Source organism: Hyperolius riggenbachi, chromosome 1 (assembly GCF_040937935.1).
Source record: "Hyperolius riggenbachi isolate aHypRig1 chromosome 1, aHypRig1.pri, whole genome shotgun sequence".
Classification (NCBI taxonomy): domain Eukaryota; kingdom Metazoa; phylum Chordata; class Amphibia; order Anura; family Hyperoliidae; genus Hyperolius; species Hyperolius riggenbachi.
Window position 1 is genome coordinate 262,657,420 of NC_090646.1, and position 144,179 is coordinate 262,801,598.

Genomic DNA, 144,179 nt, shown 5'->3' on the forward strand with positions numbered 1-144,179 from the left:
GGAGCATTAGAACCTGACCGCACTCAGGTTTAAGAAGTCGCTCTCTGTAGATAGAAAGAAGGGGAGAGTCCCCTCCACCCAAGGTGGACTATATACTGCGCCTCTGTCCAAATTTGCATTGTAATAAATCCAGGCCAGGTTAGCAGGATCACTTTCCTCATTTGGTTACACATTTGGTCATATGTGAGGACCGGGCACTGTCCTCACATATGACCAAGTCAGATAATGAAACTGATTGGGCGGAGTGCTGGTTGTAGTGCATGGTAACGTTAGTGGTTAATAGCAGTGGATGCGGTTTTTCAAGCAGAACCCATACTTTCATCAGTTTATCAGCTCATTTTTAAAACTTATTTTATTGGGATTTTATACATAAAGTTACCAGACGGTAACTCGCTATGTGAAGCCCTTTTTATCTTTTGCCAGAGGTGAAAACACCTAAAGATCTAAAGTGTGACTCCCATCCTATGTGTGGTGAGGAGGGGCATTGCTAGGGTCCTAGGAGATCTGGGGCACCTCTGGGCACAATAACAGTACTAAAGCATGGCAAAAAAATGGGCATGGCCATGTTTCAGAAAGTGGGCATAGTCATGAGTAGGGCCAAATGTACATGAACTTAGCAGCAGTGTAACCCAGGCTACATCTACAGTGGTGTGTTGCGGTGCGGCATAAGGGCCACTTTGTAACAGGGGCATAGCTAGAAATCATGGGGCCCCATAGCAACATTTTGATGCCCCCTCCCCCCCCCCCAAAAAAAATCTTAAGGTATATTTGTGCCACAAGTAGCCCCCCAGTATAGGGAGCTGGAGACACACCCAGCATTAGGTAGCCATAGTATAAGTTGCAACAGTATAAGCAGCTAGCGGTAGAGGGGCCCCTGGTATAGGTAGCCAGATTAGTTTCTAACCCCCCCCCCCCCCCCTCCTCAATATGCAGAGTAAGCAAGTGGAGCGCTGGAGGGAAGTGACATACCCCTCCATGGCTCCACTGATATCAATGGAGGACATAAGTGAGAAGTGACCCTGGCCTATTTGTGCATGTGCACCTGTAATTTCTGCCAAAAAGACTGGCACTTTATATAACAAATGGCTAGTATTGGTTAGGTGATTGGGAAGCTTAGATATATTTGTTCAGGTTAGGCTTCAGAAGCGGGTTAACAGTAGCAAAAAGATTATGGTTAGATTTCAGATTTGAGTAATGTTTGGGGGAGGGGGGGGGGGGGGGGGTTACGGTTAGGTGTTAGTATGAGACGGACATTAGGGTGGGGAACTTAGGGTTGGATATCAGGAAGTAGTTAATCTGTGTGTGGAGGTGGGGATGAGTTGAACATTAAAAAGTGGTTAAAATAAACCTAAGATGAAAATAAATAAGAAACAGTTATAGATACCTATTAATTTTTTAGATTACAAGACACTTGAGGCTCCTTTTTTTCGTGGCTGACCTTCCCACTGGGCTGCTGCTGTAGCCCCATTCTGTCCACTCTGTGCACCCTCCACACTGCTGTATGTAGCAGCTGGCAGGAACATACTGTGTATGCACGGCTACAACTATTTCTGAACAGAACATGCCCAGAATGTGTGTGCGTACATGCGTGAGTGTGTGTGATAAGCCAAGTAACTGTCTGTTCTGCTAGGGAGGGCAGGGGATCATTATGGGTTCTGTTGAGGGGAAGGAGGGTTCAATGCTTCTGAGAGTTGCAACTGAGAGTTGCTACTGAACAGAGGGAGAGGTTACTGGGGTGTGTCTAGGGTCAGAAGTCACTGTGGTGCTGCTGCTGGGAGGGAGAGGTCACTGTGGGTGCTGCTAAAGCGAGGGAGAGGTCACTGGAGGTTGGCTAGGGACAGAGGCTACTGTAGGGGCTAATGGTAGGAGGGAGAATGTCCCAGTGGGTGCTATTGAGGGAAGGGAGAGGCCATGGGTAGAGGTCACTGTGCGTACTATTGAGGTGGGAAAGGAGAAGATCAATGTTGGTGCTGCTAAAGGGACAGAGAGGTCACTAGGGCATGGCCAGGGACTGTGGGTGATTTTTGGGGGCGGGAGGAGGAAAAAGGTCACCGTGGGAGCTACTGGGGGGGGGGGGAGAAGATCACCGGTGCTGGGGAAGGGTGAGAAGGGCACTGGTGCTAGTGGGGGAGGAAATAAGGTCTGTGGTGCAAGGTGGGGAAGAGAGAAGGTCACTGGTGCTGGGGGGGGGGGGTGTTGTAGGCAGAAGGGCATTAATGCTGGGGGAGATAAGGAGATGGCACTGATGCTGGGGGAAGGAAGAGGGGGTAGGGAAAAAGGACACTGATGCGGGGGGGGGGGGGGGGTAGTGAGAAGGATACTGGTGCTGGGGGAGGTAGGGAGAAGAGCATAGGGAGATGAGCACTGGTGCTGAGGGGGATAGGGAGGACACTGTTGCTGGGGAGATAGGGAAAAGTGCACTAATGCTGGGGGGATAAGGAGAAGTGCACTGATGCTGGGGAGATAGGGAGAAGTGCACTGATGCTGGGAGGATAAGAAGAAAGGTACTGGTGCTGGTGGGGATAGGGAGAAGGACACTGGTGTTTGGGGGGGGGGGGGGGATAGGGAGAAGGCCACTGCTGCTGGGGAGAGGGGGGGGGGAGAAGGCCCCTGGTGCTGGGGGGAAGGGAAAATGTCACTGGTGCTGTGGGGTGGAGGAGAGTAGTAGATAGATGCATACTTACTGGCTACCTCCCAACAGCCACACTTCTTTTAGATGTTAGCTAAGCTGCAGCTTACTTTTCCTTCACTTTCCCTGGTGGGGGGCGGAGCTTTCTCCTGACAGGGGACTGGACTTCCTCCAGGCAGAGCTTCCATCTGTCAGCCACAGGCTCCTTAGCTTCCTCCGGCAGAATTTGACACTTCCTCCTTCATGTGGTGAGGCTTACACTAGCCAACGCCCTCTCTTCAGTGTTCTGTGTGGGGGCAGAGCTTCTGCCATCAGTGGCGGGACCAGCCGGTGTCTCCTGTAGTTGGGGCTTCTGCTGTCAGGCTGGGGTTGTCCTGGCAGACACTCCTTAATGCCCGAGAATTCCTCCCGGCAGGAGCCAGACCGCGAAGTGGGGGTGGAAGCCATGGAGCCACAAAGTGCACATTGGGGGGGGGGGGGGGGCTGGAGCCACAATGGTGAGGGGGCGGAGCCACAAACGCCATAAAGGGAAGAGGTGGAGCCACATCCAGTGCTTCTCCTCTCTGTTCCGAACAGGCCGGAAGTATAAACATGTTGACGACAAATATCAATGCGCAGAGAGGCAGAAAAATAGCCCTTCACCTGCTGCATCTCTGCAATAACTAGGGGGTTGCTGCCACTGCTATACATATTAAAACAACAAGAAAAAAGCACAAAAGGCAACCAGGATCAAGGACCTCCTTAGGGCTAGGGTTCTCATAGCAGGCGCTATGGCTGCTATGGTGATCCCTACGCCACTGCTTTATAACGCGGCTTGCTGAACTGCAGTGTACCACCTGTAGTGACAATCAGAGTGCAGCAGATGTTTTCCCACATAGAAATATCATAAGAAGGCAGCATTTCACAATAATAGGTAGGCTGGCCATGATAGCTGTGATGCTGGGCTGGCTGGCCGTGATGCTGGCTGGCCGTAATGCAGCCTGGCTGGCATTGATGCTGGCTGACATTGATGCTGGCTGGCCATGATGTTGGCTGGCTATCTGGGATGCTGGCTGGCCGTAATGCAGCCTGGCTGGCATTGATGCTGGCTAGCCATGATGCTGACTGGCTATCCGGGATGCTGGCTGGCTGGCTGGGATGCTGGCTGGCTAAACATGATACTGGCTTGCAGTGATGCTTGGCTGGCAGTGATGCTGGGCTGGCTGGCAGTGATGCTGGGCTGGCTGAATGTGATGCTGGCTGGCCATGATGCTGGACTGGCTGGCAGTGATTCTGGCTGTGATGCATCAATGGGGGCATGCTGGGTGCTCTTGTGTGTTTGTGTCCCTCTTCTCTGCGGAGACAGACACACACAATGGTGCCAGCTTTGCCCTGGCCCCCAGATTTTCCTAGATATCCCCCGGACCCCAAGGCACAGTACCACAGTGGGCAGCTGTGCACTCACCTCCACTGTCCCCTCAGACATCTCCATTTCCGGCTTTCTCCACCTAGTGTCTGAGAGTCAGACACTAGGGGGAGTTCTAGCATCTGATTCATTCTCAGACACTAGGGGGAGAAGCCTCAAAGTGAAGATGTCTGCAGGCTCCAGAAACCAAGCAGTGCCACCAGCTGCACGGCTCAACCATATGTGATTATCTATTAGATTGTTTTGCCAAATAAGGCCTATTGTTTTTCATCTTTACCTGTAAGTGCTTCTGGGCCATATGCAATTTACTTTTTCTCTTGAGTTTTCTCCAAAGAGATAATTTTTCATCTTCGATTTAAAATAACTTTTTAGCACATTGCAATTGAAAAAGTACCAAATAGGTGAAACAATACTGTCAAAATTATTTTGAGTTTTTGTTTGCTTGCTGGCAGTCTAAAAGGCACTGGCCTCAATTAACTAAGGTTATCTCCTGTCTTTAATAATGTTTCTAGAGTGGTCACCATGATGAGGCATGTCATATTCAGGAAACATTTTACCTCAGGCAAACCTAAACTTAACTCTTCTGTCTTTAAGTTAACTCTTTAATCCTTATAGGACCACTATCGCGAAAAAAGTAGGCATTTAAAATCTGACAGAACCAACAGGTTTTGGGACAATCCATCTCCTCATAGGGTACTTCAAGGGTTTGCTTTGTTTTCAACAGCATTTCCTGAACAGCAGTTTAACTGCCAAAATAGCAAGATACCAGCCGGCCTCCCTAATCACTTGCACACTATTATGTCAGTTAGATTTTGCAACTGTTGTTCAGGAAATGCTGTTGAAAACAAAGAAAGCCCTGAGAATCCCCCTTAAAAAGATGGACTGGCCCAAAACCTGTCATCTGTCACATTTTAACTGCCTACTTTTTTCGCAATAGTGGTCCTTTAAAATAACTCCACAGCTAAAGACAGGCTGTTTATTAACTGCGTGTGAAAATAACTACAGAAGAGGTAAATTAACTACAGAGGAGGTAAATTAACTACAGAAGAGGTAACTTAAGGAATGAAGAGTTAAGATAACATTCTCACTGTATGGTGGCAAGTTATCTCTTGCCTTATTATCTCCAGCATGATCTTAGTGAATTGAGGCCATTGTATTTACAAATTGTGAAAATATCACCTAGGAAAAAACTCAGGTGAAAAAGTAAATTGCATATGGGCCCCTATGTTAAAGTCCCCAATCACTTCTGCTTCCCTCAAATATTTCAGGTGGACACCTCCCATTTTCTAGAATCTATTCAATTCCAGGTATATTGGATAAAAGTAATTTTGACCTGTGGCCTTTTTTCCCCAGTTGTGTCTTTAAAGTGGAATACTCTACCTGGGTAGAGATGAGAGAAAGTCGGTTGAGTTATTGCCAGTAGTAGAATATCTGTAATTATTTTCCATATAAAAGCAGCATTTAGAAAGGTACAGTCACTATGGCAGCTATGTTTAAACCACTAGTCACAGTGCAGCTGAAGTCACTTTCAATGTCTCCCGTCCTGCTGAAGTCAGGGACTCAGTATGGCCCTCAGCCAATATCAGTGTAATTTACTGTTTTTGTCAAAGTGCAGCCACATGTGATGTCAGTGTGTTAGTGTGACTACAGTAATTGTCAGTGTCACCTTTATATGGTGACAGACAATGCCAATGGTTTTATACATCCCTAATCAGTGTCCAGGGGAGCCTCTAGGCATAAGCAATACAGGCCATTGCCTGGAGTGCCATTGGTCCTGGGGGTGCCATGTTGCTGGAATAAGCCACTCCCCCGACCTAAGACACGCCCCCTGGTTGAAACCATGCCCACTGACTAAGTCCCGCCCCCATAGGTGTTTTATTACTTGCTTCTGCTGCATCTGCTTAGCATAATTTACAGGCAGCTGCCACTGTGTCCTTCTGTGCCTTGTACATCCTTTTTCCCCCCTTTGTGCCTCCATCTGGCCCTTTTGTGTTTCCTTCTGTCTCCTTGTGCCTCCTTCAGTCCCTTGTGCCTCCTTCAGTCCCTTGTGCCATGTCTGATCCCCCTGTTTGTCCTTCTGTCTCCCTTTATGCCTCCTGTCTCCCTTTGTGCCTCCTTCTATCTTCATGTGCCTCCTTCAGTCCCCCTGTGCCAACTCTGCCTCTTTCTATCCCCCTGTGCCTCCTTATGTCCCCTTGTGCCTTTCTTTGTCCCCCTGTGCTACTACTGCCCCCCTGTTCCTCCTGCAGTCCCACACTGCCTCCTTCTGTCTCCCTTTGTGTCTCATTCTGCCTCCATGTGGCTCTTCAGTCCCCACTGTCCATACCATAGGGCAGCCTAGACAGTGTCAGTGTCACTTTTCAGCTCTGACATAAAAAGGAAAGGTATGGAGATGTATCTAAGAGTAATAGTACCAAATATCAATATAGTCAATGATGACCATCAAATGTCGATGTTGTTTCACTGCATAGCATCAATTTAAGTACTACATACTACACACTCATACTACTACACAACAAACCCCTTATCTCTTTCAGGAGGGCAAAAACTATTGGGGATACTATCACTAATAGTGAATTCAGGACTGTGCATGAGCAGAATTGTTGCAGAAGGACATTCCAATTGGGAATTTTAGATGCAGAAATTGCAATCATTGTGCACAATTTAAAACGGGAAAAAGCGCACGTTTAGTTCGCAAAGACTATCCATTTTAAACATTTTTTGCATTGCTGATCTAAAAATACTGTGTATCGATAGTCTGCTCATGCAATTGTTTTTAAATTGGACAGACCACCCGCATGATCTGCACCCGGTTCCAGGGACATGTAAATTCGATTGTGACAGGTGTGGGTGCAGGGAGGTTCATTCTGCACATGCGTGAATGCCACAGGGGTAGTGCAGATTCTTTGCAATTTATAGGCTTAAAGCGAATCCCTGCCCCTCATAGAGGGGGTAGTCATGAGCAAATACTGCTTCAACAAGAAGCCAGACTAATTTCTAAAACTGGAGCTTGTGGCCCTCTTGGGCTGAACAAAAGAAATGAGCTCCACTGTTTTCTTTCAAAATATTGATGTATTCACTATGCCTCTTTGATTCTTATTGTATTTAAGCGGTCTCTTTTTTTAGTCCATAAGTTTACGCTACTCAACTATTGTCAACTATATGTTAGACGGTTGTGTCCCCTCGTACGTTTAGGCATTTAGTTGATGATCGCTATGACAGCAGGCCACCAATCGCAGCCAGTGGGCGGGCAGGCTGTGATGCCAGACTCCGAGAGCGATGACACGCAGGAAGCGGGGAGACCTGCCGTTCACCTATTGGTTGGAGCAGCGTGTACGTCACTTTTGGGGCGGAGCCTATATGCCGGGCCGCCGCGGCCGCCGTGTGTGGGCGTTGTACACTGCCAGGATGGCGGTAAGTGAAACTATTTATTGCCAAACAGTACTTGGGTCAAGTTGTTCCTTTTATTAGCCTCTGAAGAAGCTTTAGTTTTAAGCGAAACAGCTGTCAGGCCCCCCCCCACACCCACTGTACACCCTGATGTGTCTTTTCACCGTGGATTAAAAGGTATTTCTTTTTGCAACAACAATGCCTCTTTCTCTCCTTTATCCACAACTGCATTGACTGTCTCTGAGAGCATGTTGAAGCATGGAGTACACAATCCAGTGAACCCAGTATTCCTTCACCCACATCTAGTGCCAGTCTCTTCCTTTCCAATATTATAACACTCACCCTCCTTAAAGACAACCGCATTGCATCGCGACAGAACTAAAACCAATGCACGACAATAGAACAGTTTCATTGTGTGCTGGTTATGTAGAGCGTTGCGGAGCAATACAAGAATCTGCATCTCATCTCCTCCCATGGGCAGTCGCATCTCCCGATGTGGAAGTGAAGCGAATGGGAGCAAAAGTGATGCGTAGCCGCATCCCATCCCTTTGCATCCCATCTGCCAGTGGAAACTGGCCCAAAAGCACATATATACAATCACATCCAGGTATGTATCGCAAATACTTATCGTCCTGTCAGCCCAATACACAGCCAATTATAATTGCATCCAATAGTTGAAGCATGGAGTACACAATTCGATGAACCCAGTATTCCTTCACTCACATCTAGTGCCAGTCTCTTCCTTTTCAATATTGTTCATATACCGATTTTCTGTGCACAGATGCAAGAGGCAGAAGCACCAACCACTGAGACACCTGGAACATCTGTGGACGTCGTTACTGCAGGAGCAAAACACCTTCAAGCTGGTAGGTCAGACTGGGAAACGTTTTTTACAGACACAGCCAGTGGGTCTAGTTCCAGCAAAACAGTGGGGGTGAAGATGATTGAGCAAGACCTTAACCGACAATCAGACAAAGAGGTCAAACTGTTTTGGACCGTTGCTACTCTCAAACACTACGAATCCAAGGAGATAGCATCCAGAGGCTTTCAAAATTATAGAGAGGCAAGTGAATACAGGAATGATGTCGAGTTCATGAAAGAATGGGCTGAAGAACACCTTCAGCATGCTCTGAGATTGCAATCAATCACTGAACGTTAATATAACAGCACAATGGCCGAAATCACCCAGTGCAAACAGGAGTTTCTCAAACTAACCTCTGCAGACCAGTTAAACAAGGTTGAAGGAAAAATCGAAAATCGATTGGTATCAATACAAGATGATATAAAACAGAGAAAACTTGGGAAGTTCAGACGGGATCGTCAGGACTTCAAGGAGGGTAAAGTCTTTGACTGGGGACAACATATTAGACGTCCTAGAAATAGAAAAAGGATACAAGCACCTGAAAATAAAGGACATTTGACTACAGATTCTGGAAATAACTCAAGACCAGAAGAGGTTGAGGATCAATCCAAACCTAAACCGCAACCAAAAGCTAGACCAAAACCAGACCTGAAAACTCCTCTAAAGAAAAGATGTGTCGAGGTCCCTTTAGAAGAGCTATCAGACGAGGAGGAAGGACTAGGTTCCACCAAAACTCCGACCAAAAGGGTTACATGAGGGAGGGGGAACTATGGGAGGGGCAAACGCAAGAGGAGATAGAGTGTCTCCAAAAAGCTGAGGTTGAAAGGAATCTCCAGTTTATTAACATCTCTGGGGTGCAGTTACCGGTGGGCAGTGAGTCACTCCTTAAAAAAGGTCTAAATTATTCCCTCACATGTAGTTTTAGCTAGTTTAACTTTGAAGTCGATTGGTATAAGACTATACATAGACTTAACATTGCTTTGTGGCAGGAAAAGAAGGAGGAATCTCCAGTAGAAGAGGTTCGCCTTAATAGCCACACTACCATAAGCAAACTTGTTGTTGTTTTTTGCTCACAACAATCTGAACAGTAGCCAAGACCAAGAAACTCTTTCAAAATTTAGAGCAATTATGGTCTGAAAGTAATCCAGAATCTGAAATGCAGGTTGACATACCTGATCTGCCTAATGAGGAATTTCGCCCTTGCAAATTAATCAAAGAGTTTAGGACAACTCCAGGATCAGCAGTGGACATTCTAAATCAGAAGGTCCTCCAGGACATTCAAGCTCTGATCTACCTGGAGGTTGACTCCAACATAACCAAGGAGGAAAAAGCTGCACTAGAGTGGTTTAGAGACAATAAACAGCTAGTCCTAAAAAAGCTGACAAGGGGGAACCTCACTGTCATGTCTAGGGAATTATATGTCAGAGAGACCCAATGGGTTTTATGAAAGACTAAGATCCAATCCGTTACAACACAAAACTTCACTGCAGACCTTTTTGAGACAGGGAGTGGAGTTAGGGTTCCTAACCAAACGTATGGGGGAGGGACTTCTACCTGAATATCCCAGGAAGCCCGTTTGGTATTTTCTCCCCAAGATCAACAAGGACCTGGTCTCTCCTCCAGGGCGCCCAATTGTGTCAGCCAGGGGTTCACTTACTGAACCTCTGTCCAAATTTTTGGACTTCCAATTGAGACTTTTTCTCAGGGTGGTACGCACCCACCTGGCTGACACCTTGGGTGCCCTGGGGAGGATTGGGGGTGTGGAACTTGGGGAGAATGAGATTATGGCATTGATTGATGTAGTCAATTTGTACATTCGCATTTCCCAATCCCAGGGGATCCAGGTGATTGGAGAACTACTACTAGACTTTGGTGAAGATAAACTCTGGGTAGAATATCTGATGCGTTGCTTACATCTTGTACTGTCACATAACTTTTTTTTTTTTTGATGACAGATGGTACCATCAATAATCCAGAGTGGTGATGAGAATGCCTGTAGCACCCACGTTTTCCAACCTCTTTTTATGGGGTTGGGAGAAAAGATTCATTTTTGGGACTGATAATCCATTCAAGGAGAAAATTGGTCATTGGTATTGCAATGTGGATGATGTGGTCCTGACATGGAGGGGCACGGTAAGTGAATTTGAGGATTACCTCGTTTATGTCAATTGCAATGATCTCAACATGCAGTTCACAGGTTTGCTGGCTAGCCCCAGCCTGTTTTTCCTTGACCTTCAACTGCAGGCTTGGACTGAGCCGCCGAACCACCAATTTTTCCATCGGTGGGCCTCGGCCAGCTCGCCTCCTGGGGGTCCCAGAGCTGAGAAGGAGGGGGAACTGCGCAGGAAGGGGGGAAAGTGGGCACAGAGTGGCGGGGAGGGAGGGAAGCCTCCTCCCCTCACCTAGGGCCCCCCTTCCGCTCTCCCCCCCCTCCAGAATTGCAGCCAGCCAGCGGCAGCAGCGGGGAATAGCTTACCGAGTCAGATCGATAGCTCTGCGTGCCGCTGGTATGGTCTTCTGCACTGCACTGTCCAATCACGCTCTCGCAGTACTTCCTGTGAGAGCGTTATTGGACAGTGCAGTGCAGGAGACCAGACCAGCAGCAGCACGCAGAGCTATCTATTCCCGGTAAGTGCTTCCCGCTCGCTGGCTGCAATTTTGGAGAGGGGGAGCATGGAAGGGGGGCCCTAGGTGAAGGAGGGGGGGAGGCTTCCCCCCTCCTCGCCACTCTGTGCCCACTGCCCCCCCTTCCAGCATGGGGGCACACTGAGACCTGCCTGCCTAACTGGGGGAAGCGTAGAAGGGGGGCTCTAGGTGAGGGGGCTTCCCCCCTCCCCACCGCTCTGTGCCCACTGCCCTCCTTCCAGCATGGGGCCCCCCACTAACTGGGGACCTGCCTCTGTGGGGATATCTGCTGCCAATCTAATTGCATTTTGTAGGGATATGTGCTGCCAATCTAATTGCAATTTGTGGAGATATCTGCCGCCAATCTGGTTGCATTTTGTGGGGATATCTGCTGCCAATCTAATTGCAATTTGTGGGGATATCTGCCGCCAATCTAATTGCATTTTGTGGGGATATCTGCAGCCAATCTGATTGCATTTTGGGGGATATCTGCTGCCAATCTAATTGCATTTTGTGGGGATATCTGCTGCCAATCTGATTGTATTTTGTGGGGAAATCTGCTGCCAATCTGGTTGCATTTTGTGGGGAAATCTGCCACCAATCTGATTGAATTTTGTGGGGGTATCTGCTGCCAATCTGATTGCATTTTGTGGGGAAACCTGCCGCCAATCTAATTGCATTTTGTGGGGATATCTGCCGCCAATCTGATTGCATTTTGTGGGGGTATCTGCTGCCAATTTGATTGCATTTTGTGGAGAATCTGCTGCCAATCTGGTTGCATTTTGTGGGGAAATCTGCCGCCAATCTGATTTAATTTTGTGGGGGGTATCTGCTGCCAATCTGATTGCATTTTGTGGGGATATCTGCCGCCAATCTGATTACATTTTGTGGGGGTATCTGCTGCCAATCTGATTGCATTTTGTGGTGATATCTGCCGCCAATCTGATTGCATTTTGTGGGGGTATCTGCTGCCAATTTGATTGCATTTTATGGGGAAATCTGCAGCCAATCTGATTGCATTTTGTCGGAAAATCTGCTTCCATTTGACTACTTGATGAATTATTATGAGGCCTGTAACTACTTGATTATTTTATTTAAAATGTATCTGGTCGGACCTAATCTCTGTGAATAACACCGCTACTTATTTTGTGTTTTGTTTTTTCGTTTTTTTTTTAAGTCTGCCCATGACTCATCATGACCACGCCCATGTTCCAGTGCGTGGTGACACTCATTTATTTTTGCATGTGGACGTATCCCTATTGGATAAAAACAGGGAACACCAAGAGCCCCAATAGTGTAATTCCTACTGGACAAGGTGGCAATAAGTTTGTATTGCTAGATACTCACAAGTCAGGGTCAGCAGCAGGCAACCACTGTAAAGGCAGGTGGGGAGATTGTCCTGACCCCACTCAGGATTAAGAAGTCGCTTTCTGTAGACAGGAAGAAAGGGTAGCAACCCTCCACCAAGGATGGACTCAAAATTGTATACAATGAAAAGAGGCGCCAAAAGTATAAGATTAGATTAAATGAGCTTAAAAAACAATTTAAATGGCAAAATTGAAGGAGGAAGTGGTGGTCTTACCTCCCTCAAGCAGACACGACAACGACGGCGATTCAGACAGTCAAACACATTTATTAGGAACTCCAAAAAGAAATGCAACGCGTTTCGCAGGTTCAACCCCGCTTCATCAGGCAATATAGGGAGGAGTATCAAACAATCTGCACAAATTAAGCGCCTTCAGTCAGAGGCGCTTAATTTGAATCCTTGTGCAGATTGTTTGATACTCCTCCCTATATTGCCTGATGAAGCGGGGTTGAACCTGCGAAACGCGTTGCATTTCTTTTTGGAGTTCCTAATAAATGTGTTTGACTGTCTAAATCGCAGTCGTTGTCGTGTCTGCTTGAGGGAGGTAAGACCACCACTTCCTCCTTCAATTTTGCCATTTAAGTTGGTTTTTAAGCTCATTTAATCTACTCTTATACTTTTGGCGCCTCTGTTCATTGTATCCCTATTGGAGACTGTCCTCAGTCAGAAGTGCTCACAATCTATTCCCTACCATAAAATCATGCAAAATTTCATGTACATGTGTATGTGAGCCCAAAATGGGGGGGCGGGGGAGGGAGGAAGAGAGGGGATCGGGGAAGGAGGGAGGAGGAGAGGGGGGCAGGCCCCAGGCTGAAGCTTCCTTGGTGGGCTCTTAGTTTCCCAGTCCGACCCTGCGTTGAGGACAATCGTGTACTCAGCAGAGGACATAGAAAAGATACTGCCACCAATTCCATGCTCCTCTAGTACAGTTTCCACCCTCCGCATATGATCCAGGCTATCCCCTATGGACAGTTTCACAGGCTCAAACGAAATAACTTCAAGAGGGAGGATTTTATCCTCCAAAGTAAGGAGCTGGTAACCAGACAGTCCACTAGGGGATAGAACATGAATGACCTGAATCAGGCTTTTCATAGGGCTGATGCTTTAAATCGAGAAGCGTTGATGATTAATAGAAAGAGGGCAAGACAGGGCAAAAGATCTAGTGGACAACCGTTCACATGTGTTTTCGACTATTCCCCAATGGCAGAGAGGATTAAGGCCATAGTTCAGAAACATTAGTGTGAATTTCAGACTAGTGTGGGTTCACTGGGCTTTGCTAACAACAAACCCCTTATCTCTTTCAGGAGGGCACAATCTATTGGGGATACTATCACTAATAGTAAATTCAGGACGGTGCATGAGCAAAATTGTTGCAAAAGCACATTCCAATTGGGAATTTTAGATGCAGAAATTGCAATCATTGTGCACAATTTAAAACTGGAAAAAGCGCACGTTTAGGCGCAAAGACTATTCATTTTAAACAGTTTTTGCATTGCCGATCTAAAAATACTGTGTATGCGATCAATCGTTTTTAAATTGGACAGACCACCCGCATGATCTGCACCCGTTTCCAGGAACATGTAAATTACATTGTGACAGGTGTGGGTGCAGGGAGGTTCATTCTGCACATGCGTGAATGCCACATGGGTAGTGCAGATTCTTTGCAATTTATAGGCTTAAAGCGAATCCCTGCCCCTCATAGAGGGGGTAGTCATGAGCAAATACTGCTTCAACAAGAAGCCAGACTAATTTCTGAAACTGGAGCTTGTGGCCCTCTTGGGCTGAACAAAAGAAATGAGCTCCACTGTTTTCTTTCAAAATATTGATGTATTCACTATGCCTCTTTGATTCTTATTGTATTTAAGCGGTCTCTCTTTTTAGTCCATAAGTTTACGCTACTCAACTATTGTCAACTATATGTTAGACGGTTGTGTCCCCTCGTACGTTTAGGCATTTAGTTGATGATCGCTATGACAGCAGGCCACCAATCGCAGCCAGTGGGCGGGCAGGCTGTGATGCCAGACTCCGAGAGCGATGACACGCAGGAAGCGGGGAGACCTGCCGTTCACCTATTGGTTGGAGCAGCGTGTACGTCACTTTTGGGGCGGAGCCTATATGCAGGTCCGCCGCGGCCGCCGTGTGTGGGCGTTCTACACTGCCAGGATGGCGGTAAGTGAAACTATTTATTGCCAAACAGTACTTGGGTCAAGTTGTTCCTTTTATTGGCCTCTGAAGAAGCTTTAGTTTTAAGCGAAACAGCTGTCAGGCCCCCCCTCACACACACTGTACACCCTGATGTGTCTTTTCACCGTGGATTAAAAGGTATTTCTTTTTGCAACAACAGTGCCTCTTTCTCTTCTTTTTCCACAACTGCATTGACTGTCTCAGAGAGCATGTTGAAGTATGGAGTACACAATCCGGTGAACCCAGTATTCCTTCACCCACATCTAGTGCCAGTCTCTTCCTTTCCAATATTATAACACTCACCCTCCTTATAGACAACCGCATTGCACCGCGACAGAACTAAAACCAATGCACGACAATAGAACAGTTTCATTGTGTGCTGGTTATGTAGAGCGTTGCGGAGCAATACAAGAATCTGCATCTCATCTCCTCCCATGGGCAGTCGCATCTCCCGATGTGGAAGTGAAGCGAATGGGAGCAAAAGTGATGCGTAGCCGCATCCCATCCCTTTGCATCCCATCTGCCAGTGGAAACTGGCCCAAAAGCACATATATACAATCACATCCAGGTATGTATCGCAAATACTTATCGTCCTGTCAGCCCAATACACAGCCAATTATAATTGCATCCAATAGTCAATTATTGCAAAACAGCATGATGTAGAAGACTGAGGTCCAGGGATTGCACTTGTCCACTGGAGTGTAATCCTTTCAGATGCAACCAGGAAGAGCACAGCAGTACATCTGCAAAGCACTAATGATTCAAAGGGGATTGGCAGGCTGCCTCCAGATCCAGATGCCACCTTCTCTGAACCACCTCCCAGCTCAGATTACCAAAAAGGGGAGCCAAAACTACTGCATTGCCTAGGACCCCATTATCATCTCCTTTGGTTGCTCATAACTTGATAGTGGATCTAGCCAATACTCAATAGCGTGCAGTGCATCTGGAAATGTGTCAGTTTATCACAAAACGTAGATGTGGTAACTGAGTTTATGATCAACATAACTGGATATTTCTATCAGTAAAAGCTGCATGGTGAAATGATCAGAGGTTCCAGTTGTACCGGCATCTGTAGTCTTACAAGCAATCATAACTGGATATTTCTGTCAGTAAAAGCTGCATGGTGAAATGAACAGAGGTTCCAGTTGTACCGGCATCTGTAATCTTACAAGCAATTATAACTGGATATTTCTGCCAGTAAAGCTGCATGGTGAAGTGAGCAGAGGTTCCAGTTGTGCCGGCATCTGCAATCTTACAAGCAATCTTAACTGGATATTTCTGTCAGTAAAGCTGCATGGTGAAGTGATCAGAAGTTCCAGTTGTACCGGCATCTGTAATCTTACAAGCAATCATAGCTGGATATTTCTGTCAGTAAAAGCTGAATGGTGAAGTTATCAGAGGTTCCAGTTGTACCGTCATCTGTAATCTTACAAGCAATCTTAACTGGATATTTCTGTCAGTAAAGCTGCATGGTGAAGTGATCAGAGGTTCCAGTTGTACCGGCATCTGTAATCTTACAAGCAATCATAGCTGGATATTTCTGTCAGTAAAGCTGCATGGTGAAGTGATCAGAGGTTCCAGTTGTACCGGCATCTGCAATCTTACAAGCAATCATAGCTGGATATTTTTGTCAGTAAAGCTGCATGGTGAAATGATCAGAGGTTCCAGTTGTACCGGCATCTGTAATCTTACAAGCAATCATAGCTGGATATTTTTGTCAGTAAAGCTGCATGGTGAAATGATCAGAGGTTTCAGTTATACCGGCATCTGTAGTCTTACAAGCAATCAGCCTGTGAAAGTAAAAAAAAAAAAAAAATATAATGAAAGTGGGGTGAAACATACATCTGCAGTTTACTTCCCACACTTTCCCATGCAGTTTTCAATTGTGCCATTTTTTGATTCATGGCAAGAAACAAGGTACAAATTTAATAAAAACATTAAGCTGAGATTTAAGAAAGCTTATGCACAGTGGTCCAGATTCAATGCATTTTTCACCTGAGTTTTCTCCTAGGGGATATTTTCTGTACTGGGTGGGGCCAGCCCCCTGGGACACAGGAGAGCGATTGGCTCTCATAGGCTGAAGCCTATGACAGCTGATCGCTGTGACTGGCTGGCTGTGGAAGGGAGGGAGGGATGAATAAATAAATTAAAAAAAAAGGTCAAAATATATTACAAAAATAAATATTTACACACAAAAAAGGAGGGGATCAGACCCCACCAACAGAGAGCTCTGTTGGTGGGGAGGAAAAGGGTGGTGGGAATCACTTGTGTGCTGTGCTGTGCGGCCCTGCAGCTTGACCTTAAAGCTGCCGTGGCCTATTTTACAAAAAATGGCCTGGTCTTTAGGGGGGTAAAGCCGGTGGTCCTGAAGTGGTTAAGCTGAGATTTAGAAAAGCTTATACACAGTGGACCCGATTCAATTCATTTTTTTCTCCTACATTTTCTCCTAGGGGATATTTTCACATGATAAATAAAATGCCTTTTAAGCCACCAGCAAGCAAGAAAATCCTCAGGATAAGTTTGACAGAACTTATTCACCTACTTGTTGGTAGTTTTTCGATTGCAGAGTGCAAAAGTTATTTAAAACAGGAGATGAAAAAATGATCTCCTAGGAGAAAACTCAGGCGAAAAAGTGAAATGGATTGTGCCCAGTGTGTGTCCAGTTGATTTCCATGAATTGTGACTTTAGCAGTAGCTATGTTTTAATTTTGCTCTGTGTTTTATTTTAGGAGCCAGGGCTTGTGGGAAAAATTTAAGAAGCCATTGAACATGATCATCACTAATATGGAACAGGTAAAATATATAGTAATGTAAACATTGTGAATGTTGTGACCTTTTTTTTTTTTTTTTTTTTTTTGCATTTTTGTACCAATCTGCAACTGCAGTTTATTATTATACTTTTAACCTCAAATATTATTTATGTTTACAGTACTAACATCTTGTACAGTAATAACTGCTCCTTAGAGGAGCTAAACCCTACCATAGTCATAGTGTCATAGCCCTATTCTAATCTGTAGCCAATTTTGGGGAAGGAGGGCAAATTAACTTGTTTTTGAGATAGGGGAGGAGATTACAAATACCAGGAAGGAAACCATATATGCATGTAGAATACACAGTTTAATTGCTTACAGTGTCCTGGCCCGGGGACCCCTGTATTGCTAGGTGACAGTGCCATTGACTACACTACTAGGCCTTTTCTGTCACTTCATCAAGAAACCTAGAGCCAGCAGTCAGGAGGAGCACCACTAAAGGATAACGGCGTTGTGCCACGATCCCTACCCCTGTGTCCCAAGGGCAGTGGCGTATCTAGGCAAGGCAGCGCCCATGGCAAATACTAAAATTGCGCCCCCCCCCCACACACACACACACCTACAATCAACAGCATCCGGTCTCACCTTTTTGGACAGGGTAACCCCATCATGCATTCAGAACACACACGCACACACAAATACCAGAATGTAACAGTCACTATGAAATAAATGAGGCTATCCTTCTGATCCTCTGCCTCTAATACTTTAAGGCAGGGAACATACTTGACTGTTTTCATACGCGTTTTCTGCACAGAAGAACTGAAAACTCATGTTAATCAAGGGGCTAGTTCACACTTAATGTGTTTTTCTTGCGCAGAAAAAAAAATGACATTCTGCATGATAATTCTGCTCATTTTGTCAGTTTTCTGTATCAATTACATTACTTTTAACTGTTGTGAAAAAAGCACACATTTTTCTGCATAGAAACACACTTGGTGTGCAGAAAATGTGCGCAGAAAAAGCTGAGTTGAAAACTGAAAAACAAGTGTGATCCCTGCCTTAGCCATAGACCCTAAACAAGCAAGCAGATAAAATATCTATGACACATCTGACAAGATTAGCTGCATGCATGTTTCAGGTGTGTGATTTAGACCCTAGTGACCAGAAGGATCAGCAGGATTTCCATGCAACTGGTATTGTTTAAAAGGAAATAAATATGGCAGCCACCACTCTCATATGAATGAAAGCAATGAAACATTTTCAGTGATGATAATAACATAATAAAAGGCTGACAACCTATTAAATATTAGTAGATAGATACTGAGCTAGAAATATAATGCATTTTAACAACTGAGATACACTGTACAAGAGAGACGTTGTTAAATCTGGCCACAGAGATGCCAGCAGGATAATGGTTAAAGTGCAGAGAGAGTCATAAATAAAAGTAAGTAAACAGCACACTGAGACAAGGCTGAGGAATGTGTGAATGACAGAGAGGAGAAATAATAGATCTTGTAACCTCCAGACCCCTAGCATCTGCCGCTATCTCAGGGGACTGAGACATGATCAGGGAGAGTGGGAAAAGTTTGGAGCTCACCTCTCAATAGCCTCTAATGTAGATATAAGACAAAGGCTGAGACGGGCAGGCTGCTGGATGATTGTTACTCCCTTAGACTCAGGAATGCTGTCAGCAGCACTGCGCCCCCCTGATGATTGAAGAGGGAGGTCGCCTGGGGCACATGTCATGCCTGCATCCCTCCAGATACGCGTCTGCCCAAGGGGTATACACCAGTACAACATACCAATATAGCTATAGCTTTGCTGCACATGCAATAAAAGAGCATATACTTACTTAACTTGGAGTGGTGTCGATCCATCTTTGACGTTATACTAGTTCATCAAGAAAAGTAACACTGCAGGTCACCATATAAATGGAACAGCACAATAGTATAGTTGAGGAATGTCCATAACCCCCAATCACAGATGCAAAGCACATCATCGCTTAACAGTGTATATTCACAGCAACAAACATGGCTGCCATACAGTTTTTAAATACAATTCTGTAAAATAGTTTTACTTTACAACTTAAGTGTTTGACTTTGTTAGTCTTTCTACTTTGTTATATGCTGGGCTGCTTTTGTTCTTTATGTTTGTTACAAAGAGAAACAACACCCCATGATTGGCAAATATGCCTAACCTCTTGAGGACTGCAGTGCTAAAGCCCCCTAGTGACCAGGCCATTTTTAATAAAATAGGCCACTGCAGCTTTAAGACTAAGCTGCAGGGCCGCACAATAATAAATATTATTGTTGGCTTTTTTTTTTTTTTTTAAACCTGTTTCTTTAAATACCCTCCCTCTCCCCCTCCCCACAGCCAGCCAATTATGGCAATCGGCTGTCATAGGCTTCTGCCTATGAGAGCCGATCGCTCTCTTGTCCCATGGGGGACAGCCGTGTCACACGGCTGTCCCCAGTGCAGCGCTGCTGCCGATCTCAGCGCTGGACCATGTAAATAGACGGCGATCAGCCACTCAGAGACTGAAGGCAGGGCGGAGCTCCGCCCCCCAAGCAGGAGATGCGTGCGCATCCTGCGCGCGATCTCCTGCAGAACAGAGCCTCAGGACTTTACGCCAACCGGTGTTAGGCGGTCCTGGGGCTGCCGCTGCGGCCACGCCCATCGGCGTGACGCGGTCGGCAAGAGGTTAAATCCAGCTGTAAACATTTACTAGTTGTTCAGTCTTAGAACATAACACACATGTATGGACACAAACATTTCTGTATGGAGTCCCTTAGAATTTCATAATACCTGACAGCTGCAACCATGGCCGTTTCTACGGCCGTGCGGGGCGTGCCGCCGCCCGGGGCGCTGCTGGGAGAGGGGCGCTGTGATGGAGGGGGGAGTCGCAGCCGCGGGGAGGGCAGCCCGACCTCTCCCTCCCTCTCCCCGGGCCGCCCTCCATGTGATCCCCCCTCGGACGGACTCGGAGTGCAGAGTTATTATGCGCAGGGAAGCGCTATAGAAAACTACTCACCTCGCTGGCTCCACGCGCTGCTCTCTCGCCGCCAGTCTCCTCTCTCTGCCTACACGCTGATGCACACACACGCTGCTTCCTGTTTAGCAGCGTGTGTGTGTATCAGCGTGTGTAGGCAGAGAGATGAGACTGGCGGCGAGAGAGCAGCGCGTGGAGCCAGCGAGGTGAGTAGTTTTCTATAGCGCTTCCCTGCGCATAATAACTCTGCAGTGCACTCCGAGTCCGTCCGAGGGGGGATCGCATGGAGGGCGGCCCGGGGAGAGGGAGGGAGAGGTCGGGCTGCCCTCCCCGCGGCTGCGGCTCCCCCCTCCATCATGGGGGGCACCTACCTAACCTATACTGGGGCAGCTACCTATCTAACCTATCCTGGGGGGCACCTACCTAATCTAACCTATCCTGGGGGGCAGCTACCTAATCTAACCTATACTGGGGGGCACCTACTTAATCTAACCTATACTGGGGGGCACCTACTTAATCTAACCTATACTGGGGGGCAGCTACCTAATCTAACCTATACTGGGGGCACCTACCTAATCTAACCTATACTGGGGGGCACCTACCTAATCTAACCTATACTGGGGGGCACCTACCTAATCTAACCTATACTGGGGGGCACCTACCTAATCTAACCTATACTGGGGGGCAGCTACCTAATCTAACCTATACTGGGGGGCAGCTACCTAATCTAACCTATACTGAGGGGGCAGCTACCTAATCTAACCTATACTGGGGGGCAGCTACCTATCTAACCTATACTGGGGGCACCTACCTATCTAACCTATACTGGGGGGCAGCTACCTATCTAACCTGGGGGGCAGCTACCTAATCTAACCTATACTGAGGGGGCAGCTACCTAATCTAACCTATACTGGGGGGCAGCTACCTATCTAACCTATACTGGGGGGCACCTACCTATCTAACCTATACTGGGGGGCACCTACCTATCCTATACTGGGGGGCAGCTACCTATCTAACCTATACTGGGGGGCACCTTCCTATCTAACCTATAGTGGGAGCATTAACTCATCTAACCTGTATTGGGGGCACCTACCTACCTAGCTAGTCTATACAGGTGACAACTATACTGGCTACCTATATTGAAGGCACCTACCTAACTAACCTATACTGGGGGCATCTACCTATCTAACCTATGCGGGGGGCAACTATTCTGGCTACCTATATTAGAGGCACCCACCTAGCTAACCTGTACTGGGGCACCTAACTATCTAACATATAACGGGGACGCCTGCCTATCTAACCTATACTGTGGGCAACTATACTGGCTACCTATACTGGAGGCACCTATCTGGCTAACCTATACCGGAGGCAACTATACTGGCTCACCTATGCCTGGCTACCTATACTGGGGGGACCTATAGCTGGCTACCTATACTGGGGTACCTATTCTGGGGGAATCTATACTGAGTGCAACTAGACCTGGCTAACCTACACTGTGGGCACCCATACCTTGCTTCGGGGGGGAGGGGGGGGGGCGCAATTTTTACACCCTCGCACTGGGTGCATTTTAGCCTAGAAACTGCACTGGCTGCAACCAGTACCGGTGTGCTTAGTAGCCCACCCTGCTGTGTTATGAAGTCTAACCCAAGGACTCCTCACTGGATAGGCACTGCCTGCAGCCAGGATTTGAGCCTTGGTCTCCTATGTTCAGAGGCAGCGCCTTTAAAGGAAACCTGAGACCAGTCTGATTTTATGATTTATACTTACCTGGGGCTTCCTTCAGCCCCACGAGGACCGTGGGCTCCATGTCCATCCTCCCTGACCGCTCCGTTCTCCCGTTCTGAGCTCTGTTAGTTTGGCCAGTCACAGCCAGTCATTCTCTTCTGTGCACGCTTGGCCCATATTGTACTAGATCAGGGCAAGTTCCAAATGTACAAAGGTCCTACAGGCTACAGTGCTGACACAAACTTACTCAGGGAGGTTCTGGTCAAACAGTTTGAAAATAAACTAAAACTACACATTAAACATGTACAATCAGTATACCATATATAGAGTTATCCTTACCTCCATCCCATAGAGGAGATGGAAAATAAATGTGGCTTGCATGAAAACTCCATGCAAACTTTAAAGGCATTGGGTGGTCAGAAAAAAAAATTACATGTATGTTCTCTAGGGGACATGGTGCCTCAGTGTTCATTGTTTTTGTGCACAGAGGCACTTATCTCTTCACTTCAATGAAATCTTTTGGGCACAGACAAGGTGTTTTAGTGGACATCAAGCAGCACACTTAAAGAGAAACCATAACCAAGGATTGAGCTTCATCCCAATCAGTAGCTTATATCCCCTTTACTGTGAGAAATCTTTTCCTTTTCTCAAACGGATCATCAGGGGGCTCTGTATGGCTGATATTGTGGTGAAATCCCTCCCACAGTGTGAAGCCTTTTTGCATTGTGGGAAATATCAGCTGTTTCCAACTGCCAAAAATGCAACATCGCTTTCCACAGACATCACCTGCCAGCAGTAAAGATGTCGCCATATGATAAATATCAGAATGTAAATCAGGGAGAGGAAAGATTTTACAGTGGACAAATATTGACTAAATTATTCATAAGTAATTATTGTAAAAATTAAGCACTTTTTTTCATTACATTATTTTCACTGGAGTTCCTCTTTAAACGTGTATTCACAGAAGCTATGAGAACAGTGGAGCTTGCCATGCCAAGATTGGTTAACTGCTTTGTATTCTTTCAGATGCATGATGACTTTCTTCTATGTTACAATACTGGTGTTTCAGAAATTGTTGTGAACGCTGAAAAACTGAAAAGTTGTCAACCCCAGTGGCGTACCTAGGGCATTTGCCCCGGTGCTGATTATTTACAGACAACCCCCTCCCCCCAAAAACAACTAATTTTTTGATGGTAGGGTTGATGGGTTGGGGTGCCGAGTGTGTTGCTGCAAATTTTGGATGATATTTGGGGAAAAGGAGTCATCAGGATGTGGACGGAGCTAACCGTTATGAAACTCTGTACTCTATACAGTGCTGCAAAATATGTCAGTGCTTTACAAATACACAATAATAATATGATAGGACATTAGACTATGACTATGGTAAAATTAGATTGTGAGCTCCTCTGAGGCTAGTCAGAAAAGGGGGAAAACGAAAGAGGGAGATGCATAGGAGAAGGGGGAGATAAAGAGGTAGAGGCACAAGACAGAGAGAGTGGTGGGAGAGGAGAAATGGCAGGAAGACCTCTCACCAGGACTGCAGACATCACCAGTGCTGTTTGGCAGGGGCAAGTTGTTAAAGCAGTAGGATTAGCCATACTATGCCAGGGGAAAAAAACACATACTGTATAATCCTATAAGACTACTTTTTAACCCTTGAAAATCTTCTGAAAAGTTGGGGGTTGTTTTATATGCCGTGTGCCATTGATGCCAGGTGAAACGCCCTATCCTGTTACTGCCTCTCAAATCTCGCTGTAAAGACTGTAGTGAAGCAGTGCAGGCGCACATGTGCCAGATCTGAGGGGCAGAGATGGAGGTAAATAGGATACAAGGGTGGGCCAGAAGGGGGAAAGAGGCGTGTTTTATGGGTACAGTACAATCTATTCTTCCATACCGCCAGGGCTGCTCATCCAGATTCTGAATATCCGGGTAACCCGGATATCCAAACTTTTCTCAGCTATCCGGCCGGATTGGGATTCCGGATACCTGGGCCCAAATCCGAATAGCAAACCGTGGATATTTGGATCCGGATACTGTAACTAAGGAGATGACATCCCTGATGTCATTGAGCCAAACAGAGGGCTCCCAGGGGCTCCCAGCAGAAGCCCTAGCAACCAATCACAGAAGGGAACCCTGGCCAGCCCCACCTGACCTAGTTGAGCCTATCAGAGGGCTCCCAGCCTAAGCCCTGGCACCCAATCACAGAAAGAAACCCTGCCCAGGCCCCCCTGTATAATAAGGAGGGCTGCCATGATGAGAAATATCGTCCTTGCTGTACACAGTGATAAACCTAAAGCTGTTCAGTGATTTATCCCTTCACTATCACTACACTATTGTTATATTGTTAATTAGGTAGTTAGCTTGATTTCATTCAGTGAGTGACAGTCAGAGTGTGTGCTGCAGGCCTGCTGCAGCTGCTATGTGTCTGTGTGTGTGCTGTGCACAGACCAGGCCAGCTGCTGCCTGCTGGCCAGTTAGCCTTATCTACAGTATAGGTTAGGTTACGGAATAGGATTACTGTGTTATTGTGTAGTTAGTACTGTAGTACTGCAGTCAGTGCTAGTAGTTGTTAGAGTAGTAATACTACTGTGCTATCTTACTACAGAACTGCTGTGCTGTGAGCAGTGCCAGTGTGACAGTTAGTGTGCACTAGTGTCTTCTCCTCTGCTGTCTAACTGTCAGTCAGCACTTTGCATTTGGCACTTTGCACTTTGCACTTGGCATATTGCACTTGGCACTTTGCACATGGCACTTGGCACTTTGCACGTGGCACTTTGCACCTGGCACTTAGCACTTTGCATGTGGCACTTGGCACGTGGCACGTCCAGTTTTGCGCCCAATAGCCGATATTTAACATTGGAGTCAATGGCAGCGCCTGATTTTCCTCCTTCCCATTCCACTGCATGATTAGCAAAAAAATAAATGATGTGAGTGGTCTGGGATACAGTGAGATGTTCAGTGATAAATAAAGAAATTGTTTGTACCATTTCCAATGATTTCAATATGATGTGCTGTGAAAGTCCACAGTTCCTTGCATATCATGGCAGATCCGCTGGACAGGAAAGGTTCACTTGCTTTCCACCCAGTGATCACCTTTGCACCACATGCTAAGCAGAATAATCACAATGTGGAAAACTTAACTTAGCCTGGTGCCGTCACCAACCAAACGGTGCCAATGGTAATGCAATTCAGTGGGAAATGTCAGTCAAAGTTACTCTTCCATTAGGCCTTAAACTCTCAATCGCTTTTACATTTCTTTGAATGATCAAAGATAACAATGGAATTTAAAGGACCCTGTTTTTAACTATTCTACTTTAACATTTCTGGGACACATGTCAAATACTAGTGTTGCCTAAATTTAACTCTGTGTGGGATGTGTTTAGCTAGGACAGCCATCAGAGAGTTTTGGAAATATAAAGCTGAGCAACAATAAGCGTTGAAAGGATCAGGCAGGAATACAAACTGGATAGGTTGCACCTTGCACCATACCAGCTGATAGGCTCAGGGTCAGGAAATAAGGAAAACTGCATGTAGGTTGAAGCACACAGATCCTGTCAGTATGCAAAGGTTTATTGTGTCCCATAGAGTATATAGAGATGTCGCGAACATAGAATTTGCCATTCCTGAATGGGTCAACAATTCATAGATTTTAGCTCTGGATACTTCAATGAAGGTGTCATTGAGCAGAGACAATGTAACAGTAAAATCTTAAAAACTAGATTTAAATATAAAATAAAATGTGGAGTGTCTTAAAAAGTTATTTTTTAGAGAAGTAGGAGAGAAACAATTGTTTTTCTCATCAGTTTATTTTCACGTCGGATGTCCTTTAATGAGGCAACAGCAGTAGTGTGCACACAGTTCTGAGTGTCAGTAGGCTGTGGAGTGTCACACACACACAAAAAAACATAGGAGACCAATGTGCTAGCCCTCAAAAGGGCTGTCTGGAGCGCTTTTACAGCAAGTAAGGAAGAAGAACACAGCCCTAATACTTTCCCTACCTATCTGCAGCAAGCCTGCCCCTGCTCTCACTAAGAGTCAGCAGCAAGCAGAGAATTGATCCAATATGACCACCACAACTGCTTTTTGATAGGGCGGTGGGGGGTCCAGGAAGGGGTGCTAGCTGATTGGCTGCCATGTGTCTGCTGACTGTGAGGTAAGGGGTCAAAGTTTAGCTCAATGATGAGGTAAGGGGGGCGAATCGAACACACCAAATGTTCGCTGTTCGCCGCAAATGCGAACAGCCAATGTTCGCAGAATACTGCTCACCGGCGAACTGTTCGGGCCATCTCTGAGAGTATATACAAAATACCACTCCGATATGCAGGCGCACAGAAGTAACAGTATGTGCTGGGCACAGAGCTTTGCATATTGATATTAAGTGGAGCAGCAGTCAGAGTTGCCAACCCAATTTCTTATTTTTCCTGGACAAAATGGTCAAACAATCTGGATACCTCAAGGTTTGGATAGACAGGATGAGGAGTCAGGGGGCGGAGTCAGCAGCGGGCTTTTTAGGAAACTTCTTGTGATTTTCGGAGGAGAGAAACATTAATGAAGCTATGTGGGCACATTTCACCAGTACATGCACTATGTGAGCACTGCAACACATTTCCCCAGTAAATACACGTGTGGGCATGGGCAGCACATTTCCCCAGTAATACATACGGGCACTGCAGAACATTTCACCAATAATACATGTGGGCACTGCAGAACATTTAACCAGTAATACATGTGAGCACTGCAGCACATTTCCACAGTAATACATGTGGGCACTGGAGCACATTTCACCAGTAATACATGTGGGCACTGCAGAACATTTCACCAGTAATATTTGTGGGCACTGCAGCACATTTCCCCAGTAATACATGTGGGCACTGCAGTATATTTCCCCAGTAATACATATGTGGGCACTGCTGTACATTTCCCCAGTAATACATGTGGGCACTGCAGCACATTTCCACAGTAATACATGTGGGCACTGCAGCACATTTCCACAGTTATACATGGGGGCACTGCAGCACATTACTCCAGTAATACATGTGGGCACTGCAGAACATTTCACCTATAATGTGGGCAGCACCTGACCTGTAAAAGAAAAAAAAAACATTTATTCACCTGCAGGCGACACCTCTCCTGAGTCCCGGCCTCCCTCCAGCGCAGCTCCCCCGGTCTGACTCTTCGCAGCCAGCAGCTGCAAAATTCCCACACTCAGCCTGCCTCACACTCAGAGCAGGGCTACGGGAAAATGGCTGCCAAAGCCCTGCACTGGAGACTATTTGTGTCTCCAGTATAGGCAGAGCAGGGCTATGGGAAGATGGTGTCCGAAGCCCTATACTGGAGACACAAATAGTCTCCAGTGCAGGGCTTTGGCAGCCATTTTCCCGTAGCCCTGCTCTGCTGCCAGTGAACTGTCGCGGCTTCTATTAGACGCCGCAGTCAGTACACGTCCTGCCTTTCCCCAAGTACGGGCAGGAACGGACACTGCCTTTTTGAGGTTAAAAAGGCGGACCGTCTGTATTTTCACGGGCGGTTGGCAACACTGGCAGCAGTCCAAACATATGAGGAAGTTGCTTGGCAGTTGTAAGAAGGTTGCACACACCGCTACCTATGTAAAGCAGTGCAGCTTAATGTGAAGGACCGTCTGCTTAGCCTGCCTTACATACTGTAGTAGCACTTGCTGCTATGTAAAAACGTGCCTTCCTTACTTACACACTTTGCTTACATAACAACACGCGTAACTTTAACTGTGTGTGGTCCTGTGAAGTATCGTTACCTCGATACTTCACTTGCAGCTGCTACTATGTTAATTTATATAGTTGTTTAACTATATAAATTAACATAGTAGCAGCCGCGAGTGAAGTATCGCGGTACCGATACTTCACAGGACCGCCTGCAGTTAAAGATATGCGCGTTGCTATGTAAGCAGAGCGTTTAACTAAGGAAGGCATCAAGCAGGTGTAGGTGCCCCTTAGTATAGGTTAGATAGGTAGATGACCCCAGTATAGGTTAGATAGGTAGGTGCACGCAGTATAGGTTAGACAGCTAGGTACCCCTCAGTATAGGTTAGATAGGTAGATGCCCCCAGTATAGATTAGATAGATAGATGCACGCAGTATAGGTTAGATAGGTAAGTACCCCTCAGTATAGGTTAGATAGGTAGGTGCTCGCAGTATAGGCTAGATAGGTAGGTATTCCCAGTATAGGTTAGATAGGTAGGTGCATGCAGTATAGGTTAGATAGGTAGGTCCCCCTCAGTATAGGTTAGATAGGTGGATGCCCCCAGTATAGATTAGATAGATAGGTGCACGCAGTATAGGTTAGATAGGTAGGTGCATGCAGTACAGGTTAGGTAGGTAGGTACCCCTCAGTATAGGTTAGAGAGGTGGATGCCCCCAGTATAGATTAGATAGATAGGTACACGCAGTATAGGTTACATAGGTAAGTACGCCTCAGTATAGGTTAGATATGTAGATGCCCTCAGTATAGGTTAGATAGGTAGGTGCACACAGTGTAGGTTAGATAGGTAGATGCCCCCAGTATAGGTTAGATAGGAAGGTACCCCTCGGTATAGGTTAGATAGGTAGATGCCCCCAGTATAGATTAGATAGGTAGGTGCCCTGCAGCATAGGTTAGATAGGTAGATGCCCCAGTATAGGTTAGATAGGTAGGTCCACACAGTATAGGTTAGATAGGAAGGTACCCCTCGGTATAGGTTAGATAGGTAGATGCCCCCAGTATAGATTAGATAGGTAGGTGCACGCAGATGCCGGGAAAGGAAGAAGATAGAGGCTGCATGTGGGAATCGAGGAAGGTGAGTAAAAACGGGCTTGATTATTTCCAACCTGTCCGATCTGTTTCTGATCAATAAAGTGATAGATTTTGCAAAGTTATAATCGGAAAATTGATCACTTTATTGATTGGGAGCAGTTTGGACATGTACAGATGATACAGCATCCCGTAAAATTACCCATCGATCAGAAGGAAACTTGCATTGTGCGATTATAGGTGTGAACGGGCCCTGACTGTGTGTAATGTTGTGGTGATTGGTGCATACACTTCAGAGTTTTCTGATTATTAGTGATCCGCAGTATCACTAGTAATACAGATATATTTGATTATATGGTGATCTGCGGCATCACCAATAATACAAATATTTATGCGTACTCTGGAAAACACAAGGAACAGATAACTTGTGGAAACCCACCACACTGACGTTAACTCAGAGGGAAGGTGACCTCTGGAAGGAAGGGCAGTGTGTGCGATTCTGCGACTAGGATAAGAACGCAGAATTGCGTTCCTCAACAGTAATGATATGCTGAGGAGTTACTGAGTTCCCCGCAAGAAGAACTCAGCAAAGTAAACCCTTTAGTGGAAAACCCACTAAAGGGGGCAAAGTCAAACGGAAAACGGTTCGGTATCAGAACTGGCAGAGAAGTACCGAATCGTCAGACAGAAATCAAGATCAGAGGTCAAGCCAAGGTCAGCAACGGGAAATCAGATGAGCAGAGGTACAGAATCGAGAAACACAAGAGTAGTCAGAAGCCAAGCCAATAGTCGGTAACGGTACGGGCTGGCGAAGTACAAAATCAGGAGACAAGAGAATAAAGAGGTAACAGGAAAAAGGTCATACACAATATACAATGCAATTAGTACTTTAGGCTATCAACAGAATCTGGCTAAGTGTGGATCCCCAGCTCCAGCTGGTTCTAGCACACTTTGGGATCTGACTAGGGTCTGAGTGCTAACACACAAGTATTCGCTGACTGCAGACAACTTGCAACTGACAGAATGCCTGCTTTTATACTGTGCTGGACTCAAACAGCCCGCCCAGCCATTCAACCAATCACAACGTGGCTCAAGGACCTTGCAGCACAGCTCAAGGACCTTGCTGAGGTCAGCTGACCAGCTGGTCAGCTGACTCTCTTTCTAAGAGTATAAAAGGCTCTACTGCACACGCGCGCGGCCCCTACGGGGTCCAGACTGTCATGAGAGGTGTCTCGGCGAGCAGCATGCCATGAGGGAAACAGTAAATTCGGGCGCCTGAGGCTAGTGGACAAATCGGGCGCCGCCATTCACTCCTATAATAAATATCGTTTAATGGGCGCCCGATAGGAAAAAAGGGCGCCGGAGAAAAATAACGTTTTAAAAGCGGCGCCCGGAGACTTAATGTTTTATTACTGTTTCTCATGATTACACATTATTTAATGATTTATACATTTTTAAATATTATTTTTAAACGAAAAACAGTACAATATTTTTTTCCAAACATTATTTTTAAACGAAAAACAGTACTTTTTTTTTTTTTTTTTTTATTTTTTTCCATTATTTTTAAACGAAAAAACCAACAGGGGGGTCTTAGGTTTAGGCACCAACAGGGGGGTCTTAGGTTTAGGCACCAACAGGGGGTCTTAGGTTTAGGCACCAAAAGGGGGGTCTTAGGTTTAGGCACCAACAGGGGGGTATTAGGTTTAGGCACCAACAGGGGGTCTTAGGTTTAGGCACCAACAGGGGGGTCTTAGGTTTAGGCACCAACAGGGGGGTCTTAGGTTTAGGCACTAACAGGGGGGTCTTAGGTTTAGGCACCAACAGGGGGGTCTTAGGTTTAGGCACTAATAGGGGGGTCTAGGGGTTAGGGGTAGGTACAGGGAGGGTTACTTAGGCACCAACAGGGGGGGTCTTAGGTTTAGGCATCAACAGGGGGGTCTAGGGGTTAGGGGTAGGTACAGGGAGGGTTACTTAGTAATTTTTTTTTTAAACGTTATTATACGTTTCACTATTTAAACGAAAGATTAACGTTTTTACAATTGCCGATTTAATGCACATTATGTAATGATTTATAACTTTAAAAAACATTAATTTTAAACGAAATACAGTACAATACATTTTTAAACGTTATCCATGCTTATCGTTAAAAACCCGGCGCCCTTTTTTCCCAGCGCCCCTTTTTAACGTACGCTGCCATGAGGCCTGTGAAGGTGTTCCAGGAGTGCAGCCTCGACGTGGAGTACGCCGAGAGGTCTGCGACTGAACGGTGGATCGTGCTACCGCTGCGGACGTGGACGTTTCTCCGCGTTCCGCATGCGACCATGCGGGCGGTTGCGCTGCTGATGCGGACGCGAACAAACGTCCGCGTTCAGCCTGCTGCTGCCTCATTACACTGTGTTTTTCCACCTGGGACCTTTTTCATAGTTGGGCAGCATTTAGGTAAATAGCAGCAGACAGTGCAGGGGACTATACTATACTACTTCCTGCACTAGATGTAGCATTATTTATATAGCTCTGACATCTTCTGCAGCACTGTATAGAGTACAGAGTTTCATAACGGTTAGCTCCGTCCACATCTTGATGACTCCTTTTCCCCAAAAAAAATCCAAAATTTGCAACAACACGCTTGTCACTCCAACCCGTCAACCCTCCCATATATATATATATATATATATATATATATATATATATATATATATATATATATATATATATATATATTAAAAAAATGGGGGGGGATGCGGGTGGTTTGTCTGTAAATAATCAGCATCGGGTGTCAAATTCCCTAGGTACGCTACTGTCTCTCTGGCTCTTTTTTGGCACAACAGTCTTTAGGGCTCTTTCACACCAGATCTCTTTTCCTGCGTTTCAACGCAAAGGCAACTCTTTGCGTTAACCAAGGTAAAATGAAAGTCCATAGACTTTCATTTTACCTTTCACACCCGACGCTGCATTTCGGTGCGTTGCGGTTCGACGGACCCGGGAGCGTTGAAACGCCGGGAGCCGTCAATTAATAGCTACCGCCGCTGATTGCGTCGCACCGCAGATTCCCGATGACACGGCTATTCAACGCGTGCTGGAGAACGGCTCCTGCATGCGTTGTCTAATGTGAAAGAGGCCTTAATCCAAGGGTAATGTTCCTATAAATGGCAAATGAGCAAACTTGGTCGTTGAAAACTTCAATCTGCAAAAATAAGATAAAGTGAATGAAATATACAAAAACAATAGGAAATTATTTATGAACTAGTGACTTAGCCCGTTTAAAAACGGGCTAGGTCTGTCACTAATACCGCCGCCACGCATCCATCGGGCACGCGAGTGCACACGCCGCGTGCACCCGCCGCACGCGCCAGCCGCACGCGCCCGCCGCACACGCCCACCTGCCCCTTCTGGCCCCGCCCTCCTCCGGCTTTCCACAGTGTCTCTGCGTCTGTCCCTGCACATGCGCAGTGCAAAAAAGCACTGACACAGGGATGGACGCAGGGACATTAGGGTTTTATTATATAGGATGTTTGGAAAAGTATGTTCAACAGCTGGACCTACAAGCCTTGCACAGCTCCTACAGACTTGGGTTTCTTAAGCTTGTCCCACCAAGACTTCAAGTGTAATTGATAGCTACATAGGCAGCTTGGACATATTGCTTAGATGCTAATTACTCCACATGTGTCAGGTTACTCCAAAATGTGCTGCTAATAAGTGTTGAATTTGGAAATAGTTATGGTAGTTCTCTCATGCATTATGGCTGTTGCTGTTGACTTTTTACAGCTTAGCATTTCTAGTAGCATAAAACAAATACTATATTTACTCGACTATAAGTCTATAAATTTAGGTATGACTCACTAAATAAAAGTATAGGGGTTGACTTATACATGAGTCACAAGCAACACTGAGTACACTGAGTAATGTTTGTATTCCGATTTGCAGCAATTTACCCAGTGGTAGGTGACACTTTCTTGATAAAGGAAATGCTAAGAAATGCTAAGAATGCTAAGAAAACACAGGTCTGAAAGTCCTGGCCACCCACAGCAATTAATAAGGAAATGGGCAGAAAAATACTGTGCTGCAGGAGGGGGTGAAAAATTGCCTCACTTGGGGGTCTGGAGGAGTTATTGGCTGCACTTAAAGGACAACTGTAGTGAGAGGGATATGGAGGCTGCCATATTTATTTCTTTTTTAACAATACCAGTTGCCTGGCAGCCCTACTGATCTATTTGGATGCAGTAATGCCCGAATAACACCAGAAACAAGCATGCAGATAATCTTGTCAGAAACACTTGATCTGCTGCATGCTTATTCAGGGTCTATGGCTAAAAGTATTAGGGGCAGAGGATCAGTGGGACTGCATGCCAGGCAACTGGTATTGCTTAATATGAAATAAATATGCCAGCCTCCATAGCCCTCTCATTTCAGTTGTCCTTTGAGGGATAGGAGGCGTTAATGACTGCAATAATGTATGCAGTGCAGTCATTAAACCCTTCTGGAACCCAAGTGCAGCTATTGCCTTTTCTGGGTAGACTTATACTTGAGTAATTAAAAAATTCTAGCTTAAAGCGGAATATAACCCTGCATTTCAACTTTGCTCTAAAACATTATTTACAGTATATTATATGGAACCAGCATTTTTTTTTACTAGACCAGCATTGGAAGGGTTACACAGTGCTTTAAAGTTCCTGGAGATTTCTGCAGACGCATCCGAAGCTGACATAGATACATTTTGTTTACATAAATGTATCTAAGTGTTGAATGTGACTCATCTCTCTGACTGAGAAGGAGTTGGAGGACAGCCAAAGAGTGTGTAACATTTCTCAATAGATACATATAACTAAATAGAATGTAACAATCTGAACTTCTGCATATCTCTCCACGGAACTTTAAACCTCTGTGTTTAACCCTTCCAATGCTGGTCTAGTAAAAAAAATGCTTTTTGCATATAATATGCTGTAAATAATGTTTTAGAGCAAAGTTGAAATGCAGGGTTATATTCCGCTTTAAGAGAGTGAAATATTGGAGTCGACTTATACACAAGGTCGACTTATATTTGAATATATACAAGTACTTTGTTTACCTGACTACCAAGTAGGGAAATTTTGCCAACAATCATATTTTTCTTAATCATTTAATACGGGAGCAATGGAGGTGCCACAGTAGGATGTAATAATTAATATTGTGTGGAATTTATAATATTCTGCTGTACAGTATAATACAGTTTAATATTTTGCAAAGCACAGGTTTTATGCATTGTACACTATTATCTGTTTACCCACCGTATAGTTTGTATGATGCATATAGACCCATCTATTTATACTGATGACATGTTCACTTAAATGCATCAGAATACAAATTTGTATGAAACTTTTTTTCTTGGTGTGCATCTCTTGAGATAGTTTGGCTTTTTAGCACAGTACCCTCTCGTTTGTGAATGATTAGACTGAAAGGTGTGCATAACAATTAATTGATCTGTTTGTTTAGTATCCAATGAACAGAAATTCCTTGTAAAGATTGTTTGATTGTTACATTTCAGATGAGCCACTTCTGATGTTTTTGTATTTTCTCTTTTTGTTAAAGGTCCTTCCTGTGACTCCCTTTACTGTGTTATGCTACCTGCATGATGTCAGAAAGTAAGGAATGGTGCACACATAGCTACAGTCCTTGGACCATAGACTTTCCCAGGTATGTGAAAAAGCTCTCAGGAGGCTTTATAACATTGTTGTAAGTAACTTTACAACATTTTAATGACATTGATTTTATTAGCAAATCACACTTTATGGCTTGCAAGAACGCTGCCTGCCCTGATCTCGGCCTGTCTTTAATACGCCTCTGTATTGTGAGCCTACTCTCGTCTGGATTGCCTCAGTGCATAGGCCTCAGGTGACTATTCAAGTGTACTGTGTTTGCTATACCTTGCTGTGTTTGGTGAATGCTATTTCCAGGTTGTATGCTACATCTACCTGCAGGGTATTGTAGTTTTTGTTAGGCCGGAGTTTGCACAGGTGTTAGGGCTGGGTTATAGGACAGTCATATGAGCATACAGTCTGACCTATAGCACGTAGCCAGACAAGCCTGACAGGACATGCCCGCATTGACAGGCTTAACTGAGGTTGAAAACCTTAATCCAGTTTTGTTTTAATTAATAGACTGAACTATGTCGCAAAAATATGTTTTCAAATCTTAGACTGCTTGCAGTCAAAGAAAAACAAATTATTATACGATCAAAACAGGGCCCGTTCAGATCACAAATGCGGATGGCCATGCGTGCGGAACGCGTGCGGACCGCAACGCGTACGAACGCATGGCCATCCGCGTTTGTTTGCGTTGCGTGGCTGATCCCATCACTGAAAAGTGAATGGGACAGCCACGCGTTTTGTCAAAATCTGCGTGCAGCATGCGTTCCCGGACCGCACAGGTCCGGGACGCATGCAGTGTGAACATCAGACAGTGCACTCTATGCACTGTCTGATGTCATGCGTGTCGGCCTCCTGCACACGTTTCCAAAACGCGGCTGGAAACGCGTGCAGTGTGAACGGGCCCTTACATTTTACCCATGAAATCTTTTCCTGCAAGTTTTTCCATTTTAGGAATTGTCTCATGATGGTCATCTAAAAAAAAACAACAATAATAATAAATTATATCATAACTATAGTAAAAAGGTTACCCACGACACATAAGAGTATAGCAATGACACTCAAAAACATGGGCATCCGCAGGTTGGGTAAAATAGGGCACCTGCTCCCCCCCCCCCGGCCGCCAGTTGCCCGCCGGCCATCCCCGCTGACTAGGGCAGAACAGCCAGCCCAGCGTCAGACCTCCGATCAGCCGGCGACCAGTGAGTTCGGGCGCTAGGACCTCGCTGACACCGCACTGATATGCGGAAGTGACATCACTTCTGCATATGCACCGCAGTGTTTACGGAGTACTGTGCGCCTGCTCTCACTGGTCGCTGGCTTATTCTGAGGCCTGAAGCTCACGCTGAGCTGCAGGGAGGACGATTAACGGTGAGTGGGGGGTACCTGTCACTATCTAAACTGGGGGTCCCTGTCACTACCTGAACTGAACTGGGGGTCCCTGTCACTACCTGAACAGGGGGTCCCTGTCACTACCTGAACTGGGGGTCCCTGTCACTACCTGCACTGAACTGGGGGTTCCTGTCACTACCTGAACTGAACTGAGGGTCCCTGTCACTAACTGAACTGGGGGTCCCTGTCACTACCTACACTGAACTGGGGGTCCCTGTCACTACCTGAACTGAACTGAGGGTCCCTGTCACTAACTGAACTGGGAGTCCTTGTCACTACCTGATCTGGTGATCCCTGTCACTACCTGAACTGAACTGGGGGTCCCTGTCACTACCTGAACTGGGGATCCCTGTTACTACCTGAACTAGGGGTCCCTGTCACTACCTGAACTGGGGGTCTCTGTCACTACCTGAACTGGGAGTCCCTGTCACTACCTGAACTGGGGGTCCCTATCACAAACTGAATAGGGGGTCCCTGTCACTACCTGAACTGGGGGTCCCTGTCACTACCTGAACGGAGGGGCACCTGTCACTACCTGAACTGGGGTTGCCTGTCACTACCTGAACTGGGGGTCCCTGTCACAAACTGATCTGGATGTCCGTGTCACAAACTGCACTGGGGGTCCCTGTCACTACCTAAACTGGGGGTCTCCTGTCACTACCTGAACTGGGGGCACCTGTGTCGGAGGCGCTCGCAATCTAATTCTTACTATAGTCCTAGTCTGATGTCCTACAGGTAGCCACTAACGTTCCAATTTCTATCGAAAAATCGTTCGAGCGATCAGAAATTCTGATCGGAAGTGAAATATTGTAATAAATCGTTCACTACACCATCAATGAAACAATCTTTACTTCCTATCTATCACAACCAACAAGAAAATCCAAATTTTGGTTCGACGAAAATTTATTCGGGCGACATTTTTTTCACTCGTTCATAATCGATTGTGTCCACCAACTGAGATTATTTACAACCAATCCGATCCAAATTTCTGATCGCTCGAACGATTTTTCGCTAGAAATTGGACCGTTAGTGTCCACCTTACCATTGCTAAATTCATGTAAATTTGGCTCCACCCATTACCACACCCACACCCTGGTCCATGGCCACGCCTATCCCCCCTCCTTTTTGCCCCCCCCTGGAAAATTTTCTGCGGATGCCCATGCCCACAAATAATTGAATCAAAAGAAGTAGAAAAAAACGATGGTTTTCAAGAATACATTTATTGCCTCTCACTTGTCATATATAGTTTTGAAAAAATATAAATTAAGTGATTTCTGTATGAAAAATTGAAGAGATGAGCCCTTAAAGTTCTCTCATCTTATCAACAATTTTTTTTTTCATCACCTGGCAAGGGCAAAAGGACTAAAGAGTAGTGCAAAAAACCCACCAGACTTAACCCCCCCAGGACCACCTCACGCCAATGGGCGTGGCCATGGTGGCAGTCCCAGGACTGCCTAATGCCAATTGACGTAAAGTCCTGGGGCTGCAGTTTGCAGGAGATCTCGCGCAGCTCCTGCTCGGGGGCGGGGCTCCGCCTCGCCTTCAGTCTCCGAGCGGCAATTTCTGCTCAGGAGACTGTTAGACGGCAAAACCGCGGTCTTTACATGTAGTACAGCGCTGCAATCAGCAGCAGCGCTGTACTGGGGACAGCCGTGTCACACGGCTGTCCCCCTGGGGGACAGGAGAGAGATCGACTCTCATAGGCAGAAGTCTATGACAGCCGATCGCATGATTGGCCGGCTGGGGGAAGGGAGGGAATTGCTAAAAATAAATAAATAAACAGAAATAGTAAAAAACATAAAAAAATATGAACATAAATATTTATTTTAAAAAAATAAACACAAGGGGGGTGATCAGACCCCACCAACAGAGAGCTCTGTTGGTGGGGAGAAAAGGGGGGGGGATCACTTGTGTGCTGTGTTGTGCGGCCCTGCAGCTTGGCCTTAAAGCTGCAGTGGCCAATTATGAACAAAACAGCCTGGTCTTTAGGGGGGTTTACCACTGTGGTCCTCAAGTGGTTAAAAGAGTCCCGAGGCAAATAAAACAATAAAACATTACTTACCTGGGGCTTCTTCCAACCCCTAGAAGTCCTTTAGGTCCTTTGTCGCAGCTCCTGTCCTCCACGCTGTCCCTCTGGCTGCCTGTAAGTATCGCCGACCCATTGGCAGGTCAACACTTCTGCGCATGTGCGTGCGAGCTCCCACACATAAATACGCCCACGTCATCAGATGTGTACTGCGCAGGCACTGTATGCACCCGGTGATGTGGACCTGTGCATGCAAGAGTGATCGCAGGCACCTGTACGTGCCCAGAATGGAACTGAAACCAAGTGTGCCCATTTTATTATGCAAGCAATAACTAATGGAGCAAGGTAGCCCAAAGCAACTAACCTGAAATCGGCTCTCTTAAAGTACAGTCTGAAAATATTGTAGTTAGCCAATTATATGGTGCAGTGCTATACACCGAATATTAAAATAAGTGTTTGCAGTGTATTTAAATGGACAAACCTGATGTGTAATGAGTACAGTTTTTTCCTCCACTGTGAAAGTAAAGGGAAATAAGTACACTTATATATTATAATTTTCCTGGGCTAGAAACTTTTGTAAGGACTAATAGATTCTGCAGATCTGACATAGATGGTTTCAATGTGTAGTGCCAATAGATGGGAATAAAATGCCACCCTCACCTGGGTCAAACTGGACTATTTTAAACTACATACACACATTCGCAATTGTCTGCTGAAATGACAAATAATGATCATTTTAGATGAAGAACTTCCACACAAGAAGTGTGTGTACAAAGCTTGCCTGACTGATCCTGCTCGGGCATCAGGGATTGACCCCCAACACCCAAGCACGACCAATCACAAAGTTATTTTCAGCATCCCCGTCCATCCCCCGAGCAATGGAATCCCTCTGTCATGTGTCAATCGCCATCCCTCTCAAGGCTAAGGATGTGTCTGCAGAACATCATTCCCCAAATTGTCGCCCAAGGGATCATTCCTGATTCCCGATGGGTGACAATTATCAGATGTGTGTACGTAGCTAGAAAGTTGCTGAAAGGTTATCAGATAGCAGCTGTATAGCTGCCTGCAAATACAGGTATGCATCCAAAGTGAGGATTCCTCCAATAAATCTATGGCAAGCTGAATCGACTTAATAAAGTTTTTGTAACGATTGTAAAATTATCTCCCTGGTCAGTGCACAGGACGGGCGCTGACACTACGGAAATCCTCCACAAGCGTATAATTAAAGAGAACCCAACTATGGTGCTATGCACCTGTAGAGGGAGATTCCCACCGGCAGATGGAGCTGTGGAGTGCAGACGAACACAGCCTCTGCACAGCCACAGATGCCAGAAGGGAATTGTACGAGTAGAAGCAATGCAGGGCAAGATAGCCCTTAAAGAGAGAGAGCACAGAGACAGAATGTATGTGTGTCCACCAATCCAGTCGCCACCCAGCGACGGTGAACACACAACAGCGGAAACCAAGTGAGAACGCAATCGCAAGAGATGACGATTGCTAACAGCGACAGAAGACTGAATAAGCACAGAGATAGAATGTATGTGTGTCCACCAATCCAGTCGCCACCCAGCGACGGTGAACACACAACAACGGAAACAAAGTGGGAACGCAATCGCAAGAGTGGCGATTGCCAATAGTGACACAAGACCGAATTAGACAGAGCACAAGTGTAGCAGGAAAGACATAGCAAATAACAATGATCAGGACATCAAGGAAAATAACAAACGCTAGCTAAACGCGAACACCGCACTCATTCGCAACAGCGAACACGTTTAAGACACGATCACCGTGCATTAGGCGCCCAGTGATAAGCGTGCCACCCTAACTAACCAATGTAACACAAACACGAAATAGAGAACGCGAACGCTTGCTAAACGGTTACCTCACCGAGCCTACAGCAAGCATTCGTATCAGACAAGACAGACAGAAGGGAATACCAGTAGCAACCGCTGCTCTGGCTAGCACACCTAAGACAGAATACAGAAGGAACCACCGCTGCTACCGCTAGAGCGGATGTGATCCAGACAGACAAACAGATGGGGCTACCAGTAGCAACCGCTGCTCTGGTTAGCACCCCTAAGGCAGAATACAGAAGGAAGCACAGCCACTACCACTAGGGCGAATGCAATCCAGACAGATGGAGCAGCCAGCAGCAACCGCAGCTCTGGCCTACACTCCTAGACAGACAGAACGATTTCGTGTCGACCACCGCTGGCGACAAGACAATCGAGACAGAGAGACAGAACAAGGCAATACAGATAATACAACCTGACTGCACTAGAAGGGATGCCTAGTGCAGTCCCAAGGAATACTCTAAGATAATCTTTTGCAAAGAATAGCAAGGCTGACACTCCAGGAGAGTTTAGCAGGAACAAACCATCATGACCAGCAAGGAATTCTGGGAGCACAAGGTATTTATACTGCAAGCCATCAAAGGAGGCAGCTAGGCAATTTGCATCACAAGTGTATGCAAATTCCTGACCAGCAGAGTAACTCTGAAACTTGCAAAGTGAAGACAGGTCTCTTTTCCAGAGACCTGCAACACTCAGACCCAAAGAATGGACAAACAGCTGTCTGCCTGTGCAGACAGCTGAGCGGATCATTACAGTACCCCTCCCCCCCCCCTCTAGAGACGGCTTCCAGACGTCTCTCAACACTGATATTTAAAAAAAAAAAATCTGACTGAACACTCATGAAGGTCAGGTCAGCCGGACAAGGCCCAATTCCAGAGTCAATCCTCCCGAAACCGACCTCGTTGGAAGCAGAAGCCACCAAAACATGCCCATCAGTACTACAGGTCTCAGCGTAACACCCATCAGAACTGTGAATGCCAGGGAAGAACCCATCCACACCCTCCAAGCAATACCCACCACCTTCCAGGGAGCGTCCAAAAATACCGAACCTGCCACAATACCTATTCGAAGTGTCCCTTTCAACAGAGAAGCCACTGTTGATCTCATCCAGGGTACCAGAAAATATTTCTCCCAGAATCTCCCAGAACACTTTGAATCTACGCAGAGATCCCAAGAGGCAAGAACGATCACCAGGCTCACATGGAGAACTACCAAGAACCCCTATGGAACCTATGACAATTCAGGATTCAGGATTACCAGGACATCCATCAAGATCAGGGCTTTCAGTGACCACTTCTGGGCATGCAAGCAGGCAGGCAATATCAGAACATGTCTCCACCGAGGAAGCATCTGGGCATGCTGGTAACCGAGACACACTTGGGCTTTCTGGGTCACAGAGCACATCGGGGTACACTAGCACAAGAGAAACCTCAGGACATGTCGAGGAACTGCCAACCTCAGAGTCCGTCACAACCGTCACAAGACCAAAACCAGAACCGGACAGAAAATCATCACGAGTAGTAGTCACAAGTACTGGACTTTCAAAAGAAGACTTGGACTCAGACTTAGAAATTTCCGTGACTGTAATGGTATCTAACCAAAACTCATCATTGACTACGCGTGACTGAAGTTCCACAAGAGCTGCAAAAGTAGTCAGTATAGCAGCGATGCCTACTGAAGTGGGCAATACCTCAGACGGCCCTGCGGGGCAGGAGGCACCTCCTAAAAGTTCTGCACCCTTTGGGAGGAACTCGGAGACCTCCAGAACATCAAACAAAAGCTCAGGAGCATTGTTTCCCAAGTTTTCTGACAAAGAAATCAAGGATTCTGAACTATCCATGTTACAGGGCAAAACATCAAATACATTTTGTGGACAGAGCAAATGTCCCAGGGATGGTTCTACAATCCGCTGAGATTGAGTTTCATCTTCATGAACAGGATGCACAGGAATATCTACTGGAACACACACTGACTCCCTAACTCTAATCTCACTGTACGCAGAATTCTGCATAGCAGTCAGACTAGACTGCAATTCCAAAATAGCAGAAAAACAGGGGAGAATAGTATCAATACCTACACGAGCCTCTAGGGTCACTGCAGGAGATTTTATGCAAGGCAATATTGACTCATCCAGAGTACAGGGTGGAGAGTCAGTACTATCTTCAGAGCAAGAAAGGGACTCACAAATGTCAGTGCGAGTGGACATCATGGTTTTATTCATGGTACAGGGCAGGCTCACAGAAACCTTCTCTGGACAAGGCAAAGATCCCTCAGTATCAGATTCGCAAAACCAAAGCGCTGTCTCACCCTTAGACTCGGCTAACAATGTCGAATCCGAGGAGTCAGAACGCAAAATTTGCGAATCCAAGATCGCTTTAGGTTGTGAACCTGACGCTACCAAAGCGCAAACCTCCGCAATCTGTGGACCAGACTGCAAAGCGTTCAGGACAGAAACACTGGAGCAACTGTCATCAGGCAACGTGCCTTTACAGGTGTGAACAGAGTGAGACATAGATTTATTTGCAGAAGAAGTTGTGACAACAACAGGAGAAACTTTATTAGTCATATTAACAACAACAACAAATAACATTTGTAAAGCGCTTTTCTCCCGTGGGACTCAAAGCGCATAAGCATGGCTCCGACCATCGTGGTACAGAGAAAGAATTTTATAAGTCTGGAAATGCCAGGCTAAACAGGTGGCTTTTCAGTCTGGATTTGAATAGTTCCATGCATGGTGCTGTCTTTACTGGGTGTGGCAGGGAGTTCCAAAGAGTAGGGACAGCATGACCGAAGGCTCTATCTCCAGATCTTTTGAGGTGCACTCTGGGAGTGACCAAGTTTATAGAACTTGCTGATCTGAGGTTGTGAAAGGTGTGGTGCAGCTTCAGCAAGTCCTTCATGTATCCAGGGCCCAGATTGTGCAGGGATTTGAATGTCAGCAGTCCAATCTTGAAGAGTATTCTCCATTCTACTTGTAGCCAGTGCAGTGAGCGAAGGATCGGTGTAATGTGACAGTGGCGAGGCTGGTTTGTTAGCAATCTGGCAGCAGCATTCTGCACTAATTGCAGGCGACGCAGGTCCTTTTTGGGGAGGCCAGCATAAAGGGCATTGCAGTAGTCCAGCCGTGATGTGATGAAGGCGTGGACTAGGGTTGGAAGAACCTCTGGGGGAATCAGGTGTTTAATCTTTGCAATGTTCTTCAGATGAAAGTAGGAAGATTTAACTACAGATGAAATTTGGTTTCTGAAACTCAATTCCCCATCGATTAGTACGCCAAGGCTGCGCACAAGGTTGGAGCTGTTTATGTCTGAATTCCCAATCCTGATTTGTGTTGCTTTAGGATAGAGCTGTTTTGATGGCGAGTGCTGGCTTTGGACAAACAGGACCTCTGTTTTGTCAGCATTCAGTTTCAACCAGTTATCATTCATCCATGCCTGTAGCTCAGCTAAGCAAGAGTTTATTTTTGGAGTAGGGTCTGTTCCACCAGGTTTGAAGGACAGGCATAGCTGTGTGTCATCGGCGTAGCAGTGGTACGTCAGGCCATGACGTTGGATAAGTGTACCGAGTGGCAACATGTAGATTGCAAACAGCAGAGGGGATAGGATTGATCCTTGTGGCACTCCGAATTGTAGAGGTGCAGGTTTGGACATTATAGGACCTAGGGATACTCTCTGTGTTCTGTCAGTCAGGAATGATCTGAACCACTGGAGGACTGATCCACTGATGCCACAGTACTCCTGCAGTCTGTTAAGCAGGATTTCATGGTCAACTGTATCAAAAGCCGCTGAGAGATCCAACAGGATTAGGATAAAGCATTACCCTCTGTCCCTTGCCATGAGCAGATCGTTGCAGATTTGGATGAGGGCTGTTTCACAGCTGTGGTGTTTCTTAAAGCCAGATTGTAGAGGGTCCAGGATGTTGTTTACTGACAGCCTGGTTTCAAGTTGCAGATAGACAGCCTTTTCAATAACTTTACCTAAGAAGGGGAGGTTGGAGTCAGGTCTGTAGCTGCTCATAGCATCTGGATCCATGGAAGGTTTTTTAAGAAGTGGCTTGATGATTCCTTCTTTTAGAGAGGTAGGAAACCTCCCTGCTTGCAGAGAGCAATTTACTATTTTATGAAATGCTGGACCAAGCAGGTCAGGGCATTTCAGCATATGTTTAGTTGGTCCAGGGTTCAGGTTGCAGGTTGTCTGGCGGAGGCGATGGAGGATGTCTGAGATCTCTTCCTCACTAATACTTTTGAAGTCAGTCCAGGGTGTTAGATTGTTTTTGCAACTATTTCCAGGAGTTGAATAAGTCTTAGGTGCTGTGGACTGAATGAGAGACCGAATAGAGGATACTTTGTCAGCAAAGTAGCAAGCAAATTTCTCGCATAGCTCCTTTGAGGGAGTTATAGTAGGTTTTAGACATTACTTTTGAGGCTGCATAGTTTAGGAATTTTCCCCATAGCAGGATCATAGATGGAAGATCTTGAAAAATTTCTGGGAGAAAAAGATCTGTTCTTAAGTGACAAGGGATCGCACATATCTTTGACAAAACTGACACATTTACGTTGATCATAATCTGCAGGAACGCCTGAGAAACAGGCATTAGATCGCACAGTGTCTGAACTCACTTGCTTTACCCCAGAAAGGCAGGAACAATCATCCGATAATGGTGTATCTTTATTGGAGTCAATTGGTTGGTGCGTGTGCAATTCATCCAAAATCGGCTGCCACACACAAATCACCGGATCCACAAAACATTCGTCACACTCATCAGAATCAATCAAATTGTACACAGAATTAACACAATCATTAAAGGGACTCCGAGCTCAGAAAAAAAAGGAAAGTTGTACTCACCAGGGGCTTTTTCCAGCCCAGTGCTGGTCGGGAGGTCCCACGCCGGCGTCCTGGCTCCTCTCCTTCTCCCCGCTCCGAAATGGCTGGCAGGCCGCAGCCCGGGCGACACTCTCCCGAGTGTCGGGCTGCTTCTTCCGCATATGACGCGGATTACGTCACACGCCGGCCGCCTCGCGTCATCACGGCGGCCGGCGTGAAAGTACTGCGCATGCGCGAACAAAGCGCGCATGCGCAGTACTTTCACGCCGGCCGCCGTGATGACGCGAGGTGGCCGGCGTGTGACGTAATCCGCGTCATATGCGGAAGAAGCAGCCTGACACTCGGGAGAGTGTCTCCCGGGCTGCGGCCTGCCAGCCATTCCGGAGCGGGGAGAAGGAGAGGTGCCAGGACGCCGGCGTGGGACCTCCCGACCAGCACTGGGCTGGAAAAAGCCCCTGGTGAGTACAACTTTCCTTTTTTTTCTGAGCTCGGAGTCCCTTTAAGAATCTCTTCGCTTTCTGCGATGTAAAAATCACAAAACACCTTAGAATCAATCTCGAACTCCTCAATCAAAGCCCCAATCTCCCATGAAGCAAATGGAGGCTCAAACAACCCTGTATCAAGGTAACATTCATACAGGTTGGGATCAGGAACATGCATAGATTTTCTTACACCTTTAATATACTGAATAATTCTGCCTATCATAGGATCCACATATGCTTTTGCTTGGGGCAACAAAGCCTGAGACTGAGAAGTCTCTCTGCATTCAAGTGTGTTCCACATTTCAGACTTTACAGAAATAATTTCTTTATTAGTAGTTGCTATGGGCAACAGATTTTTCCGCTGTGAAGCCTTTCTAGATTTTCTCCTTTTAGTTTTACTCACTACAAGTGGCTGCTGTCTAGATACAGGGGAGCTGATACTGCATTCATTATCACACTGAATGGTTTTGCATGGAATGGATAGAACAGCTGACTGATTAGCAGGTACACACTCATCAAGAATAGATGGTAAGCAAGGCAATTTAAACCAGTGGGAAAAAAATCAATGTAAGAAACTGATAAGGATTATCATTCCCGGAATGACTTTTGAAAATCTCATAAGCCCACGAAAACAGATCTCCTTGCAATAGCGTATAAGCTAATTGGAGAGCTGACGTGGACGGATCAGTAGTTTGAAAGGTAGGATTCAGAAGAAATCTTACACATTCAGAAAGGAAGTCCTCTTTAGTTTCAGAATCTAGTCTTTTAAAGCTCTTAAAGATATAAGAACCATATTCGTCAAAAACGTACAAATCGGAAATTCCCTCTACACTGGGAATTTCGGTTTGGCTGGTCATACTGTATCGATTGTGGAATTATCTCCGTGGTCAGCGCACAGGATGGGCGCTGACACTACGGAAATCCTCCACAAGCGTATAATTAAAGAGAACGCAGCTACGGTGCTATGCACCTGTAGAGAGAGATTCCCACCGGCAGATGGAGCTGTGGAGTGCAGACGAACACAGCCTCTGCACTGCCACAGATGTCAGATGGGAATTGTACGAGTAGAAGCAATGCAGGGCAAGATAGCCCTTAAAGAGAGAGAGCACAGAGACAGAATGTATGTATGTCCACCAATCTAGTCGCCACCCAGCGACGGTGAACACACAACAGTGAAGACCAAGTGGGAAAGCAATCGCAAGAAATGGCGATTGCTAACAGCGACACAAGACTGAATAAGCACAGAGATAGAATGTATGTGTGTCCACCAATCTAGTCGCCACCCAGCGACGGTGAACACAGAACAGCGGAAACCAAGTGAGAACGCAATCGCAAGAGATGACGATTGCTAACAGCGACACAAGACTGAATAAGCACAGAGATAGAATGTATGTGTGTCCACCAATCCAGTCGCCACCCAGCGACGGTGAACACACAACAACGGAAACGAAGTGGGAATGCAATCGCAAGAGTGGCGATTGCCAATAGTGACACAAGACCGAATTAGACAGAACACAAGTGTAGCAGGAAAGACATAGCAAATAACAATGATCAGAACATCAAGGAAAATAACAAACGCTAGCTAAACGCGAACACCGTACTCATTCGCAACAGCGAATGCGTTTAGGACACGATCACCATGCGTTAGGTGCCCAGTGATAAGCATGTCACCCTAACTAACCAATGTAACACAAACACGAAATAGAGAATGCAAACGCTTGCTAAACGGTTACCTCACCGAGCCTACAGCAAGCGTTCGTATCAGACAAGACAGACAGAAGGGACTACCAATAGCAACCGCTGCTCTGGCTAGCACCCCTAAGACAGAATACAGAAGGAACCACCGCTGCTACCGCTAGAGCAGATGTGATCCAGACAGACAAACAGATGGGGCTACCAGTAGCAACCGCTGCTCTGGTTAGCACCCCTAAGGCAGAATACAGAAGGAAGCACAACCACTACCACTAGGGCGAATGCAATCCAGACAGATGGAGCAGCCAGTAGCATCCGCAGCTCTGGCCTACACTCCCAGACAGACAGAACGATTTCCTGTCGACCACCGCTGGCGACTAGACAATCGAGACAGAGAGACAGAACAAGGCAATACAGATAATACAACCTGACTGCACTAGAAGGGATGCGTAGTGCAATCCCAAGGAATACTCTAAGATAATCTTTTGCAAAGAATAGCAAGGCTGACACTCCAGGAGAGTTTAGCAGGAACAAACCATCATGACCAGCAAGGAATTCGGGGAGCACAAGGTATTTATACTGCAAGCCATCAAATGAGGCAGCTAGGCAATTTGCATCACACGTGTATGCAAATTCCTGACCAGCAGAGCAACTCTGAAACTTGCAAAGTGAAGACAGGTCTCTTTTCCAGAGACCTGCAACATTCAGACCCAAAGAATGGACAAACAGCTGTCTGCCTGTGCAGACAGCTGAGTGGATCATTACAGTTTTGACCACAGATTATGTGCACGTGAATGCAATCACACAACTGTGCACAAAAATGCTAATTCACTCATCTTTCATTGACCATGCTTATGGTGTTATATGACCAAGGCGATGGTTGCCAACTCTTTAGAAGACAATTTCAAAAACTCCAGGCCAGATTTGCTTATTCTCTCTAGACTCTCAGCCTGGATAATTTTAGTAAGCTAGGACTTAAATGCAAACGTTTGCTGCACTGCAGCGTTGCTCTTACCAGCCTGATGTTGCAGGGACTCAGCGAAGATGAACAAACAAATTAGAGTGACCCACTTCATGGCTGAAAATGTCTTAGGGAGTTTTTATTTATTTATTTATATAGCACCCACATATTCTCTTGGAAGCCTAAAGAATTTATACAATTTTCTGAACCCTCTTAGGAATTAACTAGAGTGGCTTTTTAATTTACGTAAATAGTGCTCATCTGGAAAAATCTAGTGATGATAAAAAACAATATTGAATGAATTGTAAAGTGGGCGGATGCTGGCTGCCACTATCCTGAAAGACCTTGTAAGTCAAATCTAAATTGCTGATGACCTAAGAAAAGGTCTTTGGTAATAATTGTGCTGTGCAACTATGAACAAAAGGTTAAGCAAAGTGATCTTTGATTTTGCTAGTGTTGTAGTCTGTGGTCACATATACTAGATTTCCAAATGTGTAAAAGGTTAAACAATGAGGAAAAGACATTGCTGATTTTATGAGTAATCTTTAGGTAGCCAGGGGCGGTTGGCCCATGACGCCAAGTGACACATTTGCGTCAGACAGCATGGGCCCTGAGGCGGCATTCCGCCTGCCCATCTTTCCCCCGCAGCTGCCGCTCATGTTACCATCGGAGCTGGTGGCCCCTTCCTCTATTATAGTTCCTGCCGCCCCCTCTCCTCTGTGCATGCTCTGTCATAGCAGCGCGTCCTGCGGCTGCTGTGAAGAGGCAGGAATCATGACAGCGGTTACCCTGGTAACCGTCTGAGCTGACGGCCACTTCCTCTATTATAGTCCCGCCTGCCCCCCTCTCCTCCGTGCATGCTCTGTCATGGCAGCGCATTCTCGGGCTGCTGTGAAGAAGCAGGAAGCAGGACATCGGCTTCCTTTAGCGGGGATGTATATCACTGTTACCAGGGTAACCGCTGTCATGATTCCTGCCTCTTCACAGCAGCTGCAGGACGCGCTGCTATGACAAAGCACACATGGAGGAGAGGGGGCCAGCGGGGCTTATAATAGAGGAAGCATCCGCCAGCTCAGACAGTAACACGAGCGGCCGCCACAGGGGGAGGGGGAAGCAGGCACTGGGGGCAAATATACTAGCTATACTGGGGGCAACTATACTGCCTATACTGGGGCAACAATACTATCTATACTGGGGCAACTAGACTAGCTAACTATACTGGGGCAACTATACTACCTATACTGGAGGCAAATATACTATCCACACTGGGGGCAACTATACTACCTATACTGAGGCAACTATGCTAGCTAACTATACTAGGGCAACAAAACTACCTATACTGCGGCAACTATACTATCTATACTGGGGGAAACTATACTACCTATACTGGGGTAACTATACTAGCTAACTGTACTGGGGAAAACATACTACCTATACTGGAGTCAACTATACTATCTAACTGGGGCAACTATACTACCTATACTGTGGGCAACTATGTTAGCTACCTATACTGGGGTAACTATGCTATGAATACTATATAAGCTACCTATACTGGCGCAGCTATCCTGGGGGGCACCTATACCTGGCTACCTACCTACCTACCTATACTGTGAGTAAAAAATTTTGGGTGCTGTGCGGTCACTCCAAATCGGGGTGCGCATCCTCACAAGTTTGCCTCAGACAGCAAAAATTCTAGAACCGGCCCTGTATGTAGCCTAAATAGAGAAGGAAGATTCTCAGATTAAAACATGGCCACTAAATTGTACTCTTTCACAAGGACACTTGCAAACAAAATCTATGGGTGAGTTCTCCTCTTAAAAACAATTCCACAATACCACTTGTTTGCACTGTTTAAGCCTTTTTTAGACAATAATGGCCACTGTTAACTTCACTAGTGAAGCAGACCAACTGATGAACTTGCTGAGACACTCCAAAAAAATACTCTGCTATCATGGGAGCCTAGGACTAAGTTCACAGTGGTAGCTGCATGTGTGTTCCCTGTAAAAACAGGATCTCAATGTAATGGAGGGGAAAAGTCAGTTTGTTGCCACGCATATAGTGAAGCATACTGTCAATGAAAAGTATGCTTTACTGCCACTGTTAAAACGTATGTTATGTTGTAAAGCAGGGGTTTTCAACACATGCAGCCCAGTGCTGATCCATGGGCCGCTTTGAACTGGTCCACGGGCCTGGCTTTTCTCTCTAATTTCACTCCTGCAGAGCAGTATTCAGCAGCGCATCACTAGTGTTGGGCGAACAGTGTTCGCCACTGTTCGGGTTCTGCAGAACATCACCCTGTTCGGGTGATGTTCGAGTTCGGCCGAACACCTGATGGTGTTCGGCCAAACTGTTCGGCCATATGGCCGAACTAAGAGCGCATGGCCGAACGTTCCCCGAACGTTCGGCTAGCGCTGTGATTGGCCGAACGGGTCACGTGTAGTGTTGGGCGAACATCTAGATGTTCGGGTTCGGGCCGAACATGGCCGCGATGTTCGGGTGTTCGAGCCGAACTCCGAACATAATGGAAGTCAATGGGGACCCGAACTTTTGTGCTTTGTAAAGCCTCCTTACATGCTACATACCCCAAATTTACAGGGTATGTGCACCTTGGGAGTGGGTACAAGAGGGAAAAAAATTTAGCAAAAAGAGCTTATAGTTTTTGAGAAAATCGATTTTAAAGTTTCAAAGGGAAAACTGTCTTTTAAATGCGGGAAATGTCTGTTTTCTTTGCACAGGTAACATGCTTTTTGTCGGCATGCAGTCATAAATGTAATACATATAAGAGGTTCCAGGAAAAGGGACCGGTAACGCTAACCCAGCAGCAGCACACGCAATGGAACAGGAGGAGGGTGGCGCAGGAGGAGAAGGCCACGCTTTGAGACACAACAACCCAGGCCTTGCATGAAGACAAGAAGCGTGCGGATAGCAATTTGCATTTTGTCGCCATGCAGTCATAAATTTAATACAGATGAGAGGTTCAATAAACAGGGACCGGAAACGCTAACCCATCACAGATGTTCATTGTTCATGTTACTTGGTTGGGGTCCGGGAGTGTTGCGTAGTCGTTTCCAATCCAGGATTGATTCATTTTAATTTGAGTCAGATGGTCTGCATTTTCTGTGGAGAGGCGGATACGCCGATCTGTGACGATGCCTCCGGCAGCACTGAAACAGCGTTCTGACATAACGCTGGCTGCCGGGCAAGCCAGCACCTCTATTGCGTACATTGCCAGTTTGTGCCAGGTGTCTAGCTTCGATACCCAATAGTTGAAGGGTGCAGATGGATTGTTCAACACAGCTATGCCATCTGACATGTAGTCCTTGACCATCTTCTCCAGGCGATCGGTGTTGGAGGTGGATCTGCACGCTTGCTGTTCTGTGTGCTGCTGCATGGGTGTCAGAAAATGTTCCCACTCCAAGGACACTGCCGATACCATTCCCTTTTGGGCACTAGCTGCGGCTTGTGTTGTTTGCTGCCCTCCTGGTCGTCCTGGGTTTGCGGAAGTCAGTCTGTCGGCGTACAACTGGCTAGAGGAGGGGGAGGATGTCAATCTCCTCTTTAAAGTCTCCACAAGGGCCTGCTGGTATTCTTCCATTTTGACCTGTCGGACTCTTTCTTCAAGCAGTTTTGGAACATTGTGTTTGTACCGTGGATCCAGAAGGGTATAAACCCAGTAATTGGTGTTGTCCAGAATGCGCACAATGCGTGGGTCGCGTTCAATGCAGTCCTAGGCCGAAGAGGTCATAGCCTAGGGTCACAAAAACCTGTTTATTTGGGCAATTTCAATGGTAGTGATGGTGACGTACATAAATCTCAGCCATGGCCGTTAGCAACGTCTGAATTTCACGAAATGTCTCATGCAGGTAGAAGACATATTGTTAGACTTGGATTCCAAAGATGGGGTCCCTACATCTCTGCAAACCAGAGTTACAGGGGTCCAAAATTGGTAAAATCCCCCATAGGCTTTCATTGGGCCTCCTATTTACAGTTCCAAAATCTCACATCTTTTCAAAGGGCAATTGATCAGCAGTGGCAAATTTTCTAGCATTGTAGGGACCCTTAGGGGGAACATGACTGGTGAGTTTCGGGCCCCTAGGCCGAAGAGGTCATAGCCTAGGGTCACAAAAACCTGTTTATTTGGGCTATTTCAATGGTAGTGATGGTGACGTACATAAATCTCAGCCATGGCCGTTAGCAACGTCTGAATTTCACGAAATGTCTCATGCAGGTAGAAGACATATTGTTAGACTTGGATTCCAAAGATGGGGTCCCTACATCTCTGCAAACCAGAGTTACAGGGGTCCAAAATTGGTAAAATCCCCCATAGACTTTCATTGCCTCCCTATTTCACTTTCCAAAATCTCACATCTTTTCAAAGGGCAATGGCTCAGCAGTACCAAATTTTCTAGCATTGTAGGGACCCTTAGGGGGAACATGACTGGTGAGTTTCGGGCCCCTAGGCCAAAGAGGTCATAGCCTAGGGTCACAAGAACCTGTTTATTTGGGCTATTTCAATGGTAGTGATGGTGACGTACATAAATCTCAGCCATGGCCGTTAGCAACGTCTGAATTTCACGAAATGTCTCATGCAGGTAGAAGACATATTGTTAGACTTGGATTCCAAAGATGGGGTCCCTACATCTCTGCAAACCAGAGTTACAGGGGTCCAAAATTGGTAAAATCCCCCATAGACTTTCATTGCCTCCCTATTTCACTTTCCAAAATCTCACATCTTTTCAAAGGGCAATGGCTCAGCAGTACCAAATTTTCTAGCATTGTAGGGACCCTTAGGGGGAACATGACTGGTGAGTTTCGAGCCCCTAGGCCGAAGAGGTCATAGCCTAGGGTCACAAAAACCTGTTTATTTGGGCTATTTCAATGGTAGTGATGGTGACGTACATAAATCTCAGCCATGGCCGTTAGCAACGTCTGAATTTCACGAAATGACTCATGCAGGTAGAAGACATATTGTTAGACTTGGATTCCAAAGATGGGGTCCCTACATCTCTGCAAACCAGAGTTGCAGGGGTCCAAAATTGGTAAAATCCCCCATAGACTTTCATTGCCTCCCTATTTCACTTTCCAAAATCTCACATCTTTTCAAAGGGCAATGGCTCAGCAGTACCAAATTTTCTAGCATTGTAGGGACCCTTAGGGGGAACATGACTGGTGAGTTTCGGGCCCCTAGGCCGAAGAGGTCATAGCCTAGGGTCACAAAAACCTGTTTATTTGGGCTATTTCAATGGTAGTGATGGTGACGTACATAAATCTCAGCCATGGCCGTTAGCAACGTCTGAATTTCACGAAATGTCTCATGCAGGTAGAAGACATATTGTTAGACTTGGATCCTAAAGATGGGGTCCCTACATCTCTGCAAACCAGAGTTACAGGGTCCAAAATTGGTAAAATCCCCCATAGGCTTTCATTGGGCCCACTATTTACCGTTCCAAAATCTCACACCATTTCAAAGGGCAATGGCTCAGCAGTGGCAAAACCCACCAGTCATGATCCCCCTAAGGGTCCCTACAATGCTAGAAAATTTGGTACTGCTGAGCCATTGCCCTTTGAAATGATGTGAGATTTTGGAAAGTGAAATAGGGAGGCAATAAAAGTCTATGGGGGATTTTACCAATTTTGGACCCCTGTAACTCTGGTTTGCAGAGATGTAGGGACCCCATCTTTGGAATCCAAGTCTAACAATATGTCTTCTACCTGCATGAGACATTTTGTGAAATTCAGACGTTGCTAACGGCCATGGCTGAGATTTATGTACGTCACCATCACTACCATTGAAATAGCCCAAATAAACAGGTTTTTGTGACCCTAGGCTATGACCTCTTTGGCCTAGGGGCCCGAAACTCACCAGTCATGTTCCCCCTAAGGGTCCCTACAATGCTAGAAAATGTGGTACTGCTGAGCCATTGCCCTTTGAAAAGATGTGAGATTTTGGAAAGTGAAATAGGGAGGCAATGAAAGCCTATGGGGGATTTTACCAATTTTGGACCCCTGTAACTCTGGTTTGCAGAGATGTAGGGACCCCATCTTTGGAATCCAAGTCTAACAATATGTCTTCTACCTGCATGAGACATTTCGTGAAATTCAGACGTTGCTAATGGCCATGGCTGAGATTTATGTACGTCACCATCACTACGATTGAAATAGCCCAAATAAACAGGTTTTTGTGACCCTAGGCTATGACCTCTTCGGCCTAGGGGCCCGAAACTCACCAGTCATGTTCCCCCTAAGGGTCCCTACAATGCTAGAAAATTTGGTACTGCTGAGCCATTGCCCTTTGAAAAGATGTGAAATTTTGGAAAGTGAAATAGGGAGGCAATGAAAGCCTATGGGGGATTTTACCAATTTTGGACCCCTGTAACTCTGGTTTGCAGAGATGTAGGGACCCCATCTTTGGAATCCAAGTCTAACAATATGTCTTCTACCTGCATAAGACATTTCGTGAAATTCAGACGTTGCTAACGGCCATGGCTGAGATTTATGTATGTCACCATCACTACCATTAAAATAGCCCAAATAAACAGGTTTTTGTGACCCTAGGCTATGACCTCTTCGGCCTAGGGGCCCGAAACTCACCAGTCATGTTCCCCCTAAGGGTCCCTACAATGCTAGAAAATTTGCCACTGCTGATCATTTGCCCTTTGAAAAGATGTGAGATTTTGGAAAGTGAAATAGGGAGGCAATGAAAGTCTATGGGGGATTTTACCAATTTTGGACCCCTGTAACTCTGGTTTGCAGAGATGTAGGGACCCCATCTTTGGAATCCAAGTCTAACAATATGTCTTCTACCTGCATGAGACATTTCGTGAAATTCAGACGTTGCTAACGGCCATGGCTGAGATTTATGTACGTCACCATCACTACCATTGAAATAGCCCAAATAAACAGGTTTTTGTGACCCTAGGCTATGACCTCTTCGGCCTAGGGGCCCGAAACTCACCAGTCATGTTCCCCCTAAGGGTCCCTACAATGCTAGAAAATTTGCCACTGCTGATCATTTGCCCTTTGAAACGATGTGAGATTTTGGAACTGTAAATAGGAGGCCCAATGAAAGCCTATGGGGGATTTTACCAATTTTGGACCCCTGTAACTCTGGTTTGCAGAGATGTGGGGACCCCATCTTTGGAATCCAAGTCTAACAATATGTCTTCTACCTGCATGAGACATTTCGTGAAATTCAGACGTTGCTAACGGCCATGGCTGAGATTTATGTACGTCACCATCACTACCATTGAAATAGCCCAAATAAACAGGTTTTTGTGACCCTAGGCTATGACCTCTTCGGCCTAGGGGCCCGAAACTCACCAGTCATGTTCCCCCTAAGGGTCCCTACAATGCTAAAAAATTTGGTACTGCTGAGCCATTGCCCTTTGAAAAGATGTGAGATTTTGGAAAGTGAAATAGGGAGGCAATGAAAGTCTATGGGGGATTTTACCAATTTTGGACCCCTGTAACTCTGGTTTGCAGAGATGTAGGGACCCCATCTTTGGAATCCAAGTCTAACAATATGTCTTCTACCTGCATGAGACATTTCGTGAAATTCAGACGTTGCTAACGGCCATGGCTGAGATTTATGTACGTCACCATCACTACCATTGAAATAGCCCAAATAAACAGGTTTTTGTGACCCTAGGCTATGACCTCTTCGGCCTAGGGGCCCGAAACTCACCAGTCATGTTCCCCCTAAGGGTCCCTACAATGCTAGAAAATTTGCCACTGCTGATCATTTGCCCTTTGAAAAGATGTGAGATTTTGGAACTGTAAATAGGAGGCCCAATGAAAGCCTATGGGGGATTTTACCAATTTTGGACCCCTGTAACTCTGGTTTGCAGAGATGTAGGGACCCCATCTTTGGAATCCAAGTCTAACAATATGTCTTCTACCTGCATGAGACATTTCGTGAAATTCAGACGTTGCTAACGGCCATGGCTGAGATTTATGTAAGTCACCATCACTACCATTGAAATAGCACAAATAAACAGGTTTTTGTGACCCTAGGCTATGACCTCTTTGGCCTAGGGGCCCGAAACTCACCAGTCATGTTCCCCCTAAGGGTCCCTACAATGCTAAAAAATTTGGTACTGCTGAGCCATTGCCCTTTGAAAAGATGTGAGATTTTGGAAAGTGAAATAGGGAGGCAATGAAAGTCTATGGGGGATTTTACCAATTTTGGACCCCTGTAACTCTGGTTTGCAGAGATGTAGGGACCCCATCTTTGGAATCCAAGTCTAACAATATGTCTTCTACCTGCATGAGACATTTCGTGAAATTCAGACGTTGCTAACGGCCATGGCTGAGATTTATGTACGTCACCATCACTACCATTGAAATAGCCCAAATAAACAGGTTTTTGTGACCCTAGGCTATGACCTCTTCGGCCTAGGGACCCGAAACTCACCAGTCATGTTCCCCCTAAGGGTCCCTACAATGCTAGAAAATTTGCCACTGCTGATCATTTGCCCTTTGAAAAGATGTGAGATTTTGGAACTGTAAATAGGAGGCCCAATGAAAGCCTATGGGGGATTTTACCAATTTTGGACCCCTGCAACTCTGGTTTGCAGAGATGTAGGGACCCCATCTTTGGAATCCAAGTCTAACAATATGTCTTCTACCTGCATGAGACATTTCGTGAAATTCAGACGTTGCTAACGGCCATGGCTGAGATTTATGTACGTCACCATCACTACCATTGAAATAGCCCAAATAAACAGGTTTTTGTGACCCTAGGCTATGACCTCTTTGGCCTAGGGGCCCGAAACTCACCAGTCATGTTCCCCCTAAGGGTCCCTACAATGCTAGAAAATTTGGTACTGCTGAGCCATTGCCCTTTGAAAAGATGTGAGATTTTGGAAAGTGAAATAGGGAGGCAATGAAAGTCTATGGGGGATTTTACCAATTTTGGACCCCTGTAACTCTGGTTTGCAGAGATGTAGGGACCCCATCTTTGGAATCCAAGTCTAACAATATGTCTTCTACCTGCATGAGACATTTCGTGAAATTCAGACGTTGCTAACGGCCATGGCTGAGATTTATGTACGTCACCATCACTACCATTGAAATAGCCCAAATAAACAGGTTTTTGTGACCCTAGGCTATGACCTCTTCGGCCTAGGACTGCATTGAACGCGACCCACGCATTGTGCGCATTCTGGACAACACCAATTACTGGGTTTATACCCTTCTGGATCCACGGTACAAACACAATGTTCCAAAACTGCTTGAAGAAAGAGTCCGACAGGTCAAAATGGAAGAATACCAGCAGGCCCTTGTGGAGACTTTAAAGAGGAGATTGACATCCTCCCCCTCCTCTAGCCAGTTGTACGCCGACAGACTGACTTCCGCAAACCCAGGACGACCAGGAGGGCAGCAAACAACACAAGCCGCAGCTAGTGCCCAAAAGGGAATGGTATCGGCAGTGTCCTTGGAGTGGGAACATTTTCTGACACCCATGCAGCAGCACACAGAACAGCAAGCGTGCAGATCCACCTCCAACACCGATCGCCTGGAGAAGATGATCAAGGACTACATGTCAGATGGCATAGCTGTGTTGAACAATCCATCTGCACCATTCAACTATTGGGTATCGAAGCTAGACACCTGGCACAAACTGGCAATGTACGCAATACAGGTGCTGGCTTGCCCGGCAGCCAGCGTTATGTCGGAACGCTGTTTCAGTGCTGCCGGAGGCATCGTCACAGATCGGCGTATCCGCCTCTCCACAGAAAATGCAGACCATCTGACTCAAATTAAAATGAATCAATCCTGGATTGGAAACGACTACGCAACACTCCCGGACCCCAACCAAGTAACATGAACAATGAACATCTGTGATGGGTTAGCGTTTCCGGTCCCTGTTCATTGAACCTCTCATCTGTATTAAATTTATGACTGCATGGCGACAAAATGCAAATTGCTATCCGCACGCTTCTTGTCCTCATGCAAGGCCTGGGTTGTTGTGTCTCAAAGCGTGGCCTTCTCCTCCTGCGCCACCCTCCTCCTGTTCCATCACGTGTGCTGCTGCTGGGTTAGCGTTACCGGTCCCTTTTCCTGGAACCTCTTATATGTATTACATTTATGACTGCATGCCGACAAAAAGCATGTTACCTGTGCAAAGAAAACAGACATTTCCCGCATTTAAAAGACAGTTTTCCCTTTGAAACTTTAAAATCGATTTTCTCAAAAACCATAAGCTCTTTTTGCTAATTTTTTTCCCCTCTTGTACCCACTCCCAAGGTGCACATACCCTGTAAATTTGGGGTATGTAGCATGTAAGGAGGCTTTACAAAGCACAAAAGTTCGGGTCCCCATTGACTTCCATTATGTTCGGAGTTCGGCTCGAACACCCGAACATCGCGGCCATGTTCGGCCTGTTCGGCCCGAACCCGAACATCTAGATGTTCGCCCAACACTACGCATCACTAGGTGGTGCCATCCTATCAATACAACCATCAGCTGTGCTGTCTCATCCTCCCTACAGCACCAGATGCTAACATGCTTCGGGAGCTGTATGAAGTATGCTGCAGCACACCTGATGGCTGTAATAAGGTGTGGCCCAATTCCATGCGCCTGCACCCCTCCCTAACCCCTCACCCTTTTGATCCCAAAACACTACCATACCCCCCGCCCCCCTTCCTCAGGGAACCATGATGGCACTTCCGCCTCCCAAAAAGCCACCACAGCCCTCCCTAGACAATCACCATTGTCAAAACCTCTCGGACACCACCAAGCACCCCTCCTTCCCGAAACAGGTTGTTCTTAGGCACATTGCAGTAATGTAATATTGTGCAGGGGCAAGTAAGGGTAATTCGGGGCTCTGCTGGTTGCCGGACCCCGAATTACATCTCCCTCTGAGTTGCGACAACTCGGAGGGAAAATGGTATTTAACGCCGCCAGGGAGTTTTGCAGCAGCACAGAGAGTCGTCATTCATCTCGCCCTTCGCCAAACTTACCAGCCACATGGATATATGTACACCCCCCCTCCCCGACAAGACAAAACACAAACACAAAAATCAGAACCACCTGCACCACCTGCATGCAAAATCCTCCCGCAGGTTCCCAGGAAGAAGTTCACACTGCAAAGCAATCCTTAGACCAAAAAAGGTTGGTCTGCTGTAAAGCACTGCATGCTCTGACTTGGGACACTGCCAGAGGCACCAGCAGAGCAGGCAGTTGCCTGGAGGGGAGATTTATCTAGAGTGTGGATTCCAGGTAAAAGAAAAGTTTATTTTTCCTGTCCTTAGAGACTGAAAACTAAAGGTAGCCATGCATCTAGCAATGTATGGGCAGATTCGACCAAGAGACAAATCTCTCTCTAATCTAAACTGATAAGAAAGAGATCTGTCAACTGCCCATTAGAGATGGCCCGAACCTCCGAACTTTCGCGAACCACAATAGACTTCAATGGGGAGGCGAACTTAGAAAATTAGAAAAAATTATGCTGGCCACAAAAGTGATGGAAAAGATGTTTCATGGGGTCTAACACCTTAAGGGGGACATGGCGAAGTGGAATACATGCCAAAAGACCTGGGAAAAAATCTGGATTTGGTGCAAAGCAGCGTTTTAGGTCAGAAATCACATTGGGCTTGATTCACAAAGCGGTGCTAACCTACTTAGCATGTCTAAAGTCTTTAGACGTGCTAACCAGGGTGCTAAGTAGGTTAGCACCGGATTTCTCAATCAGATCGCGCGCTAACTTTGCGCGCGCAAAGTCCTATGCGCGCTAAGTCCCATAGGCTTTAATGGGCACTTCATGCGGAGCGCCCTGCGCTCTGTGCAGTGCGCGCGTAAAGTTTTACGAGCATAAAGTTTTGCGTGCATAAAGTTCATTTAGACATGCTAAGGGGGTTTTCACAGGCGTGCTAACAGTTAGCACCGCTTTGTGAATCAAGCCCATTGAATACTAAATTGCAGGCCTAAACTGCTTTCACACATCTTGCATGCGTATACATCAATCAAGGAGTGTAATCCACCCTTCCTCTCTGATTTTGTCAATTCCTGGCCAACGTATGTGAGGTTGTTTTTGACATCCTACAAATCCCTAAGCAAGCTCATTTTTCTCTTGGGTATATCACAATGGTACATGCTAGGCTGGCTTCAGCATGTAGTGTTGGTGGTATAGTGGTGAGCATAGCTGCCTTCAAAGCAGTTGACCTGGGTTCGATTCCCGGCCAATGTATGTAAGCTGGCTTTTGACATCCTACACATCCCTGGAAGACAAAACAAGAGAGGAGGAGGAGAAGGGAGGAAGGGGAAAAAAAAGCACAAGAACAAGATTAGCTCTCAAAAGAGCTGTTGTGGGGTGCTATTTTAGGAATAAGAATCAGCCAGGAGCAAGCTAAGAAGCTTACAAGAGCCTAACTAATCTTTCCCTATGAGAGTCTGCCAGCAGCTTTCCCTGCACTAATTAATACAGGGACACGAACGACTATAATGGCTGTTTGCCTTATATAAGGGGTGGGGTGGCTCCAGGAGATAGTGTAGCCTGATTGGCTATAAAGGGCCTGCTGACTGTGATGTAGAGGGTCAAAGTTTACCCTAATGGTACACCTATGGGGGTGAACCGAACTTCCGTGAAAGTTCACGTTCACATGCGATCGCGAACCAACCAAAGTTCGCCTGGAACCGTTCGGGCCATCTCAATCCATCTGTCCTCAGGCCCACACATGTATTGACTGTAAAAAGCAGCACACTTTATCCACCTTGAATTCTTGTGCATAGTATACAGCATATCTGGCAGGAGTCGTGGGTGTGGCAGGAGAGGGAGTGCTATTGCCTCTGCCACTTCTGGGACTGGTCCACGGCCAGGGAAAGGGCGCTCAGGTGTAAGGGGTGCAGCAGAGAAGTGTCTATCCACATCACAGCCAGGGGCCAAGTCATCCAATTTTTAGCACCTTGCCTCAACGCTGTGTGGTCGTTCAGTAACTTGACTCACAGGCATTGATGGACATGATGATGGAGGAGGAAAAGCCCATCATGAGTTTCTCACAGACCTCCACTGTAAGCAGCACTCCAAGCAGCAGCAACAGCCAACGCCCCGTGATACGTTTGTGACATGACTGTCTTAAAGAACAAGCGACACCCATGCTAAACTAGAAATAAAAAACACATTTATAAGTAAATAAATACTACTTCTACTTACATAACAGATGTATTGTGCTATCCACGTAATGAATCCTGTGAATTTTACAAAGGAAAAGCAGAAAATCCTATTCTAGGCAGTCGTCATTTAGCCAAGCTAATTCTGACATCATATCCTCCCTGACTCTTGTTTTCTCCCCCTCCCGTCTCTTGCTCATTGTGTATTCATTAGCTTCCCTCCTCACAGAGTCTTCAGACACTCCCACTAAGGTGCTTACTAACAACTGCACTGTCTTTTTTTTGTTTACACATCCAATCACTGAGTCACCTCAGCCTTGCTTGTAAACACAAGTGATCAGAGGGTGTTTCTGATAAGCAGCTAGATAGGGAAATAAATGGAAGAGGAGATAAAAAGAACTCCCAGCATTCAACTCTTTGGCACTGTTTGGCACTAGGGCCAGTGCTCCTAAAGTATGTCATAACTCCAAACCATAACAGCAGAAAAAGTTTTGCAAGTTTGGAATGCAGGATTAGCATTTTTATCACTTAATACACTCAGACCAGTTGCTGTTGAAATGTGATTTTTATGGTGACAATACCGCTTTAATGTATGGAAAATCCCTTAATGTATTTAATGTATGGGATTACTGTTCACGTATACATGTTAAATGTGTATTATATTCTGTCTGTTACTGGATGGGTTAGTATAGTTCATCATAGTAACTAGAGAAGTTGCTGTAATTTCTGCCCTTGAGCAGAACAAGAACAAGAACAATGAATTGCTGTGCAATAAGTTACATTTATTACATTTGCTCACATTCCTTGTCCACAAAGCAACATGTTCTTCTTGCCCTTGGGTAGAAGAAAAACATGCTCTGTTCACACGCTGGATTGGCAACATATGGTCTTTCTGCGCGCAGTGAGAGCATGTTCTGATCATGCGCTAAAGTAGCAACATGTGGTCTTTCTGCACTTGCGCGGAGTGAGATCATGTTGTGATCACACGATGAGGCAGCAACATGTGTACTTTCTGCGCTTGCGCAGAATAGAAACATGTTCTGATTAGCTGCTTATGCACTTGTGCGGTTATGACGATTCTGTCTACTGAAGGCAGGGGAAAACACTTTGATTTCGGGATCTTTCCAGATGATCAGCAGATGTGCTGTTCGTGTATGTTCCAGGTGTTTCCCCTTCAAGGTCGCTGAGGTCCCCTGATTCTCCCTGGGTGATGCTACAACAGCTGGTAACGTGTTGATGCATGCTTCTAATTACTCAAACTAACTATGATTCTACTGGCTTAGATAATATTGTAACAGGATTTTAGGATTAAATAAACTATTCCTTTTAGTTGAATATACATGTTTTGCAGCAATTTTGTTTATTCCCATCTTTGAATGGTGAGCAAAGTTAGAGGGTTTGAAAACCCTATTTTCTTAGGCAAAACAGCCCCACGCAAGTTGTGACATCCACCCCAGCAGCCAGCAGCCCTCCCCGGATGAGAGCGTTCTATCCCTCAGTCCGGCGTCTGGGAGAGTATTGATGGCTGCCGCTGAGGAGATGATGGGGCTTGATGTGGAGGAGGAGGTTGGGCTCGGGCCAGCATCCCAAGTTGTTTTTGAGGACGATGAAGTGACAGTGTCTGGGGGTGTTGGGGCTGAAGAGGTGGTGGGGGGGTCAGGAGAAGAGTTCTATTATGATGAAGGTGATGATAGTGATGATGATCGGGACCGTCTGTATGTGCTTGAGGCCCCGGAAGATAGCTCGGAGGATAGTAGGCAATTGCATCGCCAGATGTCAGGCAAGGTCCAGCAGTGGGCATGGAAGACAGGCCGCTGCTTCAGCCGGCACCACCACCAACAGCACCACCACCACCATGCAACCCCCAACCAGAGGTACAGCTGCTAATCCCTCTACGTGCCGTAGGGGCCAGTGCCCCGGGTTATTTACGTCCCCAATCTGAAATTTCTTCACAGTGTCAAGCCAGGACAAAACATATGCGATCTGTAACTCCTGTAACTCCCACCTGAAGAGCACCCACCGCAATGAATATGCAGAATTTAGAAGGCTGCAGGACCAGAAAGGGGGTGGTCAGAGCAGGAGACCCACCACCACAGCAGCATCATCCCTCCCTGCAGCAGCAGTATCACGCAAGCGCTATTCGACCTCCAGTGCTCCCTTGGCTACTCAGGACACAGACATTGAAGCTGTCAGCCAGTCCTCGTCATTTGCCTTCTCCTCTGCTTCCCTGCAGCACATCGCCGTCAGACTCTGCTGAGCGACACCTTTTAGGGTCTGACCAAGCCTCTGCCTCCTGGTCACAGACGAATGAGGAAACTAAATGGCTTGCTGGCCCAGGCCATGGCTTTACAGCTCCTTCCCTACTCCCTGGTGCAGCAGGGGAGCGATCTTCGCACATTGCTCCAGTTTGGCATCCCTGAATGGCAAATCCCAAGCCACCATTACTTTTCGAGGACAGCTATGCCAGCACTCCACAAGTTTGTGATGGAAAACGTGGCCCGTTTGCTCGACTATGCCGTGGGCAAGCGGGTCCACATCCCCATGGACTCGTGGAGTAGCCGATTCGGGACAGGCCCCTACCTGTCCTTTATGGCGCACTGGGTGACATTGGTGGAAGGGGGGGAGGACAAGAGCTCAGCAGCAGCAGGCCACTTAAAGGGGCCACCACACGGGATCAAGGAAGATGCAGCAGGCTCCTGTGATCTCATACTCTCCACACCCCACAGCAAGCAAGCCCGCCTCAGCAGCAGCAGCAGTGCCAAAGCTTGGCATTGCCAAGCGCTGCTGAAATTAGTCAGCCTGGGGATGAAAAAACTTACAGCCGGCAACATCGTGGCTGCCCTCAGGGCGCAGGAGCCAAGGAGGCTGACCCCCAGAGGCATGGAAGTGGGGTATGTGGCGGCAGATAATGGGGCCTACCTGGTGGCCGTGGTGCAGCAGGGAAACTTTCAGCACTTCCCCTGCTTGGCCCATGTGCTTAATTTAGTGGTGTAGTGCTTCCTGCGCACCTACCCCACGATGGATAATGTGCTGGATGATGCCCGAAACGTGGTGTGCCATTTCCACCGCTCTGCCACTGCCTCTGCAAAATTGTCCCACCTGCAGCACAGCTTGGGCATGCCATCACACCGGCTAATTATTGATGTCCCAACTCTTTGGAACTCAACTCTGGTGATGAGTGGCTGTTGCAGCACAGGATGGCTCTTGCAAACTACATATGTAGTGAAAACAACCAGCAACTCCAAGTGATGATCACCACAGCTCAGTGGACACAGATGCAGCAAGTGTGCCTGGTCCTGAATCCCTTCCTGCAGGGAACTAAGATTGTGAGCCGGGAGCGGGCATACATTTGTGAGTTGGTGCCCTTGGTTTGCCTGCTGGACAGGGCAATGTCTAAGCTAATGGAAGAGGGGGAGACAGCCCTGAGGCAGCCAGATCAGGAGCAGGCAGCACAATCCACTTCACAGGAGGAGGAGGACTTAGAGATAGTGACGGAGGTGGAATTGGCTTATTTGGAGGTCCCTAACCCGAATGCTGCCCCTCAGCCGCTGCTGCCATTGTACGGGGGTGGCAGACTCAGGAAGAGGACGAAGAGCATGTCCTGGGGGACGAAGATGATGTTGCCAATGCCCACCTGTACCCCATGGCTGCGCACATGTTACGCTGCCTTCGCAGGGACCCCCATGTGATCCAGATGCAATAAAGGGAGGACATCTGGATCAACTTGATGCTGGACCCGCCTCTGAAGGGGAAGCTGGGGGAGTTTATGTCGCCATCCACCACCCAGCAACGCACAAGGGAGTTGCAGGAGCCCCTTGTGCGCAGACTCTTGGAAGCACTCCCCCAGCCTTCCACCCCCACTGTTGCTGTTCTTCCAACCCAGCAACAGGGGCCTGCAGCCGCCACCTGCAGCTGCAGCCGCCGGTGCCCCGGAGACCTGCTGAGCCTAAGCAAGAGCCTGTATGCAGTGCAGCTGCCCAGAGCAGAGGTGCCAGCAGACACAGCATCCTTCTCCAACCAGCACCAGCAGCGACTGACCAGCATGGTGTCTGACTATCTGACTACATGGGGTCATTCAGCGGGATTGACACCGACAGCCCCATGGACCCCATGGAGTACTGGGTCAGGAGACTGGACATCTGGAGGGAGCTTGCCTAGTACCCCCTGGAAGTCCTGTCCTGCCCACCTTCCAGTGTCCTCTCCGAGAGATGCTTACAGTGCGGCTGGTGGTGTGGTCACCGAGAAGCGATCTCAGCTGTCCAATGCCTCCGTGGACAAACTCAACTTCCTGAAAATTAACCAGGCTTGGGTGGAAGGTGAGTTCTTGGCCCCTGCTGTCGGCCACAGGGGGACATGAAGTGGCTGCTGCAATTTTTTAACAATGCCTGCCTTTCCAATGCAAGGTGCCATACTCTTCTTCTGTGCTGCCGCAGAGTTCTGCTGCTTAGTGCTCCTGCTGCCACCTCTCATGTCGTATTTAGCGACAATAGCAGTGTGTGTACTCACCGCCAGGGTTCGCGCATGCTACCATTTTTGGGCTGATTTATCGGAAAACTTTGCTGCCATGTCATTGCTATATCGCTGCAAGGAAAGAAAAGAAAAACCTTTACAAAAACCTCTCTGGGTGTTTTTGTGGCGTCACTCACTCATCCTCTTCCAGTGGTACCACCACCGCCAGGTCCATTGGGACTCGCCATCACCTCTGTGATTGCTTAAAGTTTATTTCCCTGTTTAAAACTAATTATTACCAATTAATTGCCCCATTTAAAGTATTCATTTAACTTTAAAATAGATTTTCTCAAAAACTAGTACTTTTGTGTTTTTTTTGTTTTAAGTTGTAGCCCCTTATCAGCTTTATAATCCATGCAATTTGGGGGATTGTAACATTTATGGGGGCCTTGCTATTAACTAAAACACTTTTCCATGATCATGGATGTGAATTTCCGTGATTGCCTCATTCACGGAAAAAATCTGGGTCGAATCCGTGAGTCCATTTCAAATCCAGAAAATAATCATGGAATTTCCAGATTTTTTGTCAACTACGGCCGAATAGCCAAATCCGTGATTGGGAGGTATCTGAGCACCACTCTCTACGTAACAGTCTCAGTTACCTAGATCGAGTTAAGTTAATGGATTTGCTATACATATAAGAAATGCCTAGGAAGCTTTTTCACTTTCAACAAGTAAAGAAACTACTGAATAGAGCCACGTATGCAGGCCTGACTAAGGACCACCTCAGCTAATAAGCGTATGTACAATGCCCCCCGACCACCGCTTTGCAAGCAATCTGGGCTGATCGACTTGGCCATTTCCAAGTGGTGGCCAACTTTGTGCACACAGCTCTCCAAGTGACATCACGCACATCCCACTCTGTCGCCCCCTCTGCATAGCAACAGAATGCCTTGTCAGCTACACAGGTGACACGTGTTTGTACCGGCCAACCTAGTGATGTCGCCCAAGTGGATCGGTTTTCAATCTTCGAAGGACGACGTGAGTCAAAGGTGTGTACGCACCTTACGACAGATGAAACATCTTCTAGAACAGAAAAAGTTGTCCAGTTGGATGCTGAAAAGGCCTGTTGGAACACAAACGTGTAATGTGAGCATTATACTCTCTGTTGCTGCAGAGAACACTGTCCCTGTCTGTCTCTGTGATGGGAGCACTTTGGAAAGAGAAGCAGACAACTTGTGATTCAGACACCTTCATCTCTCCTTCTCTGAGCACTAGGAAGCTCTTTGGGAGCCATTCAATATGTAAGATAGTCTAGGAAAACTCATCTTTTCATGTGAAGAATGTAGTAGCTTGAGTGGTGAAGCAAGGAATAAAGTTAGAGCAAAAATGAAAGAACCCCACTGAGAATTAGTTAGTGATGTGATATGTTCTAAGTACTGTGAAAAGCACTATGGAAACCATGTCACTACCATAGAAATGTGTAATAAAATAAAAAAAAAATCACTTTTAAATCATTCTTTTTGCGCATACTAAGCATTTGTAATGAAAGTGGACATTTTCCCTAATAAAAATCTGCAGTGTTAGCAGAACAAAGGCTGAAAAGACAACAGTTCCCTTTAAGTAAATACACAAGTTTCAAAATACAGGGTCCATGTTTATTCACAGATTTCATGATCTGTTCTTTGGCCCTGAATCAGCAAACTGTTTTAAACAAGCTGCAAATAATAGGTTATGTTTAATCTATGTAAATGGCATTTACCTAAAATGTCACTTTACTCCAACAAATCCCCCAAACACATTTCAACTACAAAAACTACAGGATCCTCTATTCTCATATAAAACAAGAACTAATGCTAAACACAATGCTATTGTGGATTTTGTACAGCTTTGGCTTATTAAAGGACAACTGTATTAAAAGGTATATGAAGGCTGCCGTTTTTATTTCCTGTCAAAGGAATTATCAGGCTTTAATAACCTTCCCCCCGTTCTACTTACCAGTGGCTTCCTCCAGCTCCTTACCGGCGTCATGTCCCTCGACGCAGCTCTGCTAAAGTTGTCCTTTAAAGCTCTTGTCCACACAAAAAAAAATCCTGTTAAGCAGGCCATACACTCCTTAGATTAGCAGCAGATAGATTATCAGATAGATTTCTGATCTATCTGATGTGTTTAGGAACATTTTTTACTAGGAACAGATTTCCAATAGATTTCAGTATGACAATTTTTGCCATCATATTTCCATTAGGTCCAATGCAAAAAGATAAGCAATCTAAACAAATCGACCTAGATTTTCCATCATGTCAGATCGATTGAAATCGATCAAAATCGATCGAAATCGGCTGCAAATCGATCGATTGGTCAATCGATCAGCCGATAATCGGCTCAGTGTATGGGTACCTTTAAGCTAATTTCTCCTTTTTACCAGGTAATACAAAGACAATAGGTACCTTCAATTCAGTGAGCATATGGATGACACTCTGAATCATGTCACTGTTTACAAGATCATGTGAAGCTGACCATTTTTTCCCCCTATTTCTTGTTTTTATTGAGTTTTGAGCATACAAGAAATAATGATACAATTCATATAGTTGAAGCAATAGTAGAAGGTTAAATGACTTCATAAAGCAAAAGTACTCAGCCGAATAATAACTTGAATATCTGTGTACACATTAAACTGAAGTCAGATGTATATGCGACATAAATAACACTTATCAAGTAAAATGCAACATCAAAACACTTATGTAAAATACCATCAAAAGTATGGCAGAGAAAAAAAAAGAACTATCTAAAGCATATAGAATATTAAACAATGCCAATCATCAATAAACTAGACCTATTTATAGTGGAAATTTCCTCCCGAATATAACTAAAGTAAAGCTCAAGAATCCTCAGTCGATCTCTATTAAGCTCAGTCATAACTTAATGTGTATTGATCCAAGTTTATCTTGGGTAGCAGAAACCTATCTCTAGCTAAGTTCTTATCTGGCATCTTAGTAGTCCATTCAAAATTTAGATTACGGTAATACTTATAGCATTAATTGACCTCTTCAAGGTTGGGATGTCAGATGTCCCCCAATTTGAGAGAATCTGTTGTCTTGCTACACACAGAATTTGTGTAATCCGAAACCGATTTGGATAAGGAATGCAATTAAATCCTACATGTAACAAAGCCATCTGTGGAGAAAGGATAAGATCTGGTCCTAAGTTTGTATAATAAAACTAATATCATGCCAATATGAAGTAATTAATGGACAGGACCATAAAATGTGGATTAAGGAACCTATCTGAGAACATCCCCTCCAACACAGATTAGAAGGGTGTTTGGAAAATGTAGCAAGCTTTACCGGTGTATAATACCAATTCAAAAGTATTTTTTTTTTTAAATTCCCAATTTTGTAATACATTTAGAATATCTTACTATACCAGAGGAAGCTTATTTTATATATTTAGTATCAAGAGAACATGCTAATTATGTGCTCCAAAATTCTAAATATTTAAGTAGAGATTCACCTAAAGGATTAGTTAGATATTAATACCATAAAGAGATCCCCTTTTTAAAGTTTCTAGGGGAGGACAATTGTACCAATAAACATCTTGGAATAGAGGGAATTACTGTCTTGTTATGAGATATGAAACTTTGAATCTTCAGATATGTAGAAAGTGAGGAGCAAGGTAAATGGAATTTGTCTTGTAATATCTGAAATGATTGTAATTGACCATGCAATATTAAATCATTTAGGTACCTCAAACCTCCCTCCGACCAAGATACCAGATCTAAATATTTAATATGAACTTCTAAACATGATAGGGGAATTTTAATGGGAGAATGTAACGATTGTGGAATCGTCTCCGTGGTCAGCGGACCAGACGTCCGCTGACACGGCGGATTTCCTCCACAAGCGTATAAATTTGCAGGAACCCAGCAGTAGGTGCAAAGCACCTGCAGAGGGAAATTCCTGACGGCAGGTGGAGCTGTGAAGTGCAGAGGAACAGCTCCTCTGCTCTACCACACACGTCAGACAGGAATTGTACGAAGGGAAGAACCGTAATCGCAAGAGAAGCGATTGAGAGTGAGCACAGAGACAGATTGTGTGTGTGTGCATAAACTAGTCGCCAACCAGCGACTTTGCACACACCACAGCAGATACGAAGCAGGAACGCGATCGCGAGAGGTGCGATCGCCAGACGTGACACAAGGCAGATCAGAATAGAATACGAGGGTAGCAAAGGCACAGCAAATAATACAATGAGAAGATACGGAAAATAACAAACGCTAGCTAACCGCGAACACCGCACTCATTCGCAACAGTGCACGCGGTTATGCGCGGTCTCCACGTGATAAGCACAATAGAGACAAGCACGCCTAACTAACCATTATCAGACAAACATGAAACAGAGGACGCGAGCGCTTGCTTAACGGTTACCTCACCGATCCTCCAGCAAGCGGTTGTAGCAGACAAGACAGACACACGAAAACAGGGACAAGCGAGAGATAGGATCCACAGCACTAGCGAAAAGTGGCTAGCGCGATCCAAGGAGACAGAACAGAAGGATCCACAGCACTAGCGAAAAGTGGCTAGCGCGATCCCAGGAGACAGAACAGAAGGATCCACAGCGCTAGCGAAAAGTGGCTAGCGCGATCCCAGGAGACAGAACAGAAGGATCCCCAGCACTAGCGCTAGGGCGAGTGTGATCCAAACACACGGCAGACAGAACAGATGAGGTAGGCAGAAACAACCGCTGTTCCAACCTACACTCCAGACTCAATCAGAAGGATCCACAGCCGCTAGCGCTAGGGCTTGTGCAATCCAAACACAAGACAGACGGAACAGGCAAAACAGATAATGCAATCCTAACTGCACTAGGGAACCTGCCTAGTGCATTCCCACGAATTACACTAAGATAACTTTAACAAACGGGAATGGCTGACACTCCAGGAGTGTCCATCAGGAACAGACCATGAAAGGTAAATGTCCAGCAAAGCATTCTGGGAGCAGAATGCTTTTATAGTGCCAGTCATCAAAAGAAGGCAGGTAAGGGGTTTGCATGACTAATGTATGCAAATTCCTCAGCAACACAAGCTGCACAACTGACAGAAGGTCTCTCTTAAAGAGACCTGCAGAATGCAGACGTGAACAGTGGTCAAAACGCTGCCTGTCTGCACAGGCAGCTGAGCAGATTCTCACAGTACCCCCCCTTCTAGGGTCGAATTCCAGACGACCCTCAAAACTGATATCTCCAAACCACTCTAACAGAAGACTCATGAAGGTCGGGGCAGCCCGACAAGGTCCAATTCCAGAGTCAGTCCACTCGAAACCGACCTCATCGGAAACAGAAGCCACCGAAACATGCCCATCAGTACTACCAGTCTCAGTATAACACCCATCAGGACTGTGAACGCCAGAGAAGAAGCCATCGACACACCCTCCAGACAATACCCACCACCTTCCAAGGAGCGTCCGAAAATACCAAACCTGCCACAATACCTGTTCGAAGTGTCCCTTACAACACAAAAGCCACCGTTGATCTTATTCAGGGTACCAAGCAAAATTTCTCCCGGAATCTCCCAGAACCTTTTGAAGCTCCACAGAGATCCCAAGAGGGCAGAACAATCACCAGGCTCACATGGAGAATTACCAAGAACCCGCATGGAACCAATGACAATTCCGGATTCAGAATTACGAGGACACCCATCAAGATCAAGACTTTCAGGGACCACTTCTGGGCATGCAAGCAGGCAGGCCATATCAGAGCATGTCTCCACCGAGGAAGCATCTGAGTACGCTGGTAACCGAGGCACACTTGGGCTTTCTGGGTCACAGAGCACACTGGGGTACACCAGCACAGGAGAAACCTCAGGACATGTCGGGGTACTGCCAACCTCAGAGTCCGGCACGACAAGACCAAAACCAGTACAGGGCAGAGAATCATCATGAGTGGAGGTCACAGGCACTGGACTTTCAAAAGAAGACTCGGATACAAATTCAGAAATTACTGTGACAATAATATCATCATTGACTACATATGAGTGAAGCTCCATCAGAGCTGAAAAGGTAGCCAGCAAGGCAGCAATGCCTACGGAAGAGGGTAACACCTCAGAAGGACTTGGGGGGCAGGAGACATCTCCTACAAGTTCTGCACCCTTTGGGAGGAACTCGGAGACCTCCAGAACATCAAACAAGACCTCAGGAACATAATTTTTCAAGTTTTCTAGGAAGGATTCTGAACTATCCATGTTACAGGGCAAAACTGGAACTTTATCTTGTGGACAGGGCAGATGTCCCAAGGAAGGTTCCACCATAAACTGAGACTGAATTTCATCATCAGGACAGGGATACACAGAAATATCTAGTGAAACTAACTCTGGCCTTCTGAGTTTCGTTTCACTGCAGGGAAATTCCTCCATAGCAGTCAAACCAGACTGCAATTCCAAAATAGCAGAGAAACAGGTAACAATGGTTGCAATACCTAGACGAGCCTCTAGGGACACTGCAGGAGATTTTAAACAAGCTATTATTGACTCATCCAGATTACTGGGTGGAGAGTCAGTACTTACTTCAGAATCAGACTCGCAAATGTCAATGCGAGTGGACATAATGTCTTTATTCATGATACAGGGCAGGCTCAGAGACATCTTCTCTGGACAGAGCAAAGGTGCTTCAGTATCGGGTTCACAAAACCAAAGTGCTGTCTCATTCTTAGACTCGGCTAACGATGTCGAATCAGAGGAGACAGAACGCAAAATTTGCGAATCCACAATCGCTTTAGGTTGCGAAACCGAACACTCCAGAGACAGGGATTCTGAGGTCTCCAGGCTGGATTGCTGGATCTCAGAAACGCCAGCTGACAATGTACCTTTACAAACGTCACCTGAATGACGTACACGTAATTCATTCAGAATCATTTTCCACATACAAATCAGGGGACTCACAAAGTCAAATTCACACCCCTTTTTTTCTCTTACGGCGGAAGCATAACTTATACATGCTCTCAAGACAGATTCACTTCTGGCCATGTAGTACTCACAAAACGACTCTGAATTGTTCTCCAATTCATACGACAACGCTTCAAGCTGTTTTTTCTGGAACGGGGGCTCCCATTCACACCTGACTAGGTCTGAGCATTCATACTGAACAATGTTAGGGGAAGTTGTGACAACAACATGAGGAATCATATTAATTGTACTCTTGAAACTGCATAGTTTGGGAATTTTCCCCATAGCAAGATCATAGATGGAGGATCTTAAAGTAGTACTGAGAGAAGAAGATCTGTTTTTACATGACAAGGGATCCCACAAATCATTGACAAAACTGACACACTCACGCCGATCACAATCGACAGGAACATCTGAGAAACAGGCATCAGATCGCACAGATTTAACCTCTAAACAAACAGGAGAAACTCCATCAGAATTCACGCAGGTGTCCACCATGCCCGTTTCTAGCCCCGTGCGGGGCGTGCCACCGCCCGGGGCGCTGTTGGGAGGGGGACGCTGTAATGGAGGGGGGAAGCACCGTAGCCACGGGGAGGGCAACCCGACCTCTCCCTCCCTCTCCCGGGCCGCCCTCCGTGCCCCCCCCTCAGATGTATAGTGAGCAGCAGCAGCCAGGGAGGGAGCGCTGTATACAACATACCTCCCTGGCTCCAAGCGATGCTCTCTCGCCGCCGGTCTTCTTCTCTCTGCATACACGCGTATACACACGCTGCTTCCTGTTTAGCCGGAAGCTCGTATGTATACGCGTGTAGGCAGATGGGAGAAGACCGGCGGCGAGAGAGCAGCGCTTGGGGCCAGGGAGGTATGTTGTATACAGCGCTCCCTCCCTGGCTGCTGCTGCTAACTATACATCTGAGGGGGGAGCACGGAGGGCGGCCCGGGAGAGGGAGGGAGAGGTCGGGTTGCCCTCCCCGCGACTACGGTGCTTCCCCCCTCCATTATGGGGGACAGCTACCTATCTAACCTATCCTGGGGGCACCTACCTAATCTAACCTACGCTGGGGGGCAGCTACCTATCTAACCTATCCTGGGGGGCACCTACCTAATCTAACCTACACTGGGGGGCAGCTACCTATCTAACCTATCCTGGGGGGCACCTACCTAATCTAATCTACGCTGGGGGGCACCTACCTAATCTAACCTACACTGGGGGGCAACTACCTATCTAACCTATCCTGGGTGGCAGCTACCTAATCTAACCTACACTGGGGTGCAGCTACCTATCTAACCTATACTGGGGGGCACCTACCTAATCTAACCTACACTGGGGGGCAGCTACCTATCTAACCAACACTGGGGGGCAGCTACCTATCCTGGGGGGCACCTACCTAATCTAACCTACGCTGGGGGCAGCTACCTAATCTAAGCTATACTGGGGGGCACTTACCTAATCTAACCTACACTGGGGGGCAACTACCTATCTAACCTATACTGGGGGGCACCTACCTAATCTAACCTACACTGGGGGGCAGCTACCTATCTAACCTACACTGGGGGGCAGCTACCTAATCTAACCTATGCTGGGGGGCAGCTACCTATCTAACCTATACTGGGGGGCACCTACCTATCTAACGTATACTGAGGGGAACCTACCTATCTAACCTATACTGGGGGGCAGCTACCTATCTAACCTATACTGGGGGGGCAGCTACTTATCTAACCTATACTGGGGGCACTTATCTAACCTGTATTGGGGGCACCTACCTACCTAGCTAGCCTATACAGGTGACAACTATACTGGCTACCTATATTGGAGACACCTACCTAAATGACCTATACTGGGGGCACCTACCTATCTAACCTATGCTGGGGGCAACTATGCTGGCTACCTATATTAGAGGCACCCACCTAGCTAACCTGTACTGGGGCACCTACCTATCTAACTTATACCGGGGGCGCCTGCCTATCTAACCTATACTGGGGGCAACTATACTGGCTACCTATACTGGAGGCACCTACCTGGCTAACCTATACCGGGGGCAACTATACTGGCTCACCTATGCCTGGCTACCTATACTGGGGTACCTATTCTTGGCTACCTATACTGGGGGGACCTATACTAAGTGAAACTAGACCTGGCTAACCTATACTGCGGGCACCCATACCTTGCTCCGGGGGGGCGCAATTTTTACACCCTCGCCCTGGGTGCATTTTAGCTTAGAAACTGCACTGGTGTCCACAGTCGAGGCACACCCATTCATTTCAGGTCGCACAGTGTCCAAACTCACTTGCTTTACCCCAGAAAGACAGGAATAATCATGTGACAATGGTGTCTCTTTATTGGAAATAATTGGTTGGTGTGTGTGCAATTCGTTAAAAAATAGTCTGCCACACATAAATCACCAGATCCACATCACACTCATCACATTCATCAGAATCGATCAAAAGGTACATAGAGTCGAGACAATCATTCAGGTCATCCGCGCTCTTTGCGATATAAAAATCGCAAAAGGCTTTCCAATCGAAATCAAACTCTTCCAACAAGGCCCCAATCTCCCATGAGGCAAATGGCGGTTCAAACAACCCGGTATCTAGGTAACCTCCATATGGGTTGGGGTCAGGAACGAGGACAGACTTTTTAACTGCTTTAATGTAGTGTGCGATCCTACCTATAATAGGATCCACATATGCCTTTGCCTCAGGCAATGACATCTGAAACAAATCGAAGGTTCCCTTTGCCCTGGGAATTTTGGTTGGGCTGGACATTCTGTAACGATTGTGGAATCGTCTCCGTGGTCAGCGCACCAGACGTGCGCTGACACGGCGGATTTCCTCCACAAGCGTATAAATTTGCAGGAACCCAGCAGTAGGTGCAAAGCACCTGCAGAGGGAAATTCCTGATGGCAGGTGGAGCTGTGGAGTGCAGAGGAACAGCTCCTCTGCTCTACCACACACGCCAGACAGGAATTGTACGAAGGAAAGAACCGTAATCGCAAGAGAAGCGATTGAGAGTGAGCACAGAGACAGATTGTGTGTGTGTGCATAAACTAGTCGCCAACCCGCGACTGTGCACACACCACAGCAGATACGAAGCAGGAACGCGATCGCGAGAGGTGCGATCGCCAGACGTGACACAAGGCAGATCAGAATAGAATACGAGGGTAGCAAAGGCACAGCAAATAATACAATGAGAAGATACGGAAAATAACAAACGCTAGCTAACCGCGAACACCACACTCATTCGCAACAGTGCACGCGGTTATGCGCGGTCTCCACGTGATAAGCACAATAGAGACAAGCACGCCTAACTAACCATTAACAGACAAACATGAAACAAAGGACGCGAGCGCTTGCTTAACGGTTACCTCACCGATCCTCCAGCAAGCGGTCGTAGCAGACAAGACAGACACACGAAAACAGGGACAAGCGAGAGATAGGATCCACAGCACTAGCGAAAAGTGGCTAGCGCGATCCAAGGAGACAGAACAGAAGGATCCACAGCACTAGCGAAAAGTGGCTAGCGCGATCCAGGAAGACAGAACAGAAGGATCCACAGCGCTAGCAAAAAGTGGCTAGCGCGATCCCAGGAGACAGAACAGAAGGATCCACAGCACTAGCGAAAAGTGGCTAGCGCGATCCCAGGAGACACAACAGAAGGATCCACAGCGCTAGCGAAAAGTGGCTAGCGCGATCCCAGGAGACAGAACAGAAGGATCCACAGCACTAGCGCTAGGGCGAGTGTGATCCAAACACACGGCAGACAGAACAGATGAGGTAGGCAGAAACAACCGCTGTTCCAACCTACACTCCAGACTCAATCAGAAGGATCCACAGCCGCTAACGCTAGGGCTTGTGCGATCCAAACACAAGACAGACGGAACAGGCAAAACAGATAATGCAATCCTAACTGCACTAGGGAACCTGCCTAGTGCATTCCCACGAATTACACTAAGATAACTTTAACAAACGGGAATGGCTGACACTCCAGGAGTGTCCATCAGGAACAGACCATGAAAGGTAAATGTCCAGCAAAGCATTCTGGGAGCAGAATGCTTTTATAGTGCCAGTCATCAAAAGAAGGCAGGTAAGGGGTTTGCATGACTAATGTATGCAAATTCCTCAGCAACACAAGCTGCACAACTGACAGAAGGTCTCTCTTAAAGAGACCTGCAGAATGCAGACGTGAACAGTGGTCAAAACGCTGCCTGTCTGCACAGGCAGCTGAGCAGATTCTCACAGAGAATCATCAGGAGTGGACCTTTTAAGATGTAGATATTCTGACCAAATTTTAAATGTTGTCTGAATAGTAGGAGAAATGTTTGAGAATTTCCTAGGTCTTAAGATATGAGATAATAGGGAGTGCAAAGGATTATGCTTCATAAAATATATTTGATTTTTACCCATGGTTTATCTGACGTGTTCAACCACCATTCTCTAGAAGCTTCCAATATACAAGCTTTATGGTAAGACTCGAAGCATGGTAAACCAAACCCTACCGTTTTTTTTAGGAGTCATGAGTTTTATAAGATATTCTGGGCTTTTCTTGTTCCATATATAGTTTATAATTATTTTCTTTCAGGTATTAAAGAAGGAAGATTGTCATGTAATATGAATAGAACTGAAAAAGTATAAAATCTTTGGTAGGATTTGCATCTTAAATGCTTCCAATTTTCCAGTCCAGGACAGATAAAATTTAGACAATGTTTCTAATTCCTGGGATATTCTCCGAATCATTGGGGTAAAATTAACTTTATATACTTCAGAGGACCTCCCATGATTATTAATCCCTAAATATGATATAAAAGAATTACCCTAAGCGAAGTTAAAGTTTGGAATATATCTTTTTTTAACTCATCGGAAATATTAAAACCTAATATATAGGATTTATCAACATTTATTTTGTAATAAGAGATTGCAGAAAATGTATCTAAAGCTTCCTGTGCATGAGTCAGAGATACCATTGGTTCGGTGCATGTAATGCAAAAAGAGCAATCTTTTGGTTGGAGGATCCAGTATGAATTCCTTGTATGTGGGGATTACTTCGTATAAATTCTGCTAAGGTTTCAATAATTAAAACAAAGAGAATGGGGGACAGAGGACACCCGTGACGTGTTCCATTTGAAATTTTAAAGGATCTAGACTTAAATCCTGATATTATTACCTGAGCTGACGGGTTGGAATAAACTGACCATTGTTTTCTAAAGATATCAAGTACCTAGGTGCTCATATGTGGAGAAATCAACCTAAATTAATCTCACCCTGAGGGTTGAAATTCCTGTGCATCTCCAAAGCATGCAGGGGATGTGCGTTGCATGCCGGTAAATGTAGTTCATTGATATGGTTACATCTTCTGGCCAGGTGATGTAATCAGGTTGATGGTAACTACATCTCCCAGCATGCATCACACATCCTCGGCATTCATTGAGGCAACCAGGTATGTGCGATATAGTTTTCAACCTGCGTTTCTGCAGCACCCAGCGAGAGAATATGGATGCCTTCATATAGGCGTGGCAACAAAGCAGTCCCTCCCACATCACATGGTAAGTAAATGCTTCCTGTAGCTCTTAAAGCTCACTCAGTTTATAAGCCTCCCTCAGGAAGAGGTTCGTTTGACATATTTTTACAATTTTGTGTTACGTTTGCTTTAAATTTTCAGAAAGAATGACATCAAAATGCTTGAAGGTATTTTTCATTTATAACAATGTTTATTGTTGCATGTAAATATTTGTACATACAAAGTGTCACAGAATTTTTAGTGAAAAAATCATAACATGTACATCCAAATATACTTCAAGATACAAATAACGTAAAACCAAACAATACAAAACAAAAACACAGATAGAACAATCAGCACAAATTGCTCCACCCAGGGCCGGATTTTCCATAAAGCACTTTAGGCACGTGCCTACAGGCGCCTTATGTGGGAGAGGCGGCCCCCTCTTCATATTATTAACCTCAGACACTTACACCCTAATCATCTTATGTCAGTAAGGATGATATAAGAGAGTGATTAGAGTGAAAGATTCTAAGGACAGTTAGAGACATAAGGAAGAGATTAGAGTTTAGAATATTATTTTTAATAGTAAAAGTTGAATTTTATTGAGTTGTAGTACAAGAACATACATAACATAAACAACCCCTGTCCTCCCCCAGCCAGCCCCCCCCCTTCGCCCACCCCCCAACCCCATGGTCCAGCACACCTCCAAGGCACCAGGAGTGAATGCCTAACACAGCTCCTATTATTCAATCAGAATTGTCTACCGCATAGCCATAGATCTACCACTCAGGCACCTAGGCGGTACCTCAGCTCAGGGGTTATCTAGTAAATCATGTGAGTCAGTATATTCAATCCACCGTTACCATGTGTTATCAAATTTTTCAGGACATTTTCGGTTGAGATATGTGAGTTTGTACCATGAAATCACTTTATTCAATTTTTTTCGACCAGGAGGATGTAGAGGGAGGGGTATCTATGCCCCATTTACCAAAAATTTCTCTTCTCCCGTAAAAGCAAATAATTTGAACTGGGGTAATACCATGCGAGGAAAGAGTGGAGTCTGTATATTATCCCAGGAGTAATGATTTGGGGTCTACTACTATCCTTTCTCCCATCACTCCCGAAATGATACGATCCAGTTTTGTCCAGAAATCTATAATAATCGGGCAACACTAAATCATATGGAAGAAATCGCCTTTGTCTACCTTACATTTAGGGCATCTATCTGATCTGTCAGAGAAATATGCATGTAGCTGAACAGGCGTATAATAGGCGCAATACACAAGTTTCAAATGGGCATACCTATCAGATGCTGATTTCAGGACTCATTCCCCCAGAACATCACCCCACACCCCATCAGGTAATTGACAGACATCCATCGACCATTTCATACTGGCCCTATCTAACCTAGAGGTGGATGTAGGCATCAGAACTAAGTACACCTCTGAAAGGGGTTTGTCTACTTTTTGACAGATCAGGAGACTCTACAAGGTGTCCGATTCCCAGGACCAGACCCCCGGAAACTGTGCGAACCAAGCATGCTTCACTTGCATATATCGAAAGAGCATAGTTTCAGGTTAGCTGAATTGGCTTTTATGTTCATTGAAGGACAGCAGTTTGCCCCGAGGAGCCAACTGCTCTACCTGCTTGATCCCATGTCGGGCACAAACCTGTGGGTCAGAAATCTCCACAAAATGAGGGAATTTTGGCTTTCCCCAGAGCGGAGTATATATTGTTGGGTTTGGTCTGTTTGGCCATATCCCACACCTTGATGGTGGTGCGCATGGAGGAAGTAATTTCAGAATATTTATTTAGACCCCTAAAGGAAAGGTTAGTGAGAGATTCCTGCGAGCCGACCACCGCAGCCTCCAATATTGCCACTGTCTTACGTTCATCCTGCTCAAACCACCACCTAGTGGTGACCAAAATTGAGGCTACAAAATATTTATGCAGATCTGGTAATGCCAGACCTCCTCCGTCAATTGGAAGCTTCAGTGTGGTAAGGAACATCCTGGGAGAGCCCCCCGCCCATAGAAAATCAGAGGTGAGAGAGTCGATTTTTCGGAATGCAGCCTTGGGGACCCACACTGGAGATTGTTGGAAGATGTAATTGAACCTGGGAAGATATAGCATAAGTATATGCATAGTATAAGTAGGAATTGTACATATGTATGTTTGTACATTCATATACTTATATATAGGAAGATGGAGAAATATGTCCACCTAAGTTACAAGAATAGGAATTTAACAGCGGGGTTTCGGTTTCACTATTGGAAAACCCAGCGTATTGGCTATTAGGCTAAAAAACTATATATTGTTATGTAATGTCAGAAGTTGTGTTCCAAGCAAACGTTCAATCCATCCGGTTGTAATATCTTTACTTTGAATACTCAAAACATTTCTCTAGCTCGTAGTCTATTAAAGCGGTCCGTAGTATACTCTGGTATCTGTTCCATGGGACATATACTTAGTGTTGTAGGGTCAAGGTCATGTATCTCCTTGAAATGTCTAGAGAGACCATGTTTTGTAAAGCCTTTTAGTATGTTACGCCTATGCTGTCCCCATCTAATACTAAGAGACTGAGTGGTTCTGCCCACATATTGCAGGTTACATGTGCATGTAATCAGGTATATTATAAAATCTGATATACAATCCATTTGTCCATTAATCTGAAAGGTTTCTCCTGTTCTTGTGGACTGGAATTCCTTCTGTCCATGTTCGATTCTTTGACAGCACAGGCATCTTTTTCGCAGGCATTTTTTCACTCCTCTTTCCGTTTCTGGAGGCTTTGTTCTACTGGGTATATTAGACATTTTTATCTTACTGGTGGCTAGATGGTTTTTTGGGGGTCTTCACTCTTCTAAAGACACATCTGGGTTTGTCACCCAGATCCTTCTTCAGGTACGGATCATTGAGTAACAAGGGCCAATGTTTCTTCAAGATGTTTTTAATTGCGCCATGATCGTTCGAAAAACAGGTAATGAATAATGTTTCAAATGATGGATCTGGTGGTATAGGTGTTTTTTCTTTTTGAAAAGGGCCTGCCTTTCTGTTTTTCATGCTTTTGATCTTGCTTCTTTCATTAGCATTTCCGGGAAGTGTTTTTGTCTAAATGTATTGGTTAGTATTCCTGCTTGATTATCAAAGGTTCTTAATTCAGTGCATTTTTTCTTATGCATAGAAATTGCCCATATGGTATGTTATTTCTCCAGGGCTTATGATTGTTACTTCTGTAGTCAATATAGGAATTAGCGTCGACTGTCTTGAAATGGTTACATGTTTTTATTGTACTGTCTTCTATATAGAGCACCGCGTCCAGGTATTCAATCTTTTCTGTATTGGTGTTTGATGTGAAGGGAATGCCCCAGTTGTTATCGTTCCTATATTGCATAAATTTGCTGGTGGATCCACTATCGCCATCCCAAATGAATATTAGATCGTCTATGTATCGACGATAATACACGATGTTGGTGGAGAAGGGGTTATTGGGACCCAACAAAATATTTTCCAGGAGTCCCATGGTTAGATTGGCATAGTTAGGAGCAAAGATTGCTCCCATTGCAGTGCCTCTTCTCTGTAAGTATGTTATATCGAAAAATCTGAAGAAATTATGTGTTAAAGAGAACTGCGTAGCCTTTAGTAGAAAAAGTTTCTGTTTCATAGGCATGTTTGTATCTAGACTAAGGAAATACCAAATAGCTCTCATGCCTACATGATGATGTATGTTTGAATATAATGAGGCTACATCAAGTGTTAGCCATCTATAGGTAGGTTGCCAGGTGATTTCTTCAAGCTCTGAGAGGAGTTGTGTCAAATCTCTTAGAAAGGATGGCAATTTATAGACACGTGGTTTTAGATGCAGATCTATCAGTTTTGACAAATGCGAAGAGAGAGAATTAATTCCTGCTATAATTGGTTGTCCTGGTGGGTTCTTAGTGGATTTTCAGAAGGTGATAAAAGTGTGCCATAGTCGGATTATCCATGATCAAGAATTTTTTCTCGGCTTTACTGATTATACCCTCCTCTCTAGCCGCACCAATCAGGGTTTTTAATTCTTTAGTATAAATGATTGTCGGGGTCCTCATCTATATATTATAGAATAATATTCTTTGTCTCCCAGGATCTTCTCGGCTTCTTTTATGTAATCGGTTTGGTCCATAATTACAATTCTACCTCCCTTGTCTGCTGACCTAATAACCAATGATGAATTATTCTTAAGTTGTGTAATCGCTTCCTCTTCTTCTTTGATGTTGTGTCTAGATCCCGTTTTTTGTATTATATTATTATATACACCTTTGGAAGTATGTCCATATTCCCCTCAATATCCCCCTACATCTTTTCAGGGTCCTTAAAATAGATCCCAATCCATTCATTGCTATATCGATTCCACATTGCAATATGATCATTATCGTTTCTCAATGTTTAACTGTCCTCTGGGAGGTTTCTAAATAATCTATTGCCTCCTTATTCCCTCCCCTTCACCGGCACATATAGTTCCACTCAGACTATGGCCGCAGTTCCTATATATCTATTCATCTGTCCCGCACAGGCCTCACATAATATGGCCTCCAGTTATTAAGATACATGGGAGATGGAGTTCTCTCCGACCTCCCTAACATGGTCGTGTACTGTAGACGTACACTCTGTATGCAGCCACACACAATATGGCCACCTAGACCTCTCCAATATGGCCGCCGATACTGCATGCGGCCATACGCAATATGGCTACGACTTCCCCCATCCGAGATGTGATGCCAGGTCCCAACGTCACGTGATCCACCCTCCGATGCCGGCTCCACGCCTTCACTATACTTAAACCCTGTGCGGCTGAGACACAGAAGTTCCATAGGTAAGTGTTGCCTGCTACTTTATGTCCGCAACATACAGCTCTTCTAGGACCCTACCTCCTACGCATAGCCCTCATCACCCACCCACATCTTCCCTTCTCCCACATTTACATGCACTTTATGCTAAGTACAACTATCAAGGCTTGTTTATATATCGACACTAAGTGGCTACACTCTGTTGGTAAAATTGCTGGTTTTTATGCATTCTGCATCTGATTTATGGTTGCTTTTAAAGATTAAATATTTAATTTAGTTTTATCAATTTTACTAATTCCTACCTTATGATATATATATATATACAGTACAGACCAAAAGTTTGGACACACCTTCTCATTCAAAGAGTTTTCTTTATTTTCATGACTATGAACATTGGAGATTCACACTGAAGGCATCCAAACTATGAATTAACACATGTGGAAGTATAGTACATAACCAAAAAGTGTGAAACAACTGAAAATATGTCATATTCTAGGCTCTTCAAAGTAGCCACCTTTTGCTTTGATTACTGCTTTGCACACTCTTGGCATTCTCTTGGTGAGCTTCAAGAGGTAGTCAGTCACTTGAAATGGTTTTCACTTCACAGGTGTGCCCTGTCAGGTTTAACCACTTCCCGACCGCCTAACGCACAGGGGAGGCCGGGAAGTGGAGCCCGCAAGGACCAGCTCACCCACAGAGGCGGCGGTCCTTGTAAGGGCATGGGCGGAGCGATCGCGTCATCCGTGACGCGATCCTCCGCCGGCGCCTGTCACCGCTCACCCGCCGCAACATCCCGCCGGCCATACGGAAGCGCCGGCGGGATGTTAACGCCGCGATCGCCACATACAAAGTGCATAATACACTTTGTAATGTTTACAAAGTGTATTATACAGGCTGCCTCCTGCCCTGGTGGTCCCAATGTCCGAGGGACCACCAGGGCAGGCTGCAGCCACCCTATGTCGCACCCAAGCACACTGATTTCTCCCCCCCCCTGCCCCAGATCGCCCACAGCACCCCTCAGACCCCCCCCCTCCCACCCCCCAGACCCCTGTTTGCACCCAATCACCCCCCTAATCACCCATCAATCATTCCCTGTCACTATCTGCAAACGCTATTTTTTTTTTAGCCCACCCCCCCCCCACCACTCAGATTCTCCCCAGACCCCCCCCCTCCCTGTTTACTGTATGCATATATGCCCCTGATCACCTGTCAATCACCTGTCAATCACCCATCAATCACCCCCTGTCACTGCCACCCATTAATCAGCCCCTAACCTGCCCCTTGCGGGCAATCTGATCACCCACCCACACCAATAGATCGCCCGCAGATCCAACGTCAGATCACCTCCCAAGTGCAGTGTTTACATCTGTTATCTACCCTAAACACCCACTAATTACCCATCAATTACCCACCAATCACCCCCTATCACCACCTGTCACTGTTACCCATCAGATCAGACCCTAATCTGCCCCTTGCGGGCACCCAATCACCCGCCTACACGCTCAGATTGCCCTCAGACCCCCCTTATCAATTCGCCAGTGCAATATTTACATCTGTGCTTCCCTGTAATAACCCACTGATCACCTGTCAATCACCTGTCAATCACCCATCAATCACCCCCTGTCACTGCCACCCTTTAATCACCCCCTGGCACTGCCACCCATCAATCTGCCCCTAACCTGCCCCTTGCGGGCAATCTGATCACACACCCACACCAATAGATCGCCCGCAGATCCGACGTCAGATCACCTCCCAAGTGCAGTGTTTACATCTGTTATCTACCCTAAACACCCACTAATTACCCATCAATCACCCCCTATCACCACCTGTCACTGTTACCCATCAGATCAGACCCTAATCTGCCCCTTGCGGGCACCCAATCACCCTCCTACACGCTCAGATTGTCCTCAGACCCCCCTTATCAATTCGCCAGTGCAATATTTACATCTGTGCTTCCCTGTAATAACCCACTGATCACCTGTCAATCACCCATCAATCACCCCCTGTCACTGCCACCCATCAATCACCCCCTGGCACTGCCACCCATCAATCACCCCCTGGCACTGCCACTCATCAATCAGCCCCTAACCTGCCCCTTGCGGGCAATCTGATCACCCACCCACACCAATAGTTCGCCCGCAGATCCGATGTCAGATCACCTCCCAAATGCAGTGTTTATATCTGTTCTCTACCCTAAACACCCACTAATTACCCATCAATCACCCCCTGTCACTGCTACCTATCAGATTAGACCCCTATCTGCCCCTAGGGCACTCAATCACCCGCCCACACCCTCAGAATGTCCTCAGGCCCCAGCCCTGATCACCCCGCCAGTGCATTGCTTGCATCTATTCCCCCCTCTAATCACACCTTGAGACACGCATCAATCACCTCCTGTCATCCCCTAGCACACCTACCCATCAGATCAGGCCCTAATTTGCCCCGTGTGGGCTCCTGATCACTCGGCCAAACCCTCAGATCCCCCTCAGACCCCCTTCCGATCACCTCCCCAGTGCATTGATTGCATCTATTTTCCCCTCTAACCACCCCCTGAGACACCCATCAATCACCTCCTGTCACCCCCCTAGCACTCCTATCCATCAGATCAGGCCCAATACAACCTGTCATCTAAAAGGCCACCCTGCATATGACCGGTTCCACAAAATTCGCCCCCTCATAGACCACCTGTCATCAAAATTTGCAGATGCTTATACCCCTGAACAGTCATTTTTAGACATTTGGTTTCCAGACTACTCACGGTTTTGGGCCCGTAAAATGCCAGGGCGGTATAGGAACCCCACAAACTGACCCCATTTTAGAAAAAAGACACCCCAATGTATTCTGTTAGGTGTATGACGAGTTCATAGAAGATTTTATTTTTTGTCACAAGTTAGCGGAAATTGATTTTTATTGTTTTTTTTCACAAAGTGTCATTTTCCGCTAACTTGTGACAAAAAATAAAATCTTCTATGAACTCACCGTACTACTAACGGAATACCTTGGGGTGTCTTCTTTCTAAAATGGGGTCATTTGTGGGGTTCCTATACTGTCCTGGCATTTTAGGGGCCCTAAACCGTGAGGAGTAGTCTTGAAACGAAATTTCTCAAAATGACCTGTGAAATCCTAAAGGTACTCATTGGACTTTGGGCCCCTTAGCGCAGTTAGGGTGCAAAAAAGTGCCACACATGTGGTATCGCCGTACTGGAGAAGTAGTATAATGTGTTTTGGGGTGTATTTTTACACATACCCATGCTGAGTGGGAGAAAGATCTCTGTAAATGGACAATTGTGTGTAAAAAAAATTAAAAAATAGTCATTTACAGAGATATTTCTCCCACCCAGCATCGGTATGTGTAAAAATACACCCCAAAACACATTATACTACTTCTCCTGAGTACGGCAATACCACATGTGTGGCACTTTTTTGCAGCCTAACTGCGCTAAGGGGCCCAAAGTCCAATGAGCACCTTTAGGCTTTACAGGGGTGCTTACAAATTAGCACCCCCCAAAATGCGAGGACAGTAAACACACCCCACAAATGACCCCATTTTGGAAAGTAGACACTTCAAGGTATTCAGAGAGAGGCATGGTGAGTCCGTGGCAGATTTAATTTTTTTTTGTCGCAAGTTAGAAGAAATGGAAACTTTTTTTTTTTTTGTCACAAAGTGTCATTTTCCGCTTACTTGTGACAAAAATTAATATCTTCTATGAACTCACTATGCCTCTCAGTGAATACTTTGGGAGGTCTTCTTTCCAAAATGGGGTCATTTGGGTGGTATTTATACTATCCTGGAATTCTAGCCCCTCATGAAACATGTCAGGTGGTCAGAAAAGTCATAGATGCTTGAAAATGGGAAAATTCACTTTTTGCACCATAGTTTGTAAACGCTATAACTTTTACCCAAACCAATAAATATACACTGAATGGGTTTTTTTTTAATCAAAAACATGTTTGTCCACATTTTTCGCGCTGCATGTATACAGAAATTTTACTTTATTTGAAAAATGTCAGCACAGAAAGTTAAAAAAATCATTTTTTTGCCAAAATTCATGTCTTTTTTGATGAATATAATAAAAAGTAAAAATCGCAGGAGCAATCACATAGCACCAAAAGAAAGCTTTATTAGTGACAAGAAAAGGAGCTAAAATTCATTTAGGTGGTAGGTTGTATAAGCGAGCAATAAATCGTGAAAGCTGCAGTGGTCTGAATGGAAAATAAAGTGGCCGGTCCTTAAGGGGGGTAAAGCCCACGGTCCTCAAGTGGTTAATAAGTGGGATTTCTTGCCTTATAAATGGGGTTGGGATCATCAGTTGCATTGTGGAGAAGTCAGGTGGATACACAGCTGATAGTCCTACTGAATAGACTGTTAGAATTTGTATTATGGCTAGAAAAAAAAAGCTAAGTAAAGAAAAACGAGTGGCCATCATTACTTTAAGAAATGACGGTCAGTCAGTCCGAAAGATTGGTGAAACTTTGAAAGTGTCCCCAAATGCAGTCTCAAAAAACCATCAAACGCTACAAAGAAACTGGTTCACATGCGGACTGCCCCAGGAAAGGAAGATCAAGAGTCACTTCTGCTGCGAAGTTCATCCGAGTCACCAGCCTCAGAAATCGCAGGTTAACAGCAGCTCAGATTAGAGACTAGGTCAATGCCACACAGAGTTCTAGCAGCAGACACATCTCTAGAACAACTGTTAAGAGGAGACTGTGTGAATCAGGCCTTCATGGTAGAATATCTGCTAGGAAACCACTGCTAAGGACAGACAACAAGCAGAAGAGACTTATTTGGGCTAAAGAACACAAGGAATGGACATTAGACCAGTGGAAATCTGTGCTTTGGTCTTATGAGTCCAAATTTGAGATTTTTGGTTCCAACTAGAGTTGGGCGAACAGTTCGGCTGTGTTAGCGGAACTGCAGCCGAACTGTTCGGCTGCCCAAGCTGTCATTTATCTGTGGCTCTTACTACTTCCGGGTCGCAATGACCCGGAGTAGTACGTCTGCGCTGGCCCGGCGGAGCGCGTCCTAGATCGCGCTCCCGTTGCCGGGCACTCTCTGCGCATGTGTGTGACGTCATGAGTGACGTCACACACATGCGCAGAGAGTGCCCGGCAACGGGAGCGCGATCTAGGACGCGCTCCGCCGGGCCAGCGCAGACGTACTACTCCGGGTCATTGCGACCCGGAAGTAGTAAGAGCCACAGATAAATGACAGCTTGGGCAGCCGAACAGTTCGGCTGCAGTTCGGCTAACACAGCCGAACTGTTCGCCCAACTCTAGTTCCGACCACTATGTCTTTGTGCGGCGCAGAAAAGGTGAACGGATGGTCTCTACATGCCTGGTTCCCACCATGAAGCATGGAGGAGGAGGTGTGATGGTGTGGGGGTGCTTTGCTGGTGACACTGTTGTGGATGTATTCAAAATTGAAGGCATACTGAATCAGAATGGCTACCACAGCATCTTGCAGCGGCTTGCTATTCCATCCGGTTTGCGTTTAGTTGGACCATAATTTATTTTTCAACAGGACAATGACCCCAAACACACCTCCAGGCTGTGTAAGGGCTATTTGACCAGGAAGGAGAGTTATAGGGTGCTGCGCCAGATGACCTGGCCTCCACAGTCACCAGACCTGAACCCAATCGAGATGGTTTGGGGTGAGCTGGACTGCAGAGTGAAGGCAAAAGGGCCAACAAGTGCTAAGCATCTCTGGGAACTCCTTCAAGACTGTTGGAAGACCATTTCAGGTGACTACCTCTTGAAGCTCATCAAGAGAATGCCAAGAGTTATGCACCTTTTAGTGTACGGCCTCTAATAAGGGCCTACAATAGGAGTTTATTTAAAAGTGCATTGTTTTTAACCTATTTATACTGGTTTGAACCTGTTCGATACAGTGGGTCGCAGTATAGCACATGTGTGTGTCTCTGCAGTAGCTGACTCCTAGAGAGATTACATAGTCCAAAATCTTGGGGCCACTCGGAGTCTGGCTACAGCAGAGAAACATATATTTATGTTATGCAAAGGGACTATCTCCTTTTTAGTATAATTTTTTAATATATTTTTTTTGCCATAAGATGTCATACTATATTGTATTTTGCTTTTTATTATAATGCGTCTGAGTCTGAGTGCCATCTTTATGTTTTCTTTTTAAGCACATTATTTGACCTGATGAAGCGATGATATGGTCACGAAATGCGTTGTCCTGTGCCAGTATAAAAATAAATAGCTTTTCACAAATTTGACCTGTGAGTCTTCTTAACAGGTAAGAACTCAATTTCTTACCATAGAAACATTGGTTTCTGTTATTATATAGTTATACATTTAATGGGCGCTTCCAATAGTGTCTTTTGTTAGAAATAAAGGGACTGGTTCTGCAAAGACCTTGTTAATAGCTGGGGGGGGGGGGGGTTCAGAAGTCTCCACTCCAGCATTATCAAGGATGCAAGCAATACTTGTCTTAGCATGTTGCTCCCTAGCTAACCAGGCCAGAAGGCAGCCACAGTGCTCCCCTTGCTCGAAAATACGATGTCTTTGTCTAAGCAGATATTTTTTAGTCAGGTCAATTTCTATTAGATTAACTGTTTTGGGCTGTCTTCCAACTGTTAAAGGTGGCAGTCGTGTGAGTCTTTATTCTCTGCCTGTACTAACCATAATTTCCTACCTTCCCTGACTTTCTTAATGACAGACCTATATGTTCCTCTTAGGAAGGCCTTTGAGGCGTCCCAAACCACTGACTCAGAAGCAGAGCCCACATTAGTGGACCAGAAATTATGCATCTCTTGCGCCACCTTTCCCTGAACATCCATGTCCTAAATCCAATAACCAGCAAGTCTCCACATGCCAACCCCTGAACCAGCACCGGATCTCAACGTGAGCTGCAAAGAGCGTGGTCCGAAACTGCCCACAGGAGCCGGCCTATGGAGGAGACACACGGGAGGACACCCTGGGAACAGAAGAACTAATCAATACGTGACATGGTATGATGTGTCGAGGATTGACATGTAAACCCAGGAGTGTCAACATGTTTTCACCTCCACACATCGGTCATGTCAAAAGCGTCCACCCAGCATTTAAGTCCACCAGTGTAAAGGTCTTGTGTCGTAGCTCAGATGTCTGATTATGTGGTGATCTGCACAATCACCAATAATGCAGACGCTATACCAGATTATGTGTGATCTGCAGAATCACCAATAATACCCGTATAGCAACACAATAAGCTGAGAATGTACTGCTTGGTGCAACCGTAACTCCAGTAATATGCGAGGCCTTACCAGAGGACCTGGCAAGGTACAATCAGTACACCAACAGGACTGATAGATCAAACCTCCCCAATGGGGCTGGGAAAGGTACAAACAGAGAATACAGAAATAGTAAAGCTGGTCTCTGCCAGGGAAGCTGGCAAGAGACAAGTACCAATCAGAAAGGTAATAACAGACCCTTTCCAGATAGCCTGGAAGGTCTACTAGGAAACTTACAGAAATAGAGTAACTAGTCCTTACCAGGGAAGCTGGCAAGGAACTAGCTAAACAGGCAGCAAGAAGCTACACCAGACCTTTCCAGTGGAACTGGAAAGGTGACACAAGTGACTAAGATAGTTCTTGACTAAACCTTCCAGAGGAGCTGGGAAGGTACTATCAATCACTAAACAACACCTCACCAGTGGTGCGGGTGAGAATAATGACTAGATCACGGGTGCTCATCAGTGGAGCTGATGAGCCTCAGATACCACACAGGCTAAGCCCCTACAGAGGTGCTGGCACTAGCTGCACGGTACTACTAAATACAGCCAGACCTCCGAGGGTTCTGGGAACCTACTAACAGATACGGTAACTGTATAGTTTGACAAGACCTCACCAGAGGTGCTGGGGAGGTACTATAGATACACTGACCATAATAACAGAGTTCAGAACTATAATAGAATAACAAGGCCTCACCAGGGGGCTGGTGAGGCACTATCAGTTGACTGACAGAGAAAGAAAGTACACCAACTTTAATAGGTAGCGAGGCCTCACCAGAGAGCCTGGCGAGATACTATCAGTGTACTGCCCGTATAATCAAGTACAAACCCCTGCAAGCTGGGGATGCTGGAACTGAGATATAGAAGCGCCCGAGGAGTGGGTGATACAGACAGCACTGCAACCTAGTGATCACCTGAAGAGCAGGCGCTACAAACAATACTGAAATTACTAATAACCTAAGGAGGCGATTAAGGCTATACTGCAAACTAGAGAACCACTTCTCCAGAGGAGCTGGTGAAGCTGATACCTCACCAGTGGCGAGGGCCCACTGGTGAGTAGAATGGTCTGACGGCAAGGGTCGGCAACAAAGAGGACAGTATCAGAGCAGAATCGTGAGACAGAAGAGTAATCGGTAACCAGGCAGAGGTTCAGCAACTAGTAAGGCAGATAGGCGAAAGTACAGGATCAGAAAGCAGGAACAGAGTCAGAGTATAGCCAAGAGTCATACACAGGAGATCAATACAAGAAAGAATATCCTAGTCTAGGTGTGAAGTCCTTGGCATCAACACCCGGGAACTAGTCTAACAAATAAACAGTAACAATGGAGCAATATCCTAGACTAGGTGTGAAATCCTTAGCATCAACACCTGGAAACTAGTCTAAGGTCTGAGCGCTAACACGCAAGTATTCACGACAGCAGACAGCGCCAGACTGCAGCCCGAAGGCTTAAGAAGCATAGGAGACCTCACTGGCACGCCCCCTGCCACCAGCCAATCCGGGGCGCCGTGAGTCTCCTCTGATGTCAGCTGACCAGCAGGTCAGCTGACAAGCCTCCTCCTCACATAAAGGTCCTGTCTGTGCGCACGCCCGCGCGAGACAGAGACCTTGCATTGGAAAGGCAGTCCCGTCCCCGGCGTCCTAGACGCCGGAGGGGCAGGCAGGGGCCCAGAGGCAGCCACGGTGGCGATGCAGTCCGCCGCGGCTGCGCTCGTTACAACCATTGTGTCAACCTGCATTAGGGAGTCAGTCCTCCGGGAACATCGTTAGGTTAAGGTCTTGTAATGATCGCTGCTGCAGCAGGTGTTGCTGGAAGTAGTAGTGCTGCAGCTCAGGCAGTTCTGATCTCTTTCCATGCAAGCTGCATAGCTTTGTCTGCCTTTCCCTGCTGTCAGCTTGTGACTGATTATTATTCACCTGTGTGGGAATCTGCATGTCTGCTCCCATTGGATGACCTCAGTATAAAGATCTGCTTCCTGCAGGACTCCTCGGGTTTTCATAGCTTCAGTTTAAGCCTGTCTTGCTGTCGCTTCAGCCCCCGATCGTGTTTCTTGTTCTAAAAGATACTTTGCTGGTTTTGCATCATATATTGGTTCATTGCCCATATATATGCATACCAGCACGTTTATTATTTTCCTTGTATTCGTGTTACGTTGATACATCAGTGTCGCTGATGTATACGTACACGAACTGTTTATATCCTGTGTGCAGTTAGTCAGCTTTCCAGCACGTTTTGGTAGTTTGCGCGTATCGTGAGCACCCGTGCTGAGCTAGTATCCTGCTCCTGGTCCTGTTCGTGGATTGCGTTCATCTCTGCGAGGAGATAACGAATCCTTCTGAATCCTGTCCTGTTACTGTTTGTGGATTGCTTTCATCTCTGCGAAGAGATAACGAATCCTTCTGAATCCTGTTCTGTTACTGTTTGTGGATTGCGTTCATCTCTGCGAAGAGATAACGAATCCTTCTGAATCCTGTTCTGTTACTGTTTGTGGATTGCGTTCATCTCTGCGAAGAGATAACGAATCCTTCTGAATCCTGTTCTGTTACCGTTTGTGGATTGCGTTCATCTCTGCGAAGAGATAGCGAATCCTTCTGAGTCCTGTTCCCTGTATTACTCCAGTCCTAGTCAGCATTCCTGCTTATGTCATATATCGGTTCATTGCCGATATATACATATGTTAGTCAGACGTTACAAATAGTTTCATTGATAGCTGTAATTGTAATACGCTAGAAAAACATACTTATTGTATATTTGTCTGTGTTACGTTCATCTATCTTGATCCTGCTATTTCCTGACTATCCTGTCCTGTCTTTGTGAGGCACGCCATCGCTGCAATCGCATTGGCTGCCTCATTCCAGTCTGTCTTGTTTTGGACGCTTGCTGTCGCTAAGTAGCCGCTAGCTAGCAAGCGTTCATTCTGTCTACCTGTCCTGATCTCCTCAGTTCTGGTTTATGCGCTCAGCGCTACTTTGCGCTGAGACATTATAACGAAAGCATTGTTTGTGGCTGTCAGATCTGCACCGGCTCTGTGCGCCACAATCTCCTATTGGAGTCAGTCCTCCCCTCCACTATACTAGGGATAGCCTGTTTCCTTGTGCTGGTGTGTGTACCTCCTCCACGCCAGCTCATGCGCTGCATGCTGACTGTGGAGAATACACCACCAAGCCTCACAGGTCTCCAGCAAGGATTTATTTGGCAACTGGGAATTGACCAATAATAGTGACCAGTTCCTGTAAAAGGGTAAGATCAGCAGGAGGAGGAATATATACATTTACAATAACATAGTCTATCGATTCGAGTTTGGCATGCATAACAATATACCTGCCGCGAGTGTCGAGCTTGAGAGTCAGCAGCTCAAATGACAGAGATTTATTAATTAATATGCATACCCCATGAGAGTACGATGAATATGTGGAGTGATAATGGGCGGCAACCCATGACTTCTTGACTGCTAACATACGGCTGCCATGTAGGTGCATCTCCTGTAGCAGACAGACATGAGGGCGCCGCTGTTTTAAGTAATTCAGAAACATGGATCTTTTTACCTTGTTATTTATGCCCCTCACATTCCAAGTAATGATTGATAAAGATTGTGTATTAGCTGCCATGGCTGTGACACAGAAGATATTTTAGCCAAATGTACATTACAATTTGAGGAGCTGACCACAGACGGATGCCCGCGTGTAGAATACATATAAATTGAGGTGTACTGAACTGTAAAAATCCCTAACCCACTCTGTTACTTCCCCAACTTGAAGCAAATTACATCCCATAACCAAACTCTTACCGGACCTAAGTGGCACTTCAGGCGTGCCCTCCAGCCACATAAAACAACTACTAGTAACTGTATGATATGCAGAGTCCCCAGCAAGCAGAAAGCAACCTCAGACCCCGCCCAGAGCCCCCCAAAACTAAAACAAACAGTTTTACCATCATGAATCTCATCTTAAAGAGTGAATAGCATAACAGAGGCACAGATAGAGCCCAGTGTTGCAGTAACGTATGTAAGCCCCCTAGGACAGGAGCCCACTATTTATGTGAAGTAGATTGAACTTCCGGAGGTTCAGGAGGAGCGATCAGAGTTGTGCTGTGTATAGTTGGTGCAGCTCTCAATTTCCATGCAGGACGGCTAGGATATATGGAGACAAAGTGGGAGAAAGCGCACTCAGTGTGTGGATTATGAAAAGTGGCCAGCCGACCGTAGAATGATCTCACCTCAGTGTAGTGCTGGTTAGCCCATATGGGTGTCCCAGCTCGCAGGCTTTGTCCCTTTGAGCCAGGGACCAGGCTCCTGGCAACCGGAATTCCTTTGTTCCTCTCCTCTCGCAGCTGTGGATAGCACCACTCGCCTTGCAGTCACCAGCGTTCTGCACAATGCAGGTGCTCAGTGGCTATGGCGGGCGCCAATTAAATCACTTTCCTGTGCCTGTTTTGATCTACCAGTCATACTGGGGAGTCCCAGGTGCGGTCCGGAGCCTCCCTGGGTTAAGGTAACCCGCAACCATACAGCAGGATGGCAGTATCAGGATTTGGTGTGGAGGAGCTCAGCGCCACATGTCTTCTCACTCCGCCATCTTGCCACCAAAACTGAGAGTTTAGAATATTCTTACTTGGGGTGTGGCCTGTGGTCAGTGGTGGAGTTTAGGGTACCAGAATGCCTGTGGCTATGGGTCCCTGAGTTGTAAATCTGCCCCTGGCTCCACCACATTAGACCATTTAACTAAGTCAAGATTGCATTGATAGAGTAGTACCAATTTCAGGAAGACCTAGTTGGTAAGCAAAGAGAGACCAGGAGCCCAATGGTGTACTATTATTAGTTATGGGAGTATATAGCTTTATACTCACCAGGATGGGTTGCACATCCCTGCAACCACCGTAAAAGCTTTTGGGGAATAAACCGTCCCTGCTCAGCTTTCCAGGTCCTGCCGGATGCTGGATGGTCGTTCTCCTAGATGTATTTTTGGGTAAAACTATTACCTCCCAGAGAAAGTCTGACCGGGAATTTGTGGTGGTGGAGGTGCCCAAATTATTGAATAAAAGGTAATAAAAATTGTAAAAATCTTACCTCTCCACATGATAGGACATGATCAGAGGCACCCATACTCTAAAGCACATTGTTCCAAGGCACTATGTATTGACCTGAGGAAGCAGGCTAGTACCGTGAAACGTGTTGTCTATCTGTGTTTTGTATAAAAACTTTTTACAGTTGAAATGGTGTTCTATCTTCTGGAGAGGTAAGAGAGCACCTCTGTTTTTATGATTTTTATAACCTTTTATCCAATAATTTGGACACCTCCATCATCACCAATTCCCAGTTTTCAAAAAGTGTTGACAGATTACACATTTATATAATTAATAGTATACCTATTTAAGTAAGCCATTCCTCCCATATTGAGTAAAATTTATCAGAAAGATCTAAACTGCAATAATGCATTTTTCCCATTAACATAATGACATCCACCCTCCCCTTCACTAGCTGTATGGAAAGGGTGTTGAACTGTTTACCGTCTGCAGTTTCCAGTGAATTTCCGCTGTTGGCGTCCGTGGCGAACAGCGAACATTTGGCATGTTCGACCCGACCCCTATCCATTATCATTGAGCTAAATTTTGACCCCTTACCTCACAGTCAGAAGACACATGGCAGCCAGTCAGCTAGCATCCTCTCCAGGACCCCCACACCCCCTATTAAAAAGCAGTCGCGGTGGCCATATTGGATTCATTCTCTTCTGGCTGCTGTTAGTGAGAGTAGGGCTAGACTTGCTGCAGATAGGCAGGGAATGCATTAGTTAGGCCTGTGTTCTTGTTCATCACTGACTACTTGCTGAAAGCACCCCAAATAGCCTTTTTGAGGACTAGTACATTGGTCTCCTGTGTTTTTTTGTGTGTTTGACACTCCACAACCCACTGACACCCATAGCTGTGCACACTTCTGCTATTTGTTGCCACATTAAAAAGAAACTCCAACCTAGAATTGAACTTTATCCCAATCAGTAGCTGATACCCCCTTTTACATGAGAAATATAATGATTTTCACAAACAGACCATCAGGGGGCGCTGTATGACTGATTTTGTGCTGAAACCCCTCCCACAAGAAGCTTTGGGTACCGCGGTACCCTGGGCAAACTGCCACAATGTAACAATGTTCACAGACAGGAAATGGCTGTTTACAGCTGTCTCTAACAGCCAAAACAGCTAGGAGCAGCTACATAACCTGCCCACAGTAACAATGTCACCATGTAATACATGTCAGAATGTGAATCTGGGAGAGGAAAGATTTTACAATGAGCAAACACTGACTAAATAATTTATACATAATTATGGTAAAAAATGAAGCACTTTTTTTACGACATTATTTTCACTGGAGTTCCTCTTTAATTTGCAGGCACCGAGTACCACTCCAGTGCATTATTTTTCACTGTATCCATATAGTACTATTGCATTTCTCTGTGTGTGACACTCTACAGCCCACTGACACCCAGAGCTGTGCACACTACTGCTATTGTGGCCACATTAAGTTGCAGGCACAGAGTACCACTCCAGTGCATTATTTATAGGAATGTAATATGATTTCTGCTCTTTAGCGATTAAAACATAGCTGTGTCAACTCCGTCATTTTTGGTGGGACTTTTGGCATGGATTTCCCTCCAGCATGCCACAGTCCAGGTGTTAAACCCCTTGAAACAACTTTTCCATCACTTTTGTGGCCAGAAAGTCTTTACAGGTTTTAAAATTCGCCTGCTCATTGAAGTCTATGGCAGTTCACTGGGATTGCATGTATGTAAACCTTTGCGGAAGTTCGCGTTCGCAAACCCAAAATGTTATGTTCGGGCCATCTCTACTCAGGATATCTGAGCTGGGAGCAAGTAGTAGAGCCAGAAGCAGGACAACTGGGCCTGGAGAGCTGCAGAACTTTAGGCGTCGCCATAGGCACCCATACAAATATTGTTTACAGCAGGACATTTGGGTGCCTGATATAATTTTTATTTGTATGGGTGCCTATGATGGCACCCAATATTTAGCCTTTTTTGCAATGTGTTTGCAACTCAGGGCAGATGGTTAAGGTTAGGTGTCTGTGGGATGGGGGGGAGGGGGCTTAAGTTTAGGTGTGGGAAGGGTTAAGGTTAGGGATCAGGAAGGGAGATTTAAGGTTTAAGGTTAGGTGTTGGGGTGAAGAGGGGTTAGGCTTTAGGAAGGGGGAGGGTCCAGTGTGAGAGAAGTATTAGGTTTAGCTGTTGTAAGATAACCATAAAATCACTGTAAAATGAACCCTACTCCCCCATGTCCATGCATTGAAAATTCTCAGCTGTCCTACTGGTGCGACTCCTGGTGTCTTCCGCTATCACCCCGTTACCACGACTGCTGTACCATGAGGCAGGTGCAGCACATCACAACTGTGCCTTGTGCTACATGGTACAGGCATGCACGGTAATGAGAGTGGAGGGACATCTAACATTTGGGGGGAATTCGGTCAAAGGCTTGTTGCCTATATTGAATGCGATATTGAATGCAGTACCAATCAAGCACTTTTGACCAAGATTTTCCAGCACATCTGATCAATGCATTCCACCTATTTCCTCCAAAGATCAATCGAATCATCAATCGGGCACACACCGATTTTCATCCAATTAACAAAATCGCTTGATATACGGCCACCTATAGTGTATGGGGAGGGTGCACATCCTGCTGTCTACTTTCTTCTCCATTTTGGCCATTGAATGGTTGGGAACACAAATTAAATTTTCTATTACTGTGCATAACTTTTCAGCACAAGCCAGTTATCCAAATCAACATTGCCATTTTATTATAAAGCTTCAAACTTTTTAACCTACGTAAAGATTTTTTATGTTTTTCTAAATATACAGTAAATGTTGAATGAGGTGGTGCCAATGGTGCGTGTGTGTGACGTCTACTGCAAGGGCTTTTGCTTCTAATTTATTTTTCATACTCATTAAACTAATTGAAGTTTGAAAAGCATGTATTGTTATTGTATCTGTTCCCTTTTTGCTGTAAAAACAGTTTCCCTTAACCTGTTTCCGACCACGTCACGCCAATGGGCGTGGCCACGGCGGCAGCCCCAGGACCGCCTAACGCCGATTGGCATAAAGTCCTGGGGCTTACATTTGCAGGAGATCGCGCGCACGCTGTGCGCGCATCTCCTGCTTGGGGGGCGGAGCTCCGCCCCGCCTTCAGTCTCCGAGCGGCTATTGCCGCTCGGGAGACTGTTAGATGGCGATCACGCCGTCTATTTATATGATGCAGCGCTGTGATCAGCAGCAGCACTGCACTGGGGACAGCCGTGTGACACGGCTGTCCCCCTGGGGGACAAGAGAGCGATCGGCTCTCATAGGCAGAAGTCTATGAGAGCTGATCGCCGTGATTGGCTGGCTGGGGGAAGGGAGGGAGGGAAGGAAGGATTTTAAAGGAACAGGTCTTTTTTTAAAAAAAAACACAAACAAAAATATTAATTTAAAAAAAATAAACATGGGGGAGCGATCAGACCCCACCAACAGAGAGCTCTGTTGGTGGGGAGAAAAGGGGGGGGGATCACTTGTGTGCTATGGTGTGCGGCCCTGCAGCTTGGCCTTAAAGCTGCAGTGGCCTTTTTTTTAACTAAAAATGGTCTGGTCACTAGGGGGGTTTAGCCCTGCAGTCCTCAAGTGGTTAAAGGAGACACTTAGCCTAGCTCCTTGAATTACAGCTGGGTGTTACTAATGAATACAGTAATCGTTCATCCATTTGCAGTATTGTTTTTGCTGCAACTACCTCGGATAACAACAGCCATCAGTTTTACTGTACATGGCATCCAGTCTTTACAATGACAGTAAGAATCTGTGGAGATCTGATCTGTCCATGACAAGGGTGAGTGTGTAGTATGAAGTGCTTGAATTGATGCTATGCAGTAAAACAACATCAACATTTGATGGTCCTCATTGACTATATTGATATTTGGTACTATTACTCCTAGATACATCTAAATACTTGTCCTTTTTATGTCGGAGCTAAAATGTGACACTGACAGTCTCTAGGCTGCCATATGGTATGGACAGTGACTGAGTACTGCACTGTCAGTGTCGCTCATTCTGCCGCAGTCTGGGTCTCAGTATAGCCCCCAGTCAATATATCAGTGTCATTTTATGTTACCAGCCAGTGTCACAATACAGCCATGGGCAATGTCAGCATCTCAGTGTGACTACAGTAACTGTCACCATTATATGGTGACAGACAACGCCAATGGTTTTATGCAGCCCTAACCAGTGTCCCAGCACAGTCACCAGTCAGCACCGCAGTTCGGCTTGCAGTCAGTGTCAGTATCACAATATGGCCCTGTTGCTTTCAGTGTCCCAAAACAGGTTTTTAGGTAGTGTCTGTTTATCACTATCAGTAACCCATAGTCAGTGTCAATATTACAGTACAACACTCAGTCACTGTTCATACCATAGGGCAGCGTAGACAACGTCAGTGTCACATTTCAGCTCCAACATAAAAAGGAAAGGTATGGAGATGTATCTAAGAGTAAAAGTACCAAATATCAATATAGTCAATGAGGAGGACCATCAAATGTTGACGTTGTTTTACTGCATAGCATCAATTCAAGCACTTCATACTACACACTCACCCTTGTGATGGACAGATCAGATCTCCACTGATTCATGCTGTCATTATATAGACTGTATGCCGTGTAAAACTGATGGCTGTTGTTATCCTAGGTAGTTGCAGCAAAAACAATGCTGCAAATGGATGACAAATTACTGTATTCATTAATAACACCCAGCTGTATTTCAAGGAGCTAGGCTAATTGTCTCCTTTAACCACTTGCCGACCGCGCACTCATAACGGTACTGCGTCGCCAGCTGCAGGCTGATTAATCAGGAAGCAGCCGCTCGCGCGAGCGGCTGCTTCCTGTCAATTCACGGCGGGGGGCTCCGTGAATAGCCTGCGGGCCGCCAATCGCGGCTCGCAGGCTAAATGTAAACACAAGCGGAAATAATCTGCTTTGTTTACATTGTACGTCGCTGCTGCGCAGCAGCGCCGTAAGGCAGATCGGCGATCCCCGGCCAATCAGCGGCCGGGGATCGCCGCCATGTGACAGGGGACAGCCTGTCACTGGCTGCACAGGACGGGTAGCGTCCTGTGCAGCCCCGATCTCCGGGGGGGGGAGCAGGTAGGAGAGGGAGGGGGGAATTTCGCCGCGGAGGGGGGCTTTGAGGTGCCCCCCCCGCCAGCCACACGCAGGCAGGAGAGATCGGACCCCCCCAGCACATCATCCCCCTAGTGGGGAAAAAAGGGGGGCAATCTGATCTCTCTGCCTGCTACCTGATCTGTGCTGGGGGCTGCAGCCCACCCAGCACAGATCACTAAACACAGCGCTGGTCCTTAAGGGGGGGTAAAGGGTGGGTCATCAAGTGGTTAAGGGAAACTATTTTTACAGCAAATGATGAACAGATACAACAACAATACATGCTTTTCAAACTTCAACCAGTATGAAAAATAACCTAAATTAGAAGCAAAAGCCCTTGATGCAGTAGGCGTCACACACAGAAGCGCACCATTGACACCACCTCATTCAACATTTATATTTAAAAAAACATAAAAATGTTTACGTAAGTTAAAAAGTTTGAAGCTTTATAATAAAATGGCAATGTTGATTTGGATAACTGGCTTGTGCTGAAAGTTATGCACTGTAATAGCAAATTTCATTTAGGTTCCCAACCATTCAATGGCCAAAACGGAGAAGAAAGTAGACAGCAGGATGTGCACCCTTCATGCACTAAAGGTGGCCGTATATCAAGCGATTTCGCAAATTGGATGAAAATCGGTGTGTGCCCGATCGATGATTTGATAGATTTTTGGACAAAATTGGTGGAATGCATTGATCAGATGTGCTGGAAAATCTTGGTCAAAATTGCTTGATTGGTACTGCATTCAATATAGGCAACAAGCCTTTGACCGAATTCCCCCCAAATGTTAGATGTCCCTCCACTCTCATTACCGTGCATGCCTGTACCATGTAGCACCAGGCACAGTTGTGATGTGCTGCACCTGCCTCGTGGTACAGCAGTCGTGGTAACGGGGTGATAGCGGAGGACACCAGGAGTCGCACCAGTAGGACAGCTGAGAATTTTCAATGCATGGACATGGGGGAGTAGGGTTCATTTTACAATGATTTTATGGTTCATTTACAACAGCTAAACCTAATACTTCTCTCACACTGGACACCCCCCCTTTCCAATGCCTAGCCACCTCCTCCCCCCCCCCATCGCCTAACCTTAAACTCCCCCTTCCTGATGCCTAACCTTAAGCCCCTCCCCCCCCCCCCCGACACCTAACTTTAACCATCCCCCCTGAGTTGCAAACACGCTGCAAAAAAAGCTAAATATTAGGTGCCATCATAGGCACCCATACAAACAAAGTTTATAATAGGCACCCAAATGTCCTGCTGTAAACAATATTTGTATGGGTGCCTATGGCGGTGCCTAAAGTTCTGCAGCTCTCCAGGCCCAATTGTCCTGCTTCTGGCTCCACTACTTGCTCCCAACTCAGATATCCTGAGTGTCTTCCACAAATTATGTAGATTTTTTTTTATTGGAGCCTTCTGGGGATCACTAAACACTGGAAGTCCAGCACCCTTTCCATACAGCTAGTGAAGGGGAGGGTGGAAGTCATTATGTTAATGGGAAAAATGCATTATTTCAGTTTAGATTCTTTCTGATAAATTTTACTCAATTTGGGAGGAATGACTTACTTAAATAGGTATTAATTATGTAAGTGTGTAATCAGTCAAAACTTTTTTAAAACATAGGAATTTGTGATGATGGAGGCGTCCAAATTATTGGATAAAAGGTCATAAAAATCATAAAAACAGAGGTGTTCTCTTACCTCTCCTGAAGATAGGACACCAGTTCAAATGGAAAAAGTTTTTATTCACAACACAGATAGACAACATGTTTCACGGTACTAGCCTGCTTCCTCAGGTCAATACACAGTGCCTTGGAACAATTGTGCATTAGAGTATGGGTGTCTCTTATCATGTCCTATCTTGTGGAGAGGCAAGATTTTTACGATTTTTATTACCTTTTATTCAATAATCTGGGCGCCTCCATCCACACAAATTCCCAGTCAGACTTCTTCTGGGAGTTAATAGTTTTACCCAAAAATACATCTAGGAGAGCGACCATCCAGCATCCAGCAGGACCTGGAAAGCTGAGCAGGGACGGTTTATTACCCAAAAGCTTTTACGGTGGTTGCAGGGATCTGCAACAAATCCTGGTAAGTATAAAGCTATATACTTACAAATTACTCCTATAACTAACAATAGTGCACCATTGGGCTCCTGGTCTCCCTTTGCTTACCAACTAGGTATTCCTGGAATCCACCATGTGAAACACCAAAACCTTTGCATACTTTTCATAAATTGGTACTACTCTTTCAATGCAATCCTGACTTAGTTTAATAGTCTAATGTGGTGGAGCAATTTGTGCCTATTGTTCTTTCTCTGTTTTTTTCAAGTCTTTTGATGTCTTTCTCCCTGAAAATTTAAAGGGAACTTAGCACAAAATTGTAAAAATATGTCAAACGAAACTGAGTGGGCTTTTTTGTAGGCCCCGCCTATATGAAGGCCTCTATATTCTCTCACTGGGTGCTGCAGAACCGCAGGTTGAAAACTATATTGTGCATCCCTGGATGCCTCAACGGATTCCGGGGATTTGTGATGCATGCTAGGAGACGTAGTTCCCATTGATCTCATTACATCACCTGGCCAGAAGATGTAACCATATCAATGAACTACATTAACCGGCATGCAATGCACAGTCCTGGCATGCTTTGGGAATGCACAGGAATTTTAACTCTCAGGGGGAGATTAATTTAGTTTGATTGCTGCACATAGGAGCACCTAGGTACTTGGTATACTTAAAAAACAATGGTTAGCTTCAGGTGTGATCTTGTAAACGTGATTCAGTGTCATCCACGTGCCCGCTGAATTGAAGGTATCTATTGTCTTTTTATTATCTGGTAAGAAGAAGACATTAGCTTAACAGTATTTTTTTGTGTGGACAAGAGCTTTAAAGGACAACTGTAGTGAGAGGTGTATGGAGGATGCCATATTTACTTTTAGTATTTAGTATTTCCTTTTAAGCAGTACCAGTTACCTGGCTATCCTGCTAATCCTCGGCCTCTAATACTTTTAGCCATAGACCCTCAACAAGCATGCAGCAGATCAGGTGTTGTTTCTGGCATTTTGTCAGATCTGACAAGATTAGCTTCATGCTTGTTTCAGGTGTGATTCAAACACTAATGCAGCCAAATAGACCAGTAGGGCTTCCAGGCAATTGGTATTGCTTAAAGCAGTAGGATCAGCCATACTACGCCAGGGAAAAAAAACGCATATGGAAGTAGATAAACACTTGATCTACTTACATAACACATGTATTGTACTGTCCACGTTTTGATTTCAGTGAATGTTATATAGTAAATGACGAGAATTCTGTTCCTGGTGGGGGCCATGTCTTTTGCCCACAGTTAAGGCTAACTCGTGATGTCATTTCAGCGCTTTACTTTTTTTCTTGTCTCCTCCAATCGCTGAGTCGCCTCAGCCTTGCTTGTAAACACAAGTGAGTAGGGGATTAGGTTTCAGATAAGCAGCTGGCAGGGAAATAAAGGAAAGAGGAGGAATACATTATAGATAAAAAGGACCCCCAGCATGCAATTCTTTGGCACCGACTACTAAAGAGCCAGTGCTCCTTAAGTATGTGATAACTCCAAATCATAACAGCAGAAAAAGTTTTGCAAGTTTTGAATGCAGGATTAGCATCTTTATCACTTAATACACTCAGACCAGTTGCTGTTGAAATTTTATTCTTATGGTGACGATACCGCTTTAAAAGGAAATAAAAATGGCAGCCTTCATATACCTTTCACTACAGTTGTCCTTTAATAGGGCAAAGCTGTACAAAATCCACAATAGCATTGTGTTTAGCATTAGTTCTTGTTTTATATGAGAATAGAGGATCCTGTCGTTTTTGTAGATGAAATGTGTTTGGGGGGATTTGTTGGAGTAAAGTGACATTTTAGGTAAATGCCATTTACATAGATAAACATAACCTATTATTTGCAGCTTGTTTATAACAGTTTGCTAATTCAGGGCCAAAGAACAGATCATGAAATCTGCGAATAAACATGGACCCTGTATTTTGAAACTTGTGTATTTACTTAAAGGGAACTGTTGTCTTTCAGCCTTTGTTCTGCTAACACTGCAGATTTTTATTAGGGAAAATGTCCACGCTCATTTTAAATGCTTAGTATGCGCATAAAGAATGATTTAAAAGTGATTTTTTATTTTATTATGCATTTCTATGGTTGTGACATGGTTTCCATAGTGCTTTTCACAGTACTGAGAGCATTGCTTTGCACTTGGGGGGTACGAATAATATACCCAGGGAACAAGCAGATTTAATTTGTAAACTTTAGGATTTTTCCATGTCCTGTAATTATTTTTGGTTTGAGGGTTCTTTTTATTTGCAGAAAAGGGGAGTGGCTATGGGGGCCAAGCATGCACCAAGTATAGCGAACCTGTACATTTTTGAGTGGGAGTGTTTTGGAAAATATTTATAGACGGCTGTCTATTCATATGGCAGGGGGACAAAACCTCTCTAACCTCATTCATTACATCCATTAATAGTAACAACTGGAATTTGGAATTCTCTGTCAGTTATAGCAAAACTGATGTACATTTTTTGGATTTGAATATTTTTTATTGAAAATGGGGAATTGAAGACTAAATGCTATTTTAAGGAGAGTGACAGAAATTCGTATATTGATTCGACCAGCTGTCATCATACCCCTTGGCTACAGAACATTCCTAGAGGCCAATTTTGTAGGGTGCGCAGGAATTGCAAAAAAGACTCAGACTATTGGATGCAATCAGAGACCCTACAACATCGATTTATTGAAAAGGGTTACATTAGAGATCTGATTCAAAATGAGAGGCTGAAAGTATTGAAGGAAGGTATAGAGGTTAGATTAAAGAAAAAAGCCCCTGTGGCCACACCATCCACTGCCAAATCGGAGTTCTCCTTTATCACTACATATTCTCGGGATCATAGAAAAATGAAGAAGATGCTTACCGAGAACTGGGGTATCTTGAAGGAGGACCCTATTATAGGCCCTGTACTACCAGAGAAACCTAAGATAATTTACAGGAGGCCACAGAACTTGGGGGACAAAATTGTAAAAAATTGCATTAAGAGAGTAAGACCACCTATGTTCCCTACGCTGAAAGACTTTTTCCCCTGTAAAAAACTGAACAAGTGCAAAATTAGTGAATATGGCGGCTGCAAGATGACTACTTTTACTTCCACTCATAGTGGCAAGAGATTTGTTATTGACCAATTTATAACATGCAATTCAATCAATGTAGTATATGTATTGGAGTGTCCGTGCGGCCTGCAATATGTGGGCCGCACGGGCAGACGTGTGAAGAAAAGATGCTCTGAACATATCTATAACATAGGGCACCCTGAGAAAAAAGCACACAGTGTCCCTGACCCTGATCCTACGTATCCGATGTTACGGAATCGATTTGATAAAACCACATTGGAGAGGGGGCAGTGTGATAAAGTCCTTATCGCAGCTGGAGACCTGTTGGATTTTCCAACTACAAACTCTTGCACCCAACGGTCTCAATGCTAATATCGATCTGAACTGTTTCATAAAGGATGAATGAATTGGAATAAGTCCTGGATTGTAGATTCACTCGCTGTTTATTGTGCTGCTTATAATGTCTGAAGCATTTTTATTATATTTTTTAATTGTGTAGAAATTTGTTGTGCTTTTATGGTTTTAGTGTACACATATGTCTTAATTTGATTTTATTGGTTTTTATTTCAATTTGTGCTAACTCCCTGAAGAATGTGAAGGGAGGAGTTGTGTTTATAAAAGTAACCTCCTAATCATGTAGCCACACCCCTGACGAAGGCGAGAACCGAAACTCGAGTCGGGTAGTGGAGGCTACGCTGCAATAATGCTAAATAAACAAGAATATGTCTAGTAAGTAGCTCCCCCGTGTGTGGCTGGCTTTGTATAGCACTATTGCCACTTATTCTATTACAGCTCTGAGCGCTGCAGTACTCTGACATCTAGTCAGCAGCCACCGACAACCAATGTGACATGCAAGAGAGCGGAAGCCGGAAGTTCGGGCAGTCACGTGATCGGGGAAGCCACCCAGCTGCACCAGAGAGCGGAGCTCGTACGGCGGACGGTGCTGCTGCTATTCTAGCAGTTCAGCCCTTGGATGTCGGGATTACAGCAAGTAAAGTAACACTCCTGGGCACATTGTGTGGATCCTGAGGTGGGAAACCATCGAGACAGGTACTGTTTTGCTATCATTCCCTGAATCACTGCTAATCAGCAGAGTGGTTGATTTCTGCGCTGAGGTACTTTGTTTTTATTGATCTTCACTTTGGGCTTTGGAGCCAGCCCACCTTACAGCTGCAGTACTATCCTATTGCGCTCCTTTCATTGTTTTAACTTTTCACAGTACTTAGACCATATCACATCACTAACTAATTCTCAGTGGGGTTCTTTCATTTTTGCTCTAACTTTATTCCTTGCTTCACCAATATAGGATTGCAAGAAATGTCTCACTCAAGCTACTACATTCTTCACATGAAAAGATGAGTTTTCCTAGACTATCTTACATATTGAATGACTCCCAAAGAGCTTCCCAGTGCTCAGAGAAGGAGAGCTGAAGGGGTCTGAATTACAAGTTTTCTGCTTCTCTTCCCTATGTGCTCCCATCACAGAGACAGACAGGGACAGTGTTCTCTGCAGCAAGGTGCATTTTTAGTGACAGAGAGTACAATGCTCACGTTACACGTTTGTGTACCAACAGGCCTTTTCAGCATCCAACTGGACAACTTTTTCTGTTCTAGAAGATGTTTCATCAGTCGTAAGGTGCGTACACACCTTTGACTCATGTCCTCCATCAGGGATTATAAACAGATCCACTTGGGCGACATCGCTAGGTCGGCCTGTACAAACAAGTGTCAGCTGTGTAGCTGACAATGCGTTCTGTTGCTATACGGAGGGGGTGACAGAGTGGCACGTGCATGATGTCACATGGGGGGAGCTGCGTGCACAAAGTTGGCCGCCACTTGTCCAAGTCAATCAGCCCAGATTGCTTGCAAAGTGGTGGTCGGGGGTGCTGTACTCACGCTTATCATTATCAGCCCACTTAGCTGACTTTAGTCAGGTGTGTGTACGAGGCTCTACACAGTAGTTTCTTCACTTCTTGAAAGTGAAAAAGCTTCCTAGGCATTTTTTATATGTATAGCTAACCATTAACTTAACTCAATCTAGGTAACTGAGACGGTTATGTAGATGTTAATTAAGAGCCTGAGTAAAGGTCTGTGCTAAAGGTAACCTTACATCTAGAGATGATGGGAAGATTCGGCCAAGAGACAAATCTCTCTCTGAGGAAATCTGATTAGAGGGAGATCTATCTGCTACCCATACTCCGCAGGCCATTTCCTGATCAATTTCAGCATGAAATCTCTCGGGAATATGCCAAGTCCGCCGTGTCTGCCGCATCACCACTGACCCCCTAGCGTATAAATGTACATGTGCATTTATACATTACCGCGCAGTGCCCATCCGTCTTTGAGAGTCCCTGCTCTTCTATTAGCGGCATAAATGCTGCCGGTGCAAAGCATGCGGTGCATTTTGGCCCGATGGTTGCATCATCGAGCGGGCATGCTCTTGGCAGCACCAATTTTTATCTTATTGGATAATAATTATCCAATCAGATGATCGATAGGCCGCCAAGTTTAGAGATGTATGGGCACCTTAACTCCAAAGTGTCTAGGCAAACAAAATAAAATAGCATTGTATTCTGATAAAAAATTGTGTCTAAAGGGTGGTACTGCACCACCCCTCCCGGATATTCACATCACGATCAACAGCACTATCCATGCCCTCATCATCTCCCGCCTTGACTATTGCAATGCCCTACTGTCTGGCCTCCCCTTGAAATGCAGTGCACACCTTCAATCAGTCATGAATGCAGCAGCTAGACTCATCTATTCTTCTCACCACTCTGCTTCCACTTCTCCCTTTTTTGAAGCCCTACACTGGCTACCTATCTGCTTCTAAATCAGTTTTAAGATTCTGTGTGGGGTTTAGAAATTTGTGCATAAGAGAGAGATCCTGCCAAAAGCTAGCAATGTAAAGGGTGGGGAGGAACACATAAGGTAGGGCTGTGGAAAAGGTGCTTGGCTGAAAGAGTTAAAGCGTGGTAGATTGGGGGGGGGGAGGTCATTTTAAAGAAGTGTGCTTTAAAGGCTTGCTTGAAGGTGTTGATGAAGGAAGGGGAGAGTCTGTGTGTGTGTGTGTGTGTGTGTGGGGGGGGGGGGGGGGTGGAAGGGAGTTCCCCAGAGTGGGGGCGACTCTTGAGAAGTCTTATAGGCGTGGATGGAAATGAGGAATGTGTGGGGTGGTCAGGTGGAGATCATTGGAGGACAAGAGGGACAGGCAGGTATTTATCTGTAGACAAGCTCAGAGATGTAGATCTCTGAGCTTGTCTACAGATAAGTACCTGCCTGCCCCTCTTGTCCTCCAATGATCTCCATCTGACCACCCCACACATTCCTCATTTCCATCCACGCCTACAAGACTTCTCAAGAGTTAACTTTCAGGCATGCAAGTGACAGTTTCTCTCTTGTCAGACGCTTTTGGATTATACCCTTTCCCTCACTGATATGAAACTTTAGCCATAAAACTCTTTCCTACTAAAAATAGCTTTTGTCAGCAGTGTATAGATAAAAAAGGTCAATAGTTAATTTATTTTAGATCTGTGACCCTTGATAGACTGCTATTCAGTAGAGACAATAGAAAATTAAATGTACTTTGCAAATGTTTAGACATAAAATAAAATTATGGGATATCTAAATAAAAGGGTCATTTTTTTAGGAGTAGGAAGATAGATACAATCATAAATAACAGAAAACCGAGAGCCCAATATAGTGTAGTATGTATTGGAGAATGGGAGAGAATATGTGAAATGTAAGTATTATACATACAAACCTGGGTTAGCTCCAAGGTAACCACTGTAGAAGCAGGTGGGGAGAACAAGCCTGTCCCCACTCAGGACTAAGAAGTCGCTCTCTGTAGATAGAAGAAAAAGGAGGGTGTAACACCCTTCCACCAAGGGTGGATATCTTGATATATAGAGAGATGTACAGAGGCGCCAGAAGGGTAAAAATCACTAAAAACGTTTAAAATGTTAGGGTGACGGTGGTGGACCTGCCAGCCCCAAAACAGACACAACTGCTGTTGATTGAAGTAAAACACAATTTATTCACATACTCCTAAAACAAGTGGCAACGCGTTTCGCAGGTCAAAGCCCGCTTCATCAGGCAATAAGCAACAGGAGTATCACACAGCACGGGGTCCAATCAAAGCTTGGCACCTCTGTGAATAAATGATTAATTAAATCATAAATGATTGTTTTGGGCAAGCCCAACCCCAGGTATATACTCCCCCACCAAGCAATATTCGCCTAATCCATAACTACAACTTCCCCACACTCAAATTCTTATTTCTCTACAGTTATGTTGCTATATTATGTAGCATTTTACCTGCTCACATACCCACTTATTTAGCCAAAGGTTTTCACTATCCTTAAAGGGGCAGTATGGTGAATTGTCTTATTATACGATCATTCCATATAACCTTTTTCTAAGTGGAGCAATGTATTGAGCTTGTACTGTTGTAGAATTAAAGTCAATTAGGATAGTGCATTAGCCACATTCAGTGAAGGAGTGGCGTCGGGAGAGAAACCTTACTGACGCACAGTTAGCATATACCATTGTGGAGGAGGAGGCAGCCCTGTCAGCTGTTTGTATTTTTGTTATTCTTTCCCCTTTGATGATCGTAGAGAGGATCGCTCCTAATTGTAACGGCACACTCGCGCAGTTTTACAGCTCATCAGAGCCTTCTCAGGATAGTGATTTACGGCTCTTACCACCTTCCTCCTAAAGCAAAGAATTCACGAAGAAAAAAAAAAACTGTGTGCCTCTGTTTAATAGCAATGTAAAGAATGCAGGACACAGCTATAGCACTTGTGCCTGCTAAAACTAGCCACTGGGAATCTGCGCAATAGCAGGTCTCCACAGCGTGGTTTTGCCAGCTTCTCTGAAGGGTTTTTCAGCGGGCAGCATTTTTTCATCAGAGCCGTAAATCACTGTCCTAGGACACACAGCGGCTCTGATAAGCTGTAAAACTGCAGGAGTGTGCCGTTACATGTAGGAGCGATCCTCTCCGGGATCATGAAAGGGGAGAAGAATAACGAAAATACAAACAGCTGACAGGGCTGCCTCCTACTCCACAATGGTATATGCTAACTGTGCGTCAGTAAGGTTTATCTCCCGACGCCACTCCTTCACTGAATGTGGCTAATGCACTATTGTAATCTGCTTTTATTCTACAACAACACAAGCTCAATACATTGCTCCACTTAGAAAACTTTTATATTGAATGATCTTATAATAAGTCAATTCGCCATACTGCCCCTTTAACCTTATGATTTTCCAGCACCAGGCAATGCTAACCAAAATAATAACACACACACATGCATTTTTTTTCAGTGGGAACTTCATCCACAGACCAGTTCAGCAGCCGGCCTGCAAATGTAACCTTTTTTTTTAAAGAAGTGCCTTCATCATCCAATGCCTTGCTCTGTGACAAGGTGGCCCATAGTTTGCCAAAACACAGTACAGTGACTATTTTAGAAACTCAGTATATCCACAAATTCGAGTAAATCCGGAAATTCCAGATTCCCTCATCCACGGATTTAACAATCCCGGCCGTGCCAAAAAAAAAATCCGGAACCGTCGTGATTAAAATCCGGATTTGAAACTGAATCACGAATTCGAACCGGATTTTCGGCGTGAATGAGTCAATCACGTCGATCCACGGTCGTGGATACGGATTTTCTTTCAGCGTTAATAACAAAGCCCCCATACATGCTACAATCCCCAAAATTTCATGGATTATAAAGGTGATAAGGGGCTACAACTTTTAGTTTATGAAAAAATGGATTTTAAAGTGAAATCAACACTTGAAATGCGGCTATTAATTGGTAATAATTGTTTATGAAATTTTAGTTTATGAAAAAATGGATTTTAAAGTGAAATCAACACTTGAAATGCGGCTATTAATTGGTAATAATTGTTTTTAAACAGTGAAATACACTTTAAACAATCGCAGAGGTAATGGCGAGTCCCAATGGCACCTGGCGGTGGTGGTACCACTGCAGGGAGGAGAAGGAGACAAGTGGGTGACGCCACAAAAAAGCCCAGAGGTTTTTGTCAATTTTTTTTTTTTTTTTGCAGCGATAGCAATGACATGACACAGCAAAGTTGTCTGTCCCATAAATCGTCCGAAAAATTGTAGCATCCCTGGACCCTGGTGGTGGGTACACAGACTGCTGTTGTCGTTTAATAGTATGACATGAGAAGTGGCAGCAGGAGGGCTAAGCAGCACTCTGTGGCAGCACAGAAGAAGAGTATGGCACCTCACTGGTGGCACCACAGCACGATAAATCATCCCAAAAATTGTAGCATCCCTGGACCCTGGTGGTGGGTACACAGACTGCTGTTGTCGTTTAATAGTACGACATGAGAAGTGGCAGCAGGAGGGCTAAGCAGCACTCTGCAGCAGCACATAAAGAAGAGTATGGCACCTCACTGGTGGCACCACAGCACGATAAATCATCCCAAAAATTGTAGCATCCCTGGACCCTGGTGGTGGGTACACAGACTGCTGTTGTCGTTTAATAGTACAACATGAGAGGGGGCAGCAGTAGGGCTAAGCAGCACTCTGCAGCAGCACAGAAAGAAGAGTATGGCACCTCACTGGTGGCACCACAGCATGCGAATTGTGCCCAAAAATTGTAAGTATCCGTGGACCCTGGTGTTGGGAACACAGACTGGTCAGTCACTTCTGGTGCTGGTTGGAGAAGGATGCTGTGTCTGGCACCTCTGCTCTGGGCAGCTGCACTGCATACATGCTCTTGCTTAGGCTCAGCAGGTCTCCGGGGTGCCGGGTGCTGCTGCTGCTGGTGGCCGCAGGTACCTGTTGCTGGGTTGGTAGAACAGCAACAGTGGGGGTGGAAGGCTGGGGGAATGCTTCCAAGAGTCTGCACACAAGGGCCACCTGTGTAATCAACATATTACCGTCATGGAGGATATGCAATTTACAAAAAAGGGAAAGAAAAAGGAAAATAAGGAACAAGAAAACCAAACAAATTAGTAGCATTGGATAAAGAGCAAACAACGGTCACGGGGTACCCACCCCACCCCTGCTCAGTTATAGGTGTCATATTTGTTAGGGAAGACATAACACACTAAAAGCTTTATCCTAAAAGTGAGTTAAAGCATTATGAAGACACATTCTGAGTCCAGGGAAGCCGTATCTTTTCAAAATTGTGCGTCGTGTCCAACACATTTGCCTTAATTCTTTCATTAATCATAAGCTCATGTCAAGGTCAAGTACCTACCAACCTATAATGTAACCTCGGTTGTTTCCATTGTGAAGCAATATAAGTCTTAGAAGCATTTGCTATAAATTGGATTAATTTATGTATAGCAAAAGTTATATTTTTTGGCTGAAGACCCAATAAGAAGATAGTTGGGTCAAGGTTGAGGTGTAGATCTAGAATCTTATTAATCAATCAAGTATTTTATTCCAAAGATCAGCAACAGTTGGGCACGACCACCATATATGAAACATAGTACCAGAATTTTGACAACCCCGGAAGCAAGTGGGATAGCTGTCTGGGTAGATTTGATGTAATCTGACAGGAACCAGATAGGCTCAATGTAGGACCCGTAGTGATACCTTCATGTGTGTAACTTGAATGCTACCCCCGGATAATGTGTCAAAACATTGTTGCCATTGCTCCAAATCTAAGGTTAGATGACAGTCTTTTTCCCATTCCGTCTGAAAGGAGACTTTAGAGTCATTAGTGTTAGCGTTGAGTATTGAATATATAGCATGGAGAGGATTCCCTTACACAGGGGATCTGAGAGACAGATAGATTCTAGTGAGGATAGCTGTATTTCTTGGTTCAGTTTGGTTTTAGAACGCACATAATGGAACACCTGAGTTAGTCTGAAGAATTCTGTTGGTGGAACCTGAAGTGTCTCAATAAGTCTGAAGCGAGAACACTTTACATCCTATAAGAAAGCTCTTAAAGAGTAACTGTTAGCCCCCAAATTGAAATTTAAATGTCTATTGCAATGTTTTATTTAGTATTTAAGTGAGCCAAAAAGCCAATGCAGAACTTAAAAATCAATCTAATTTTTTTACTATGTAATCTTTTCCCCCAGCTCCGGACGCAAAGCCGCATGTCAGATACTGCTTAGCATGCAGAGCATGCCTATGTCTGGCCGACCCCCCTCTCCCCCCCAGGACCAGGTGCCAATATATTCTCCCCACCAAACAGCTGACCTCTCTGACACGGAGAGAGAGCGGGAGCACTTCCAGCGCCGCCACCGCAGAGCAGCCGCCGCCGTGCATCTCTCTCACATGTGAGAGAATCACATGTGACTCGGCGGTGGCTGCTCTGCGGTGGCGGCGCTGGAAGTGCTCCCGCTCTCTCTCCGTGTCAGAGCGGTCAGCTGTTTGGTGGGGAGAATATATTGGCACCTGGTCCTGGGGGGGAGAGGGGGGTCGGCCAGACATAGGCATGCTCTGCATGCTAAGCAGTATCTGATCTGCGGCTTTGCGTCCGGAGCTGGGGGAAAAGATTACATAGTAAAAAAATTAGATTGATTTTTAAGTTCTGCATTGGCTTTTTGGCTCACTTAAATACTAAATAAAACATTGCAATAGAGATTTAAATTTCAATTTGGGGGCTAACAGTTACTCTTTAAGAGTTGTAATCTTGTTCATGGTCCACCAAGAGAATTTATGTCTCTGTAAACCTTCAGAAAAAACAAGGTTAAAAAAAATTCCAGGAGATGAGTGGGGTGTGATTGAAGGTTGAATTTAAATCTAACTTTTCTTCAGACTATAAGCGTATAATATGAGTAAGACCACTTTTTTAGGTCAGAAGGTTTCCATTGTTGAGCCCACAGAATACCTTTCCAGGTCAGAGGAGACACATGAGTGAGTTTACTAAGGCCCGGTTCACATTAGCGGTTGTTTGCCAAACGGACCGGATGACCTGACCGGATCCGGACCGGATCCGGATCGGAACCGTACGGTTCTGATCCGGATCCGATCCGGATCCGGTCAGGTTGCATCAGGTGGTAATCAGGATGCGATCCGGATCCGTTTGGCAAAGTAACGTAAAAAAAAAAAAAAATGTTGGGGTCTGGGAGGTCAGCAGAAGGGGGACCTGTGGAATCAGGCCCTCTGCTGTTTAGCACTCACCTCCACCTGCGACATGCTGCCAACATCTCCGGATCCGGATCCAGCTGTGCTGCTCCACTCCAAAATGCTTGCCCACGTGTCCCCAGCCAATATCGCCGCAACAATCCGCATAGGAAGTGGGGTAGAACATCCGGATTTCTCAGCCAGTGTGTTGTGCGGCCTCCGGTTCCCATTGGTTTGTATTGGCCGGATGGTGCAGTCCGGCTCCGCCCCGGATACGGCTGCCGGAGGGGCCGGATGAAAAAATAGCGCATGTTGGAACGGAGGCCGGAGTCCGGATCCGGCCCGGATCCGGTCCGGCTCCGGTTCTGCAGAACGGACCCATGTGAACGGACGCATAGGCTTTAATTGCTATGCCGTGCGTCCGTTCCATCCGTTCTGCAGGCGGTGCGGCTCCGGCACGGCGATTCCGGAGGGCCACCGCAAGTGTGAACCGGGCCTAAGTGAATTCATTTAGGAGTGTGGAACTCTGCATAAAGCATAGGCAGGAAGGCAAGTTGGGAGGCTTGATAGTATTTATGCAGGTTTGGGATTGACATTCCACCAAAGAGGAGCTTCACATCAAAAGTGAAAAAAGAGACGGCACACCACTGGCTGCAATCAAGGTGCTGTGTATTGGCGAACAAGTCACACCTGAGAAAATCGAAGCAGTTAAGAATGAGGTAGGGAGGATCGAGAGGTCCTCATTGTTACAGAGTGGGGGTACAAAGGATAGATCAAAAGGTATACCCTTCGTCACTAATTTGGGGAAGAACACTGAGCTTATAAAAAGCACTGTACGCAGGTTCTGGCCACTATTGAGCAATGATAGCGAGTTGGGAGCAGTGTTTGGTGAGGAACCCATATTCTCCATTAGGAGAGGGAAAACTATTTACGATAGGGTAAGACACACAGACACTGCACCCATGAGCAAAGAAAGAGGCACGGGGAGGGCAGGTACTTATCCGTGCCTGAATTGTAATGTGTGCAACGCCATCATTAAAGGCAATGTGGTTGGGCATCCCCATACGGGTCGCAACATTGTCATTAAAGGGAGGCATGGGTTGTGTATGGACTTAAGTGTCCATGCGGACTCATGTATGTAGGGGAAACTACTAGAGCAGTTAGGACGCGTATTCAGGAACACAAAAGGGCGATCAGCAATTATGCAGAAGGTAAGCGAGGGAATTATGATACCTCTGTAGCCATACATTTTGGCGCAGCAGGGCATAATGCAGCACAACTAAGGTGGTGTATTCTGGAGGCTGTGACTCCTTCAGGGAGAGGTGGTGACTTGGAGAAGGTACTGAAACAGAAAGAGGCACGTTGGATCCACACTTTAGATGTGGTGGCCCCAAGAGGGATGAATGAGCGGTTGCCTTTTAAGTGCTTTTTGTAGGGTTTAAAAGTCGTTTTATGCATATGTGAATGCTGTAGTGATATGTATAAGGCATAAGTCAGTATGTGCATTATTCTTAACCGCGTGTTTTATTCACAGGTGGTTCTGTGGCAGTCCTCGGTTGGAAGTGCCAGTTTACGGTCAGTTTTTTGTATTATATTTAATGGTAGCCGATGAGGAATGCCAGATGACCACAGGAATTATTCAACTGAGTAACTTGAGAATATGGGGTTAATGAATTGGTGGGTGGTTCCACTATGGGTGTGGTTCCTATTTTACATGTGATTGTGTATATATATATGGGCTTTGTACACTTCATTGCTGTTTAACACCTGATGAAGGAGGTGGTTCCTCCGTAACATGTAGTGTGACTTGTTCGCCAATACACAGCACCTTGATTGGTGTGACTTGTTCGCCAATACACAGCACCTTGATTGCAGCCAGTGGTGTGCCGTCTCTTTTTTCACTTTTGATGCGAAGCCAGCTGTATGAGCAATGAGACAAGGCACCTGCAAAGTGTTCCAGGTAACTTGTTACCGGATTAGCTGCTTACCCAGCATTGTGGTGAATTTCCATAAAGAGGAGCTTCACAATTTTCTAAACCACCAAAGGGTGACCATACACTCATTGATTTTCTCTTTTCTCCTTGCAGATTTGATTTATTCCCAAAATGTCAGATCGATCGATTTTTGATAGTTTTTTGCTAAAAATCTATCAAAAGTATCGAGTGGGTAGGATAGAAGATTTAAAACTATCAGGGGTGAGGCAAGAGCATTGGCAGGTTGATGGCCTATAGCTTTGCACTGCATTGAACAGTGCAATTCTACAGTTCAATCGGTTTTCAATAGATTCCCTGGTGAAATCTATTTGGCAGTGTATAGGAATACATTCCTTCTGAATTGATTATTTTCAGAAAGGAATCAATCATTTTGGAACATTGGGGTTGATGCAGTGGGAGGGACGAGTACTTAACAAGTTGCATGCAAGCTGTTACAGGAAACCAACATCCTCCAGTGGTAGACAGGTCATGTGTATGCTAGGTGTCAGGGCCGGGCCGAGGCATAGGCTGGAGAGGCTCCAGCCTCAGGGCGCAGTGTAGGAGGGGGCGCAGAATTCATTCAGCTGTCATTCCTAATTGTGTTTGAAGCAGAAAGAAATAAGAAAAGGGGATACATGGCAGTGACTGCAAGCCAGATAACTAGATATTAAGGTGTTGGAGAGGTTGTGGGCCCTGTGGCGCCTCTTAGTCTAATAGCAATCAGTGTTTGATGGCTCGGGTGGCAGGGATGGAGGGGCGCACTTTGGTGTCTCAGCCTTGGGTGCTGGAGGACCTTGTCCCGGCTCTGCTAGGTGTGTATTTTATCCCATAAGTGGGGCTTGCACTCTCTTGCAGGTAGGCACTAGTCTGTTTTTAACCACTTCCTGACCGCCGTATATACAATTGGCGGCCGGGAAGTGGACCCCGCAAGGACCGCCGTATTGACAATTGGCGGCGGTCCTTGTAGGGGCATGGGCGGAGCGATCGCGTCATCAGTGACGCGATCCTCCGCCTCCGCCTGGCGCCGCTCACCCGCCGCAACATCCCGCCGGCCATACGGAAGCGCCGGCGGGATGTTAACCCGACGATCGCCGCATACAAAGTGTATAATACACTTTGTAATGTTTACAAAGTGTATTATACAGGCTGCCTCCTGCCCTGGTGGTCCCAGTGTCCGAGGGACCACCAGGGCAGGCTGCAGCCACCCTAGTCTGCACCAAGCACACTGATTTCCCCCCCCCCTGCCCCAGATCGCCCACAGCACCCATCAGACCCCCCCCCTGCCCACCCCCCAGACCCCTGTTTGCACCCAATCACCCCCCTAATCACCCATCAATCACTCCCTGTCACTATCTGTCAACGCTATTTTTTTTTTATCCCCCCCCCTGCCCCCTGCTCCCTCCTGATCGCCCCCCCCACCCCTCAGATTCTCCCTAGACCCCCCCACCCCATGTACTGTATGCATCTATCCCCCCTGATCACCTGTCAATCACCTGTCAATCACCTGTCAATCACCTGTCAATCACCCATCAATCACCCCCTGTCACTGCCACCCATCAATCAGCCCCTAACCTGCCCCTTGCGGGCAATCTGATCACCCACCCACACCAATAGATCGCCCGCAGATCCGACATCAGATCACCTCCCAAGCGCAGTGTTTACATCTATTGTCTCCTCTAAACACCCACTAATTACCCACTAATTACCCATCAATCACCCCCTATCACCACCTGTCACTGTTACCCATCAGATCAGACCCTAATCTGCCCCTTGCGGGCACCCAATCACCCGCCTACATGCTCAGATTGCCCTCAGACCCCCCCTTATCAATTCGCCAGTGCATTAGTTACATCTGTTCTTCCCTGTAATAACCCACTGATCACCTGTCAATCACCCATCAATCACCCCCTGGCACTGCCACCCATCAATCACCCCCTGGCACTGCTACCCATCAATCACCCCCTGTCACTGCCACTCATCAATCAGCCCCTAACCTGCCCCTTGCGGGCAATCTGATCACCCACCCACACCAATAGTTTGCCCGCAGATCCGACATCAGATCACCACCCAAGCGCAGCGTTTACATCTATTCTCTCCTCTAAACACCCACTAATTACCCATCAATCACCCATCAATCACCCCCTATCACCACCTGTCACTGTTACCCATCAGATCAGACCCTAATCTGCCCCTTGCGGGCACCCAATCACCCGCCTACACGCTCAGATTGCCATCAGACCCCCCCCTTATTAATTCGCCAGTGCAATATTTACATCTGTTCTCCCCTGTAATAACCCACTGATTACCTGTCAATCACCTATCAATCACCCATCAATCACCCCCTGTCACTGCCACCCATCAATCACCCCCTGTCACTGCCACCCATCAATCACCCCCTGTCACTGCCACCCATCAATCACCCGCTGTCACTGCCACCCATCAATCAGCCCCTAACCTGCCCCTTGCGGGCAATCTGATCACCCACCCACACCAATAGATCGCCCGCAGATCCGACGTCCGATCACCTCCCAAGTGCAGTGTTTACATCTGTTCTCTACCCTAAACACCCACTAATTACCCATCAATCACCCCCTGTCACTGCTACCTATCAGATTAGACCCCCTATCTGCCCCTAGGGCACTCAATCACCCGCCCACACCCTCAGAATGCTCTCAGACCCCAGCCCTGATCACCTGGCCAGTGCATTGCTTGCATCTATTCCCCCCTCTAATCACACCTTGAGACACCCATCAATCACCTCCTGTCACCCCCTAACACACCTACCCATCAGATCAGGCCCTAATTTGCCCCGTGTGGGCTCCTGATCACTCGGCCAAACCCTCAGATCCCCCTCAGACCCCCTTCCGATCACCTCCCCAGTGCATTGATTGCATCTATTTTCCCCTCTAACCACCCTCTGAGACACCCATCAATCACCTCCTGTCACCCCCCTAGCACTCCTATCCATCAGATCAGGCCCAATACAACCTGTCGTCTAAAAGGCCACCCTGCTTATGACCGGTTCCACAAAATTCGCCCCCTCATAGACCACCTGTCATCAAAATTTGCAGATGCTTATACCCCTGAACAGTCATTTTGAGACATTTGGTTTCCAGACTACTCACGGTTTTGGGCCCGTAAAATGCCAGGGTGGTATAGGAACCCCACAAGTGACCCCATTTTAGAAAAAAAGACACCCCAAGGTATTCTGTTAGGTGTATGACGAGTTTATAGAAGATTTTATTTTTTGTCAAAAGTTAGCGGAAATTGATTTTTATTGTTTTTTTTTCACAAAGTGTCATTTTTCACTAACTTGTGACAAAAACTAAAATCTTCTATGAACTCGCCATACACCTAACGGAATACCTTGGGGTGTCTTCTTTCTAAAATGGGGTCACTTGTGGGGTTCCTATACTGCCCTGGCATTTTAGGGGCCCTAAACCGTGAGGAGTAGTCTAGAAAACAAATGCCTCAAAATGACCTGTGAATAGGACGTTGGGCCCCTTAGCGCACCTAGGCTGCAAAAAAGTGTCACACATGTGGTACCACCGTACTCAGGAAAAGTAGTATAATGTGTTTTGGGGTGTATTTTTACACATACCCATGCTGGGTGGGAGAAATTTCTATGTAAATGGACAATTGTGTTTAAAAAACATCAAACAATTGTCATTTACAGATATATTTCTCCCACTTAGCATAGGTATATGTAAAAATACACCCCAAAACAAACTACTACTTCTCATGTACGGCGGTACCACATGTGTGGCACTTTTTTACACCCTAAGTACGCTAAGGGGCCCAAAGTCCAATGAGTACCTTTAGGATTTTACAGGTCATTTTGCAACATTTGGTTTCAAGACTACTCCTCACGGTTTAGGGCCCCTAAAATGCCAGGGCAGTATAGGAACCCCACAAATGACCCCATTCTAGAAAGAAGACACCCAAAGGTATTCCGTTAGGAGTATGGTGAGCATGTCATGCGCCCCTATGCTCAAAGAAATTTGTCTGAAAAAAAATATTTTATTCAACCACCACCTAACACAAGCAAGGCAGGTGGTTGAATGTGCCTTTGGGATTCTGACTAGTAAGTGGCGCCTTTTCCACACAGCCATAAAAATGCAGCCTAAATATGCTATAACTGTTATTAAAGCCACCTGCATACTGCACAATTATGTCAGAACCTTAGATGGGGTACAGGTGGAAGAAGAGATTCCACAAACTGTACTACCACCTGTTGCTGCTGCTACATTACGTGGATCTTTTACAGCACTGCAAATTAGAGACAGACTAGCAGATTATTTTGGGACCTAAGTTTATGATTCTCCCAATAAAAATCTAAACACTTGTACATTATGTGAATAAAAATCCAAATCTATATCATAAAAATATGCCTGCAAAAACTGTGTTTATATTCAATAAAATATACTAACAGAATCCAGCATCATGTACATTTAGGCACACACATCCACCTGCCCATGATAAGTGAACACACATATCATCACAGATATAATAATGATATATTTCATTAAACCAATGTTGTGCAGGGGGAAGGGGTACAATACGTACAGTAATGCAAGGAATAAAAAAATGACATTGATAACAAATGCTATATAAAAATACATGACACTTACTTTTTGCTTCTTTGGCCTGTGGGGAAAGCTTATCCCAGGTGCTCTGCAGAAATTCTTTTGCTATATTACTCCAATAAATATTGGTTTGGCCAACCTCTTTTTAACCAGATAAACTTTTATCATACATTTCTGGTATATTTTGAATTTTAATTATTAAGGCTTCAGTATCAAACCACTTCTGTGCCATCTTCCTTGCTGTCAGGGCCGGATTTCTGGCAAGGCCACATAGGCCATGGCCTAGGGCACTAGAAATTTAGGGGCGGCTCAGTGAGAGGCAGTAAAGCTACAGCCATCCCTATCTACAAGGACAGCTTTAACCTTTGAACACTCTGTCCTGTACTTGTGTCATCCCTGCAAGTCCTGTACGCTCTATCCTGCAGGTACACATTAGCCTAAAGGTGGCCACACACCATACAATTTTTTAAATATCTGTTCAATTTAAGAATTGCAATCAATTTTTCTGACGGATTGTAACATTTCAAAAATATGACCAATGTACCAAACACCTATGTTAAATTTTTCCCCAATTATGATAAAAATGATTAGAAACGCTGAGAAAATTGCTAGGGTGTGTATATTAATAAATTGGCAATCTACCACACACCATACAATCTTCAGAAAGATTGAAGAAAAATATCTGGCATTCCGAATCGATAAAAACGGGAAATCCGATCGGATTTTTCAGTCGAATGAAAAAAAAGCTTTCGTTTTTTTTTTTTCGAGAGATCCGATCATTTTTATCGAATTGCCGTAAAATCTGATCATTTTATTGTATCGTGTGTGGCCACCTTAACTCAGATGGAGACACATTGGGTCCATCATTAACGAGATCGCAAACATAACATAAAAGTTCTTAAGGAAAACATAATTTATAATCTATACGCATATTACTGAAATAGTTATTGTCTGTGATATCCAATGATGGAAAGTAAGTAGAATTCTCATTGGGGCACAAAGAAATAACAACCATACAGACGGTATAGTTGGCCTAGGGCGGTAAAAAGTACAAATCCGGCCCTGCTTGCTGTAAAGCCTCGCCCAGCTTCAACAGCTCACAAACAGGAAGTCCACTTTGACCTGGAAAAAAACATCTTCCTCAACAAAACGCAGCTCAAACCGCTTGTTGTAGCGTTTTCCGAATCGGTTTGCGTTTTCCTATACTTTACATTGAGGACGAAACACTTCCGAAAACCGCAAACGCGCAGCAGGAGGCGCGTTTGCAGCTTGACAAAAACCTCAAACCGCCGGTGTGCACCATCCCATTGCAATACATTAGCCAAGCGTTTTTACAGGCGGATGCGGCCGGCGGATCGCTCCAAAAACCCCTCGGTGTGCACTAGGCCTTACTTGGTGTGAGTTCTATTTAGAGTCCATGGGCCATATGCAATTTATTTTTTCACCTGAGTTTTCTCTTGGGAGATAATTATTCATCTTCGATTTATAATAACTTTTTATCACTTTGCAATGGAAAAAGTACCAAATAAGTGAAAAGGTACTATCAAAATTATTTTGAGTATTTGTTTGCTTACTGGTGTTTTAAAAGGCATTGTATTGACAAGTTTAAAAATATCACCTAGGACTAGAACTCAGGGGAAAAAGCTATTCACTTTTTTACACCTAGGTGATATTTTTTTACAACATTTAACCACTTGCCGACCGAGCACTCATAACGCGCGTCGGCAAAGTGGCAGCTGCAGGACCAGTGACGCAGTTCTGCGTCGCCGGCTGCAGGCTAATTAATCAGGAAGCAGCCGCTCGCGCGAGCTGCTTCCTGTCAATTCAGCGAGCGGGGGGCTCCGTGAATAGCCTGCGGGCCGCCGATCGCGGCTCGCAGGCTAAATGTAAACACAAGCAGAAATAATCTGCTTTGTTTACATTTGTACAACGCTGCTAACAGTAGCAGCGTTGTACCAGATCAGCGATCCCTGGCCAATCAGCGGCCGGGGATCGCTGTCACATGACAGGCAGGAGCCTGTTAGAGGCTGCACAGGACAGATCCGTTCCTGTGCAGCCTCAGATCTCCGGGGAAGGGAGGGAGGAGAGGGAGGGGGGAATTTCGCTGCGGACAGGGCCAACGCTACCATTAAGGCAAAGGAGGCATCTGCCCCAGGGCCCCAGAACTTGTAGGGGCCCCCAGTGGCTACAAGAGGAAAAAACAATTTTTCAAAAAGACCTTATAGTTTTTGAGAAAATCGATTTTAAAGTTTAGAAGGAAAAAAGTATAGTTTTAAATGCGGTAAATGTAACTTTTAGTAGCAAACCTAACGGTAGTGTAATTTTACATGCATCAAACGAAAGCGCAATAAATTTCCTGACAAGGTTTCCAGGGGGTCTATACGCAGCCGCAGCTCTTTGGCCAGGGATCGCTATACAGCCGCAATATGGCTGTATGAAGATCCCTGGCATTTTTTCCTATTTTCCCAATTTTTTTTTGTTTAGAGTGTGGGAATTAAAAAAAAAAAAAAAATCATGTGGGGTCCCCCCTCCTGAAACTTTTTAACCCCTTGTCCCCCATGCAGGCTGGGATAGCCAGAATGTGGAGCTCCGACTGATTGGGGCTTCACACCCTGACTATACCAGCTGCAAAAAAGGTCCCCTAATGCCGATTTTTGTTCCGGGGTATATGTTGGGGGGGCCCCACAGGCTTATTTTGCCCTGGGGCCCCATTGTTGCTTAAACCGGCCCTGGCCGCGGAGGGGGGCTTTGAGGTGCCCCCCCCCCCGCAACACCCAGGCAGGCAGGAGCGATCAGACCCCCCCAGCACATCATCCCCCTAGTGGGGAAAAAAGGGGGGCGATCTGGTCGCTCTGCCTGGTGTTTGATCTGTGCTGGGGGCTGCACAACCCACCCAGCACAGATCAGCTAAAACAGCGCTGGTCCTTAAGGGGGGGTAAAGGGTGGGTCCTCAAGTGGTTAAACCACCAACAAGCAAAAAAAATGTGCTAAAAATGTATTTGAAATTGAAGATAAAAATCTATCTTCTAGGAGAAAACTTAGGAGAAAAAGTGAATTGCTTATGCCCCCATGGCCCTTATTCAATTCATTTATTCTCCCAAGTTTTCTAATAACATAGCAAGGTACATCAGCACACCAGTCTCTATTCAAAATGCAATGCACATTTTACTGTGCACTACTCTACATTGTTAAACCGACAATTGTTTTGGGGGCTGCGCAGGGTCCCCCTTTCTCAAGGCAATGTGGCTTTTCTAAAGTTTGAAGTTATCTAATAGGAGATATTTTTTTCATCTTCTATTTAAATCAACTTTTCAGCACTCTGCAATCGAAAAAGTACCAAAAGTTAGGCAGAAAAGAACTGTCAAAATTATTCTGAGCATTTTCTTGCTTATGGTGACTTTATAGGCATTTTATTGGTAAGATGTAAAAATATCAGCTAGGACAGTGATGGCCAACCTTTCAGAGGCCGCGTGCCCAAATTGCGACCTAACATCGACGTATTTATCACTGAGTGCCAATGGGGGGGGGGGGGGGGGGCAAAAAATGGGCATGGCCATGACATTGTATGGGCGGAGCTAATGTAATGATGTAACAGCGAGGCATAAGAAAGCAGTGTTTCTGCCATGATGTGGTGAAACGAGGTTTCCCATCATGGGTGTGCAGAAACTGTGTGATGCTATTTATTAGTATACCCGCCGTAACCCCAAAACAGCAAATATAGCCAACTATGACCATTAAATAATAAATGCAGCAACAGTTACCCCAGATACCAGAAAATAAACGCAGTGGGCCACATTTCAGCAGAAAATAAACGCAGTGGGCTTCATTTCACCAGAAAATAAACACAGTGGCCCACATTTCACCAGAAAATAACGCAATGTGGGCAACATTTCACTAGAAAATAAACGCAGTTGGCCACATTTCACCAGAAAATAACGCAATGTGGGCCACATTTCACCAGAAAATAAACGCAGTGGGACACATTTCACCAGAAAATAAACGCAGTGGGACACATTTCACCAGAAATTAAACACAGTGGGGCACATTTCAGCAGAAAATAAACGCAGTGGGCCACATTTCAGCAGAAAATAAGCGCAGTGGGCCACATTTCACCAGAAAATAAACACAGTGAGCCATATTTCACCAGAAAATAAATGCAGCGGGCAACATTTCACCAGAAAATAAACACAGTGGGCCACATTTCACCAGAAAATAACGCAATGTGGGCAACATTTCACCAGAAAATAAACGCAGTGGGCCACATTTCACCAGAAAACAAACACAGTGGGCAACATTTCACCAGAAAATACATGCAGTGGGCCACATTTCACCAGAAAATAAACACAGTGGGCCACATTTCACCAGAAAACAAACACAGTGGGCAACATTTCACCAGAAAATACATGCAGTGGGCCACATTTCACCAGAAAATAAACGCAGTGGGCCACATTTCACCAGAAAATAAACGCAGTGGGCAACATTTCACCTGCAAAAAAAGGAATGTACTCACCTGACAGAAGTCTCCTCTCCCGGTCGACCTCTGGTGCGCAGCTCCCCCGGACAATCCTCCTGCATATCTCCTGCGCTGACAGGCAGAGTGCAGGGCTATGGGAAGAAGGCGCTCAAAGCCCTGTACTGGAGACACAAATAGTCTCCAGTACAGTGCTTCAGACGCCATCTTCCCTTAGCCCTGCTCTGCCTCCCGGGAGACTGTGGGCTGGAGCGGGGCTGCGGGCTATGAACTGGTGCGGCGTCTAGCAGATGCTGCAGCCAGTTCATAGCACAGCAGCGTTGGCATGCCAGCAGATTTGGCTACATGTGCCGGGTCTGGCACGCATGCCATAGGTTCGCCAAAGCTGACCTAGTAGAAAAGTGAACTGAATAAAAACCCATTTGCTCTCTGGAGGCAGCTCTATCAGTAACTTGTAGCAACAAAATGACGTGTAGGGTTGGATTCAGACCGTGTTAATGAGTTTGCATAGCAATCGGTCCCGGCTATTTGTGTTCACTATTTTTAGCTGTTCTGTCACCCCTATTTTTTCTTTAGCCATTTTACAGTGTACAGCAACATACTGTATGTTCCTGCTTGTTTCCATTATTTTTATGTTAATCAATGCCTAATTATGTTCACTCATTAGTGAATATATAAAAATTGTGCATTCATTTATTCAGTTTGAATTAACCAAGTAGTTTATGTTGGGTTTCCTCCTGTCTTGCATGGCTAGCTCAAAGGGGCACTGTGGTGACATATAGAAGAATGCTGTAAATTATTCATGATATCCACTCTTTTTTTTTTTTTTTTTAAACTCGTTTTATTAAACAAATGTCACTGAATACATATAAATATATCATGTGCAGAATTCAAGGAATTATCCATCAAGGTATTGTTTATACAGTAAAAAGGTATTAATCTAACAATGAAGGTAGAGATTCAAATTACAGGTTATACATTCCACGGAGACTCCATTTCCTAGTGACATAACCAAAACACATCGGGGCAATTGACAAAAAGATGCCAACCACTCCATAAGAAACAATAAATCAAACAAACAAACAAACATACATCCACCTGTGCACCAGAGATACACAATAAGAATGAATTAAAAGGAAAAAGAAAAAAAAATTATATATATATATATATATATATATATATATATATATATATATATATATATATATTCCTGTGTACAATATCCTATATCTCATAGGCCAGAGAGCGCTTAGCACTTGTTTCTGCGTCACCATGACCGAATCTAGTCATGAGATACAGTCAAAGGACTATCCATCCACAAACTCCAGATTCTGTGGAATTTAGCAAGGGTCCCCCTATTTTTTTTATAGGTGATATTTTCCAGATTAAGATTATGATTCATTTGGGATTTCCAGCATTTTATGGTGGGGAGGGAGGGGTTGAGCCAGTTAAGAACGATTGTTTTACTGGCAAAGAAGCATGCCTTTTTAATAATAGGTCTGTGGTCTTTGGACCATACCTCTTCATCTAATATACCAAGCAACGCGACACTGGGATTGGGAGAGATGCTTTGCCCCAGAACCAACTCCAATATCACAAATACATCCTTCCAAAATGCTCGCAATTTGGGACATTGCCAAATCATATGCCAAAAATCAGAAGCATATGCAGAGCATCTAGGGCATGAGTCCGTATTGGTCCTACCCATTTTAATTAATCTCTTTGGTGATAAATAGACCTGGTGAAGAAGATATAATTGAATAATTCTGTCATTCGCAGCTACGGAGACTTAGGGAGGGAGTTCCCATACTTCATCCCAATCCTGTTCATTTAATGAAGGAATGTATTTAATCCATTTATCCAACCCATTCGGGGAAGGTGTGGAGGTACAATAACTTTGAATAAAGGTATAAAGTACTGAAATTAAACCAGAGGGGCCTTGTGTCTTAAAGATTCCAATTAAAGGGTATTTTGACATATGCCATGCTTCTGAACCAAATTGGGTTTGAAGCAGGGCCGGATTACCGACCAGGCAACAAAAGCAGTCGCTTGGGGCCCCCATTCAGAGTCAAAGGGGCCCCATTAGCACATAAACCAGCCCTTGCCATCCTGTCAGCGGTGGCTGGATGGTATAATGGTTAAAGGGACTCTGAGCAGTGCAGTAACTATGGAAAGATGCATATCATTTTAAAGCTCTCTTTCTCCTCTTTCCAATGATATCCAAACGGCTGCTCTATGCCTTTTAGTTTTCGATATTTTCGCGATTGAAATCGCGGCCACAGGACAACTTTTCTCCAAAGTCAGCGGTGGCTGGATGGTATAATGGTTAAAGGGACTCCGAGCAGTGCAGTAACTATGGAAAGATTCATATCATTTTAAAGCTCTCTTTCTCCTCTTTCCAATGATATACAAACAGCTGCTCTATGCCTTTTAGTTTTTGATATTTTCACGATCGAAATCACGGCCACAGGACGACTTTTCTCCAAAGTTGGCAGCTCGATTCAGCACAATGCAATGAAATATAAGGAACCCAGGGGGATATAATTACAAACATCATGCTGGTAGGTGTGAGGATGTAATGAATTAGTTGTGGGTATGCTTAAAGGCATATCCACAGGCACTGCTTGGAGTCCCTTTAAGGGCTCTGCCGCTGACACAGGAGACCAGGGTTCGAATCTCAGCTCTGCCTGTTCAGTAAGCCAGCACCTATTCAGTAGGAGACCGTAGGCAAGTCTCTCTAACACTGCTACTGCCTATAGGGAGCGTCCTAGTGGCTGCAGCTCTGGCGCTTTGAGTCCACCAGGAGAAAAGCGCGATATAAATGTTATTTGTCTTGTCAAATGATGTCGTGCGCTGCTGATTGTCTTCAGAGCCAGGCTCTCCTCCTAGGTCCCCCTCCTGCTACTGTGCGCTCTGCCGCTGCCCACTCCACCCTCCCTTCCCACAGAGAACCACAGCTGCAGCAAGAATGATAGCAGCAGATGGCAAATGCTCACTCACCTATCCATGATCCAAGCAATAGAGATCCCGTCATCTGAAACCCATCTGTCTCTTCTACAGTGCAGCCGCTCGCTCTGAACTTCCTGATTCTCAGATCAGACATGAAGTAGGAAGTAGTAATAGCAGTAGTAACAGAGCGGCAGCACTCTAGAGGAGACAGATGGGCTCCGGATGACGGAATCTCTATTGCTTGGATCGCAATAGGTGAATGTGATTCATCTGGTGCTGTCATTCTCCCCTGCTGCGGCTGCCTTCTCTGCTGGACTATCGTATTCACTGGGATGGAGGCTGCATGGTGGCTGTCTAGTTTGGGAGGAAATTGGTTGTTCGGTGGTGGGAGTGGTTATGTAATTCTGTCTGGGGAACGGCTTCCGGTTTGGCGGTGTCCAGAGCTTTCTGCTATTGCCAGGCTGGAGATGCAGGGGGAAAGTGCTGCTGCTGTGATATCTGGCGCCCTCTTCACAGGGGTGCCCCAGCCCCTGAGTGCAAATGTCCCAGCCTTTAATCTTTCACTCTGCATTTTGCCGCGGCTATTCCCTGCATTGTGCACCCACAGAGGAAAGCGTGCTGTTGCCCATAGCAACCAGTAGCTCGGCTGCCCGGTGTGTGCGACATATTGCTGTGCAGCTGCATCTTATGATTCTATTACGACATGATGGGGGGGCCCAAATCAGTTACTTTGCTTAGGGCCCTATTTAGCCTTAATCCGGCTCTGGCTTGAAGCACATGCCTAAGTTGAAGGTATCTATAGAAACCGGTTCTTGGAGCATTAAAACGGAGACATAGATTCTCAAAAGAGATTAAAACATAGGAGTTAATAATGTCGTGCAAAGCAACTATCCCAAGGTTGATCCACCAGGAGGGATCTTGGAGCAAAAGTAACTCAGGGAGTGCAGGATTATTCCACAGTGGCATTTTAATCAATGTTTCAGTGAAACCCAATAACACTTTAGTTTGTGTCCATATGTTATGAGCTAAGGTATGAGCTGGAATCTTGCCAATGAAAGGAAAGGGTTTCGCATCAAGAAATCCGAACATTGAGAGGTTGCCAAGGGAGGCTTGGATGTGCTGTTTGGACTTAGGCATGGGGGGGTCGGTAAACCATGTTGTAATATATCTGAGCTGTCCTGCTAAATAATATATAAAAAAGTCCGGAAGTGCCAAACCACTTTCAGACTTTGGACGCTGGAGTGTAGTTAATTTAAGTTTGGGCCTGGTGCTACCCCAAATAAAGTGGGACATAAGTGAATTAAGTTGTCTGAAGAACTTTTTAGAAATGGTCACTGCCACATGCTCTATAATATATAGAATCTTAGGTAAAAGTATCATTTTGATAAGGTTAATTCGGCCCAGTACTGAGAGGGGAAGTTTTGACCAAACTCTAAATTTGGCTTTAACTAAGTCTAGCAATGGGTACAGATTCCTAGTGAGAACATCTGTCGGTTTTTTTGTAATAATTAATCCTAGATATTTGAATTCATCTGCAATAATAGCAGGGCAGCCCAGATTTGGAGAAAGAAGGGGGTCCCTCGAGAAGTATGTCACTACTGACTTAGGGCAATTTATCAGTAGGCCCGAGTAAATCCCAAACCCACCGATAATTGACATTGCTCTGGGCATGGAGACCTCCGGAGTGTCCATAAAAAGGATCATGTCATCTGCATAGAGACCAATACGCTCCTCCAACATACCTATCTTAATACCCCTATAGCAAGTGTCAACCCGAATGATGAGTGCTAGAGGTTCAATGGCCAGGGCGAACAGCGTAGGGGACAAGGGGCATCCCTGCCGCGTCCCCCTGGCCAGTGAAAACGGGGGAGTAAGTGAACCTTTGATTGCAAGATTTGCTGTAGGAGCCCTATAGATCATCCGCACCCAATTTATAAAGCTGTCCGGGAAGCCATACCTTTGCAGGCAGCCGAATAAAAATGGCCATTCAATGGAATCGAATGCCTTTGCCGCATCTAATGCAACAAAGGCCCAGTCTCCCGGGACTATCATTCCCCAATTGGGCCATAACCTGTACACGTCTGAGGTTGATGGATGTGGATCTGCCAGGCATAAAGCCAGTCTGGTCCTCATTAACAATGGGGAGTATTACTTTTTTAAGGCAATTGGCTAATACTTTAGTAAGCAACTTGTAGTCGGAATTTAATAGTGAAATAGGCCTGTATGATGCACATTCCAGAGGGTCCTTTCCCGGTTTTAGGATTAACACTATAGTAGCTCCGTCCATAGAGGAAGGGAGCCTGTCGTGTTTTAAACAGTATGCTAACGTTTTTTGTAGTGTTGGTAATAGTGCGGAAGCATATTTCTTGTAAACCTCAGCAGGAATGCCATCTGGCCCTGGAGATTTCTGATTTGGGACCTCTGACAGGGCTATTTCCATCTCTTCTAGTTTAAGAGGGGCAGCAAGTAGATTAATATCGGTTTGTGAGAGAGCGGGAAAATCAATTTCATCCAGGTATCCATCAATCTCAGACTCTGCAACAGCTAAAGAGGACTTATATAAGTCTTTATAATAGTTATAAAATCTGTCTTCTATCTGTTTTGGATCTGACATTTTGGTGCCATCTGCACTAAAAACATATAAGATATTTGATCTCCCATCGTTTTTTCTGACCATGTGCGCAAGAAGACTGCTAGATTGATTACCCATCTCAAAGTAGAATTGTTTAGTAAAAAACAATTTCCGGTTGGATTTCTCGGCTAGGTGAAGACTAAGTAAGCGATGAGCTTGCAGCCAGCTCAACTTATTTTCCTCCGTGGGATGTTTAGTATACTTCACTTCTAGTTGCCTGTCAAGTTAATTGATCTTCTATTCTCTGAGAATCTTTTTTAATGTAAGAAATGGATGATTTAAGGCATTCTCTCAGGTACGCCTTCAGTGTTTCCCATAAAGTGGTCTTATCCACTGTCAATGAGTTTGCAGCTAAGAAGACTTCAAGCTGAACAGGGATCCTATCAGTTTTGCCAAGTAGTGTGAGCCAGAAAGGATGAATCCTCCTGAGAGGATCTCCTAGGGGCCAATGCTACGCCAAATTCACAGAACACTGGGGAGTGATCAGAGACACCTCTTGGCTTAAATTCTACTGAGTTGATGTAGGGGGCGATAGTGTCAGGGCCTAATATGTGGTCTATCCTAGATAGAGAGTTATTGTGGGCTGCACAGCAGCTATATGCTTTAAGAATAGGATTTCTCCATTTCCAGAGGTCTAACCAACCAGCAGCCTCCAGAAATAGTGCCAATGTAGTATTTGAGTGACCCAGATCTTTGGGGGGTAGATTATCCACCATAGGGTCAAGTATCAGATTGAGGTCTCCCACACACATGGTCAGAGTATCAGGGTACTGAGAAGCAAATGAAAGTGCTCGTTTTAATATTGCTGCACCAGAACCAGGAGGATTATATATACATAGCAGAACAAATTATTTCCCATTTATAGTTGCATAAAGAAAAATGTATCAACCCTCCTGATCTATCACCACTCTATGGGGTTCCCACCTCAGTGAACGATGCACCAATATAGAAACACCCCTAGAGTGTGAGGAGTGACAGGAGTGTCGAGACCACTGTACCCAAGATTTGTCTAAGCGTTTAGAAGTTTCTTTCACAAAATGTGTTTCTTGTAGTATTATTATATGCGGACTATATTTCTTAATCTGTGATAGGACTAGTGATCTCTTCGTTGGTGTCCCCAATCCCCTCGCATTCCACGACAAAAGCTTAATATAGCCTCCCATAACAAAACATGTTGAAAATGGACGAAAGGATAATGCATACTGTATAATGATTCATAGTACCATAAAGGAGGGGGTGTCCCCTGGCATCAGAGATATGAAGCAGCCTGGCCACAGGTGGAATAACTAGAACGTCATAACATATCCTCAACATGAGGTATAAAACTAAACAGTCATGTCTCCAATCGCAGGTACCTGCAAGGAAAAAAATCAGGGGGAATTGCCTATAATGAGTTTTCATTCAGGCAATTGAAAAACGTAGCAAGGATTGAGTACTTATTACACCACCATTGTATGCGTACAATAAAGAGAAGGATTATATGCAAGCAAGTTACATCCCCTGCCGCAACACCACTAACCCGGAGAAAAAAGTGAAAGTGTTCTAGTTCTAGTATATCTTAGGAGGGAGTCACTCTGAAGCAGATTCAGCCGAATCTCTACGAGCAGGGGATCTGCGTATGTCTAGCCAGTCTGTGTCTTCCTTAGAAGTGGAGAAAAACGGAACTTTACCGTTATCAATGATTCTAAGGCGAGCAGGATAAGCCATAGAGTACTTAATGTCTTTTGCACGAAGTCGCTTTTTAACTTCAATAAAGGATGCTCTGGTTTTCTGTAGTTCCACAGAAAAATCAGGAAAAATACTGACTTTCGTGTTATCCACTATGATCTCTTGTTTTTGCCTGGCGAGCTGCAGGATTTTATCCCGGTCTTTACAGTTCAGTAAACGAGCTAGGAAGGGACGTGCAAGTGCACCAGGCGGAGGGGCTGTTGCCGGTACTCTGTGTGCCCTTTCCACAGCGAATGCATTAGAAAAGTTCTCCCTCCCGAATTCCTTACATATCCATTCCTCCACAAATGCTGATGGATCTTTACCTTCCACTCTCTCGGGTAGGCCAATCACTCTGATGTTGTTGCGGCGGGACCTGTTCTCTCTGTTCTCTAGGTCGTCCGCCTTCTGTCGCCAGAAATCAACTTTCTTATTAAGGAGGTCATGCTTAGCTGGCAGTAGCTGCAAAGTGTCCTCTATAGCAGAGATCCTGCGCTCAGTTTCCGTGACTCTAGCGCGCATATTTTGTAAGTCCTGCCGGATAAGGCTCACATCCACTTTAACTTCCTCCAAACGGCCAGAAAGCTCGGTTTTTAAAGCATAAATAGCTCCCATCACTTGATCGGCAACTTGTTTCAGGGTCAGTTCAGGAGATTCTTCCTCTAGATCAACAGACTGTGCGTCCCCAGCTTCGGAACCCGTTCCCGGGTCCCACTCTGCCGCCATCTTGGGCGAGGCCTGAGGCTCTAGTTGCATCTGCGCGGCCTGCTCCGAGTCAGGTACTGCATGTTCTTGCACCTTTTTTCCCCCCTTATTGGGATCGCGACTCCTGTTACCCCCTGTCTGCTTATTCTTAAGTTTAGGTGGGAGAGGATTATCGGTAGTGAGGGGAGGATTCGGTACCTGTTCTGTATCAGGAGCGTTCGGATGCTTCAGGCCGGCCTGGGCGCCATCTTGGGGATCCACGCGGGCGAATCCTTTCAGCTTTTCTGCGGCGGATTGCCGCGTAATTACAGCAGAGTTTCTTTAGTGGTGATCACAGACGGAGCTCTCTTACACTAGCTAGTGCTCTGGCTTTTATAAAGAATTAAGCTACTAATTTTATAATTTGTGATAAATAAATGTTATATATTTTATAAGATACCTTTTCTTCCCTTTTTTCTCCAAGTGATTAATCTACAATTTATGAGTCTTAGACTCAAAGGGAGCACCCCATTTGTAAATTTGAGACCCACAGTGTGAATGAATTGTCTTTATGTGGAGCCAATGTCTAGGACAGGAAGTGAAGTGCTGATTCACTAAAGCACAGAGCACACTCACTCCATGATTGTTGACAGTGGTGAGGAGCAGCCAGGGAGGAAGGCATTAACCATTTCAGCCCACAGGGATTTTTCACCTTATGCATCAGAGCAATTTTCACCTCCCATTCATTCGCTAATAACTTTATCACTGCTTATCACAATGTATTGATTCATATCTTGTTTTTTCCACCACTAATTAGGCTTTCTTTGAGTGGTACATTTTGCTAAGAATTATTTTTTTATAAATGCATTTTAACAGGATGAATAAGAAAAAAATTCATTATTTCTCAGTTTTTGGCCATTATAGCTTTATAATAATCCACGCTACCATAATTAAAAACTATGTATTTTATTTGTCCGTTTGTCTCGGGTATGACACCATTTAAATTTTGTCCCTATCACAATGTATGGTGCCAATACTTTATTTGGAAATAAAGGTGCATTTTTTCCGTTTTGCGTCCATCACTATTTACAAGCTTATAATTTAAAAAATGTTCGTAGTATACCCCCTTCAAATGCATATTTAAAAAGTTCAGACCCCTACGTCACTGTTTATGTATTGAACATTTTATTTGGGTAATATTTTGGTGTGGGAAATAAACAGTTAATTTTTAATGTTATTATATGGGTAATTTGTAATGTAAAAAATATGTAGATGTAGTTTTACTATTTGGCCACAAGATGGCCACCTTGAGTTTTTTTTCCCCTCCTTGTGCTTCTCACTAAGCGGAAGCACAAGGGGGATGCGGAAATTTTTACGTGCAGAAAGACTGAAGCCTCTTGTAAGAGTGCTTCGGTTTTTCTGCTGGGGACACGGATCGGTGATCGGGAACCATGTTCCCGTTCACTGATCCCAGGGCTACCGGGGGACACTACGGGGGGGCACGGGGGAGTGCCCGCGATCGCACCGAAGCGCGGCACCGCAGCAGACCAGCCACCCGGACGTGAGCTTCACGTCCGGGCAGCAGAAATGGTTAAGGTAGCACATACAGTCATACTTATAAAAGGCATTCAGCAGCAGATGCCAGCAAACGTCACACTGAAAAGACTTTGCCTATGCTAGACTTTACAATATAGAAAGGATACTTTTTTACCATCCATAATCAGGGCAGGTTTTAGTTGGTTTGCTACCTGAACCAAACATGAGGATGCACTCCTCTCAATGACAAATTCACGCTGTCCCCTCCACATGTACGTTTTACCCCCACCTGGCCAGTGGCCATGCATCTAAGTGTATACTCTTGTTCTTTGTGTCTTGTATGCACTCAGGTTGGAATTTCAATAAAGCTTTTCTGAAATTAAAACAGTGTTTCCAGTATCTGTCTCTCCCTCCCCCACTGGTGGCACAGTTTTGGATAGCATTAAATGGCACAAAGGAAGCCATGGAGATGATACAATCCCTTTTGAAAAAGGATTGAAGGAATCGTAATAAATCTATCTGACATTGAGCAATGAAAGTTAGTAAAGCATTTACTTATCCCCAGTTAAAATTGGGGGGAGATAAATGTGACGAGTACAGCTGCTCTTGCAAATTGTCACCCACAATGCTTGGAGTTGGAACAGGAACTGTTGAATAATAAATGGGAGAAGTACAGATGATGGGTTTCAGTTGTGTAGTACTTCAATAGCAGATTAAGTAATCACCAGATGGTCAACAGATAGGCACACTGAATTCACATCAGTAAAGGCAGGTACATAAGCAGAATACACACTCCAGGGAGGATACTACACATGCCATGCAGTGAACAGGCACTGGACCCATTGGATAACTGCACCACAATGTTTAGTGGAGGTGCGTGTGATTGTACAAGCAGAGGTCGGCAACAAAGCTGGTAGTCGAGCAAATCAGAGGTCGAAAGCAGGTCAGATTCTTATACAAACCAGGGTTGGTATCAAAGAGGGAAGTTGGACAAAGTAAAGGTCAGCAACAGATAGGGTACTCAGATAGGCCAGGTTCAGCATCAAGACAGAAAACCGAGGCAGATGCAAATCAAGTCATGCGAACACACACTAACTGCAATACTAAAGCAACTTGCTGGTGGCATTCCTCAGTTTAATTAGGCATTTCAGCGTGAAAGCATATATGCATGCACATGCAAAGTCAGGCACAGAAAGCTTGTGCCTTTTGACGCAAGACTCTAAGACATGCATGCCAAGCAAATGCGTGCACACCACTACGCACTTTTGCAATGTGAAAATATGCATTGGCGCACAAGCATGCGCAAGGATCCCTGTTTGTAGCAGCTGCCATCACTAGAGATGTCGCAAACATAGAATTTTCCACTCATGAACGGCAAACGCGAACTTTCTGAAAATGTTCGCGAACAGGTGAATCTGGCAAACCCCCCATAGACTTCAATGGGCAGGAAAATTTTAAAACCTACAAAGACTGTTTTTGGCCACAAAAGTGATGAAAACTTTGTTTCAAGGGGTCTAAAACCTGGACAGGGGCATTCCAGAGGCCGATCCAGGCTAAAAGTCTCACCAAAAATTACAGAGTTGACACAAAGTCGGGTTTTAATCTCTAACGGGCAGACATCCCATTATGCGCAGCTCTGGGTGTCAGTGGGCTGTGGAGTCTCTTACAAAGAGAAATGCAATAGTACCATCAGAATACAGTGAAATAATAATGCACTGTGTGGCTCTGTGCACTGTTATTTAGCTTTCCAGTATGACAAGCTTAGCTTATTTAGCTTTCCAGTCAGGGCCGGATTACCGACCAGGCAACAAAAGCAGTCGCTTGGGGCCCCATCAGCACATAAATAGCCCTCGCCATCCTGTCAGCGGTGGCTGGATGGTATAATGGTTAAGGGACTATGAGCAGTGCAGTAACTATGGAAAGATGCATATCATTTTAAAGCTCTCTTTCTCCTCTTTCCAATGATATATAAACGGCCTCCCTTTTAGTTTTCGCTATTTTCGCGATCGAAATCGCGGCCACAGGACGACTTTTCTCCAAAGTCGGCAGCTCGATTCAGCACAATGCAATGAAATATAAGGAATCCAGGGGGATATAATTACAAACATCATGCTGGTAGGTGTGAGGATGTAATTAATTAGTTGTGGGTATGCTTAAAGGCATACCCACAGGCACTGCTCGGAGTCCCTTTAAGGGCTCTGCCTCTGACACAGGAGACCAGGGTTCGAATCTCGGCTCTGTCTGTTCAGTAAGCCAGCACCTATTCAGTAGGAGACCTTAGGCAAGTCTCTCTAACACTGCTACTGCCTATAGGGTACGTCCTAGTGGTTGCAGCTCTGGCGCTTTGAGTCCGCCAGGAGAAAAAATAGATATAAATGTTATTTGTCTTGTCTTGTCAAATGATGCCGTGCGCTGCTGATTGTCTTCAGAGCCAGGCTCTCCTCCTAGGTCCCCCTCCTGCTACTGTGCGCTCTGATGCTGCCCACTCCGCCCTCCCTTCCCACAGCTGCAGCAAGAATGATAGCAGCAGATGGCAAACGATCACTCACCTATCCATGATCCAAGTGATAGAGATCCCGTCATCTGAAACCCATCTGTCTCTTCTACAGTGCAGCCACTCGCTCTGAACTTCCTGATTCTCAGATCAGACAGGAAGTAGGAAGTAGCAATAGTAGTAGTAACAGTGCGGCAGCAATCTAGAGGAGACAGATGGGCTCCGGATGACGGGACCTCTATTGCTTGGATCACAATAGGTGAATGTGAGTCATCTGGTGCTGTCATTCTCCCCCGCTGCGGCTGCCTTCTCTGCTGGACTATCGTCAGGGCCGAAATTTAGGGGCGGCTCAGTGAGAGGCAGTAAAGCTGTTCTATACAGCCATCCCTATCTACAAGGACAGCTTTAACCTTTGAACACTCTGTCCTGTACTTGTGTCATCCCTGCAAGTCCTGTAAGCTCTATCCTGCAGGTACACATTAGCCTAAAGGTGGCCACACACCATACAATTTTTTAAATATCTGTTCAATTTAAGAATTGCAATCAATTTTTCTGACGGATTGTAACATTTCAAAAATATGACCAATGTACCACACACCTATGTTCAATTTTTCCCCAATTAAGATAAAAATGATTAGAAACTCTGAGAAAATTGCTAGGGTGTGTATATTAATAAATTGGCAATCTACCACACACCATACAATCTTCAGAAAGATTGAAGAAAAATATCTGGCATTCCGAATCGATAAAAACGGGAAATACGATCGGATTTTTCAGTCAATTGAAAAAAAAGCTTTTTTTTTTTTTCGAGAGATCCGATCATTTTTATCGAATTGCCGTAAAATCTGATCATTTTATTGTATCGTGTGTGGCCACCTTAACTCAGATGGAGACACAATGGGTCCATCATTAACGAGATCGCAAACATAACATAAAAGTTCTTAAGGAAAACATAATTTATAATCTATACGCATATTACTGAAATAGTTATTGTCTGTGATATCCAATGATGGAAAGTAAGTAGAATTCTCATTGGGGCACAAAGAAATAACAACCATACAGACGGTATAGTTGGCCTAGGGCGATAAAAAGTACAAATCCGGCCCTGACTATCGTATTCACTGGGATGGAGACTGCATGGTGGCTGTCTAGTTTGGGAGTAAATCGGTTGTTCGGTGGTGGGGGTGGTTATGTAATTCTGACTGGGGAATGACTTCCGGTTTGGCGGTGTCCAGAGCTTTCTGCTATGGCCAGGCTGGAGATGCAGGGGGAAAGTGCTGCTGCTGTGATATCTGGCGCCCTCTTCACAGGGGTGCCCCAGCCCCTGAATGTAAATGTCCCAGCCATTCATTTCTCACTCTGCATTTTGCCACTGCTATTCCCTGCATTGTGCACCCACAGAGGAAAGCGGGCTGTTGCCCATAGCAACCAGTAGCTCGGCTGCCCCGATGTGTGCGGCATGTTGCTGTGCAGCTGCATCTTCTGATTCTATTACGACATGATGGGGGGGCCCAAATCAGTGACTTTGCTGAGGGCCCCATTTAGCCTTAATCCGGCTCTGTTTCCAGTATGCTTCAAGAAGACAGCCAGAACTTGGGGAAGGGGCAGGGGCACGTCCTGCGGCTGCTGTGAAAAGGCAAGAAGCATGACAGTGGTTATCCTGGTAACGGCGATATACATAGCCGCTTCAGGAAGCCGCTGTCCTGCTTCCTGCCTCTTCACAGCAGCCACAGGACGCGCTGCTATGACAGAGCACGCACAGAGGAGAGGAGGCAGCAGGGACTATAACTGAGGAAGCGGCTGCCAGCTCAGATGGTTACACCAGCGGCGCCCGCGCGGGAGTGGCAGCGGAATGTCGCTCCAGGGCCAATGCTGCCTGACGCAAATGTGTCACTTGGCGCCGCGTCATGTCATGGGCCAAGCACCCCTGGCTACCTAAGGATGACACATAAAATCAGCAATGCCTTTTCCTTGATCGCTGCATGACAGGAGGCATGTTGGCAGTCAAGGAAATGGTCTGCCATTCAGGGTGGCTTTCATGGGATGTGAGCAATTCTCCTTTTTCATGCTTAACTGCAGTGCAGGAGGCATCAAAAAATAAAAGTTAAAAGGTTAAGCTAGATCTTAGCATTATTCATAAAAAATCATAATAATAGTAGTAAAATCAGCATCTAAATTGGGGAATAGAGTAATAAAATATTTTGGAGCCTCATTATTTAACTTTTTGCACATTTGGAAATCTAGTATATGTGACCACAGACTACAACACTAGCAAAATCAAAGATCTCTTTGCTTAACTTTTTGTTTTTAGTTGCACAGCAAAATTATTACCAAAGACCTTTTCTTAGTTTATCAGCAAGATAGATTTGACTTACAAGGTCTTTCAGTATAGTGGAAGCCAGCGTTCGCCCACAATTGATTCAATATTGTTTTTTGTCATCCCTGGATTTTTCCAGATGAGCACTGTTTACATAAATTAAAAAGCCACTCTAGTTAATGATTTCCTAACAGGGTTCAAAAAATGGTATAAATTTCTGCATGAGCCTTAGCTTCTTTAGGCATCCAAGAGAACCTCCCCAAGACATTCGCAGCCATGAAGTGGGTCACTCTGATTTGTTTGTTCATCTTCACTGCGACTGAGTCAAAGTCCCTGAATAAGCGGCATCATGCTGGTAAGAGAGCAACGCTGCAGTGCAGCAAACATTTGCATTAAAGTCCTTGCATACTAAAATTATCCAGGCTGAGGGTCTAGACAGCATAAGCAAATCTGGCCTGGAGTTTTTAAACAATTTCCTCAATTCCCTAAGCTTTTCTCCTGTCTTTAAAGAGAATCTGTACTCTGAAATTCTTACAATAAAAAGCATACCATTCTATTCATTATGTGCTCCTGGTCCCCTCTGTGCTGTTTCTGCCATTCTCTGCTGCAAACCTGGCTTGTAATTGCCAGTTTTAGGCAGTGTTTACAAACAAACTAACCAGCTTCTAATAGGCTCAGCTAAGCAGAGTGTGTTAGTCACACAGAGCCTGCAGGGGGTGTGTACAGCTTCTAGCTAATCACAAGCAGCCCTGCACATTCCAGTCTGACTGCCTCAGCCTGACTGTGCCGACTATAGAGAGAAGATTAGATCATATAACAGAGATAACACAGCTACTGTGCAATTAGGAAAAGCTGCAGTAAGCCAGACCACATTAGAAAAGGCATAGGAACTTATAGCATAGAAGAAATAAAGATAAACAATTTGTTACAGAGTCTCTTTAACAACTCTTTTGAGCTGTTTCTACAGTTATCTCCATGTTGATAACTGTAGAAACAGCTCAGAAGAGTTATTAACCCTCCTGGCGGTTTGCTAAAAAATCGCCAGGGGGCAACAAATCTTTTTTTTTTTTTTTGTTTTTTTGTTTTTTCATGTAGCGAGACAAAGTCTCGCTACATGATAGCCGCTGCTCAGCGGCATCCCCCCAGCCCCTCCGATCGCATCCGGCGATCGGCGATCAGGAGATGCCGTTCAAAGAACGGGATCTCCTGGAGGGCTTCCCCCGTCGCCATGGTGACGGGGCGGGATGACGTCACCGACGTCATCGACGTCGTGACGTCAAAGGGGATTCCGATCCACCCCATAGAGCTGCCTGGCACTGATTGGCCAGGCAGCGCACGGGGTCTGGGGGGGGGGTGGCTGCGGCGCGACGGATAGCGGCGGATCGGCGGGTAGTGGCGGCGATCGGGCAAAGTGCTAGCTGCGTGCAGCAAAAAAAAAATTATGCAAATCGGCCCAGCGGGGCCTGAGCGGTGCCTTCCGGCGGCATAGCCCGAGCTGAGCTCGGGCTTACCGCCAGGAAGGTTAGAGACAGGAGATAAGCTTAGTGAATTGAGGCCATTGTCTTCTAAGAGTTAGCAACCATCGCCTTGGTCATATAACACCATAAGCATGGTCGATGAAAGATGAGTGAATTAGCGGTTTTGTGCCCAGTTGTGATTGCATTCATGATCTGTGGTCAAAACTTTATAAAGTCGATTCAACTTGCCATAGATTTATTGGAGGAATCCTCACTTTGAATGTATACCTGTATTTGCAGCTATACAGCTGCTTATCTGATAGTCTTTCAGCAACTTTTTAGCTAAGTACACACATCTGATAATTGTCATCCATCGGGAATCAGGAGTGATCCCTTGGGCGACAATTTGGGGAATGATGTTGTGCAGACACATCCTTAGCCTTGAGGCTAGTGATATGTCTTGTTGCTATAAAGGAGGGCAGAGGGATGGCGATCAGGGGCGCAGCTAAGGTTTTGGTGGGCCCAAGCAGTCCATAACTTGAGGCCCCCATCTATGAAAGAAGCGACGCGCGAAAAAATGGGTAGCCACACCACAAATCAAAGGCGAAAAATGGCCGTGGCCTAAACATGATGTGAGTGGAGCCAAGTACTAGCAGTTTCTAGGTCAAATTGCATCCAGGGTGAGGGTTTAAAATGCACCCCAAAAGAGGAGACAGGTATAGGTGCCTGCAGTATGGGTAGCCAGCTCTAGGTCTCCCCAGTATAGGTACCCCATGTAATTGCCCCTAGTATAGGTAGGTAGGTGCCCCCATATAGGTTAGATAGGTAGGTGTCAACAATATAGGTAGCCAGTATATATGCCCCAGTATAGGTTAGATAGGTAGGTGCCCACAGTAAAGATTAGATAGGTAGTTTCCTTCCGGTGTAGGTTAGATAGGTAGGTGCCTCCAATATAGGTAGCCAGCATAGTTGCCCCCAGTATAGGTTAGATAGGTAGGTTCTCCCAGTATAGGTTAGCTAGTATAGTTGCCCCCAGTATAGGTTAGACAGGTAGGTGCCCGCAGTATAGGTTAGATAGGTAGGTGCACACAGTATAGGTTAGATAGGGAGGTACCCCTCAGTATAGGTTAGATAGATAGGTACCCCTCAGTATAGGTTAGATAGGTAGATGCCCCCTGTATAGGTTAGATAGGTAGGTGCACACAGTATAGGTTAGATAGGGAGGTACCCCTCAGTATAGGTTAGATAGATAGGTACCCCTCAGTATAGGTTAGATAGGTAGATGCCCCCTGTATAGGTTAGATAGGTAGGTGCACACAATATAGGTTAGATAGGTAGGCGCACGCAGTATAGTTTAGATAGGTAGGAGCACGCAGTATAGATTAGATAGGTAGGAGCACGCAGTATAGATTAGATAGGTAGGTGCACGCAGTATAGATTCGATAGGTAGGTGCACGCAGTATAGGTTAGATAGGTAGATGCCCCCAGCATAGATTAGATAGGTAGGTGCATGCAGAATAGGTTAGATAGGTAGTGATGATCGTTATCAGCAAAATTACGATTTCACAAAATTTTGCATAACTTTTTGCAATTACGCCTATACGGAATTATGATTTGCAAACTAAATTGATTCCGTAGTCATTCGTAATTTTGCATAAAAATTCACGTAATATTCGTGAAATTTTGTGCCGAATTTGGAGGTTAATAGCAAAGCCCCTATACAAGCTATTGACACCAAAATTGCTACCTATGTTAAAGGGAATAGTGGGTACAAGGGAAAATAAGAATTTTCTAAAAAGACCATATAGTTTTTGAGAAAATCGATTTTAAAAATGCAAAGAAAAAATAGTTTTTTAAACTTTGTAAAATGACAGTTTAAAAACCTTTTGTCTTTGCATTTTTAAAATCGATTTTCTCAAAAACTACAATATCTTTTAGAAAAATTATTTTTCTGCCTTGTACCTAATATTTTCTTTAACATATGTACCAATTTTGGTAGCAATAGCATGTATGGGGGCTTTGCTATTAACCGCTAAAGTCAGCACAAAATTATGCGAAATTGCGCAAAAATTACACAAAAAAATTCGCGAAACTATGAAATACTACTATTACATACAAAATCAATTACGATTCCCCCGAAATTTCACATTACAATTGCGATGCGTAAATGCAAATTTCGATGCAAAATTTCAGCCCACCACTGTAGATCGGTAGATGCCCCCAGTATAGGTTAGATAGGCAGGAGGGTGGGCATAGCAGCGGGGGGAGCAGGCAGAGCGAAGTTTCAGTATAGGTAGCCTGGTTATAGCTGGTGCCCCAGTATAGGCCAGCAAGATACAGGTGCTCCAGTAGAGGTATTCATCTATAGGTGGTGCCCTGGTATAGGTAGCCTGGTATAGATGCCCCCAGTATAGGTAGCCAGGTATGGGTGGTGCATCAGTATAGGTAGCCAGGTACAGGTGCCCCCAGTATAGGTAGCAAGCTATAGCCGCCCCAGTATAAGTAGCCAGGTACAGGTGGTGCCCTCAGTAAAGGTTACCAAGTATAGGTGGTGCCCCAGTACACGTAGCTAGGTATAGGTGGTTCCTGCACCAGTATAGGTAGCCAGGTATAGGTGATGGCCCAGTATAGGCATCCTGTAGCCAGATGTAGGTGGTGCCCCAGTATAGAAAGTCCGCTGTAGCCGGCTCACTCATCTGCTCCCCACGTGCTGGAGTGCGGTGTGCTGGTTAGTGAACCACAGACCCGCAGCCTGCACATGCGGCCCTTCCAGCGCTTTGTGATCCTGCACACAGCTTCTATTTCCATCCTGTCCCGGCGCGCGTCGCATTGGTAAGAGCTCTCCCTCTGATGACATGCGGTTACATCATCACAGGGGGCGCTGTTAGCATAACAACAGACGCCAGGACAGGATGAATATAGAGGCTGTGTGCAGGATGGAGGCAGGTGAGTTAAAACCTCGCTCTGCTCACTCCCCCTGCCGCTGCGCCCACCCTCCTGCCGCTCTGCACCACTTGCACGCCCGCCCCTTATGGCGATTGGCACATGACAGAGGGTTTCCATCGCTTGGGGGGGGGGATAACTTTGTGTTCGGCTTGGGTGTTGGGGGTCAATCCCTGATGCCCGAGCAGGATCAGTTAGGCAAGCTTTGTGCACACACTTCTTGGGCTTGATTCACTAAACCGTGATGTCGCGATTGCGCACAAAAATTCACGATCGTGCGCAAAAAAGGTCTTTGTCTGAAACAGTCATTATTGGTCATTTCAGCAGACAGTTGTTGAATGTGTGTATGTAGCTTTACAATAGTCCAGTTTGACCCAGGTGAGGGTGGCATTTTATTCCCATCTATTGGCACTACACATTTAAACCATCTATGCCAGATCTGCAGAATCTATTAGTCCTTCCTTACAATAGTTTC

The 144,179-nt window shown here is 45.5% G+C and overlaps 1 protein-coding gene and 1 long non-coding RNA gene across 5 annotated transcripts in view; both read left to right on the plus strand.

The window, feature by feature from the left end:
* The first annotated feature begins 4,915 nt into the window (after positions 1 to 4,915).
* Positions 4,916 to 106,517, plus strand: LOC137504886 (uncharacterized). 2 transcript variants are annotated; one of them, XR_011019516.1, is made up of 5 exons: positions 4,916 to 10,419; positions 14,228 to 14,446; positions 17,191 to 17,254; positions 34,253 to 34,357; positions 105,688 to 106,517. It is a non-coding gene; the product is annotated as an uncharacterized lncRNA (long non-coding RNA). The 2 variants fall into 2 exon arrangements; XR_011019522.1 differs by lacking the exon at positions 105,688 to 106,517 and adding an exon at positions 34,439 to 34,537.
* A 33,013-nt stretch (positions 106,518 to 139,530) lies between these two features.
* LOC137504853 (albumin-like) overlaps positions 139,531 to 144,179 on the plus strand; it is a 177,522-nt gene continuing 172,873 nt past the window's right edge. For all 3 annotated transcript variants that reach the window (XM_068233447.1, XM_068233462.1, XM_068233455.1), the window contains exon 1: positions 139,531 to 139,659. In XM_068233447.1, the coding sequence (XP_068089548.1) occupies positions 139,581 to 139,659 (79 nt within the window). In that variant the 5' untranslated portion in view covers positions 139,531 to 139,580. The remainder of the gene's footprint in view (positions 139,660 to 144,179) is intronic.